This window comes from Ambystoma mexicanum, chromosome 11 (assembly GCF_040938575.1).
Source record: "Ambystoma mexicanum isolate Mex_15411 chromosome 11, UKY_AmexF1_1, whole genome shotgun sequence".
Lineage (NCBI taxonomy): Eukaryota > Metazoa > Chordata > Amphibia > Caudata > Ambystomatidae > Ambystoma > Ambystoma mexicanum.
The window spans coordinates 251,806,637-251,950,815 of NC_090934.1; the positions used below are offsets into that span (position 1 = coordinate 251,806,637).

Below are 144,179 nucleotides of genomic sequence, written 5' to 3' on the forward strand. Positions count from 1 at the left end.
ACCCAGTGTGTTATGCTTATGTCAAACACCACTTTGGCATCTGATCGATGATCTTGAAATAACTGTTCATCCGTCATGTCAGTCATTCTATATCCTTCCCACACTGCAATTACAGGACTCCATGATCATCCTGTATCATCAGTTCCATGCACACTCTCTCATCCCTCACTTTAACTGTCTCGAGTTATATTGGGATCACGTTTCCTTTTTTTCTCATCTATGGGAATCTCTGGTCTAAATAAAAACTCATTGGGTATGCGTAACAGCCTAACCTGTATCGCTGGAAGCCATACTATTAAAACTTCCACTCCATATGAAAATAGTTCGATGTCCACTGGCACCCCCTCTGTACCATCTGGCCACAATAAGCTTGGATGAGTTCCCCCGCAGTCATATAATGAAGTCCCAGTGTTGAGCACACTATCCCTTCATCTATAAATGAGATTGTCAAGTTCAGTCAGCTCATCATGTCACTGGTGTTTGTCGGGAATATAATAGTGGCATGGTAAGGTTGTGTTCTCCCACAGAAAGTGGTAATTCGTCAGTAAAGGGAACCAAATCTGTGTCCCCAGAGAATCCCTGCGCATTCATGGCAATGTCTGACATTGAGTATCTCCCCTCCCTAATACAGGATGTAGTCACCCCTCTACCCACGAGAAAAGGAAAAAGTCGTGTCACCTATAGTCACCCCTATGCCTGGTTCCTCAGCCGGATTGCGTGTAACAGATAGGATTTAACACATCAGGTCCATCTGTGGTCTATCCTATTGTGGATATAATGACATTCCTGTCCCTGTAAATGGATGGCCCCCTACAACACGGGAGCCCACATTGTTTGGCCTGCATGTGTCGTGATCATAATATTTTGTTCAACCGTGCCTGCTGCGCTGGTTGTGGTTGCTGTATGTGTCCCTGTATCTGTAATATGTGTGTCATGGGCGGGTACTGCTACATTTGCATGTCCTGTTGTGGTGCATATATCTGTGCTTGCATGTGATCTTGTGCATAATAGTCAATCTGCTCTGTCTGATATGTGGGCTGCTGCTGTATTCCCCTGTTCTGAGGCACCCCACCTCTATATCTGCACACTTGTGATATGTGGCCAATTTGTCCGCACACACAACATTGTGGAGGACCCCCATTTGTCTTTCTGCATTCAGTGTCCAAACCCTCTCCCTCGAGGTATTCTCCCTTGTCTCCTTGGCCACTGATGTATATCCCATTGCCCTGCAAAACCTCCGCCTGTCATATGTTGTCGGTTCTGCACATGTTGAGCAACTACCCATTCTCCGCTGGTTAAAATTGCCCCTTCCATTGTGTACTTACATAATTTCTTTTGCACCAACTTCACTTCTTCCTGTTTCCTCTCCTCACGCTTCTTTCTTCACAGTGCGCTATGGTTAGCTGAATTTCTTACCATGGCATAGCCTCCATCCCCACAAACTTCTTGAGCTGTTTTTTACACTTGGTCTGGTAGCCCTTGACATAATATGTGGTAGAATAACCCCACTGTTTTGTCTCACGGTTCTCTAGTCTGGAGGAGCCATTTGTCTTAAATCTGTTGAATATATTGGTGTGGGTCATCGTCTTCACGCATTTTACATGCAATGATCGTGCTTATGTCTGAGGGTTCTGGGTATTGAACCCTTAGAGCTTGCCATACGGCCACTAGGCAGTTTTTAAATGGTGCACCATCATGTGCAGAGTTCTATGCTTTCACTCCTGGGTACCCTGCTCTTTTCCATACATCGTCAGCTACCTCCCCAGAATGGCTGGGAGTAGACTCTTCATGTCTCTGACTGATAATGTTGTCCCTGTGGTCAGTCTTTTGATTTCATATTCCACTTGCCTGTTCCGGCAGTTAACGAAGGCTGCGTGCATCTTAAATTCTCTTTATCCATTTGCTACCAGGGTATATACTGGGGTCACCCACCGCCCTTCTCCAATAATGGGAACTGTGCCAGTGTTGTCCTTCCACCCTGTCTCCCCATGTCTTTAGTAGTGGTGAACACCCTCTTCATCTCTGTCCTTTTCCGTCATGACAGGGCCCTGAGCCTCTGCATATATGGAGTGATATTTTCCGTGCTCTGTGATCCAATTTCAGGATGTGACAGTCACCCTTTGATGTTCTCTCCTCTACCCATATTGTCTTCACCTCCCCATATCGTGTCTCTGTCTGTGTTTGCCTCCCTGGAGCGGCAAGAGTGTCTTCTCTCCTCATCGTCTTTACTCCCCTGTGAATCCTCGTCTGACCCCATAGTCTCAATACCACTTTCACTGTCTTCTTCTCTGTTCTCTGTTGTCCCCAAAGCTAGCTCTCCTTAATATTGTATCTTCCTGCTATTTCCCCCTTGCTCAATCTGTAACACTGCTGTCCCTCTCACAGAACATTCAGCACTCCTGTCTACCCGTGGGGAAGCTGCGCTGTTTCTCCTGCTCCTATAGCGTTCCCCTAACCTTCTTTGTATACCTTTCCTTTCCTCATCATCTAAACGTGCCAAGTCCATCTTAATCCCTCCCGATTTTGAAGCGTACCTCTCTCTGCTCTCCTCTCTATCTCTGTGTCAGTGCTCTTTAACGAGCCGTTTGACTTCTAACCCAATTTACAATTGTCTTTTCCGCTCTTCTGCTGTTTTTCTCCTTGCTGTGCATTTTTAGTTTCTTCTGTTTTCTTTTCTCCCTTTTCTCTCTTTCTCGTGCTTCTGTTTGCCCCCTTTCTCTTTGCAATCTTTCCATCTCCTCCTTTTCTTCCCTTTCCCTTCCATGCACTTTGTCCATTACCTCTACCCAGTCCTTTGCTGCCTCCTCTGCATCTTTCTTACTCAATAATTCTTTCCCCAGGTGCCAGGTCTCACATGCTGTTTTCCCATCTAATTTGAGCAACATCTTTCCACCTATCCATTCATTGGATACTACCGATAATAGGGCCTCGCTAAAACCTATTTTCCCTATGTCATCCTCGGTTAGCTTTGCCGGCATCTCACTGCACTCCCTACATTCGCCGCTACTGTCTCGTGCTGCTTTACTTGCTTGCCCTGCGCATTCAGGTACGCCTTGGCTGTTATACGCTGGAGGTGCGAAAGTTGGATTAGTGTATACTGCCGCTGCTTTCAATTCCTTAATGGGGTAAAATCCCTTGCTTTCTGTGGTTGTATCTGTGTCTGCTGTTTGAGGAGGACGAAGGGGCGGGGAAGCCAAGGGCTGTTCATCCCCCAGGTCCCGCTGGCTCAGCATCCAATGCCACAGAGTCAAATCCCCTTCCTCATCCTGCAACATCTTCCATAATTCTAGTATGGCCAATCGTTTGCTTAGTTTACTCCCCTTATAAGCTGCCTGCAAGGAAGTGGTCATTTGTTGCTGCACACCTTTGGAAAACCTTCTTTCTGTGGGCCATGGCGTTGCCAACTTGCCCTCTGTGTTGCAAATTCCTTCCACGCTATACTTGTGTATTTTCTCTTTATATCGCAGGAGGGACTTGCACAAATGCTGAAGGGGTGTGTCCCTCATTTTGTTACCTTTATATGACACTTTGTCAGCACTTACTTGATCTCAAATCGGTATTTCGACACATCCAAAATGTAAAAAATACAATATAACAGATCCTTTCCTAGCCTGTCCGGCTCATCCCCATAAACACAGGTGTGCTTCTCGCAACGCCCCTTTGCAGCTTTCTGCTCTGAAGGCTCAAATCACAGCCCTACTTGTAAGCTTCACAAACACCGCCCAAGCAGCACAACACTGGTTCTCTATCATGATCCGCAAACTACCCAATAGGTTTTACCACATTCTATATGCTTCAAGTCCTATTGAGCAACCTAGCCGGTTACGTCACCACTAGCATAGAGGAATAATTATTCGATACTCGATCTTTCAATACTTCTGTCGGCTTATAAACTGCCCCAAACACAACGAAAAACACAACATAATATACATACAGCCGCCTTCCTGTCTCCGAACAGGGAAATCCAATAAATCTTGTGGTCCCTTTTCTATAGCGTCACCTTATAGAAATGCACCTAAGAGAGGTAAATCAGGAGACCACCTTGCACGATATACGGTAACTTCTTCTGCTAACCAAAATATCCAGGTAAACCATTATATACTCATCCATGAAGCAAGATAAACTGCCTAACATCACAGGAAAACCTTTGCATATTTTATTTATTTATGTTCTTCCTCTGCAGCTAAGCTGGCCATCTAAGCTAATCGCCCACACTGACCAACTAAAACACAGATATCCTTGCTCTAACCAAAACTACAACACAAACATCAAGCGTAACATCTCCTATCCCTCCCATGTGCTTTATTTATTTATTTGTTTACTACACCGTAAGCCTGCAGGCATCAGAACACAACAATTACATGTCAGGTACAAACAAAGAAGGACAGGACAGTCAGATCTCGTGGAGGAAGTTCAGGGCAGGGTTTTATCTCATTTCTTAAAGAGATGGGTTTTCACATTCTTGCAAAAAAACATCAAGCTTGCATTTGCAGAATGTAATGAGTTCCACAGATTAGCCGCTTTTACCGGATAGGATCTTCCGAGGCCATTAGCTCATTTGAAAGCCGGGCATGACACCTGCATCTGATTGGAAGAGCGTAATGTTCTGGCGGGCTGGTACCCAGTTGTCCATGCTTTGAGATACGATGGGGCTGTCACAAAGATGCATTGGTGAGTCAGAATGCTTACTTTGAATTGTATGCATTCTTTTAACGGATGTCAATGAAGATCCCTCCTATACTCTGAAATATGAATCCTTCTTGGAATCTTTCTAACTACGCGTACAGCGTCATTCTGGAGAACTTGGCATTTTTTGAGATTGGTTCAGAGGCTACGATCAGTAGTGAGTTACAATAGTCGGTCGAGCCTTGATAATACAGTTACTCAGGCAATAGTGGCAGAGTTTTTTTATGTGATGCATGGACGAATATTTTTAAGCAGGTGAAGATGATAATTGCAGTTTTGAGTTATCTGGCTGATATATGTGTCTGCAGTAAGTGATGCCTCAAACTGAACGCCTAAGGTTTTTACTTTATTTTGTACTTGGATGTTTCTATTACCAATGTTGAAACTTTTATACTTCATGCTCAGTGTGAGAAGGGCCTACAGGGATCCAAAGGTAAGCAGCTCAGTTTTACTACCATTCAGGCGAAGCCAGTTTTTGGACATCCATGATTCAATCTGTTCATATACATTAGTTAGTATAGCAGAATTAGAGGTGTAATTGCCACCGATTTCCAGAATCAGCTGGGTGTCGTTGGCGTAGTTTGTAAATAACACCTGTAGGTTCTCCAAAAGTGAGCACAGTGACATGATACACAGATTGAACATGAAGGGCAACAGACATGCTGCCTGCGGGACCCCACATGGAATTAGAGCCATTTGTGAAGAGGCAGAGCGCCGCTGAATTCTCGAATCATGATTTGAAAGAAAGGAATGGAACCACTCGACGGCCTCTTTCGAACAATGTCCAAGATGGGATAAGGAATGTAATAGGCGTTCGCGGTCCACCAATTCCAGTGGTCGAAGTGGGCGGGAGCAGTCGGGAGCGGTGCTCCTCTACTTCTTTTAATTAAGTCATTCCGTTCCTATACTTTTATTTTAAAAAGAAACCACTCCGGAACGGTTTTGTTTTAAAATAAAAGTGTAGGAAGAGGTTGGAACTTGCACTTTCAGTGCAGTGCACAGGACGTCTCCTTAAAGAGCAGGCACATGTGTTTTGGGGGTTTTATTATGCATGGGAGGAGGCGCGGCGATAGAGTCTGTGGGGAGCGGTGCAGGCCAGTAGGGAACATAGCTCCACTACTTCTTTTCGTACACTTCGACCACTGAAGATCTAACAAGACCAGCAATCCGACTTTCCCCTTTTTTATGATTTTCAGCATGTGGAAATGTAAATCGGCGAGAGCTGTCTCAGTACTATAAGATGGTCTAAATCCTGATGGTCTATTATGAAGAACACCATTTAATTCAACATCGTTTTGAAACTGGGAGGAAGCAAGTTTGTCTAAGATTTTGAGAAAGAAGTTACAATTTCTAATCGGTCTAAAATTGTTCAGTTCTTTTGTATCAAGGTTTGTCTTTTTAAGGAGAGGGGTGACGGTGATGGAGTCTGGCACTAAACTGTCTCTAAAAGAAGTGTTCACAAATCTGGTCAAAAATGTAGTATTAGCTTCGTTGGGTGGATGTTTTCTGGACATGAGGTAGGACGCATAGATGATAGCATTGTTTGTATATCAGTTATGGTAACCGGAAAAATGAGAAGTTGGGATGTCCGTGACACATAACCTCAGAAGTCTCAGGGTCCTTGGTCAGCGTATTGGAGCTCGAAGACTTTTTAATTTTGTCCCTTGCATTGTTGACTTTTGACTCAAAGGTCGTCTGGATGTTCACACAGTTTTGGTCAGTGGGCTGAAAGATGGCATGGAGCGCCTTTGGTTTTTCTAGTGATTTTACAAGCTCAAAAAGCTTACAAGTGGAATTGGAAGATTTATCGATCAGGGTGTTAAAGAAATTCTTTTTGGCTTCCACAATTTTTTGTTTGTATAATTTATCGACATTTTTCAAAACAGCTTTATTTTCCTCTGTTTGGTGTTTTCAGCCATTTAGATTTGAGTATGCGCTTCTGGCTTTTTCTGTCCCCCAGTTCTGGAGCAAACAATTTTTGGTGTCCGATATTGGCTTTTACAAGTTTTGGTCTGAGAGGGGCAACCTCATTCAGTCTCTTTATGAGTTTGCTGGAGAAAAAAGACACCAAGTGATCGGCGGAATCAGAACTTTGGGTGTCTGCCATGATAGACATCAGACAATCTTGGAGCTCTTGGGGATGCACCTTTTTAAAATTACGACTGATGAGAGCCTTCAGAGGTTTGGGTGGTTTAAAAGGTGGGTCTGCAAAAAGAACCTGAAACTCAATAATATGATGGTCTGACGATATGCATGGTCTTGTTCGATCTATGATAGTATTGAAGTTGTTAGTAACCACTCAGTCCAGAATGTTGTTTTTCCTTGTGGTGGGTTTGTTGTTTTGAACCTGGAAGTGAATGTTGGCTAATGTGGCTTCCAACTCAATTGCTTCTTTGTCTAGATTGCTTCCACACCACTGATTTAGATCACCCATACAGCTGAGTCTATACTTACACACTTTGATCTGCCAAGGTCTTTCAGACTCCGACTCTCCCACAACCTGCCGTTCTGCCATCCGGTCTGATAGGCGTCCCACAGGAAGCAGGCAGGGATGTTTCCTCCGAAGGCGACTCCTGTCGACCTTCTCTTTATACACATGTGTTGTTGTGTGTCAATTTCCACAGGACGCCACACAGCCCCTCAGGCATGCGGCAGGACGAACCGGTTTCTTTGCCAAAAAAGCCTGGCGACCGTCCTATGCTACCACTTTGTATAGCGTGGCCGGGACTCTCTAGCTGTTGCCCCAATTATTAGCAGAGAACACTCTGGCCCATCAACGACTCCCAGCCACAAGAATGGGAGACTCAGCCATGAGGCAATGTTTGCTGTCTTATATTAGCAAAACAAAAATGACAGGGATCCCACCAGATATACAAGTATCTCCTGGAGCTCTCATCTTCTAAGCATGTGTCACCCAGTTTTATCCCATTGTGATGTCACAAATTCATGTTCCAACCTAGAAACCTTTCAGCCAATTACATTGGTGTAATAAAAGATACTGAGACAGATTAGGTTTTGGAAGGGAGCTTTATTCTACGGCCCCTGGAGGTGAGGAGGGCAGTTGGGAGAATGCGGGTTGCGTTCCTGGTGGAACGTGGGGAAACAAAACATTCCTCACTCCGGGTGGAATGAAGTGAAAGGTGACATCACAACATCTCCTTATCTATGGGAAAGAAGGGAACGGAGAGGGGGGGAAAGGGTAAACAGGGGTGGGATAGTTGTTAAGTTGAATTATTAAATTAATATGTGATCAATAGTAGATGAAGTCGTCGTTGAAATGGCGGATAATCTTGCGATTCCTTTTCGAAAGGCCCTTGGTAGGTTTTTTTTCATTGGTGTGACAGGCTTCGCTCTTTCTTGTATGTCTGGCGTGGTATCTCTCTTCAGGAAAATGTTCACTTTTTGATCTTATGCCATCCTGTGAATCTGTGGATGTACCAGGTCTGTGAGTGTCGTTGGTCGTTCTCTTCCCGTTCTCTCTTGACCATGCATCACTGAAATGGTTTTTGGAAGTGCTAGGTTTGCAGGTGTCGTTGGTTATTTTCACAAGGTCATCGTGAGACCATCTCCCTCCATCGTCCAATGTGACAGATTTGTTGTGACATTGTATGATCTTTTGTGGAGATCTAAATTTGGATTCGCCCTTTAGTGTTTTCCTGGGTTCTTTGATGCATACCCAGTCTCCTTCCTGAAAGAACATCCTTTTGGTTCCATTTCTTTTTTCGTAGTATGTTTTGTACTTCTTCTGCTTCTCCTTTATAGTTTTATGGATTTGTTCTACGTCCAATTTTGGTTCTATGTTCATTCTCGCCTCACCGGTGTCTAAGAAGATCCATGCTGGTCTTAATTGGTTAGTTGCGGTTCTGCCCCGCATCAAGGTGAAAGGCTCTACATTGGTGGTGGAGTGCGGCGTTGTTCTATATGCGTACAGAGCCTCCTTGAGGGTTTCTCTCCAAGGCATAGCATTGGCAGTGGCCAGTTGGATGACGCTTTTTATCAGTCTGTTCATTCTTTCCACCAACCCGTTGGACATTGGGTGGTAAAGTGACGTAGTGATGTGGTTGATGGATCTTTTGTCAACGAATTCTTGAAATTCTGACGAAGTGAACTGGGACCCGTTGTCTGAGACTATGTCTCTGGGGTCACCTTCCCTGTTAAATATTTCTGTTAAGAAGTCGGTGACTTTCTTTGTGGTTGTGCTGGTATCTACCACACCCCATTCGGTCCATTTGGAGGTGTAGTCGACGATTACGATGATGAATATTTTTACTTCCTCCAGATTTTCGAAGGGACCCATGATGTCTATTGCCAGTTTTGACCATACATGTTTGGGTGTTTCTACCGGCTGAAGTGGGGTTTTCCTTAATACTTTTGATTTGTCACTGGAAGCACAGGCGTTGCAGTTTTTTACTGTCTCTTCCGCCTCTTTCCACATGTTGGGCCACCAGTAGCTGTTCCTTATCCTGTTCTTTGTCAAACTCCTTCCCAGATGTCCTTCATGGGCTAGGTCAAGTAATTTCTTACTGAGGGTCAGGGCTGGAATCACTCTATTTCCCCTGAAGATGTGATTTTCATTCATGGATATCTCATCTTTGAATGGAGTAAAGTTTGCCAACTCTTTCCCAACACCAACCCAGTCATTCATTACGGCTTTTCTGATTTCCTGTTGTTCTGTGTCAGCTTTGGTGATGCGTATCCATTCGTCGGAGGGTATGGCAGGATTTATGGTGGCTATAATATCCTCTTCTTGATCCTCATTTTCGACATCTTTATTATCTTGAATGGTGGATAGTCTCGACAGGCAGTCTGCTACTTGATTTAGTGGACCAGGATTGTAACAAATTTGAAGATTGTATTGCATAATGTCTAGAAACCAACGCCTTATCCTCAGTGAGATAAGGTGTGGCATTTTGGATTGCAGTATGTTGACTAAAGGTTTGTGATCAGTCTTTAGGAGGATCGGTAGACCCCATATTAGATTCCTGAAATGTTGTAGGGCCCACTTGACAGCGAGAGCTTCTCTCTTGATGGTGGAGTAGTTCAATTCAGCACCTCTTAGTACTCTGGATGCAAATGCGATGGTTATGATGTTGCCGTTCTGTTGTTGCTCCAGTACTCCACCAAGGCCGATCTTGCTGGCATCCACCGACACTATCGTTTTGGCTTTATAATCAAACATACTAAGGGCTGGAGCTTGGTTGATGTCAGACTTGAGGTTCTCAAATTCGTTCTTACATTCTGTGGACCATTCAAATCTGTTGGATTTCTTCATGAGATTTCTCATGTTTTGTGTTCTGTCGGCATAGTTATTCACGAATTTGGAGTAGTACTCCGTCATTCCTAAAAAACTTTTCAATTGGTCTTTGTTGGTGGGCTCAGCTAAGCTCAGTATCGTGTCAAGGAGTTTTTTCTTGGGACGGATGCCCCTGGCGTCGATGGAATGACCAAGATAGGAGACTTCATTACACTTTATATTGCATTTCTCCAGTTTGAGGGTGAGTCCACTTTTTTTAATTATCTGTAATACGCCCATTAATTTGGCGTCGTGCTATTCTTCAGTTTTAGCTGATATGAGAATGTCGTCCTGGAAACATTGTACTCCATCGAGGCCTCCAAAGAGATGTGACATGAGTCTCTGGAAGACTGCTGCGGCGGAAGCAAGCCCGAATGGCATTCTATTGAACATGTATGCTCCAAAAGGTGTGACAAATGAGGTGAGGGGTTTTGAGCTGTCATCTAAGGCAATTTGGTGATATGCTAAGGAGAGCTCTAAGGTGCTGAAATAGTTTGCTGGTTTCATGGTCGATAAGAGTTCAGCTATGTTAGGAAGTGGGTGTCTGTCAACCCATATATTTTTGTTGAGATCTCTCAAGTCATCACACATCCGTATGGAATTGTCGGGTTTCTTCACAAGGACGAGGGGGCCAAGCCATTCAGAACTCTCTATGGGTTGTATAATGTTCTCATTGCAAAGACGTGTGAGTTCATCTTTAAGTGCTGCTTTAGTCCCAAAGGGGACTCCACACACTCGATGGACCACTGGGACGGCTCTTCTTTTCAATATGATTCTGTGTTGGAAACCCTCGAGCAGACCGATATTATTGCAGAACACTTTGGGGAATTGCTGAGCCAAATTGGATTTGATGTCAGTGTTGCTTTTGAGCACGCTCAATGTAGGAGTATCTTCCCCAGGGTGTATTTTCACTTGGAGAGCCGCTTGCTCTCCCCATCCTACTACTGAGGAACCGTTCTTGGCTACAAACAACTTACAGTATGTTGTCTGTCGTGAAACTTGAGTTTGACCCATGTGTACCCAATGATGTCAATGGGGGTTTTTCCATACCCTGTGGCTCTCACTGAGGAGTTCCGTAGATCATGGACTTTAACAGAAAGCACTTTTACAAAGGTCTCAAGATCCACCATGGTATATGGGGACCCTGTGTCTACCATAACCTTCAAGGGTATATCGTTGACGTACATGTTAACCCATGGACCGCTCGACTCTTGGAAAAAGGTTACCGTGAGGATCTGCACTTGTGGACGTGTCTGGTTGATGGACAACATGCTCTCTGACACTTGGTCGTAGTCCACTGTCTTCACAGACCCATATTTGTTGAATGGCCGTCTGTTGGAGTTACCGGATCTTCCTGGTCTCCCTCAGATGTTGCGGCAGACTTTGGCGAAATGACCCAATAAACCACATTTGTAGCACTCGACATTGTTAGCAGGGCACACTTTCCCCGCGTCGTGGCGTTTATACCACCCACACTTATGACAGCGCGTGGGGTTTTGATTGTCATATACTGAAACCCTCCCTCTCCTGGAGTTACCTCTGCTTCTTTGAGGTGCACTCCTCACGGCTGCTACCAAGGCTCCATCATGTTCAGATTCAGAGAAGCCATCTAAGCCATCTATGGACTTCACCTCAACACTCTCTTTTATGACCAGTTTCTCCTTCATGCATCGGTCCCCGAATTCCATACTTCTCACTATTTCAGTGGCTTGATCTAGTGAGGGGTTCTTCGTTTGCCACAGTTTTTGTTGTATGCGGGAATCTGTTACATTGAGTACCAGCTGGTCTCTCAAATATTCATCTCCAAAACCAGTGAAGTCATACGTAGACATGAGCACCCTGAGGGAGGCAATGTAGGCATCAACTGGTTCACCCTTTGCCTGTTTCCAGGAAAAGAACTTGTACCTCTCCAAAACCACGTTTGTTTTGCTGCCAAAATGCTTGGTGAGTTTTGCCAAGGCTGTGTCAAATTTCCTGTTGCCGTCGCCCTCTGCATGATCTGGCTCGGGAAGTGCCCTGAATATTCTTAGGCCTTCGGCCCCTATGCAGTTCAGGAGGGTCGCTTCCTTGAGATCATCATTGAATTTACCGCCACCAATGGCTCTGAGATATATCTGAAAGCTGTCTAGTCCTTGCTCCCAGGGGCATGTTGGGGTACCGGGGCAAGGAAGAACCTTGGTGGGGTGTGGCACGTTCTGCATGATTGGCTGTGAGGAGGGTGTGTGGTGTGGTCACTCCCCCATTCGGTGTCTCCTCTTTGTAATTGCCCAATGTGCTTGAGTGCAGTATATGATGTTTGAGGATTGTTGCATGCACTATGAGCCCTGTGCACAAAATTCTCTAAGTCACAGAGTCTCTAAGGCGACGTGAAACTTGTTGTTCTGTGTTTCACAATGTCTTTCTGTGCTCCTTTCACTGCTTCCTGTGACCTGTGAGGGCGTTGCGGTGTGAGGCTATATGTATTTGGGGCTGCTGGGATGGAGGTTATAGAGTCTTTGGGAACACAACTGCGATCCCAGGTGTTTGTTTTTTTTTTTTTTTAACTGCCCCCTGCAGCCAGTGGGGGCGCTGTGGTGCGCGGCTTTAATCTTTGGGGCTGCTTCGATCAGCTGATCAGCAGCTGAGAATCCGCGGTGCGGTTGCCGTGAAAGATAGTGTGGACAAAATGGCGGCACGTGGGGCAGGTTGTGAGGTGCTTTCCTCAAACTGCCGTTGGTGTGAAATCATAAGACGCGCGTTGAGTGCTGCAGCTGTTACGGGCCAAAGTAAAGGAAATGGGTACTTGCTGTGCCATTCTGCCGCTCCGCGAGTCTGTCGGGTGGCCCCTCTCCCTTCTCACTCGGGATTGGGGAGGGGGAAGGCAGGCGGGAGCGGCAATGTGGAGAGCCGCAGGGGCCGTCTCTGGTGCTGAAGACTGGTAGTAGGGCGAGCAGGGAAGCTCCGGGGGCCGGATGCAGGTCACCGTTGAAAAAGGGAGGCCTCGTCGCCAATGTAATAAAAGATACTGAGGCAGATTAGGTTTTGGAAGGGAGCTTTATTATACGGCCCCCGGAGGTGAGGAGGGCGGTTGGGAGAATGCGGGTTGCGTTCCTGGTGGAACGTGGGGAAACAAAACATTCCTCACTCTGGGTGGAATGAAGTGAAAGGTGACATCACAACAATTGGTCGGTTTGGGTAGGCTATATATAGAGATATACAGGTTAGTTCTATGGTTGGATAGCCATATCTAGTGGCTCCTCCAAGCACCACCTGTACTAGCATTAGTCTACAATGTTGCAGGGTTGCAGAGAGACCATTGGCCCTTGCGACAAATGATATCCCCATGTGAAAGGTGAATGTGCACTGGGAAGAATGTCTCCTCCCATCCCTGGGACACTAGCTGGTTCTCAGACAGAGTGTACCTTTTCAAGGCAATGAGAAAGAACATGGAGGTGTGAAGGGTTCCCTAATGTTGCCATACTCTGATCACCTTAGCCTGTGAGAGTGCATTCAGTTGCATCTAGATGCAACACGTGTAGCTTCTTCTCCCCTGGTCCGTTGGGAATGGCCCTCTCTGTCTGCCTTGGTTGAATGGGCATTGTCCTGTTCAGCTGGGTCACATGTGCTGAGGCCATGAAATGAAGCCCTCCTGCCTGTAATTTTAGTGGCTTATTGTCTTGGTAGCTGGAACGTTTCAGTCTCCATTTGTCCTGGGCTGAGTGCCTTGTTTCTGCACGCCTCTAGCTGCAGCGATCATGTCAGCTCCTTCATGTACTAAAAGCATTATCTCCTTTGCCATCCATTTCAGGTATGTATGGCTTCCGTATAACTCCTTATGGCGTTTCAATGTTAGTAGCAGTCAAGCATGTGCAAGCTAAATGTATGAATTCTTTGCATCTTGCGGTTTCAGCTTTGGCGAAAGATATAAGCATAGAGATATGTATGTGTGTCCGTCCTCTGCCTAAGTGAGTGATAAGCATGTGCTTCGTGCCTATATGCAATAAACGATGAATGTTCGTGTAACTTCATGAATGGATGAATATGTACTTCATGTATGAACACGGCTTTGTCATGGTGTCAGTGATGACGTCATTGATTTCTGTCCTTGCAGTCAGTCGACTTGCTTGATCGATGTCATTTCCATATTGTCCAAATCACCAATTGGGTATGGTCTGAATAGTTGTCTGAGAGAATAGTGCTTCTCACACCTGCAATAGATCGACGACGGTGGTGATAGGCCTAAGAGGAAGGCACATCTGTTGTTTCTCTGTCTTCATGTGGAGAGTCGTGTGGGGGGCATGAGGGTCAGATTTGATCCCCCCTATACAGATTGGGACGACTATAGCCTTAGCCCATGGGCTAGGAAGGATAGCAATGTCAACAATGTTATCGTTTAACATTTTCCATTACTTCTGCCCATACATCAGCATCCTTCTTTAGGACTATGCTTGCCAATCCATCCAGGCGCAGTGCCTAGGTAGATTTGAACTTCGTGAATGCATTCAGTATTATGATAATAATGTAGAGTTTTTGTCTTTGACATATTAACGGTGTTGTCACACCTCTTATCTTCTTCTTAAGCTAAACTCAAAAAGCTTTGAGCAGCCTACTTTTTACATATTTAGATGTATTTTTCTGCTTTTATGGAAAGTTGCATTTCTGGAATAAGCTTAATGATCTGACCTGAAATATATATATGGTTAGAAGACATACTCAATGACAGAGTGTAATATAGGACATTTCCTTCCATCTCAACTATACAATCATCATAAACTGCTTTGCGCACGTTTGTCTCTTAAGAGTGAAATAAGTAGTCTGTGTTTAATAAAGGGGATTTTCAAGCACAGAAATCATGGTACAGATCAGGGTTATTTATTTATTTATTAGTATTTATAGAGCACACAGCAGCACATAGGCATTGTGGCGCTGTTACATGGAGACTTGCTGGTTTGTCCAACTTTAGGCCTTAAGGCCCGGATCCATGTTGGTATTCTTGGGATACACCTCATTAATATTCATTATACATTTGCATACAATGTCTCTAAATGTGTGCAAATTCGTTCTCATTAATATTAATGAGGGATATGATATGATATGATAGTTTATTTATATAGCGTCTATACACAATGTGTTTCAAAGCACTTCAAGGCAAGGGAGGGAACAAGGGAAAATACAATGACATTCTTACAGGCCATGAACAGTAAGGATGTGAAATTAACTATCTTACTCGGCCTGACGACATTTCAGATAGTGCAAGAGCTAAGACATAGATAAGGAAGGGAGGGGGATGAAATGGAAACAGACAGGCGACTACCGTACTAGACCTGACGACAATTCTGGTAGAGCCGGAGAAAAACAAAAGGTGAGGGAGAGGGGTGCAGAAAGGGAGGGGAGGAACAAAACAAGCGACTATCATACTAGGCCTGATGACATTTCAGATAGTGCTGGAGGGAAGGTGGGGAGGAAAAAAACAGTAATGGGAGGGTGGAGGAAACAGATGAGGTTGCTATCATATTAGATCCAGGGACAATTCTGGTAGAGTAAGTGCATAGAAGAAAGTAAGGGGAGGAGATAGGAAAAGGGAGAAGGGAAAGGAGGAGAGAACAGAGAGTAAGCAGTCAAAAAGAGTGGAGAATCAAGAGTGGAGAGCGAATACAATTGCAGAAGTCAGTAGTAACACATAATGTTGCAAGCCAGGATACAAGATGAGGATGGGAACAGCATGATTCAGGGCCACCATGCGTACAAGATGCAAAGGAACTCCAGCATGAGAGTTGAGAAAGAGTGACACACCGTGAATGAATGAAGTCCATGAAAGTCAAATCCAGCATTGGCCACAAGACAGTGATGATGAAACTAGAATGTATCAGGACAGACTCCTGCAGAAGTAGGCTGGAGGTGGTTGAGGGGGAGCAGGGTAGAACCTGTCAGGATTCCAGCCCTTGAGGCCCAGAGTTGTACAACCCTGGTAAAGGTCAACCTGGCAATATATAAGAAACTGTTTCAAAACATATCAGACACGATGAGCATGAGTCCATCTCAAAGGGACCAAAGGCACACAAGAAAAAGAAGATCTGCATAATTATTCCAAAGCAATCCAGAAATCTACATCAAATTAACATACACCTCTGGTGTCCTCCATTGCAAATGGAAGGAACACAAAACCTTGTGGCCCTAGTTGAGGATATTTTTTTTCTGCTTGCATGTGTCAAGGGTGTGAAGAGGGAAAATCCGAATTTCCCTTCCCTCCTGACGGGGCACCCAACCGGAAGAAGCACTCCTGAAAGAATAACTATTGACTATCCGAGATTGCACTTGGTCCTACCGCTTCCAGCGTAAGCTTACATCACGAAAGACATCCAGACATCCGCCCATACAATCCAGCGATGGCACAAGCCCTAGCCAACACAAGCAATGCCAACCAAGACCGAGCTGGAGACGACTATATGGACCAAATCAATTGATGTCCCCGCAAGCCATGCTGCAGGTCGTTAGAGACTTCATGACGACATAGCTGCGTTAGACAGGAAGCATACGTGCAGTCAGCACAATCGGGACACGCACACACCAAACCACATGAAGAACATAGGCGTACAGTTCTATGAGCTAGAGGACAGCGACACACACACACACAATGTCTACACGTTTGTTATTTTCCATATAGGCTCCCTACCGCACCGCAGAAACGCAAGACGCCAGAAACGCTTGTGTATATGCTTGCAGATGCTACCTGCTATTAACCCTATGGATGGACAAGAGCACTCAAGGGACCTGACCACCCACAACATACTTTTAACCTATGAACAATTATATTGAAAGTATAAACAGAGTTGAAGTAGGCCTCAGATAAATCCAACACACTCAAATCGTCTGAAAGAGATCCCAAAGCTGCAAGCTGCTGAGCGAGCAGAATAGCCCTAGCAGGGCCTGCCACCACCAAGGTCACGATGTTGCAAGTGACATTCCTCATTCACTGTGCCACGATGAGCCCAGCTATAGAAGAGAATACTCTGAGCTAAAATACAAATCAAATCGAAGTAATTCGGCCGCACCAGCGGTCTCCTCATAAGTCCTCTGTCCGACCTGACATGATGCCAAGGCCTGGAAGCTGGGAAGATGCAGCCGTCTCAAGTTGGAGACTGAGCCTTGCAACAAATTGCAACAATCCACCTACAACATGCGCTGCGACTGGACCGCTCTCATGGCATTAGCAAAGACACCATTGTTACACACTGTCACATATGATACACATTGTACAAGAACAGGTGCTTCGCGGGCTGGGAACAATGGTTGTCCCAGGCTTGGGGGCCCGCAGCCTGACCAATCAGGACACTGGAGTATAGAGGCTGGCGGCCAGAATCTCCAGCCAATCATTAGGGGTTCTCATGCAACAATTCTCAGGTAGCAATTTTTAGGGACGAGCCAAGCATACCACCTGACACAGTGTCCGCCAGTAATGATGCGGACTATAGGTTCATATACTGGACCTACCACTCAGGGAGCCAACCCGGAGTGGCGTTAGGTTCAGGGAAGGATTTTAGTAAGTGACCCTGATTGTGACATCACGAGTGTACAAAAAGGCCTGTGGGCCTGGAATCGACAAGATGTGCTTGGACTGGATTTGGCCTTGTATGTTATCCCTGCTCGTTTGTCATAATGAACGGCAGTTACCCTTTGCTCCTTGTGTGGACCTCGACTTCTTGGGACATTGGAAGGAGTTAGGGCCTTCCGTGAGTTGGAGGTCCGCGGACCATAGGTGAACTGAAGTTAGGATAAAAACTGGGTTCTGATCTTTTTCCTTTAAATGGACCAGCCTATGCACATGTTTTTATACAGCTGTGTGTTGAGCACCCACAGAAAGTATGCATTGGGGCATGCTAGGAAGCATTCCTAATGCTGAAAAGAAGGCATGTGTGATGAGCCCATCTCTGTGCCAGTTTTCCCTCCACTTTGTGTCCCCTGTCAAAGGCCAAGTGCATGGGGGGATCGCAGTGTAAACTATTTAGATCCCGGCCTGCATTGCTGTGCCCCGGATATAGCTTATCATGCAAAGCATGAGCATTGCTGTACGATGTTTGCATTTCCACCCATGAAACAGAAGTGAACATGTTTTTTTTAAATGCATTGACAGTTGCGGCCCTTTTAACACCAGTCACTGCTGGGGTGCGCACAAGCAGCACAAGGGACGAGAGCTGATTCCAGCCCTCCAATAGTATCCAATGGAATTGTGCATGTTCTGTGCGCACCTGACCCTAACATATGCATGGAAGACCTAATTGCAATCTAGGTATGTCCATAGCCCATCCCCCTCCTACACACAGGACCCCATTCATGAATCAGTGCACTTCAGTGCATAAAATGCAGCCACAAAGCACCATGGTCACTTTTCCCACTGCATTAAATTCCTGGATGTTTTTCATAAATCTGGGCCTCTTTATGTTAAAATCAGTGGGTGACTTAACTAAATGTATAATTTTACAAAAAAAAACACAAACTTGGTCTGGTGGGCTATGCTTCCGCTTCTCAATGGAGACAACCATCGTGATCAATAAAACGATTGTAGCCACAATGACTGTGGAGTCCCAGAGGACACGCTGACCTAGAGATACTATTCCCCGGCTACAGACTCCCGGTGGCATGGATCTGCAACGCTCAGCTCTTTGCAGCCAGTGACGTGATTGTGCAGCTTCTTACCAGAGATGCTGAGTCCCGCTGATAGGACAACAAGATGCCTGGAGGGACAGGATGACACACAGAGGGTCCAATCACCGCCCTCTGTGTCGCTCACTGCTTGACTCATTTATCCCAACTGCATGCAGTGTTTGCAGGTATTCAATCCATGTTCAATTTAATGTGAAGAGTGAAATCTCTAGATAATGTTTTTTTGGTGTTCATATTGTAGATATATTGCCGGGCTGTTAGACTGCAAGACTCATTGGGCCTCATTACGACCCTCGCGGTAGCGGTGTCGGTAAAAATGGCACGGCTGGCGCGAGGGTCATTTTTTTCCAGCACCTGGCAATGGGGAATTACCGGGGCATTACAGCCCCAGCGGTCCTGGTAATTCCCCATAGCCAGGCGCAGGGAAAAATGACTCGCCATTCCCATTCGAATCCCATAGGACTCAATAGGAATGTGGAGGACGGAAGCACCGGCACTGTGTGCAACAATGCCGGTGCATTCGGCAAGGTATGCAAGGTCAGACCTGGGGGGCGGAAAGGCACCCGCTCGCAGAACTTGGAGTATGCCAGTCCAGTAACAATGTTGCCGGTAGCTTACCGGCACCGTTGTTCCCGGACCGGCATACTCATAATGAGGTCCATTGTAAATGTGCCGGTCTGAAAAAAATGGCAGTAATTCCAGCTCTGGCATTTTTTCCGGACCGGCACACTTCAAGTTTGATCTCCTGGCAGTCCTGACCTGCCAGGAGTTCAGGCCTCTACCGGTAAATTGTTGCCCGAATTACTGACAATCCCATTCCATGGATTCCCATGGAGAAGGTAAGGCAGGTTTGCCAGTATCCCGGCGGGATACCGGCAAACATATAATGAGGTGTACCTCCATTTCTTTCTTTTTGTGCTAACGTGGTTTCCGACCCAAGTCATAGGTTTTCCTATAAGCTGATTATTAGGGGCCTACCGAACGACGGTAGTCCTGTGCTAGACACACACACTCACAGCACTAACACACGGGCAGTTGCAGAGCAGATGCACACCGCCAGACTCAGAGCAACCACACATGGGCAGTCACAGAACAAACACACATTGGTCATCACAGAGTAGGCCAAAGTGTCAGGCATATTACACAGTAACAAATGGGGACGCGGTCATAGCATCATCTCACACAGGAAAACGTAGACACACACAGACATCCATGCATAAGTGGTCATGCAGCTGTTTGGACAGGCCTAGAAGCTGATAGGGCATTACCCAACGGGCCAGCCAACGGGCAAGACTGGGCCATTTTGATGAATTAGTGAACTGTCCAGTTGTTGCTTGTGACCAAAGTTGCTGACACAATGGACCTGTTTTGCCAAGTGTTTTTAATGGGTTTGTGCCATTGAGGAAGTCTTTTGTAAATCAAGCCCAAAGGGCCTCATCACGAGTTGCGGTAGCCCTTAAATGCGGCAGTAACAGTAATACCACTGCATTTAAGGGCTGGCCCTATCACGAGTTGGGTGCTAAATGGGCTGTTTTAACGCTTTTTTCTGGAGGTGAAATCTCAATTAGCAGCCTGTTTTTGGCGCATAATCCCCCAACTGTATGAGCACGTAGTATTTGCACTAAAAATGCCCCATTGGGTCCAATGGGAATCGGGATTTACTGTTAACACCCAACCCGTGATCCGGCACTAATAGCGCCAGACCGGTTGCCGCTAACGCTATTACAGTTGAGCGGTATTACAGCCGGGATGCTGCCCAACTCACGACGAGGCCGAAAGTGTTTCATTTGTCACTAATTGTGCCAAAAATATTATTCAAGGTACTACTTAAACATCATGAAAATGTGTGAATTGAGATTGTTTGCCAACTCTTTTTATTGGTGTCCCGACCTATTTTTTTGTCCCAATCCATCCAGGGTCGTTCTGTAGCCACAAAGCGATGGAGTAGTCTCAAACCAACAAAGCGGCAGCACGCAGGCAGTCTCAGAGAGGGCTGCCCAAAGGTCGAATGGTCTCAAAATGTCCTTCCGCCCCACATAGAAGCTTAAAATATAAATCCCTTGCAGACGAGTCGGCCGAATAATCCCACATAGCAGCTTAGATGGTGCAGGCTGAGCGGGAGGGCTTTGCGATGGGAGGCGACGAGGAGATCAGGGCTACGACATGTGGGAGGCTTGCAGAGGAGATGGGGGCAGGGCAATAAGCGGGATTGTGAAATGAGGAGGGAAGAGAGATAGTGGGATGGGGTGTTAGGGGCTTTGAGATGGGGTGTATTTATTCAATCAACTTAATATAGCGTCCACAACCTCGAGAGGTTCTGTGGCGCTACCCACTAAAAGCACGATAATTACAACTGGGGCCAGAAGATCTAACGTGCACCAGTGAAAAAAATTGAGCAAATGCTTTGATAATACCAAATGGATCAAACAGGTTTTGTCGCAATCCATATCATCTAAAAAAAATGTACACTAGGTCAAAAAGGAATCCGACTCTTTTTTGTACTATGTGAGCGGCACGGCATAAATTCTGTTTAGTACATTTTGGTTCCTTTTATGCAGCAAACATAGAAAATAAAGCCGCTTGCTTCAAATTCGTCCAAGTGAATTTATTTTTTATAATACAGATTGGAGTTACACGTGTGCACTCCTTTCCGTATTATCTTAAACGCAAAATTGGTATGAAATTCGTTTGCTCTGCTTTTTTGCACAAGTGTAAAGTTTTGATAATCTGACCTCTGGACAGACAGAATCATACAAATTATGCACAAGATATAAGGGGGGGGGGGGGTCAAGATAAAAGTATCTCAAAATAAATGAAACTTAAAGGGACAGAGTGAGGAATCCCTTAGGTCGCCGGGAAGGAAATAAGGACCTGGGGCAGTGAGGGCCAATGGGCAGACGCAGTAGGAGGGATTAGCCTTCATAATGTGCCCGGGCAGGCAGGCAGACGTGGCAAATACACACCATGGTCACTTTACTGTATAGCCCGCCCTCCATTTTACTTACTCAGAACTGGGGCTGAGCTCTTTTGCATTCCACTAGTAAAACCCATTTGGGCTTTCTGGACACCTACAAGGAATTTGCACGAGTAAAAATTCTGCAAAAAGAATTTCACTGGGTGTCATTTGCATATTTGTTGGTCATTCTGGAATCCTGTGTGGATTTTGCTAGTTTGGGCACCGTCGCACTCTGTTCCATGCCAAAAACTCAGCTAGCCGTGTTTCCAATTAGGCCAACGATGCTGAAATCGATGGTGGTCTTGGAATAAACTGACTCATCTCTGGAGGCTATATCATGAAAATGCCTCAGGGGCCTCAAGGCCGCGTGAGCGGTATGGTCACCTGCAACCATCGCCTCTTTTCTGATATGGTTATGCTATATGCTGGCAGCTTTTTTCCAGGGAGGGGGAGTGTAGCTTGCGCGACCGACCACCCACCGCATCGCAGTTTAACGCGCGTGGCGGTCCGCGCTGACAAAATGACCATGATGTGTATTCTCTTCCTCGATCAAGGTTATTTTGCTCTTGGCGGGCCTTGTCCACAGCCACAGCACTGGGAGAGGATAAAATGTGTCATAGGCCTTAAAATATACAATAAACACGTAAGTTAGCTCAGTTGGTTAATGTAGGAAAGGCCGGAACATGCATTTGGCTGGCAGGTTACCAACGCAGTTCTCGCAGGGCCTACTCATCCTTCCAAGGTCTATGACACAACCTCCATCGAGTTTGGGGATAATGTATTGATTTCGATTTATTTAGTTGGGTGTTTTCTAAAGGGCGATATGGCAGCGCCTTGTGGCAACATGGTAGCGCTGAAGATGCCGGTGGGAGGAAAGACGCGGAACGCTGGCCATGCGGACGGTCCTGTGTCTTCCTGACACAGGCTCTAGCGATAGGTAGGGCCCAAGGAGAGCAAACACTCGGGTGTATTTTTCTACGACAGGGTCCGGGCCTTCAATATCAGGGGCGGTGGACATGAATAGTGGGTCCTGGTTCACCTGGGGGATAGCCGGGATTGTCGAAAAGATCATTTGGACAAAGCTGCTTTCCTATACCTAAGCACGCCTACTATGTGAAGCGTCAAGAGGCAATTCTGCGCGGCTGAGCAGTTTCTGAAAGGTTCGTATCTTCCCTATTATCATTAGAACTGTTCGACATGAGCGCTGCAACGAAATGTAGGTACCATTTCTAAATGAGGGACAAAGGCAACTCCCCGCCAGAACATCGCCGGCCTCAGACATTACTGACAGGAAGGAAATAGGAAAATATACCTTTAGTAATTAAAAAAATATATATCAAAATAGCTGCGGGAAGACAGCAGTGTAAACCATTGTGTCATTACTAACACCTAGGTGCGACAACTGTGATGAGTAACTAAGAGCTCGGATCACTCTGGACAACGCACGCTGGGACCTAGGCAAAAAGGCATAGGTTGCATGCTTAGAATGCCAGCCTGTAAATAGAGGGGTTCCCCTCCCACACCTCCCGCCCCCCCACCACACTTGGAATCGTCACAACCCCCCTCCCCCCTTCTATAAACCATCTTGAAATGGTCTCCCCTGCACCTACCGCGCTCCGATATTATTCTTTGTGTTGCGTGTCTGTGTGCAGTGTATCCCTACGCTCTAGTGCCTCTGTGGCTTCTAAACGCTAGATGTAAGCGTTATAAATACCCTGCATGATAATGTACTCCTTTTACAAATTCCAAGTAGATAACACCGTTTTGATCCAGAAGAAAACAACAATTCAATACCTTAGTTAGGCTTGTATCCATGTTACGCATATTACAATACGTTTTTGTGTTAAATATATATGTATTTATATATATATATATATATATAGTGTTGATCCAATATATATATATATATATATATATATAAAATGGTGATCCAAAAGACATAGTATACTATAAAATATGTATTTAAAATATATAAATATATATTTTATAATATACTATAGTCTTTTGGATCAACGCTATATATAAATAAATATATAAATATATATATATGTACAAAACAGTTGGCTAATGTGTGTGTGCATATATATATATATATATATACACAAAAAATGATCAGCTTCAACCCTTTACAATTTAAACATTTCATACATAGCCCATTTCAAACCGTTAAAATGGTAGTCACTTTCCTAAAGTAAAGCTTTTTCGAATTGTTGAATGGCCTCAAATAGGGTGTCTTCTAATGTCATAAGAAGACTATCGGCGTATTTGCGGGCACGGCTACGGCTTCCATGGCGCAAGAATCGCAAACGCCGTGATTGCCTCAGTGCGCGTGGATGAGGAAATGACCGCATTTGACATTTGCCACACGGGTGGGTGAGGAAAAGACTGCATTTGACATTTGCCACACGGGTGGGTGAGGAAAAGACTGCATTTGACATTTGCCACACGGGTGGGTGAGGAAAAGACTGCATTTGACATTTGCCACACGGGTGGGTGAGGAAATGACCACATTTGACATGCCCCACACGGGTGGGTGAGGAAATGACCACATTTGACATTTGCCACACGGGTGGGTGAGGAAATGACCACATTTGACATGCCCCACACGCGATTGGTCTATTTCTCTGGATTAGGAACTCTGGAAGAGCTGACCCTGTGCTGTAAACATGTTTGACCATAGCTTGGGCGAAGGGAGACGCAAGAAGCAGGTTTTATCGAAGGCATTTGAGGAAATGGGTGGTTTGCTCCCACAATTTCCGCAAAATGCGCAGGTTTCGCAAGATACCAGACTCTGATTTCTTCCGGATCCTATTATTTTTCCATTGTTTTTGGTGACAGAGCCTTTAGGTCGTCGACCGCTGTGCTAGGCCCAACTGGAATATTGGATGCCTCGGAAAGAGGCAGGACCACCCCCCACCCCCACTCTCCATCGCCCCTTAACCCCCTTCAAGTGACTTAGGTCTTGATGTCCTTTTTTCCGTCTGTCTCCAAAATTTACATGCGCCCATCTGTGGTCGTCACAGGGTGTCCCTGGAGCCCCTCTTAAGCTGGAGCAGCTGGGACCCCCGTCTTAACCTGACAGGCCGGATCATCTGCTGCATGGGGAGGGGGCAGGGAGAGGTGTGGGTGAACGGAGCCCGCATAAATTGGGACTGGCGGCTTCTTTGCGCCAGTGCTGGAGTGGCCGCCTCCTAATACCTTCTGCCGCCGCCGCAGCCTCGCCGCTTCCATCATCCGCCGAGAGCATACACAGGGGTACATACCGCCTGCGACGAAGAAACACAACCTCAGCAAATCATGGGGGGCAATGGGGGCGACTTGGTGGAGAATTCGGAGAAACAATGTCTTGGTGAGCATCTTTGCGGACAGAACGGAAGTGCGGACTGCTTGAGGGAAAACCCGAAGGAAAGTGACACGTTTGTCTCAGGAGGGTCTTTTGGGTGAGAGAAAACCAGACTTTGACCCAAGCATGACGGATGGAGTCCTAGACGGCCGGTGTGGACCCTACACGAACCCGAGGGTCGGGCGAAGGTAATGGGAGATGAAGGGGTCCAGGTCGCCCTAGAAGCAGGCCCTGTGCATCCACCCCTGCCCAGCTCACGTTGGCTTTCGAAAGGACCAGTTCACCCCTTCCAAAGTGGACACGAGCAGCCGACCACCCCTTGTTAGATGGGTTCCCGCCACACCATGCCACAGAAGCAAGACATTGCAAGAAATGAAGCTTAACGGTACTGGGTTGGGGGGGTTGCTTAGATTGGGGGGCGGGGAGGGGCAATCGGGGGCCTTCTTTGTCACAGCCTCTGCTCGCGTCCTTGTCTAGTCCGTCCATTCTCTATGAACAGGTCGCCCAAGCAGGTGCAGCGGGGGCCGAGGAGGGGTCTCAGTACTAGCCAGGACCATTCAGCATCCAGAGCGGTGCTTTGAGAACCCTTCCTCCCCCTCCCTCCCCACCCCCCCCCCCCCCACTCTCATTTCAAGAGGCAGATGGGGGCGGCGGGGCTGTCAACAGCTGAAGCAATGGTGTAAGACACGTGTGCTGGAAAAGGGTGGGGGTCGGGGGTGCTGCAGCATCACACAAAGGAACGAGCCAGTTTAAGATGCTAAACTCGGCCCCACCCACTCCTCCAAAGGCAGGCACAGGGACCGCCAGCTCCCGTGAATTGTCCTCGGTGCCCTGAGCAGGAGAAGGGGGAGGAGTAGGCTGTGCTTGCTGTGGTACCCAAGGAGGCTGCGGGAAAAGGAAGTCACCACACACAGAGGCTTCGGGCCAGAGGAGCCTGTGCACGGAGAGGCGGAAGGACAGAGGAAGCTGTAGGAGAGGAGAACGGTGCATGACAGGGGAGGCTTCAGAGGAGGAGGAGGAGCAGGGTGCAGAGAAGGAGGCTGCCGAGGCTGCAGGACAGGAGGAGACTGGGGAAAAGGGAGGTTGCAGAAGAGGAGGAGCAGGATGCAGAGAAGGAGGCTGCAGGCCAGAGGAGCCTGTGTTCCAAGAGGCGGAAGGACAGAGGAAGCGGTGTGAGAGGAGAACGGTGCATGGCAGGGGGAGACTGCAGGACAGGGGAGGCTTCAGATGAGGAGCAGGATGCAGAGAAGGAGGCTGTCGAGGCTGCAGGAGTGGAGGAGACTGGAGGACAGGGGAGGTTGCAGAGGAGGAGGAGGCGCAGGATGCAAACAAGGAGGCTGCAGGCCAGATGAGCCTGTGCACGGAGAGGCGGAAGGACAGAGGAAGCTGTAGGGGGGAAGAACAGTGCAGGACAGGGGGAGACTGCAGGACAGGGGAGGCTTCAGAGGAGGAGGAGGAGCAGGGTGCAGAGAAGGAGGTTGCCGAGGCTGCCGGACAGGAGGAGACTGGGGACAGGGGAGGTTACAGAGGAAGAGGAGGAGAAGCAGGGTGCAGAGAATGAGGCTGCGGGGCAGAGGAGCCTGTGTTCCAAGAGGCGGAAGGACAGAGGAAGCTGTAGGGGGGAAGAACAGTGCAGGACAGGGGGAGACTGCAGGACAGGGGAGGCTTCAGAGGAGGAGGAGGAGCAGGGTGCAGAGAAGGAGGCTGCCGAGGCTGCAGGACAGGAGGAGACTGGGGACAGGGGAGGTTACAGAGGAGGAGGAGGAGGAGAAGCAGGGTGCAGAGAATGAGGCTGCGGGGCAGAGGAGCCTGTGTTCCAAGAGGCGGAAGACAGAGGAAGCTGTAGGAGAGAAGGATGGTGCAGGACAGGAGCAGACTGCAGGACAGGAGAGGCTGCAGAGGAGGAGGAGGGGTGCAGAGAAGGAGGCTGCAGGACAGGAGGAGACTGGGGGGGAGGTTCGGAGGTTGCAGAGGAGGAGCCTGCAGGACAGGAGAGGACGCAGGACAGGATGATATTGCGGTACAGGGCAGGCTGCAGAGGCAGAGGAGGACGCAGAGAAGGAGGCTGCCGAGGCGGCAGGACAGAAGGAGGCAGTCAAGGCTGAATTGGACAGATGGTGCTGCAGGACAGGAGGAGACTACGCAACATGGGAGGCTGCAGAGGCGGAGGATGTGGGAAAGGAGGAGAGAGCGTGAGGCCTGGAGCACACGAGGAGGACGGGGAGGCTGCGGGACAGGAGGGGGCTACAGAGGAGATGACGGATGTAGGACAGAAAGGCTGCAGGATAGGAGGAGAATGCGGAACGAGAGGATGAGGCTGCAGAACAGGAGAGGAACACAGAGGAGGAGGAGGAGGCTGCGGGGCAGGAGAAGGATCGGGATTTCTGCAAAGGGAAAGGCCCGCAGGCCATGCGGAGGCTGCCGAGGAGGAGATTGCAGAGTCTGCACGACAGGAGGAGGCCACAGATGGGAGGCATGAGAATGCAGAGGCGGAGGAGGGGGAGGCTGCGGGACGCGAGGAGGCTGCAGGGCAGATGGTGGATGCAGATGAGGCTCCCGCGTGACAGGGGGCCTTCAGGGGAGGGCGCTGCGACGAAGAAGCTGCAGGAGCAGAAGGATGCTGGAAGTGGAGGGAGCGGAGGCAGGCGCTGCTGCTGAGCTACACAGGGGGAGTACCCGGACCTGCATGTGAGTACACTGTGCAACGACTCCCCGTGCCTTGGAGATGCATAGAAGTAAAACGGGGCTACATGGGAGTACCTGCAGCGGAATGGGAGTTCCGTGGATCTGCATGTGTCATGGATGTGCGTGTGAGTACCTTGAAGCTGCGCATGCGTACACTGGGGCTGAATGTGAGTACACGTGGGCTGCACGTGAGTGCCTTGTGGCCGCATGCCAGTGTCGTTGGAGGTGCGTGTGAGTATATATCCTGGCGCCTCGTGCGGGTATCCTGGAGTTGGTTCTCTTGGCGCTGCGTGTGAGCATGTGTGCTGTGTGTAAGCGCCGTGGAGGTGAGTGCTAGAGGGCCCTGGCGATGCACACGAGCACGCAGGAAAGCCCGTGAGTACCAGTGAGGTGAATGCCAGAGGTCCCTGGCGGTGCACACGAGCACACAGGAAAGCCCGTGAGTACCAGTGAGGTGAATGCCAGAGGACCCTTGGCGATGCACACGAGCACGCAGGAAAGCCCGTGAGTACCAGTGAGGTGAGTGCCAGAGGGCCCTGGCGATGCACACGAGCACGCAGGAAAGCCCGTGAGTATCAGTGAGTGCACTGGCCCTGTCCATTATTAGTCGCTGTCTCCTGGGTGTCCTTTTCATTCAGTCTTCCACCGTCTCTCTCTTCTGCCATTCTCTGCTTTGTTCGCCGCGTCGCTCTAATCCTCTTCTGACCTCTTTCGATCACCCCCGGGCTGTCATTCCTCTCCCACCCTCCATCATGTTCCCCCCTCGGCACCTCTTGCATTGCACCTCTCTTAATCCCCTCCCCCCTTTCCTTCTTCTTTTCCCAACCAACTTGTCCTTCCCCCTTTAAATATTTCCTTCTTCCTAACGTCTTTTCGCTAGTTCTCATCCAGGTTTTCTGCCGTAATTGCTTCCTCCGCCTTGCTCTAATTAATTGTGCTTTCTCCATATTCAGCCATCTCTGCTTCCTTCCTCCAATCCTCCTTTTCTTCTTCCTTTCTCCCTTCTTTACTTCCTCGCTCCCACTGTCCACACGTCCCATCGTTTCTTCATTCCTTCTGTACTTCTTTCCACCCTGCCTCCCCCTTACAGTCTGCCTTTGCTTCCCCCTTCCTTCTTTCCACCATTGCTTCCTTTCTCTCTTCTTTCCTCCCATCGTTACTAACTCCCATTTACTCGTCCTTCCTACCTTCCTTCCTGTCTGTCTTTCTGTCTTTCTTCACTCCTTTCATTCCTTTCTTCATTGTCTCCTTCCTTCCTGCCTCCCTAAACCCCTTCTTCCTTCCCTGCCTACCTGCTTTCCTCCCTCCATTACTTCCTTCCTCCCTCCATTACTTCCTTTCCCCTCCTTTCCTTCCTTCCTTCCTTCCTTCCTTCCTTCCTTCCTTCCTTCCTTCCTTCCTTCCTTCCTTCCTTCCTTCCTTCCTTCCTTCCTTCCTTCCTTCCTTCCTTCCTTCCTTCCTTCCCTTCCTTCGTTAATTCCTTCCTCCCTCCCTTCCACCCTTCCTCCTTCCTTTCTTTCTTTCTTTCTTTCTTTCTTTCTTTCTTTCTTTCTTTCTTTCTTTCTTTCTTTCTTTCTTTCTTTCTCTCTTTCTTTCTTTCTTTCCCTCCTTCATTGTCTCCTTCCTGCCACCCTTCCTCAATTTTTTCCCTTCTTCCATCCTTTCCGACATCTTTCCTTCCCTCCATTAGTTCCTTGCTTCCTCCCTCCCTCCCCCTTTTCCGTTCTCTCCTTTCCCCCCCTTCCTCGCTTCGTTCCTCCTTCTCCTCCTCCCTCCTCCTTTATCACCTTTCTCCCCCTCTCTCACTTGCTTCCTCCCCTCCCTTGCTTCCTATCTCCACTCCTCCCTCACTTCATTCCCTCCTTCCCCCTTCCCGGCCTTGATTCCATCCTCTTCTCCATCATCTTCTCCCTCCTCCTTTCTCACCCCCTCTCCCTTGCTTCCTTCCCTCATTCGTTTCTTCCTCCCCTGCCTTGCTTCCTATCTTCCTTCCTTCCTCTCTCCTTTCTCTCCTTCTCCCTCCCTTCCTTTCTCTCCTCCCACCTCCTTTCTCACCTGCTCTCCCTTGCTTCCTGCCCTCATGCCTTCCTCTTCCCCTCCCTTGCTTCCTATCCTCCTTCCCTCCTCCTTTCTTCCCTTCCTCCCCACTCCCTTGTCCCCCCTTGGCTGCGTTGCTCTTATTTCGTTCCTCATCCCCCTTTTCGAGGAAATATTCTCTCCTCAGCGTACTATCCGTCTTGCTGGCTCTGTCTGTCTGTGCCTGCACGCTGCTTGTCTGCTGACCTGTGTCGCCCCCCACCTTTGCCCATGTGTGTGTTTCTGCCTGTCTGCTTAGGCACCTATGTATCTTTCTGCTTCTGTGCCCGCCTTTCTCTCTGTGTGGGTGCTTGTCTTTCCTCTCTCCTCTCTCCTCTCTGTCTCTGTGTGCATGCTTGGCTCTCCTCTCTGTCTCGGTCTCTGTGTGTGCCTGTCTCGCCTCTCTCCTCTCTGTATGCATGCCTGTCTCTCCTCTCTCCTCTCTGTCTCTGTGTGTGCCTGTCTCTCGTCTCTCCTCTATGTGTGCATGCCTGTCTCTCCTCTCTCCTCTCCGTCTCTGTGTGCATGCTTGTCTCTCCTCTCTCCTCTCTGTGTCGGTGCCTGTCTTTCCTCTCTCCTCTCTGTCTCTGTGTGCATGCTTTTCTCTCCTCTTTCCTCTCTGTCTCTGTGTGTGCTTGTCTCTCCCCTCTCCTCTCTGTGTGCATGCCTGTCTCTCCTCTGTCTTCTCTGTCTCTGTGCGCATGCCTGTCTCTCCTCTCCCCTCTCTGTCTTCATGTGTGTGCCTCTCTCTGCCCTGTCTGTCCTGTCTGTCTGCCTTCCTACCCACATATGTATCTGGCTGTCTTTCTGTATATGTATATGAACATATGGTATGATATTGATATTGTATTTATATCGCTTTCATACACAAGAGTTTCAGAGCCCAACCAGGCAAAGGCAGGGGAACAGGGGAGAACAAAACAACAATCTTACTAGGCCCAGTCACATTGAGAACGCGCAAGTGCATGGGGGAGAGGAAAAGTGCATGGAAGGGGGGAGAAGTGGAAAGTGCAGAGCAAAGGAGAACAGAATAAATAAGTAAAATAAATAAATATAGGTGGTAGTGCAGCCAGCAAGTTGCAAGTGCTGGGTTAAGCAGATAGGGTATATCTGATAAGTGCAGAAAATAAGTGGGTGGGTATATGCATATGTGTGCACATATCTATACATGTATTTATCCATATACAAATATGGATTAGACGGCAATGAAAACGTGGCCCACAGTCGCAAATGGCATTCAATTCCTTTTGGGACAGACTATTTGAGCAGTAACCAAGAGGGGAGAGATTTTGGGAAAGAATTGTGAATTTTGAAGAATATTTGTTCAGTAATACCGGTCAAAACTAGCTGCCTGGTGAAGTAACGTGTTAAACTGGCATACTTTGGCCAAATAAAGGGCCTCTTTAACTAAAAATACTGCCCCCCGCATTGCATTATAGGCCATGTGTTTAGATAGTGACTGGCCTGCGTGGCTTTCTGTGTTATAGGCCATGTGTGTAGATAGTGACTGGCCTGCATGGCTTTCTGTGTTATAGGCCATGTGTGTAGATAGTGACTGGCCTGCGTGGCTTTCTGCATGCTTTCCACTGCATTCCCACCCCCGCCCCTTTTCCGTATTGTATCTAGGTTAAGTTATTTCATTGTGTCCTCTTTCTCTCTCTCACGGCCCGCTCCGTCTTAATCTGTCTCTGCACGTGTCTCAATAGAGTGTCTCTCTCTTCGCATCGCTTTTACACTTCTCTCCTCCTTCTCTCCCTTTACTCTTAAATGAGGTCCTCCTTTCCATTCCTCTCTCTCCAGCACCTGTCTAGCCCTTTCTTTACAGTGTTTTCTCAACCTCTCTTGAGTAGCTGTCCCCTCCCTTCTCACTTCTCTGGTTCCCTCCCTTTCTCTTTTCAGTAGTTGTCTCCTCTCTTGTCACTGGTTCTCTTACATTCCCTGCCTTCTCTTCTCTTTTCAGTAGTTGTCTCCTCTCTTGTCATTGGTCCTCTCCCCTTCCCTGCCTTCTCTTCTCTTTTCAGTTGTTGTCTCCTCTCTTGTCATTGGTTCTCTTCCCTTACAGCCTTCCCTTCTCTTTTCGGTATTTGTCTCCTCTCTTGTCATTGGTTGTCCCCCCTTGCCTGCCTTCTCTTCTCTTTTCAGAAGTTGTCTCCTCTCTTGTCATTGGTTCTCTCCCCTTCCCTGCCTTCTCTTCTCTTTTCAGTAGTTGTCTCCTCTCTTGTCACTGGTTCTCTCCACTTCCCTGACCTCTCTTCTCTTTTTAGTAGTTGTCTCCTCTCTTTTCATTGGTTCTCTCCCCTTCCCTGACCTCTCTTCTCTTTTCAGTAGTTGTCTTCTCTCTTGTAATTGGTTCTCTCCCCTTCCCTGACTTCTCTTCTCCTTTCAGTAGTTGTCTCCTCTCTTGTCGTTGGTTCTCTCCCTTCCCTGCCTTCTCTTCTCTTTTCAGTAGTTGTCTCCTCTCTTGTCATTGGTTCTCTCACCATCTCTCCCTTCTCTTCTCTTTTCAGTAGTTGGCTCCTCTCTTGTCATTGGTTGTCTCCCCTTCCCTGCCTTCTCTTCTATTTTCAGCAGTTGTCTCCTCTCTTGTCATTGGTTGTCCCCCTTCCCTGTCTTCTCTTCTCTTTTCAGCAGTTTTCTCCTCTCTTGTCATTGGTTCTCTCCCCTTCCCTGCCTTCTCTTCTCTTTTCAGCAGTTGTCTCCTCTCTTGTCATCGGTTGTTTCCCCTTCTCTGGTTCCCTCCCTTTCTCTTTTCAGGAGTTGTCTCCTCTCTTGTCATTGGTTGGCTCCCCTTCCCTGTCTTCTCTTCTCTTTTCGGCAGTTGTCTCCTCTCTTGTCATTGGTTGCCTCCCCTTCTCTGGTTCCCTCCCTTTCTCTTTTCAGTAGTTGTCCCCTTTCTTGTCATTGGTTCTCTCCCCTTCCCTGCCTTCTCTTCTCTTTTCAGTAGTTGTCTCCTGTCTTAACATTGGGTGTCTTCCTTCACTCTTCAGTGCTTTTTACTTTGATCTTCTTCCTCTTCAGTACTTGGCTCCCCCTCTTTTCAGTCTTTTCTCCCCTCTCTTCAATAGTTCTCCCGTCATGGTATACTCACTCTCTATAGTGGTGTTCCCCTCTCGCCCTTCTGTGAATGTCTACCTTTCTTTTTTCACTGGATGTATCCTCTTTCTAGTAATTCACTCTTCAGAGCTTTTCCCTTTGCCCTCCCCCCTCTTCAGTGCTTGTCTCCCCCTTTTTGTTAGTGCTTTCTGCACTCTCTTCGGAAGTGTTCCCCTCTCGCCCTTCTGGGACTGTCTGCCTTTCGCTTTTCAGTGGCTTTCTCCTCTCTCATCAATGCCGGGCTCCCCATCTCTGGCTCTCCTCTTTTCACTGGTTGTCTCCTCCTGGTCCCCCTTCACTCTTCAGTGCTTATCACCTTTGCACTCCTCTCTCTTCATGCGTGTCTCCCTCTCTCTTTTCAGTGCTTTCTTCCCCTCTGGTCAGTAGTTGTCTCCTCGCTGTATATCCCCTCTCTTCAGTGGTTGTCCCACTCGCCCTTCTGTGATTGTCAACCTTTCAGTGGTCGTCTCCTCTGTCATGATTGCTTGTCTCCCCTTTCCCTTGTTTTATTTCTTGTCTCCTCTTTCATCATTGCTTCTGTCCCCTTTCCCTTTTCATTTCTTCTCTCCTCTTTCATCATTGCTTGTCTTCTTCCCTTTTCATTTGTTGTCTCCTCTTTCATCATTGCTTGTCTCCCCTTTCCCCTTTTCATTTCTTATCTCCTCTTTCATCATTGCTTGTCTCCCCTTTCTTTTTTCATTTCTTGTCTCCTCTTTCATCATTGTTTGTTTCTCCTTTCCCTTTTTATTTCTTGTCTCCTCTTTCATCATTGCTTGTCTCCCCTTTCTTTTTTCATTTCTTGTCTCCTCTTTCATCATTGCTTGTCTCCCGTTTCCCTTTTCATTTCTTGTCTCCTCTTTCATCATTGCTTGTCTCCCGTTCCCCTTTTCATTTCCTGCCTCCTCTTTCATCATTGCTTGTCTCCCCTTTGCCTTTTCATTGCTTGTCTCCTCTTTCATCATTGCTTGTCTCCCCTTTCCCTTTTCATTGCTTGTCTCCTCTTTCATCATTGCTTGTCTCCCCTTTTGGTTGCCACGTCCTCTTTGTCTCCGCCTCTGTTTTGAGCGGTTGTCTTCTCTCTCATCAATGCTTGTCTCCCCCTGAATCTTCTCTCCTCTTCGTAGCGGTTGCCTCCTCCTTCTCTGCCTTCGGTGATAATCTCCGCGCCTCCATTCACGGCTGCCGCCTCCATGACTCCATCCCGTTCCTGGGGTCGCCTCTGCGTGTTCACAGTGGACCTTGATTTAATGTCATACAATTAAGGCACGCGGTGAATGCTAAGAGAGAGCTCAGACCCTCGTCTCGACGGACCACGCAGAGCTCCGGGGCTCCTGGAAGACGGACATGCGGCATCCATTGGGACCAACCCAAGACGCACAAGGCCCAGTTTGCAGTGGAGGCCCGTGCCCGCGAGAGACCCTAAGGAATGTAAGGTACAGGTGAGACCCTCTTATGGATGGTGCATGCGAGAGGCCTTGATATGATATGATATGATATGGCATTTATAACACACCTATACACAAGTGTTTCGAGGCGAGTACTTCATAGATGTACAGTAATACAAGGTGCAGGCGTCAGCCTCTCATGCAGGGTCCAGGGCCGATCCCTTCCGGGCGGGCCGGGGGGGCATCCGACACCCCCACCCCCAACCTTCCTTACTCCTCCCTGATGCCAGTGCACCCCCAGCCACCTGCAGGCACCCTATTATCTGCTCCCCCAGCACCAAAAGCTGCCTCCGCAACTGCAGAAATACAGGGTACAGGGTGCAGGTGAGACCCTCTTATGAAGGATCAGGTACGGGAGTAAGACGAGGCAAGGGTGGTGCACGCCAATAACCAAATAGGGTACGGTGCATTCCTATTGAACCACAAAATGCAAAAACACAAGACCCATCCATGTAGGTGCTGATCGGCCGGGGTATAAGGCAGAGGCGTAGCCAGGATTGTCTAACAGGGTGGGACTGAAGCTAAGGTAGTTGGGCTCACAGAGCTGCTAAGTTGGCATTTACATATTGTGGGCGGGCCTTACCCGCTCAGGCCCTATCATGTCTATCAAGAGGTTGTCTAAATCCCATTGGATCCGTGGTGAGCGACCAGAGGATTCAGGACTTGGCGGCATGTTGTGCCGACTGTAACCGAAGAGAAAGGCCTAGTTGGCCAATATGCGCTTCGGAGGTCAAGGAGGCGCAGGGTCACCGGATGCTGCAATATCCTGGGATGAGGGCATCTCTAGGTAGCATGGGTAGGACCTCCGAGGGGCATCATGTTTCTGGAAAGGCAGCTATGGGCATGGCTGTTTTAAGAGCTCTCCTAAACCCGTTGTAGTTGCATTCCAGTCTCAGAGATTTTGTTAAGTCCTTCCATCGTTTAGGGGCAGCAGCTGCAAAAAAGGTTATACCCCAGGGCAATTTTTTATTTCCAATTTAGAGGCAGTCAAGAGGTATTGCCAGGTGATCAGATTCACTTCTGGGGGGTGCACATATATGTAGGTTGCAGTTGAGGTCCAATGGGGGCCATGGAACTATGCAGAAAGAGGGTTTAGGGGAACTAGTGAACTGGTAACCACTGCAGAATACCCCAGGGGAGATAGCACAAAGTCTCGATTACTCACACAGTAGACGCCACCTCCACTGACGACACACTCCGGGACTAGAGAATTCACTGTGCCATGCGCCAAACCTCCGCGTACAAGAGAGAAAATGGCGGCAAGCCAATGCACTGTTTATCAAGGAGCCACTTTAATGTGTTTGTATGTGTTGTATCAACTGTTAGTCAGCACACTGTGTTTGGTAAGGGCTCAGGGTCATGCCATTGTAGTCAGGAATATTCTAGAAAGTACCTGTAACTCACCGTGGGTTGGCCCTCCATCCACAAGTACATCAAACCCACCGCGGGGACTTTTTGCAAAACAGCTGAACGCGTCGGCATGACTAGACAGCCAGACATGTCATAGGGTGACCCAACATCACGTTTTCATGGAACTGTCTCCCCCGCCCCAAGAGTTTTATTTATTTATTTAAAACCCCCGTTTTTGGGAAAAACTGAATGGCATAACCCCAGCTCGAGCTTAGTGAATGATGACATCTTCACAACTCGGAAGAATGATCAACTAGTAAAAGTTTCTGCATCACATTGGGGGCCTCCTTCCTTCCAGGAACCCGCCACATGCCTTAACTGATTGGGAAATGAATGCAGAGCAAGGCCTGTAGTATCACCTTTCTTAGTAATATGCCCGCTGCACCAACCGTCCAAACTGCACAATTGGTATGCAGGAGCAGTGCTGGAAATACCGTGTGTTCCCATGCTGGAGGTGGAATTGGGAAATGATTGTGGTGAGCATGGTCCTACTTTCACAGCCGGTACCTCCTCCATATCCAGAGGGTCCCAGAGACGACTCTCGTAGAAACTGCCCCTCGTCAAGCAGGCCACTTTCAAAAGACTTGAAGTTTGTGTCTTGTAGCAGGCTGCACAACCCAAGCCCTGAAGCCTACATACAGAAACTGCCAAAGCCTCACATGCAATTATGTGCCTGTTCCAGCTGTTATATATGTCTTATATTTTACAGACATCTCTTTATTAGGGTGAATATTGTGACCAATCAAAACAGAAGAGTCCATTATTTGCTTAAAAGGTTTTCTTAATGAATCACTATAAGACATGTTTAAACATTGAACATTGTGGACATTGTGTTCTTCCCATAATGCTCTTTGCTTTTATGCAAATCATAGGACTGGGTTCTATATAGAGATAGTGTTGCGCAACCTGGCAGGAGGCCACGCCCCCTGACCTTACCCCCTCCTTTCCAAAGCCCTGCCCCCCTCCGAAGAAGCGATGGTTCCTCCAAAAAATGTTTTCCATTTCCAGCACTGCTCACCCTAACATAGCATGTCTTCTTAAGGCTAGAAACAATATTGAATTCCTACATTGATTGCCACCCCGTGCTTAAAAAGAAACTCAAAATCTATTACCTGTAATTTCTATGGTAGATAATAACTTTTCACTCGTTGAAAGCATCTGTGTGAAATCTCTCTCTCTCTCTATATATATATATATATATATATGACTCCTGCCATTATTCCCCTTCATTTCCTTCCTCTAGAAAGTGCAGCCCTCCGCTGAATGGTCTTGGGCGGGACTTTGCACAATATATCCTTCCGGTTTATCAACGCACCTGCCGCCGAGTCACCGGAGCACCTATTCGCCTGGCTCATCCACACATCTGCTGCCAGTACATGGGAGCGTCCAGACAATGTCCCAGGCCCGGCTCTTCCAGAAGTCTGGCTAGTCCACTTCTTCTGCGGCAGCGCCATCCGTGCAGGTAAACCATAGACCTCTGTGTATGTTTCAACACCCGAAAGAGAAAAAGCTGGGACAACAGCGGGGCCTTTCAAAGTGCTTCTGTTGTCAAAAAGTCAATTCTTCTGTATGTTGGGCAGGGTTCCTATAAAGGGGATTTAAATCTTTTTAAGATCTACCTGACAGTAGAGGTTTTGAAACCACGGTTGGTACTCCCGTATCAATATCTAAAACTATATTAGCCCAAATTCATGAGAAAGTCTTGCATCAGTAGACTACAAACAAAGGGCGCAATTCACAGAAGCGTTTTATAATGGCAAAACCCCATTGGAAAACGCACTGTGAATTAGGCCCAAAGTGCTTCTTGCTCCTAGCATGTCCGGCAAACAGGTCTGCTAATTCGCAAAGGGCGCGCAGTCCAACACTCTATTGGTTTGTAAGTGTTGGTCACATGCCCGACATTTGCAAATGCACGTTTCCCCCCGAAAGCTCCTAAGCAGATGTATAAGGTAAACCCATTACCCAGATGAGTGCTGGCTGTGCATTGAAAGTGAGGGCAAATCAAATACAAACAGTCATGGAAACATTCATGGAAAGCATAAGCATTTCTATTTCTGGTACAGTAATGCAGGAACGCTGAGAAAAGACATCTGTCTGAACTTCGCGTTGCCCCGTGCTGGGCCTCCAACGGGACAGACACAGGGTAATGACCTGCAGAGGAACCGAATCCCCCAAAGAATGAGAAATATCACCTGTGATGAGATTTGTACTTACGGAGAGTGACTCCAAAGCACACATTTTGCGGGTGTGCAAAAACTGTGCATACCAAGGCATCTCTTTTCATTAAGCACACATGCAAAATGTGTGCTTTGTTCTCACAAGTGGGAACATGATTTTGTGAATCCCGGCCATTGATTCTTTTTTGAAGTCTGGTGGCAACTACCCTCCTCCATTCATGTCAACTCATCCACTTTTCAAGGGTGACTCCCCCCATAGAGTCAGTTCCATCACCTGCCAATCCCCTTGCTCGTCCACAGATGGCAATGGAGAGCACACCCGAAAAGCACAACCTTGGATCTCCACCCGCCTTTTCATTTGAAAAGATTGAAAGGTGTGCTACTCTGAGGACTTTCAGGACAGGCTATGTTGAAACAGCTAAACCAACTTCATCAAGTCCTTCCAGTTGGTTATAGGTGAAAGGATCGAATCAAAAGAATCGAATGACAAAAGGGTCGAATCAAAAGGACCGAAAACAAAAGGATCGAAATTAATTATTTATTTTTTTAACTTTTTTGGGGGGGGCCCCAACCCTCTTTTTTCTGGTAAAAAAAACACTTTTTTTACCTATACGGAAACCCAAAAAAATATATATAATTAAAACAAAAATTCAACCCTTTTGTTTTCGGTCCTATTGCATCGACCCTATTGCATTCTATCCTTTTGTAGTCGAAACTTTAACCGGACACCCTTCCAGTTTACGTAACTCCACATCGTCTCCAACATTTTTTAGAAAATAGCTTCAAACAAGTAATTTTTAGTTTGGGCTAATCGGTGGTGCTTGCACCACCGATTAGCAAAAAGTATACCATTAGAGTACAGATAGGGAGAAATGGCATATGAGGAGGGACACACTGATTTGGAGGAGTTGTTCGGTATTTGCCCATCAATTGACTGCCCATGGCCATGCTAATCCCTATGGCCATTCCCACCAAGTTGCAGCCCCTCCCCGCCAAAAGCACCTCCTCATGGGAACGATTTGAGCACGCTTTAATCAAGACTTACCATGAAACCTTGCACTCGAAGTGCCTGCCAGTGTTTTTTCTAAGCAATCTTCTGAGAGTTAATGACGTAACTGGAGCTGTAAAACCGCAACAGTGTAATAAAAATGTTTTTACCAGGTCTGCCTTCAGCCACATAATTTATAAGCACCATGCATGTCCTTCACTGAAGCCCTGTAAAAAACAAGCACTGGCAAAGCCAACAGTTTTATCTTGTGTATAGAAAATATGCATTTGCCAGGCACTGCGATTAGATACCCAGATACTCACACCATTTTGCACCTGCTACCTTCAATGGCCAGTTAATACCACCATGGCAGTGCCTGACAAGTGCCTTTCATGTGCCTACACAAAAGCCCAAACTGTTGGCGTTGCCAATACGCGTTTTAGGATGTATTTGATCGGGAGTCACCAAAGGATTTTTTTTGCATGAGGACGTGATTAACACGTGGCATTCACACATCCACAATTTGCTCAGGGCCTCCCTGATTCCGAGGGGAATGTGAACGGCTTCCACCACAGTGCTGACCTGCCCAGACGCAGCTCAATCACACTGCTGTCGTGAGCCACTTGAAATTCCCAAACAGAAACACCTGTGCCTTAGCTTAGTTTCGGTTTTCTTGAAAATGCACACACTTAAATTGGGGGTGGAAAATATAGAACACACATTTCATTCACAAGGCCTGACAAGTCTGGTGTTTGCACCCGCACACCCAGTTCTCCACTGCACAGGCAGGGTCGGACTGGGGCATAAATTGTCTCGGACACCAACGAAAAAGTGGCCCACGGTTGCAAATGGGAATTCATTCTTTTGTGACGCTGTTTGAATAGTATCCAAGGGGGAGGTTTTTGATCAAATGTGATGCAAATTGTACATTTTAAAGAATATTTATACAGCAAAACTGGTCAAAACTATTAGCCACACAGTGAAATAACTCACCAGACTGGCCCAAATTGGCCAAAAAAGTGCCCCACCTTGACCCAAAAAACTGGCCCACGCAAGCATTTTGTGTTTTTGATTCGGCCATGGGCTTATTGCCCTATAAACTGATCCGAGCCTGCATACAGGGAGCAAGTGCCTATGTAAGGCTGCTCTCTTACTGACTGACTGACTGACTGACACACGTTTTACACATAGAAACACATGCATAGTATACACAAACATACACCGACGCTCAGAGGTGTACACTGACAGATCACATGCACTCAGGTACCCTAAGAACACTCATGCGGAATTGCCGCCATGTTTCCGTGCTTGATTGGCCATTTCCCAGCTACGAAATAAAAAACCATAGACACATTAATTGAAAAAACAAGGTTGCATTTGATGCTGTCAATAACAATGGTGGGAAGATGACGCGTGGCATTTCGGACCCTAAATATTCTTCAAGGGAGCTAACATTGCAAAGTCAAACTAGTGCAAGCATTTACCTACATTTGATAGTCTATGGGCCGTATTACGAGTATGGAGGTAGCCATGGTGCTATCAGCGCCATGGCTGCCTCCATACCGGGCTCCTTCAATGGGGAATTACCGGGTCATTCCAACATTGGAGGACCCGGTAATTCCTCCTTGAAGGAACCATTCCCCATTCCCATTTGAGCCCCCATAGGGCTCAATGGGAATGGGGAGGGAGCTAATAATGGGTACGTTACTAACGGCCCGTTATTAGCTCCCTCTTCCCCTCGCGGGACCCGGAAAGGACGTCTGGTTTTACCAGACATCTGTTCCGGGTCCCCTTGTAATTGCACATCCCGTAATGAACGGTGCCGGTCCAGTACAAGCACCCTTCATTATAGTACCGCAAGGGTCGTAATGAGGCCCTATATGTCTGTTCGTCATGAGCATTTCATTTGTCACACTGACGCTGTTGTTATTGTTACAACTGTCGAGGCTGGTGGACGGGCGTACATATTTTTCACTAAGGGTGAGACGCCAGGATTAACGATGGAGCCCAAAGCAACCAGAGGTTGTTCCCACACAATCTAAAAAAAAATGGTCGGGTTTTCTGAAAAAAGTGGGTCAAAAGCCATACGATTAAAAGTCAATTCTGTGGGGTAAAACATGACGAAATCGAATAGATTCAAGGGGTACAACAGTACAAAAAAAGCATTTTCCAAAGCATTTTATGATATCTTTGCCCCCAATATATATGGCAACATTTAACCCGTCTAAACACATTTTGTGATGCCTGTGCCTGCAACATATGTCACTTTGTTGGAAACTATAAAAATATATTTTCAGGATCGCTCTGGCAATATAAGACACCCTTGCCACTGTTAGAAGAAACGTTCATGCTGGCTGTACCAATATATGCCAGCATTGTCACTGTAAAAAAAAAAAATAGGGCAAAAGCAACATGAGTGGCACCACTTCTATAGTAAGAAGACATGTTCAGGCTGTCTGAGCCAATTTACACTAGTATTGTGACTATAAGACTCTTGTTTGTTCCACCCAATAATGCCCCTATTGCCACTGCAATGGGCATGCCCATACTGGCTGTGCTAATATATCCCAGTATTACCACTGTAAGTAAAGAAAATCCTATTCCCAATGATGGCAGTATTGAATGAGGAGAAAGGGAGCAGATGTGCATTGCTGCGCAGTCACGAGTCATTAGGCGATTTTGATTGAAAAGGTGGTGCCGAAAGGCCAAGTCAGTTATAAACAGGGGCATGGCTAAAACATCATAATTTATATGAACCCCAATCGAAAATCCTCCCTGCTGACACTCTGGCTCAGTGTGTCCAATTTATTATTGTGCTTGTTCTTTTTTTCCCCTCTAATCTCTCAAATTAGATTTGGTTAATGTGTTCTCAAGTAGGGATTTATTTGAACCTAAATCTGCTGACACGTGCTTATTAGTCTGGACTATTCATTTTATTGACTGTTGGCCATGCGTGAGATGGCAGTTGCCATTTTATTTATTTTTTATTTATTGTTCGCTTGTTAGACGCTCATACAGGAAGTAAATACTGTTCCAAAGCGCTCACAGGGCAACAGGGAGGGGACAAGGGAAGGGAAAGGATTAAAATACTGCTCAGATCCAGAATGTGCACATTTTCGTGTAGTGCTTCACGCCAGAGGCGTAGACAGGGTAGGGCCTGAGTGGGCAAGGCCCACCCAAAATCTGTAAATGCCCACTCAGCAGCGTTGTGTGGGCATTAACTGATGTTAATGTCACTGCGGTGGGCCCAACTACATTAGCTTCAGGACCAACTTGTTAGACACTACTGGCTATGCCTCTGCTTCACGCCAGACTCCTCCCTCTACTAATCACTTTTAAGTTGGTCGACCTTATTTGGATGAAGGGAGCAGCTGGCTGTGCTGGGATTATAACCTGTGACTGCACAGTGCACACACATCTCTGAAGCTAGCGCATGCATTTCTGAGTTAACTCACCGAGGTTCCTCTGTCGAAACCAAAGGAAATTAGGTTTTCAAAAATACTTAATTCCACATATCTAACAATGGTAGCAATACTCATGACATCACGTGGCATCTGAAGAAATATTTTTCATGACATCACTGGCGCACTCTCCAAATATTGTGGAGCCCAACAGCAATCTGTTTTTAGGGACACAATCACGTTTCAATAAGGGTCGGACTGGCCTTTGGGGCAATACAGCAATGTCCGAACCAAAAACTCGAAATGCTCGTGTCGGTCAGGTTTTTGGGTGGAAGTGGGCCACATTTTTGGCAAATGTGGGCCAGTTTGATGAGTTACTTCACTACGCGGCTAGTAGTTTTGACCAGTGATGCTGAATACATATTGTTTAAAATGCACAATTTGCATCACATTGTGTTCCAAAACTCACCCTTGGGTGCTAATCAAGCAGTATCACAAAAGGAAATAGTTGCCATTTGCAACTGTGGGCCACTTTTTCGTTGGTGCCCGAGACAAACGTATGCCCCAGTCCGACCCTGGTTTCAATATTAGTTTTCTATTTCTATGGCCTGAAACATTGGTCCTGTTAAGGCAGAGGTATTTAAACTGCGATGTGTGCATCCCCGCCGGGGCGCACGACCCCAGCCTGAAAAGTAAAAAAGAATATATATATATTTGGTTGTTTTTTAGGGAAGAAAGACAAAGCGGTGCTGGGGGAGCCCTGGGCAGGTGTGGCTCGTGCATAATGAGCGAGGGGGCATCCACCCAGTGGCCCCCTCACCCATTATGGAGGAGGCAAGGAGACAGCACAGTGAATCATTGAGCGCTCCCACAGCTGTTTTTTCCAGTTGAGGGAGTGCTCCTGGGCTGGCTGAACTGTGAAAGGGAAACACTGTTTCCCTTAGAAATGTCAGTTCCCCAGCCGCACATGCTCACTGAGCCACGCAAGGCTCGGGCGCTTTGCTTCGCCGGCCTTAAATAGCTCATTAGAAATGCTGGCTGGGGAACTGCATGTCTGTATATGTGAGGGGGAGCTCCTGCGTCTCCTCGCGCATACAGGCAAGGCAGGCTGGAGCAGGGGAGTTCAGCACCCACACTCAGGCCCCTGCATACATGTGCAAGAACCAGGAAGCTTTTGCTTCCCGATTCCTGTTGATGATGCAGGAGCTGGAGTGCTGCGGAGGAAACTTCAGCAGCGGGGCAGAAGGTATGTTTATGTTCATTTATTGTGTATTTATTTATGTGTATGGATATTTGTGTAGGCTTGTGTTATGAGTGAGTGTATGAAGATGGGTGCTAGGGTGGTGGTGTGTGTGTGTGTGTGTGTGTGTGTGTGTGTGTGTGTGTGTGTGTGTGTGTGTGTGTGTGTGTGTGTGTGTGTGTGTGTGTGTGTGTGTGTGTGTGTGTGTGTGTGTGTGTGTGTGTGTGTGTGTGTGTGTGTGTGTGTGTGTGTGTGTGTGTGTGTGTGTGTGTGTGTGTGTGTGTGTGTGTGTGTGTGTGTGTGTGTGTGTGTGTGTGTGTGTGTGTGTGTGTGTGTGTGTGTGTGTGTGTGTGTGTGTGTGTGTGTGTGTGTGTGTGTGATCCCTCTACCCACCTGCCATAATCCGCTCTCCTTCTGAGGCGCTGTGGAGTCCAGGGGATAGGATGGTATTTTTTACTGGACATCTATCATAGATGTCTAGTAAAAAATACCATACTTTCCCCCAGACACCCCAGCTCCTTGCATACACAATAGTCAGTTTGATTGTGGGTGTGTGTTAGGCACTGTGAGGCCCAGGGGACAGGGATGATATATTTTTTACTGGAGATCTATCATAGCGGTCCAGTAAAAAATACCTATTTGGCTTTTCACCCAATGTTTTTTAAAATGATGCTGTAAAATGTGAAAATTTAACCAATTATTTAAAAATAATCCCCGGGGGAGAACCTCCTCCCCCGAACCTTTCTTGATTGGCTCGGGCTCCCTCGCTACGCTCAGTTGCTGTGGCATATGTGGCACTTAAAAAATTCACCAACCGCCACCGGCCCTGGGGCTGTGCTGGGAGCGGAGTGGGGCGAGCCCAGGGACTGTGGTGGCAGAAGGGTGAGGAGAGCCCAGGGACTGTGGTGGGAGAAGGGTGAGGAGAGCCCAGGGACTGTGGTGGGAGAACGATGGGCGGGAGCCCAGGGATAGTGGTGGGAGAAGGATGGGCGGGGGCCCAGGGACTGTGGTGGGAGAAGGATGGGCGGGAGCCCAGGGATAGTGATGGGAGAAGGGTGGGCGGGAGCCCAGGGATAGTGGTGGGAGAAGGATGGGCAGGAGCCCAGGGACTGTGGTGGGAGAAGGGTGAGGAGAGCCCAGGGACTGTGGTGGGAGAAGGGTGAGGAGAGCCCAGGGACTGTGGTGGGAAAAGGGTGGGCGGGAGCCCAGGGATAGTGGTGGGAGAAGGATGGGCGGGAGCCCAGGGACTGTGGTGGGAGAAGGATGGGCGGGAGCCCAGGGATAGTGGTGGGAGAAGGGTGGGCGGGAGCCCAGGGATAGTGGTGGGAGAAGGATGGGCAGGAGCCCAGGGACTGTGGTGGGAGAAGGGTGGGCAGGAGCCCAGGGATAGTGGTGGGAGCAGGGTGAGGAGAGCCCAGGGACTGTGGTGGGAAAAGGGTGGGCGGGAGCCCAGGGATAGTGGTGGGAGAAGGATGGGCGGGATCCCAGGGACTGTGGTGGGAGAAGGATGGGTGGGAGCCCAGGGATAGTGGTGGGAGAAGTGTGGGTGGGAGCCCAGGGATAGTGGTGGGAGAAGGATGGGCATGAGCCCAGGGACTGTGGTGGGAGAAGGGTGAGGAAAGCCTAGGGACTGTGGTGGGAGAAGGGTGGGCAGGAGCCCAGGGATAGTGATGGGAGAAGGATGGGCGGGAGCCCAGGGACTGTGGTGGGAGAACGATGGGCGGGAGCCCAGGGATAGTGGTAGGAGAAGGATGGGTGGGAGCCCAGGGACTGTGGTGGGAGAAGGATGGGCGGGAGCCCAGGGATAGTGGTGGGAGCAGGGTGAGGAGAGCCCAGGGACTGTGGTGGGAGAAGGGTGGGCGGGAGCCCAGGGATAGTGGTGGGAGCAGGGTGAGGAGAGCCCAGGGATTGTGATGGGAGAAGGGTGGGCGGGAGCCCAGGGATAGTGGTGGGAGCAGGGTGAGGAGAGCCCAGGGATTGTGGTGGGAGAAGGATGGGCGGGAGCCCAGGGATAGTGGTGGGAGCAGGGTGAGGAGAGCCCAGGCACTGTGGTGGGAGAAGGGTGGGCGGGTGCCCAGGGACCCAGGGATAGTGGTGGGAGCAGGGTGAGGAGAGCCCAGGGACTGTGATGGGAGAAGGATGGGCGGGAGCCCAGGGGTAGTGGTGGGAGCAGGGTAAGGAGAGCCCAGGGTCTGTGATGGGAGAAGGGTGGGCGGGAGCCTAGGGATAGTGGTGGGAGCAGGGTGAGGAGAGTCCAGGGACTGTGGTGGGAGAAGGGTGGGTGGGTGCCCAGGGACCCAGGGATAGTGGTGGGAGCAGGGTGAGGAGAGCCCAGGGACTGTGGTGGGAGAAGGATGGGCGGGAGCCCAGGGATAGTGGTGGGAGCAGGGTGAGGCGAGCCCAGGGTCTGTGATGGGAGAATGGTGGGCGGGAGCCCAGGGACCCAGGGATAGTGGTGGGAGCAGGGTGAGGCGAGCCCAGGGTCTTTGATGGGAGAAGGGTGGGTGGGAGCCCAGGGATAGTGGTGGGAGCAGGGTGGGCGAGCCCAGGGACTCTGGTGGGAGAAGGGTGGGCGGGTGCCCAGGGATAGTGGTGGGAGCAGGGTGATGAGAGCCCAGGGACTGTGGTGGGAGAAGGGTGGGCGGGAACCCAGGGACCCAGGCATAGTGGTGGGAGCAGGGTGGGGAGAGCCCAGGGACTGTGATGGGAGAAGGATGGGCGGGAGCCCAGGGACCCAGGGATAGTGGTGGGAGCAGGGTGAGGAGAGCCCAGGGACTGTGATGGGAGAAGGGTGGGCGGGAGCCCAGGGATAGTGGTGGGAGCAGGGTGAGGAGAGCCCAGGGACTGTGGTGGGAGAAGCATGGGCGGGAGCCCAGGGATAGTGGTGGGAGCAGGGTGAGGAGAGCTCAGGGTCTGTGATGGGGTGGGGAGAGCCCAAGCACTGGGTTAGGAGTGGGATGAGGGAGCCCAGAGCCAGTGATGGGAGTAGGCAGGGAGCCCAGGCACTATACATGGAGTAGGTTGCGGTGACGGCGCATGATAATTCATAGCCATTTGGACTTAGTGTCCATTTGGCATTTTTGAAGGGGCCCGGCCTGCCCACATTTTGCTCAAGGGGGCTCAGGCCAAAAACATTTGAAGACGACTGTTTCACAGGATTACACCAACCGTCTACGGCCACTCTGACTTTGAATGTATTTATTTGACAACTGTGGGGAGTTCAGCCATGGAGGATGGGACTCTCCATGGCACATCCTAACGTTTGCAATGTTTTTACATCTTATTATAAAGTGGTAGCTTATTATATTTATCAGTAATTAATTGCCGCCCTATATTTGCAACCACAAGATGTCAGCAACATTCTACAAAGCAAAGTTAGCGTATATCAATAAAAAAAGACTTAACATTCACTGAAAATACATACAGGCTACAAAAGTTAGCACGTTTTAAAATTCACAAGTTACCAAAACGGTTGCAAGTCATATACTCACTCTGCACCCGTTGATCAAACCCACACAGCCAATGCATGCAGCCTCCACCAATTCACAATTTCACCAATGGCAGGGCGGGCTGTTCATTTGGTGAAGTGCCTTACAAGGGAGAATTTTGAGACTTTGGTGGAGGTTTTGTTATCTTTACTGCCTTCTTTGTTATTATTCTCATCCATATATTCACTTTGGTGCTGTGACAGCACCTGCATTCTTGCCTTGACTTCTTTCTGATGCTAGAAACGCTTTGCTCCATTTCCACATGGGCGGATTTCTGTGGAAGACGGTGGAGTGGACAGTTTGTGAACTGCCCCATTGGTGGTATATTTATGGTGCCTTCTCTGGGTGCAGAAGTTGGTACAGTTTGCACTAAGGCCCAGGGCTATCTAATGGTCCAGAGGATGAACTAGACACGATAGTCTCTCTGATTTGCTTAAGAGCCTGGGGAAGGTTCACTGAAAGATTTATTTTTATTTTCTATATTAAAGATGCATGGTTTAGCACAATAATTAATCACATTGAGCCTGATCACGAGTTGGGCGGTATCCTGGTGGTAATATGGCCAGGATAATGCCCAACGTAAATTGCGTTAGCGCCACCTAGTCCGGTGCTATTAACACCAGATCACGGGCTGGGCAAAAACGGGAAATCCCCATTCCCCATTGGGTATTTTCGGCACAATTACTGCGTGCTAATACCGCCAGTGGTAATTGCTCCTAAAATGGGGGTGCTAAATGGTATCTTCACTGCCAGCAAAAAGCTCGAGGTAGCAGAGGCCATTTAGCAGCCAACTAGTGATCAGGCCAGCCCGTAAATGTAGCGCTGTTAGCGTTACCGCTACAGCCACAATTAAGGGCTACCACCCAACTCATGATCAAGCCCATAGTAAACTTCAAAAACATCAGAAGAAAAAGAAGAAAAAAAAGAAAGAACCCATAAGCAGACAATTCCTTCCAAAGATCCCACCAGGCCCATCTCCAACATTCTGCCCCAAACATCCTCGAATGAGGTGCACTTCTTCTGACATTGCAGAACAGCATTCTAAATGTTGGCCGTGGAATCTTTTTTTGCATTGATAGTTTTTGGTCTTTAACAAAAAAAGCAAATCTACACTTCACACAAACACAGTTAGATAGAGGGAAGAGGGGAAAGAAAAGACATTAAAAAAAAATAAAAGAAAACCCCGAAAGATTCGAGAGAAAACGTATCTTCCAAATTCCACTGGTATTACCCCAGACATCAAGTCACTCCAAATCCAGATCAGGAAAACTGCCCCATGTGTCTTCAAATAGTTTGCCTTCCATGCAACTGACTCTGCCCCAGCCCTGCTTAACTTTCAGAGGCGCTGGCCTGTGGGCACATTTCACGTGGTGCTCACCTACAACTGCACGAGCGCCGTAGTTTGCCAGCATTTTGCATTTTTTTCGCCTCCCATTGCACCGAGGGTGTGTGCGGAAATACACACGGAGTTGGCCAGGTTCCAATTTAAATGTATTTGTTGTACTGATGATTTTGTATTTTTGATAGCACCGGCTGACCTTTATGATTTCGTTTGTCATGCTCTTTAATGACACAGGGTCACCAGGTTGTCTATATATTTTTAGAAAATATTGACGAAACTTCAGTAGCCAGCAGAGAACATATTGATTCTCACTGGAAAGCAATATGCGAGTGCGGGTATAATATGTTCTAAAACTGCCGCGTGAGCTTAATATCCTGCACACAAAGGCAACCCGGGACACTCAATCCCCTCCCGTGACGCAACCATGCGCAATATGTATTTTTAGTAGTGTAACAAAACCTGATCGGCACCAAAAATGCCAGTACAGCTGCTTATTAATTGAAAAGCTAAACAACACACTATCGTATCAAAAGCCATGTGTAAGAACTCTCCAGAGGCCAAGCAGGTGCAATCAAAGCAAAACAGTTTCCCAGCTAGCTCAGCGGGTTAATGCCTCTACTGTAGCTAGTTTTTCTTAACACTGGGTTGACGGGTTTCAAGTCTAATGACCAACACTCAACCTTCGCTTCTTTCGAGGTAGATAAAATGAGTAGAATTTAGTGGAGTAAAAAAAAGAGCACAATATTGACAGTGCTACATTTTCTCAAGACTCTATCAAGGAGTGACTTAAAACATCTAGGCACTGGATGTAACATAGAGTGAAATAAAATGTGTTGTAAAATACAGCAGTCTGCATGGTTGCATTCAAGCCTCACCAAGAAATGTAGTGTATCAATTATAAGTAAAAAAAGTCGCTTTACCTCTACGACTGGCAAAAGGCGCTTTGACGCCGTAACAGTAGGCGCTATACAAATGCAAGGTAGTACAACGTTGTTAAAATCCCCTTGTCCCAAAAAATAGCACCTCCGTCGCGTCTGCCATTCCAACATCGCGGATTATTTAATTTGCGGGATATAAGAACACCTAATAATTAGGTTACAATACGAAAACGTGGAAAAAATTCCATTAGTGAGAGCGATTTCTTTTTGAATTTCGCACAAATTATTGCTTAATTTTTAATGAATGTTAAGCCAGGATGTTTAAGACCCAGGTTCACTACCATGTTCCCCAGGACTGGGCAGGATAGTTCGTGCTTGTCCCTCTCCGTAGGCAAATTCGTATAATTAAAGAGGCGGACAACAATTCTGAGGTTTCTTCTTTGGAGGAAACCAGAGCTCCTTCCATCTTGCACGCGCTTTGAGAACACTGTCGGGCCTTCAGGACAAAGGAGGTTTTCTCGTAAAGCAGGTGCTTTTCGGACCAAGGCAGAGCATCGTGTCGCATGCACGAGATCGAGCCGAACCCCAGAGCCGTAGCCAGCACTTCCATCATTCCACATATTACAGCATTTCCTGGTCCGCTTATCTGCCTCTGGAGAAGGGCGGCCATTTTGTTTTCCGACTGCAGTCATGCAGGCTTATGGAAACACTGGTTTGGCCTGTTGTGGTTTTAGCCCGTGCAACCAGTCCCAGCTTCCAACCCCGACTGATGCAGCCAGCCTTCACAATTTGCCGTTTTTGGTTGTGACGGTTAACGAAGTTGTGTTACAAACAGTTTTGTTACAAACAGCGCTCGAGTCCTAAACGAAATATGCAGTGGGACGTGATGTCACCGGCAGTGAGTGAAGTGAAAGAAATGTGCATATTTAGTTTAAGGGTGTCTTTCCCAACTCAAGAAAGTTCACAGGACAAATAAGCATTTTCAAAGATAACATGATTTCTTAAAACATTGCTCGCTTAATAGAAAAGGGGCGCATATTTTGTGTTAAAATGTGTAAGAAAGTGTATCCTGTACAGTAAAGAATCAATAGGCGTGTTATGCAACCATTTGCTTAGATAATTCGTGTGGTCTCAGGCTTAGTTTCTTGTCTCTGAACCGTGTGACCTAGTTTCGAATCCCGGACATTGCTCTCATTATCTAGTGGGGCAGCCCTTTTTTAAAAATTGTTTGAATGAATTGGAAACCTACAGGGAGGACGGTGTCCGCCCTCTAAAAGAAGTGGGCGGACGCCGTCCACCCGTGTATTCCCTCCACTTAAGCCCTGGTTACATATATGAAAAGTCATTGCAGTAGTAGTGAATGAGAGTTTGACTTCCTCGAGGGGCTTTGACATTCAATATGATATTGCAAATCACTGAGGAGCACAGGGGCCCAGAGGCTGCAGTCCAGCTGCATTTAATCAATCATAAAAAAACTGAAATAACATTCAATATTCTCTCGATGTGTAGCTTGGCAACAAGTATGTCATCCCCCTTTGCCTAAATCCCTGTTGTAAATTTTATCTCCAACCGTTTCATTTTCTTAAAAGTTCAATGTCCTTTTCATCTTTTTTCTCCGTTCCTGTCCCTCTTTTTTTAGCATAATCTCTTCTTAGACATTTTATCTTTCCTTTCATATCTTTCTATAATGTATTTAGTTCTCTTCATTTTCAATAAATCGTCAATTTTCTCGATCACCATTTAATCGACTCGCCTCCTTTCTTGTCCTTGCTGTATTTCTTGTTTCTATCAAGACCTCCCTCAATTGCCCCAAAACAAAGCCTCCTTCAATGTCAGCGCCATCTCTCACAATAATCGCTGGGAGCTGACGGGTGCCAACTCTGTTTCGTGGCATTGCAGGGGCTTTGTGGCGTGACCAGTCACCTGCAATATAGGGGATTAAATACCCCCAAATATATGTTGTAAGGACATTGCAAAGCACCAAGTCGTTCCATGGCCATGTAGCAGCACTGGCCCACAGGCTTTTCCCTCTGGATGGAAATGTACAAACCTTTGCAAGATTAATCAGTGTCCAAAGCCCTCGTGCAATTCCCTCAATGGGGATAAAGTTATAAGCCTCCCAACATTGCATTTTTGGATGGCTCATTGTCACTCTAAGTTTGTTAGGGGATGCAAACATGGTTATTCCCCTTCAGCTCTGCAGAGAAACTTCACCATTTTCTTTACAGAGGCATATTGCACACTGGGAAGGGTTACGACAAATCACCATGGACTGCTATGAGTAGTTATTCAATGGTTTTGCAACGCAAGATCTAAATCCAAGATGGCGGCCAGGCACGCATTTTGCACCCGGGCTTCAGCTAATCACATTTCTGGATTCTTAGTTGATTCCATAAACCTCTCTTCGAATAGAAAAAACTCTAAATTATTTTGCCTAATTCTGACCAACTTTGGGGGTCTTCTAAAAAGCGCTGCATAAATTTCCACCATACAAAATGAAGTCCGAGTTGACCCGCTTCACTCCCAAATTGGGTGCAAATCCGACAAGCGGTTTCTGCTGTAGGTGAGAATAAAAATTTTCTGTGGGAGTTTGAATGGAAAAGGCACATTTTGGGTCCAGCAATAACTTTAGTGCCTCCTGAATAAAAATGTAAGAACATTTCCGAAAATGTAGGGTTAGAAACAACCAATAACTCACATGCAACTGGTTATTCATGGTTTTGAAGCACAGACGGACGCTCACAAGGAGGACTAAGACGATTCCACTATGCAGACAATTACTCTTGCTCTGAACCTTATCGGCCTGATTCATGGAACAGTGCAAAGTGACTTTGCACGGCAAACAGACACTTTGCACGGCAAAAAGGCAATTTGCACGGTTCCATGAATCAGGGTGTTTGTTGGCATTGCAAGCCACTTTTCACCAGTGAAAAGAGCTTTGCACCGTACAAAATATTCCATGAATCAGGCCCTGTGTATTTTAGAGAAAATCGTGAAGCTGATTAGGATTTCTTTGGAGTTTATTCGTGGACATCTTCAGTGGCCCCAGATGGACCAGGCCATTGTCAATTCTGGAAGGCATCATGGAAGCAGTAACCAGGGCAACTTGCAGCGGAAAAAGAGAATCAACATGAGAGTCTTTCGAAAGTCTTTTCAAAGTTCAGAGCTGGGAAAAGGCCATGTTGTTTTTTTATTTTTTTAATGTTTGTGGCCTTCGCCTAAGATGAGTATCGATCAGAATGCCAAGACTGTAGGGAGAGGGGCAGGGAAATGGTGTAGACTGCTGGCTTCTAATTATTGGGGGCAGGTCCACAGTGACCAACTTCAATTTTTGAAGCATTGTACTTAAGTTTATTGACACTCATCCACTGAAATGTGCCTTTACAGGGAGGAACGCTTGTTTCTTTTATTATAGTCTCTGGATTGCAGGAATATCTGTTGGGTATGTAGCCATATGCCACACCTACACACCATGGGGTGTGTATTCAGTCATAGGAATGCAACAATGTGGCTATGGGTTGGAGGTATACATTGATTAAAAGAGATGGCAATTCAGACAATTTGGTATGCCACAACTCATTTCGGAGGGTTTGACATCCAAAAGTACCTAACAGCACCATTTGTGGACGAGATGGGAGGTAGGGTTAGATTGATTTGTATTGTATTATAGTAATCACTTACATACCGCCTTTCCCCAATTTAATAGCCTGTAAGCGATTTGTGGTAGGAACGCCCTCTGGGTACAAAGTCCAGGTATGGGACAGTTCTAAGAGGAGGTTTAAGATGTGTGTGTGCATTTAGCCAAGTTTAGGATTTAGGAGGGCTGGCTAAGCTCCAGTCAGCAACCCAGAGGTCGGGCACATGGGTTGGTGCTGAGGGAGGTCACAACACAGCGATATTGCAGCAGACTCGATATGTACCCAGCTAGACCGAATTGGTCGTAGGTTGTTGCTGTATTCTAATGGAAGAGGTGTTGAGACAAGTCTTGTGTTTTAGCGGTAAGTGGTTATGACCAAATTTGCCATAGTCCTAGTTGCAGTCTCGAGTGCGTGGATGGAAAGCCGTGTCTGAGGCAGATGTCCACTGAAGTGGTGCATTTAAACATACCTTAAGCTCAGATGGAGCTTATCTTTGATGTTGCAGTGTCATTTAAAAACCATATCAGCCAGAACACTGAAGCGTATTCACCAGGAGTGCATGATCAGTGCTGTCAAATGGCACAGAGAGATCGAGCAACAGGAAAGCACTGACACCGCTGTCATCTCCTTGTTCACATCAGGGTATCACCAGCTCTGGGCCCATACCCAGTCAAAGGTCAGCTTGCATGGGATGACGATCAAAGGTTTCAATATGGGCTTCAGGTTGGTGGGCCGCCTCCATTTCTAGGATCTTTGCAAGAAAGGAAGGATGCAACAGAGTTGAAGGGGCACACTGAGGGTTTCCTCAGGGGTGGTAGGACTTCAGTCTGTCAGAATTCACCAGAAATGAGCAAGCAATGTATCAGGTCATTCAGGGCGGGGGAAATAAGAGATCCCTGAAGATTCACAATTCTGGGTGAATCAGAAGGTCTCGATTTCAGCAAGAGAGTCTTACAGGTGGACATTATCTAATTGCCGCCAATAACATAGCTCCTCCCAACATGGGTCTGGTGCATTTGCGTCTAAAAGATGGGAGGAGAGTAGACGTTCAGAGTGGATATTTGAGGTTCACGAAGAGTGTGATGTATTCAGATAATTTCACCTAGTTCCTTAGGGGTTTATGGGTGGTCGGGTCTGTTAGTACAATGAAAGTTGATGATTCTATTCCAGGGGTGGGCTTTCTTTGTTTCCATAGTGTTCTTTTGGTACATGCAAAGTCTTCGCTCGTCTGACGCTAAAACACGTTGGGGATGCCTAGAGTAAGCAGACTGGGGCATTGATCGAGCACAGGAAGTAATGCTTCTAGTGTTGCCGGGGGAGAGGGGTCGTCACAGAAGGCACTTTGTACTATGCACACAGCTTTTACAGCTGCACGGTAAATCTCGCCCTCAGGGGAAGCCTGTTACTTTTACGAGCACTGACAATGCTGGGGGAGTGTTTGTCTCCCACTGGCCTCAATACAAGGCGAGAGAATGTTTGTTTCGTGGGGCAGGTAGTGCTTTCAACTATCTTGTTGAAAACTCCGCTCAAAAGGAACAACACAGCTCCCACCTCAATTGACTAAAAAGTCATGAAAGATGTTGCAGGTTCTATAATCATTTTGGGGTTGAATGAATGGTGTTGCACTGCTGCCCCTCACACAGCCTCAGCCCCAAAACACCCCCACCCCATTCCTATCTCTGCATTGGATGTTAGTATATTCTTACTGAACCATGGATAATTCAGGGGTGTGCTCAGATGTGTTAAGTCAACAGAAAATCCTACCAGCCAGAGGTCAACATCAATGCCCATTTAATGATTTAAGGGGCGTATGGAGCAAAGAGACATTTAAAATGTTAATCAGAAATAAAATAACATTTTAGAAAAATAAGGGTTATGCCTTTGTTGTGTTTGCATATCAACTATTTTGTTTTGGGAAATCCTAATGGGAGTCAGTACTGCCAGACAGACGGACAGGTATCCCAGGGCTGTAGGCGATGTTGTGCTTAGAGGGCAATTTGGCTCAGTCGTCTCGGTATGAGGGTCGTACGTACCAGGTGCTATGGGCCTGGAAACTGAGTTAAAGGCATAAGCACAGCAAAGTTGTTTAACAAGATTTAGGGGCTGATTCATGGAATTTGTGCGCCGAAAACAGGGATCTGTGCGCCATTCTGCCCGCAAATCCCCATTTCTTAAACAGGGATTTGCAGGCAGAATGGCACAAATCCCAGTTTTCTGGCGCAAATAATTCCATGAATCAGCCCCTTAAAGTCTGATACCGTCCGGTATGACCAGAGGGTGGGTTCCATAAAACTATTATAACACCCTCCACTCATGATAACATATAGCATTGTTAGTCTGTGGTTCTCCAGATGTTTTGGAATACAGCTACCATGTTTCTTCACCACTAACATCTGGAGTGACACAAAATGAGTAATCATTGTTTAGGATATATATATATATATATATATATATATATATATATATATATATATATATATATATATATATATATGTTGTTAGTAGATCAATCTACCTGTGATGTTGCAGGGAGTTGGCTGAAAATATGCTGTGTGCTGTCAGTAGCCTTGGAATGTAGCATTCCAAACACTTTGTGGGCTTTACGAACCAATCTGTGGGTGATACTGGTTCTTATGGCCTGCAGATTGTCGAATGAGAGTGCGAAATCAACATTCCAAGGGTTATAAATGGCCCTGAGCCCAAGTTAAAAGTCACGAGCACAGCAGGGCCTTAATGATGTGTCCCGGCACGTTACCTCCTGATACGGCTCACCAGATCGGGTGTTATTGCCATTAGCACCCCAGGTTTCCAATCCGGGATGCCGGGGTGCTGATAGCAATGTATTTTCTTTGAATGATCGGGGAGCCTTGCGGTCTTCCCTTCATTCAAAGAAAATACTGATTTAAGATGGCTGCCTTGGGGACGGAAGGGAGGACTCCATTCGGGACCCCTCTTCCATTTTCATGGTGGCTGGCGGACCAGGACTGAGGCTGGAGCGGTGGTGGCAGTTGTCACTGCCAAAAGAACAAGGTTAGCAGGGTAGAGGGGAGGATATGGTGACCAAAGGGGAGGAGATGGTGGGGGAAGATGGCGAGGCGGGGGAAGCAGCCATCAAGCTCCTCGGAACGTGGGCTGAGATTGTGGGAATCCGCACATGATCCAAGCAACCCAATTGTTTGTCTCTCCCATCCCGGATGTTAATTAAGAGTTACAGACCAGACCTAGCCCAAGGGTCGTACCTAGAGTCAGGGGCCCTGAAGACCAAGTTAAAGGACTGAACAGAATACTGCTGTTGAAAAAGGTATACAGACCCATAATTTCCTTTTTGGCCAGAGAGGTGTGTCTATAAAACATTTATAACCCTCTTTGCTCATCATAATATATGATGTACATATAAGAACATAGAAGTTAGCAGTACATACATCTGTCTGGGTGGTCACAGGTAATTGGCTGCCAGCACTCTCTGTAGTGCTGGTAGACTTGTAATGTAGCATTCAAAACAATCTGCAGGCTATAACTGTTCGTATAGCCTGCATATTGTCCAATGGGAAAGCTCTCTATGCATTCCAAGGGTTATAATTAAGCGTTAACTACCCATCCAAAGGGAGGGCTCGGGGACGTTAACACTTGTTTCAGCCCTTGGAACAGGTGCTTAATGCAATTAGCACCCATCCCATGGGCTGGGACGGGGATAGCTGGAAAGTACTTTCTTTCTGTGAACGGGTCCCCTTGCGGCGTTCTGTTCACGGAAAGAATATACTATACAAAGATGGTCACCATGGAATAGGAAGTCGGGCTCTGTATGGAGCCCCTTTTCCCTTTACATGGTGGCCAAACCGAGCGGCGACAGAAGCTGGGACGGCACATGCGGTCGCAGCAATCAGGAAAGTGAATATTGGGGGATGGGAGACAAAATGACTGCGGGGTCGGTGGGGCAAAATGACAGGTGGGGGGAACCGGCCATCAGGCGGCTTGGAACGCGGGCTTAGATAAGCTGTTTCAGCCTGCGTTTCCTGCCACCTGATTGGCTGGCTCCCGCACCAAGGGTGCTAAAATGCTAAATGTACTGGAACATATAATCCATACTGGGTTTATGTTTCTCCTTTGTTCTTCCAACTACAAATGTACTTACGGCATTGCTTTATCAGCATCCATTTTAGGGCAGCTTCAGTTCGCCACTTCACTCCCTCTTCTCACCAATCTTCATTTTCCTAATTTCTCCTTCTCCTTGCACCATCCTTCCCTCCTCTCACCCATCACTCTCTATTCTTATTCCTAACATCTCACTCCTCCTCATCACACATTAGAAACCCTACAGAACTCCCGGGCTCCCGTGCTGTAAGCTGTGCAGCCCCGCGGTCGAAGTGGCGGGAGCGCTCGGAAGCGGTGCTCCTCTACTTCTTTTAATTAAGATTTACCGTTCCTATACTTTGATTTTAAAAAGGAACCGTTCGGAGCTCTGAGATCATTAGGGACAATAAGCACACGTTCAACTAAACACCCTGTATGTGTTTTAAAAATCTAAATCTAAATCCTCTACACGGTTGCTGAAATGCAGTCCTTTGTTACAAACAGTGGAATAGAGTCTGATGAGTGAGGAGGGTGACAGCAGGAGGCATGAGGAAGAGAACCAAGGGCGCCTTAAATCGAAGCTGCACTTCAACACAAAATGCCCCTCGCACCATCAACACCCACTTCTAAATTCCTCTATCAGCAAAACATCTGGGAAAACCATTCTGGGCGAGTGTTAAAATGCACATTTTAGATCCTTTGTGCCTGATTGATGGAATATTTTGCACAGTGCAAAGTACTTTTCACTGGTGCAAACTGACTTTGCACTGCCAACAAACACCCTGATTCATGGAAAAGTGCATAATATGTGTCTGTGTGTGCTGATGCTGCAGCAAAGAGCGCTGAACATTCCTTAGGAATACGACTTCCCGTCCCAGTATTCAATGCTTGCTCTATTTTACTCTTGGAAAAGGGTGCACACAACCTTTACATGTTTTTCATGCAAATAAGAGGAGCAAATGTAATTGAAAATGATATTTTAAAAAGATGTACCTGGTACATAAAAGAAAGTGTTTTGTATAGATTGTATAATATGTATTAAAAAATATATATATAGTACTGTGTGTGTAGAATGTATGAAATATTATTTCAAACCTTATCAAAGGAGCATAACTTGTCTGAAAAGGTAGGTGCCTTTAATTTATTGTATAATATATATTATAATATATAGTAGTGTGTGTGTGTGTGTGTGTAGTAGAATGTATAAAATATTATTTCAAACCTTATCAAAGGAGCATATCTATCAACCTGGAAAGGATGAAAGGTTGAAACAGCCCTGCCGGAGGTTTGAGCTTGCGAAGTGCAACTATGCCGCCTATCAGAGGCAAGCGGGTAATCTACCAGCTGCCCACACAGGCTTGAGTTAAGAAAGTAGATGGCCTCAAGGTTAGCACTGTTTTAATGTCAAAAACGGTTTCCCATCTCCCGGGAGAAGCAGACTCTGCAAGGAGGCCGTCTTATCCATTTTGTTTCGAACCTACGACAGATTTGGCGAGCTCGCCCCTTCTGGCCACTTGCACCAAACCAGTGATATGATATGATATGATATGATATGGTATTTGTAACGCGCCTATACACAGGTGTTTCAAGGCGCGACGAGGCAGGGAGGGGAGGGACAAGGGGAGACAGACAACGATCCTACTAGGCCAGGTGTCATTCAGATCGCGCAAGTGCAGGGGTGGGGGAGGGGGAAAAGTGCAAGAGGGAAGGGGAGGGGGGGAAGTGCAGTACAAGGTAAGTGGCGTAAAGTAATAAATAAATAAATAGGGCCAGCTGGTGGCAAGTGTGAGGTAAGTGCAGAGCAAGTGCTGGGGAAGGGGGGGGGGTTGTAGGGATACAGAGACAGTCCCGCAGTGCAAAGGGGTTCCAGGGCATCAGTGCAAGTGGAGAGTGGCTGGGCCCAGGACCGAGGCCGTTTAGAGTGGTCCAGTTGCAGGATCAGTGCAGTTTCAGTGAAGAATTAATTAGCTGTTCAGCAGGGGAGAGGGAGAGAGAAAGCAGAAGCAAAGAGGAAGGTTTTGAGGTGCTTCCGGAACCGGAGATGGTTCTCCTCAAGTTTCAGGGAGGCAGGAAGGCTGTTCCAGAGGGAGGCCCCTGCCGCGGAGAGAGATCTACCCCCAGCTCGATGCTTCGAGAAGCGGCTAACCCTGAGGGAATTGGAGGCGGATGAGCGAAGGGCTCGGGAAGGAAGATATTTGGGAAGAGAGAGTTGAAGGTATTTAGGACCCAGGCCCCAGAAGGCCTTGTGGACAATGCAGAGGGTTTTGAACTTTATCCTCGCAGCCACTGGGAGCCAGTGTAGAGATTTCAGTCCTGGAGAGATACGGTCCCTGGGCTTGAGGCCAAGGACAAGTCTCGCAGTTCTGTTCTGGATGAGTTGCAGAGGGCGGAGAGTGGAGGCAGGCAGGTTAAGATAGAGGCTGTTACAGTAGTCCAGCTTCGAGAGAACCAGGGCTCGGGTGACAGTGAGCTTCTGGGGGAAGGAGAGGAAGGGAAGAATACCTCTGAGGAGGTGCAGCTGGTAGTGTGACCTCTTGGCGACGTCAGAAATTTGAGGAGAGAAGGAGAGTGTGGAGTCGAAGATGACCCCAAGATCACAAAATGTTTCATCATTAGGTACACCTTGTTGTTTTTTGGGGTATTTAATCAGAGTTTTGCTTACATTTGTCCAAAGGTCTGAGCTTATGAACAAGGGAATTTGCAATCAATTTTGCCTTTCAACCTCGCTCATGTGGTCGTTATCGATCAATATTGCGACATGGACTGGAGTTTAGTGTTATAGATGAAACGATGGGCCCTAAGGCAGGCTTTAGTTGGAGAGAAGGTAGCGGTCGTCAGCTCGATTAACGTGGGGGAATCAGAGGCACTAAAAAACACATGACTCCAATTTATAGGGCTGGACTCACCAACGCACTAACCAATGACATCCATTCTGGTTGTCAGGATATCCATCATAAATATGCATGAGAACCATTTGTAAATGGTGGATGTCAATGGACATTATTTGCACACTGTCCGGTCTTCTAAAAACTCAACTGGATTTTACTATTCACTGATTCGGTGAGCTCAATCCTAACTGGTTGCTTAAGAAGTCCAATGGCAAAGACACACATCTTGTGCCACTAAAAGGAATGTTGCACTACTCACAAAGGGAACTTATGCATTATCTGGGGGACGGCGGCCTTGGACATTGTTAAGCGGCCCACCGCCTAAAGCATGGAGACATGGTGGGCGTGTGCCAACAACACCTGTATATTCGTGAGGTCAGGCTGGACAACATGGATTAGGGATGACGTGCTAGAGACAGAAGGCCTCCATTTCAAGAGTGCGGAGGCAAGAAAATAATATCGGAGAGTTGCAACCATCCCGGAAATGATGGCAACACCAGTGTGCCAGCAAGCCATCACATGGGCTGGATTGGCCCTTGTGCAGTTACACAATTCATTTACACTCTTTGGAACTCTATTGCCACGATAAAACAAGTTAGTGTTGTGGGGTTCGTCTTAGGCCCTGATTCACAGAGTATTTACCACTGGGGTTTCACCATTATAAAACGCTTGCCTTTAATAACACTGAACATTTATTTCGTTTGGTCAAGAAGTCCAGCTCATAAGAGCTAAATCCACTCCATGTTTTCACTAAATTCATTTGAAAACAGCGAGATATTTGCATAGTCAGTAATTATGCAGAACATTTCATACATGCCAACATTTTCCTTTCAGGTCGGGAAATATTAGTTCAGTCCTGGTTTTAACTTTGCACTCTGGGACTTGCAATCCAGGATTGCCCCATTGTAATCCCCAGGACTGCAATTTCCATAATGCAAAATTAAAACCTATGTCTCCCGAATGAAATGGATAATGTTGCCATGCAGGAAATCCCGCGAGGCTGGGTTTCCCAAGGATCAGGCTTGAAGACCCATTTTGCTAGCCTGCAAATGAGCTATGCATTCCGTTTCAAACAATGGTTGAACCCAAGGCTTCTATATTGCTTTGCCACCAGGAATTCCCTCGAAGTCATTTACTCTGACAGAATTCCATCGACAAAACTCATCGATTTCGTTGTTTTTATTTCGAGGGGGGGCGGGGGAGTCCACCCCAAGCCCACCCCAATTTCCCGACACTAGTAACCCTTCCACAGGCCTCTTCTCAAGACCCTCACCACATATTTTATCACCTCCCCTTGACCCCCCTATATATTTCGATGAGCTGTCCGCAGAATTCTTTCAAAGAAAAATACTTCGAAAGAATCCCTGTCGGCAGAAGGTGGCATACGGCACCCAAGTATACCAATGTTGTGTATTTTCAAACTTTTAATGATTTCTATTTTCTGAAGGAATGAGTGACCCAGGTTTCCAACTATTTTTTTTGTATTTATTTGAGACAATTGTAGAGCACGAGTGTTTTCCATTAACAGTGTCTCCGGGCGTTGGGAGGCAAGATAGGGTGCCAGTGCCAAGGAGTGGGTTATTGGGAAAATGACAAGTGCAAAGGGCTGCAGGGACGTCGGCAATGGGCCACATTCATTAGGGAGGCTGCCTCACAGATGAGAAGAAGCAAGAAAAAATGTCAACAGTTGATACTCACAAAAGACACCAAAAGCCATGTCTTGTCAAATACAAAAACACGGTATTTTATGGCATGTGGAAGGAAAAGGTCGTATTGACCAATGCGAGCGTCGTCGGGAATCTGACACTGGTGAGTAGGTTTGTGAGGATAGGATTTCTTTATTGTCCAGATTCCACAATATTTGTAAATGGCCAACAAGTGTTTCGCACTAGTGTGCTTTTTCAAGGCCTCATCTGAGGTGCTGAAAAACAAACAAAAACAAATTGAACAACCACAAGTGTAAACATTACAAACTTGCGCAAGCCTACTGAATCTTGCCAGATACAGTCTAAGGCATATGATGGTCAAAGATACGTTATTCTCCTCCATGTAATTCTCCTATCCACAAACAGTCTGGTCGGACCTTTATGACCAGCTCAAGCCCTACACGATTCTATTGACAAGCATTGTGCAAGAGGATGGTAGGGCTACTTTCTTGTTTCATGTCATCCTTTTTGTAATGTACGGCACCTTGCCGCTCATGACACCACAACCGTAATCTGTACCCGCGATAACAGTGCAAAATGGTGGCATCAAGAAAGGCGCCCTTCTTAACTGGCAGTAGTCGGCCATGTTACGAAGGTGCAGGGCTAGGGAATCCAGCTAACTGATGAGGCGGTGTATCCGCGTTTACTTAACTTATAGAAGCCTGAGTCAATAGCAAACAGATGTTTCGGAGAATTTAAGGATTAACAGGGTGTCTGATGAACGTGCCCCCCAAGAAAGAAAGAGTAGTCATTGCTTGTCTATGGCCTAGTGGAAGAGCAGAGAGCCTTATGCATGCATCTTTATGCCAAGACTGCCAGGGAAATATCACGGGAGAGTGATGCTTGTCCAGCTAAGTGAGAAGAGGTCTGCACCCATTCCCTGCGCCTTGAAGATACCCGTGGCGGCCGGCCCGATGGAGGCTGATGCACGCGTCAAGGTGGCTTCCTTGAGCGTCGTCGATCGCAAGGACTTTGAAGGAAGGCGCGGTCATTGCATGCAAAACATTTAATGTCCGCCCTCTTTTCAGAAAGGATAACTTGATCAATCAGGCAAGACCATGCTTTGGTGGCAGGCCACTTGAGTTCTCTGTCGTGTTAGAAATCCAAAACACCTGCCTAACATGATAGTTGTTGATCTTTCATTCCAGCATATTTTGATTTCTGCAAATAGAGGAATTTGCGAAAATACATGCACCTGATAGTAAGAAACTCTGTGGTGCATTTTTAAATGAATCGGGTTATGCTATTTTGTTTTTACATGAAGTTGCAAGTCATTTGTTAAGTTATTTCTGAAATAAATCTATTTTTTGATTGAAACATCTGAATAAGCACCTTGCATCCCCACAACAAACACTATTTAATATTTCACATTTTAAATTCTGTTTCAATTGCTGGTTTACAGACACTGCGGCAATAGGAGCTTGCGTTCATGCTTTCGCCTTGACTCTCGGCGCAGTGCTGTCATCGGTAATGACGACCCTTAGGACCTTGTAACCCCTTCTGCCCTTGGGAACATCTGTATGCTGATGACCATATACCGAATGCTGTCTCGCGCTTCTGTTGCAGATACAGCAGTGCACATCTAAAAAGCAGCTGAACTTCTAGAACACAATATGGCCCAACAGATGTTTCATTGTGTGCATTTATTTAGGTATGCAATAATGAAGGGACATATCAACACGATAAAGGTTCCCTACATATCTACAGTGAAGATTAAGCTGAGCAATGTGTAATAGAGGGCTCATATACATCCTGTGGGTCCAAACCCTCAAAATAAGGGTGTGGCAGCGATTACAGCAAACACAGGTCTACACAGAAGAGATAGATGGGGGAAATGGGACCAGCATGCAACTCAGTACTCCTACTTCCATTTAAAGACCTCTGGCCCAGGGTTATGATACCTACAGACAGTAAAAAGAACCTATGCAGCCTGTCAGATCTCTAAGGGTCTTCCAACTGTGGGCTGCACACACAAGGGCCTGATTTACAAAGATTAAACAAAACACCTAACGTCATGAATTGATTCCTACATTATAAGATTATAATTATTAATGAATAAAAACCTTTATATATCATTAGGCAATTAGGGCCTGATTCATTGACATTTTTTGCACGGTGCAAAGGGACTTTTCACTGGTGCAAAGTCTCTGCCAACAAACACCCTGATTCATGGAACTGTGCAAAGGGTATTGTTGCAGTCCATGAATCCGGGTATTTGTTGGCAGTGGCTTTGCACAAGTTAAAAGTCACTTTGCACTGTTCAAAGAAATCCATGAATCAAATGTGAAAATATGTTAATTCCAAAAATGCAAAGTTACTTTTTCTCAATTGAAGTACTGATGAGTGGGAGGACATAAAAATATAGCTGTCACTCTCCCGTCTTACTAGGTCCACCACTCCTCCCCCTTGTGTACAACACAAGATGGTTACCTGTACTTTAATTTTATAGGCACACCCAGCCATACAATCAGGGCCCAAGATGTGTAATGAGTTTTTTAAAACAGCCTTTCCTGCTTCTCATACAGCCGTAAGAAGTCATGCTAAACTTCAGAAAAAAATCATGTTTTGGAACCAGAGCAAAGTGGAAAAAATGAAACTTGTTTTGTCTCACTAAAAAATGCATATAATGGAATTAATTTTAATTGTTTTATCTCATCAATTGTGGGGATTTGCTAGACTTGCACCTGGAAAAAGTCAAGCTGTACATGTAGTTTGTTTGTTTGTTTATTTATTTGATAATGCGCACCAAACCCTCAGGTAGCTGGGCGCAGCAGTTACAAGGATATTCGAAGCTTAGTTATAACATAAACGGTAGGTACATAGCATAAACAATTTTAGTGCATTCATTAGGAGTACATAGTACTTGTGGACGAAGTTGGTGGGGAGCAGAGGTAGGGTAATACAGTACAAAGGGTTTACATGGGGTAGATGATACAGTGCACAGGGGCCATGCGGGGTGTCCTCTAGTCAGGCGTATATGGTAATTGGCGGTCAGGAGTACAAGTCATCAATCAGGCGTACAAGTAACTGGAGAAGGTGAACGGTTACTGAATATCAAGGGTGTGAGGAGATTTCTAGATGTCCTTGGTACGAATCCAGTTCAGTACATTGCGTCTAAAGCTAGAGTATGGCTGTTCTACTCTTAGGGTGGCGGGGAGTGTGTTCCAAAAGAGGGCCGCTTTGACTGGGAAGCTAGCCTAAATCTTGGAGTATCTAAGCTGATGTGGTTAGATGATCTGGTGTAGTGAGAAGTCTGTTTTCTAGTCAGTCTAGCAAAGAGGTAGGGAGGTGCGGTATTGTTGAGGCATTTGAAAGTGAGCGATACCGTTTTGAGGAGTACCCTGTCACTGATTTTTAACTAGTGCTGGTCTCTTCTAAGGCTAGATATGTGTTCTCTACGGGGTAGGTTCAGAGATGCTCCCAGGGCATTGTTTTGAAGGATTTGTATTTTGTTTAGGGTTTTTTTGTTGGCGCCTACGTATAGGGCATTACAATAGTCTAGTTTAGACATTATTAATGCATTTGCGAGCGTGTTGCAGCTAGCTTTAGATAAAAAGGGTCTGCAGGCCCTGGGGACTGTTTTCTGTATCCCTTCAGTCCCCGTACCAGCACTTATGTCTACACGTACCTTGCACTTGCCACCTCTGGCTGTTTATTATCTTATTTTTCTACTATCCCTTGTACTGCACTTTCGCCTCGCCCTTCCCTCTTGCACTTTTCCCTTTTCCCCCTCCCATTTACTTGCGCGATCTGAATGAGACCTGGCCTAGTAGGATCGTTGTCTGTCTTCCCTTTGTTCTCCCTCCCTTGCCTCGTCGTGCCTTGAAACACTTGTGTATAGGCGCGTTATAAGTACCATATCATATCATAATCAGTTTACAAGTATAAGCTGTAGTTGAGGCCATGGAGCAGAGTCGAGGTAGAAGCCTAGAGTTTTTACCTCAGATACTACTTTCATTATGTTGCCATCAATATTGAATGCAGCGTATTCTGGGCTAAATTTCTTTAGGTTGGAGTCAGAACCCAGAATCTGGATCTCAGTTTTGTCATCATTCAGGCATGTGTATATAACATTTGAATCGCATATGTAAGAAAAATGTGTCATGTATGCACGTAAGTCAAAATTCTATTTGCTCAGCATATGCACCAATTGCGTAGATCACGCATGCATCATTGTCCCGGGAGGATAGCCCAGCGGCAACGTGCTTGCCTTGGAAACAAGATGACACAAAGCAACACAGGTTCGATCCCCGGGTCCGCGCTTAGTAACTTCTGGGTATTAAGCGCGTTATAAATATGCAACTAAGACATATTCCTGTAACAGCGCCTCGATGCCCTGGAGCTGTGTGAGCGCTTTAAAAATGCAAATAAATAAAATAATTAAATCATATCTAAATACATCTGCATAAGTGGCCATTGAGAGGCAGTGTCAGACAGGGTCAAGGTACAGAAGAATCAAAATGAGTGGAACACCCAAGTTTGTATTTTCTATAATCTAAATTTCCTATAGACTGTAGAATCTTCTGTCCCCGTAATCCCCCATATGATGCCTATTGCAGTAAGGGCTGTCTGTGACGTCCCAATTCCTGTTTCACCTGCTTCCAGTTATGTCACCAAGTTTTTATACTGTGCCAAATCACCACCATAGAAGACCGTATGTTAACAGCCATGTATATGGATTTATTAGCATGCTGCTTGCTTGCCTGGTTGTCTATACTCCAGATGAAATACAAATATGGAGTATGCTTGACGTTCCAGTGCCGGCTCCTTATTTTTTAACCTTCTGTGATTTCCTGCATTTGATGCGAATTACATCAAAAAGGGTATATATGTTGCACGCTGTAAATACAGTCATTTATTATTCAATATGTAATTATTTTAGTGAAGGGCGTCTATCAACCACGATATCACGTCTGGTATCCTTAAGCTCAGAAAATACAGTCACGTGTAATTTCAAAATGGAAAAGTAATTTAAATTTCTCTTTTTTATTTAAGCAGATTCAAAATATTTGTAGAGATACCAAGAAGACTTTAAAAACGACATATTACATAGATGCATTAAAAAAAGCAATTAGTGCAATGAGTGAAAAAGACAAAGAAAGTAAATCTACAATTCATTCATGAAAAAGAAACAATGAATGAATGCAATAGGTGGAAAAGAAAGCAAATCTTCAGTTCATTCATCAAATGTTATGATCCATAGAGGTGTGACTAATGACACGAAAAGATGATCCCTCTATTGGGCATGGTACATAAATATCCATATGCGGGTGTGCGAATGACGCCTGTGTGATACGCTGCTGGGACTTGAGGTGGGGAGGCTAAGATATTATCCAGCACTGCGAGGCGAACTGAGATACGTTTATAGCTAGCGTCTTGTACGCCGTGTAGGTAATAAGCATGTTTTAATGTTTCTTCACTCCTGGCGATTTAGGGATAGATCTATATCTATAGATGGATAGATGGATAGATAGATGGATAGATAGATGGATAGATAGATAGATAGATAGATAGATAGATAGATAGATAGATAGATAGATAGATAGATAGATAGATAGATGGATAGATAGATAGATAGATAGATAGATAGATAGATAGATAGATAGATGGATAGATAGATGGATAGATAGATAGATAGATAGATAGATAGATAGATAGATGGATAGATAGATAGATAGATAGATAGATGGATAGATGGATAGATAGATAGATAGATAGATAGATGGATAGATGGATAGATAGATAGATAGATAGATAGATAGATAGATAGATAGATAGATAGATAGATAGAGTGTGTGTTTTTGAGTTTAGAAATACAGAAGGGAAAGCTAGGTGGACCTCGAACTGAAAAGATAATAACAAAAAGGAGCAACATCAAACTGCCAAAAAAGTAGTTAAAGAATTGGATAGAAATGAAAAGGGAGTGAAATCAATATTAAATTGTGAAGGATTTATAAAAAATAAAAAAATTGCTAAAGAAATATACAACATACGGAAAAAGAAATGATTCCAAAAGAATAAATTGAGAAGTAATAATAGGAGATGATAAAACGAATTTTCACATGGAACTATATATCAGTATCCCCTAGAATTTGTACACAAATCTAATGGATCGAATCCTGATCATGTGACATTAATTTCAAGGTGTTTGTGCCAGGGACAACCACCATATTGTGAAATATGAGGGGGTAGACATCACTGATAGACCTACTTAGGTGTTTCATCAGCAGCCATTTTCTCGCTGTAAAAATCTTATGCAATCATGTACCGTGTCAGAGTTTAGTGATGGGCCAACGTTGCTCTTTGCATCATTTCACCACAACAGTATCACTTGCAAGGACCCTCCAGCCGCTATTTAAAATTTAGTATGAATACCAATAAAGGAATGCAAACTCTTGCTGCTCTGTGTTGTCTTGCTTCCAAGACAAGCACTTTGCCCCGGAGATATGCGCCTGGCCCCTGCTATAGTAGGCCTTTTTTCTGCATGCACGCTGCCTCGGCTCCTAAGACACATTTAGAACACAGACAGGCAGGAGCCCGAGTAAATAAGAGATGATTAAAAATGTAAAATTCAATCAACTCAACAGTTTCACTTAATTGTTTTAATGTAGATGTGTGGGTCTCTCCCGCCACCCTTCCTACCTTTCTTCTGCAGTAACTTCGAGGACATTACCCTCCAATGGTAAAAATAATTTTACAAAACTACATTTTCAAAGGGAAAACATACAATAAACCAATTAACCTTCACTTTCAAACTGCCATGATATGCATGTTCCTCTTCCGCAGTTCCATTACGCCATGCCACTCATAGAGCAGTGGAGGCTGGGCCTCAACTGCAGCCAGTTCAGATGTATGAATTGGTCAGGACATAACATTTTTCTGAAGACAAATTGATACCTCTTGATGCAGCACAATAGCTGAATCCTTTAAACAATAGTGATATGTTATTTATCACTAAGGGCCTGACTTACAGGAGCATTTTTCAATGGGAAGATCCCATCGGAAGGTGCGTTTTAAATCAGGCCCAGAAAAATATCACAGCATTAAAGCTTACAAAGCCCCTCCTGCAGATACCCTGTTATCTGTGCCTGTCTGTACCTGATTTGTAGTTTTGCTCAGAAGGGCATGTATTGGATGTTGAACTCCCCCACACATTGCGATCTTCAAGGTCTAAATGGTAGACTGTGTTCAGTGGGGCCGGGGTCAGCGGAGAGCAGGGAGAAGAAACACAAATATAACCCACCCTGTTAGCGTGATCTCAGGATGGCAGGAGGGGTTGGTTAGGTGTCAGCCATTGTATGTGCAGTCCAGGTGAAGCTCAGTATGTCAGGACAGTCCCTTTACAAGATCAGTGGTGGGTATTGCAAGTCAACAATGTCAAGGAACTGTGGGATGAGTTGCAAGGTCCTTTTTACCTATGGAAAGTTCTATGTTTGGTCTCATAATCGCACCAATGCAAGATATCCTTGAGCTGTCCATTTGGGAAATAAATGGAAAAAGTGTCAAGGATGACAAAAAAAATACTTAAACGCAGTTTTTAGTGTGTTGCTAAATAATATTGTAGGCAGATTTAATAAAATAAGTGGGAATAGTCAGACAGTTGACAGCTCTCCCATATAGGCCGGTAAGATAGCTCAGCGGGTTGAGTGCTTGGTGTTGTGATCTGAGCGTCGCAGGTTCAAATCCCGGCAAGGCCAACTCAGCCTTTCATCCTTCTGAGGTCGATAAATGAGTATCAATTTCAGTTGGGTGATATTGTATGTAAATATGTACTCTGTAAAGCGCTTTGGATTAAGGCACTATGTAAATAACACATCATTATCATTTTATTCAAATCCAGCAGTGCGCTAAATAAACACGCTACAAAACATGTCTCCTTAGCAACTGATGGCTGGGAGGTGTTGCAGACATTTCAGGAGGACGTAATCTTAAAAACTAGGCCCCTCTTTAAGTAAATGCTGTATTGGCCCCTAAAATTCTGCTCTGCGTTGACTCGGGCAAAAGCAGTGTGACGTCACACTACACATGCAATACAATATAAGAGTCGGCGAGTGATGTCATGTTCTTATTACAGGCAATTAGTGGTATCGAAACTACACTATTTTAAGAAAATGATATACAGGTTTATATACGAATATTGCAGGATCACATTTTATATCATCTCACTCTTAACTGTTTGCTGTCATTTTTTTACTTGTCCATGAAAGCTCAGCACATTTTGCACTAAAAATGTTTGCTCACATACAGTTATACAAGCAAATGTCGGTAACATTTTGACGGATGTTTCCATGTTAAAAAAACACACCCATAAATATTTTCAGGGCAAATATATCAAAATCGTCTTCTTCGATTTCTGAGAATTTTGTTGCATTATTGTTTAGTAAATAAAATTGGGAAATTTTAGGATATTCACTTTCCCACATGTTCAAAGCGTTTCTATGTTTGGGGTGTACGCATTACCCCTGAAAATCAGAAAAACATGTATGAAAAAGGAAAATGATTGTGCAAGCACACAGGCATATTTCTTTTTCTTTTTGTTTAATCTGTAGAACACACTACTAGCCCAGAGGCCTCGAGGCGATGTGTCTTAGTTACAGGAAGATAGCACCAACACACATTTATCTTAGACAAGCACGTTACAGATGAAAATCACACACAAATATACATAAAAAGGCACAACGCACACACCATGCCATTCTGCACGCAACAATCGGAAAACACGCACATACATGTGTAAAGAGAAGCCAAAACACGAAGGCGACATACCATTCGGAACGTTTCCCTAGACGTGCCAAACACTCGTAAAACACACAAACACATATATGAAAATAGAGCACAGATATGTGACGGTCTATTTGGGAAACACACGCACATAATTGGCATTACCGAAAATACGAAGGTCATAAATGTATTAAAGGACATTTTATTTCGGAAAAACGATAAATCACAATGACAAAAGCACGTCGGGACAGGAGCACAGGACTGCACGTATTCTAATTGCGGCGATTTTAACTCTGTGTTTTCAACGCAGTTTTGGGCGATTTTTTTTTAATGGAAGTATTCCCCGACGTCTCCCTATCTAAACTACCCCCACCACCTCACCCTGACACCCACCACCCCCAAAATTCCCTATCCAAACATAAAACCCATTTTTTTTTTGTAATCGCCCAAAACAGCCACAGCGAAAACGCTACAGTTAAAATAGATGCGATGAAAATATCTGCGCTTAAAACATTGTAAACAGGGCACACGATTTGTGGCCCCTATTGAGGAAATATATTTCACAATGCCATAAAAATAATTGCGACATACAGAAAAGACCATTGATATTGATATGAAAGGGACATTTGACGCTATCTAATGAAACCACAATGTCACGGCAGATCCAGCACATTATATACAGACACCACAATGTCACGGCAGATCCAGCACATGATATACAGAAACCACAATGTCACGGCAGATCCAGCACATTATATACAGGCACCACAATGTCACGGCAGATCCAGCACATTATATACAGACACCACAATGTCACGGCAGATCCAGCACATGATATACAGAAACCACAATGTCACTGCAGATCCAGCACATGATATACAGAAACCACAATGTCACGGCAGATCCAGCACATGATATACAGACACCACAATGACACGGCAGATCCAGCACATGATATACAGAAACCACAATGACAGCAGATCCAGCACATGATATACAGAAACCACAATGTCACGGCAGATCCAGCACATGATATACAGAAACCACAATGACAGCAGATCCAGCACATGATATACAGAAACCACAATGACAGCAGATCCAGCACATGATATACAGACACCACAATGTCACGGCAGATCCAGCACATGATATACAGACACCACAATGTCACGGCAGATCCAGCACATGATATACAGAAACCACAATGTCACTGCAGATCCAGCACATGATATACAGAAACCACAATGTCACGGCAGATCCAGCACATTATATACAGGCACCACAATGTCACGGCAGATCCAGCACATTATATACAGACACCACAATGTCACGGCAGATCCAGCACATGATATACAGAAACCACAATGTCACTGCAGATCCAGCACATGATATACAGAAACCACAATGTCACGGCAGATCCAGCACATGATATACAGAAACCACAATGTCCCTGCAGATCCAGCACATGATATACAGAAACCACAATGACACGGCAGATCCAGCACATGATATACAGAAACCACAATGACACGGCAGATCCAGCACATGATATACAGAAACCACAATGACAGCAGATCCAGCACATGATATACAGAAACCACAATGGCACGGCAGATCCAGCAGATCCAGCACATGATATACAGACACCACAATGACACAGCAAATCCAGCACATGACACTTGCACGATCTGAATGGCACAAGGTTCCCTCTCTCTTCCCTCCCTTGTCTTATTGCACCTAGAAACACATGTGTACAGGTGTGTTATACATGATATTTCATATCAAATATCATGGTGAAAAATACGAAAATAATTGGAGAAAAAAAATGTCAGTGAGTTCAGAGTACTACGATAAAAATTAGAGTCTATACGCAAATGTGAAGGTTACTACAAAAGCGCATTCCAAATAAAATATTGTGCAAATTTACAAGCTGCCTACTGTCCACGCTCCAACTCGCACTATACACCACTACTTCACAACACTCACTTTAAAATGTTGTTAGCTTTTGAGTCTTAGGGAGTCAAGGTGTAGTGCGAGCGCACGTGGGACCAGTAGCATGATGAAAATGTGCACACATATGCACAGTCCGGCTGTATCACTGACAATATTTATCATGGGGCCACAGGGGGCCCGAGTCACCGAAGTGCGTTATAATGGAAGAACTCCATTGAAAAAGGCTCTGTGAATCAGGCCCACAGATTTGTAGCCCAGGCCACTGCCACAGCCTACTATTAGTACTCTTAAAAGTGTGTGTGCTGTACTTTTACAGTCGCTGGCAAAGTGTGATGTTTCATTGGCATCAGGGCTGGAATTGGGCCGGATTTTCCTGGATTCGGAATCTGGCAAACAGTCTCCATGGATCCTGACTCTGGGAAAACTAACAGCCCATGCCCTTGCTTAGCCTGTGTAATTCACTGCACCAACGCAGTGATCAGCTGTTCCCACTGGTTAGAGACATTCCAGCTCAAAAGACCTCTGCTCTGGCTTACCTCTCTTGTTTGCTCGTTCTGTTTTGCACTTAAACTCATAAAAGTCCAGTAGAGGTTAGATGACTGAAGATACAGTGGCAATGAATGGCTAGGGGCAGTTATTGTTTCATAATAAGAGCACATGATGGGTGGGGGGTGCCTGCTTTGTGACACCGTGACTAAAACAGGTTGATTTTTCTTGTACCATGTTTCTTTCTATATTAAGAGGCAATTCATTTTAATTTGACATTAATCTGCATGCTGGTAATTGTAATCTTCCACTCAGGATGGGGAAAATTAAGCAAGAATCATTCTCATGTTGCCCAACTGTACTGTCAGGTTGGTTTATTGTGTCCTTGCTGCGCATTCCAAGTCATCTCTGTTATTTTAGACCTGTGTGTTTAGACTTTTTGCAATCCTATTGTCACTTGTCTACCATGACTCCACCCCTAAATGTGCCCCATGACACCCACCTCCCCCACCATGGGATCCCGGAGTGATGTATTCCCATTTCCAGCACTGATTGACGTCCACCTAAAATGGCGGCTCCTTGCCTCCACTAGTCTCCAGCCTTGAGGGGGGTTGGAGGGAGGGGGAGAGGATTGCTGTGAGGAAGCGTCCATCGCGCAGCAGTAATACAATTTATGTTTTTTTTTTTTTGTAGAGAATCTGTGTAACGGTGGGGGATGGGGAGGAGGTGGGATTCTAGAATGGTTTCTGGTCGCAAGAGAAACACCAGCAGGCCTGGAAATATGGCCCGATCCTATTAAAAAGTAAATGACTGAAAATCTATAGCAGCGTTTGCAGCCGCGCTGCGCCACGAATGGCAATGAGAATGGGGACCGCAAGCCCGTGTCTCAGGAAATATTCACCCTAAAGCGCTCCAGGAGCTGTGACAGCTGGAGGGCTTCTGGGAGCTATGTCTTCGAAAATGTCTGCGAATGCCCATCTATTTAAAGCAATTGGGTGCGCACATTTTAAACAATATTTCCTAAAACAAAACCAAACAAAAACAAGACAATCCACAGAACAAAAAACATTTTAGAAACATTTTTAAAATACGAAATAACAGAATGGATAAGGCAAATAGATGAATAATTACATTTAAGCCATTGTTCCTGCTTCATGTGTATGATGTAATTCCTATAAAATATGGATTTTAGTAGCCTTGAACAGACATTAACTAAATATTCTTACCATATGAATAGGTTTAGCGGGTACAGAAAGGTTAACCATGTCGTATGGTACTTTAATGCCATGTAGGGCTTTGTGTCATGTCATGAAACACCAACAGGAGTAAGGCCAGTAGCCTGTAAATGTAACCACACAATACCCAAAATACAGAGTGTTCTGTTTTTTACTTTTTCATATTAGCATTTATGAATGTGTGTGGTTGCCCCTTGTTTCCAGCAAGCACATCTGGAATTCAATAGAATGAGATAATTATTCCAAGCCTTCAACGCCATTGCATGTCCCATCGTCCTCAAGCGCGTAGATCAGTTTGGTGCGAGTGGCCTTCGCTTGGCTTGAATACACTCTGGCGATTTCAGTTGTAGTTTATCCTTACCGCTCCAACCTCCATACCCTGCCTTGCGACGTGCCGCGCGGCTGCGCACTGCCCCCTCTTATTTGATGCACAACATTCAACGTTACTGTCCTTCATACACGCAGATGGCTGCCAAGCCCATCATCCTGCCAATGATATTTACGTTTTGGTTAGAAGCCTGGAAGCCTTGTGTGCTGACGAATGGTGGGGTCACATGTACAATGGAACTGATCTAAAACTCTTAATCCCACTGACGCATTTTCTAGCCATAATTGAAAACCGGCTGAGCTTGAACTCTGGTGCACAGGTACCCGAACGTGTTTAAAGGGGTCTTCGGGAAAGGGAAATCTGATGCTTGTACATTCAAGGGAGTGGGGATTGGGGATTTCTGAACGGGGATGGGAACTCGTGAAGTTTGATGCATGTTTGTTTGTCTGTTCGAAAATTATTTTAAAGGTTTGTACAAACCAATAAAATTAATATTTATTTTTTTAAAAGTAAGAAAAAAACACGGACACATCTGCCAACCTCCTCCACTAGGTATAGTTTTGAATTTGCCTTTTCTACCTCGCGCTTAATAGAGTAAAATAGAGGTCTTTATTTTCGGAGCAAACCCTGTTGTTAGGTCCTGGGACTTGTGGCTACATGTTGCTGGTTTGAGATGTACACACTGAAAATATGCTTTCTAACTTGGCTTTGTCACACCCAGTTACTGCTTTCCTGGCCCTTGTTTCCTCGTGTCAGAATGATGCCACTGTCCCATACTTGGCCATCTGCCCTCTAAGGAAGTTGAAGCAGGCCCAGGGTAGAGCAGGTTGACTGTCCATATATTTCCCCAAGGAGACCCCATCATGACTGCAGGATGTCTCCAAATACCTGCAAGAATTAATTTCACGACTTCCGCACTGGCGCACTGAGATAACATCTCCCACTTCCTAACAGGCAGGTTGCGCCACTCCGCACCACGCACTGTGCTCCACAGAGGCCCATCTTCTGGTAATGCCAACCAACAGAGGCAAAGAGAGCTTTCTGTCCAGACCACTCACCTATGGAACCATTTCCCCAGGAAAATCCATTCTCTTGAGGATCAACTCACCCTCAGAAAAGGTATTGGGATATGACTTTTCCAAACGCCCACCTTTGCCCCAGGATTGAGCTTTCTCCTCTGTAGAACAGAGGGTCTGCAGGCAGTGGAACTATGACTCCACAAATCCCTCCTTATTGATGCTGGCTAGGGCGATTGGAGTTGCAGTCCAAAACATCTGGCGAGCCAAAGGTTGCTGAGTCCTGGCATCAAGGAGTTATCCCAGAAGTGTATGGTGTGCTCAGTAAATAACCATAACATAATTGAAAATTAATTCAGAATTTTTATTGCAAACACGTTTTTTAAAAAAAAAAAAACCTTAGCTATGCCACTTGCAAGAAATAACGTATCATGTGCAGGTACCCGTGGTGTACCATATATGGGAATTATTGACTGCTGTTTTGCTGCATTGTCTACTCTATGGACCCAGAGTAAGAGCACAGTGAGCATGTAACCAGAAGCTGCAGGTCAAGGGCTACACGCTCACAGTGGCCTCCTAGTGGCGGCCAGTGGCTATGTGCACACAGTGCCGTCGCGCGTAGTTCCATAGGTACTAAAACTACATTCAACGTCAACATTTTTAAAAAACCTGTAAGTTAACCATCAAGAAGCCGAATTTGGTATTTTAGATGTGTCTGTACGTAAGACGCCCGTATTCTGTAAAGTTAATAGGCCACATTATGACCAAAACTGACATTATTTCCACTATATTGCCACAAGACCAATCCCAGCAGCTAAGCCCATACATATCCACCCTGAGGTTTATCCATGCCCTGATGCCCATCCTTGCTATGTGGCCTATTCCTGGCTGGAGGCCCATCCCTGCCTTGAAACCTAGCCTTGCCCCAAGGACAATTCTGGCTGAAGCCCATCCTCGCATTAAGGTCTATCCTTACCCTAAGTCCCATCCCTGCTCAGAGGCCAATCCCTACTTTTCACTGGAATTTTATTGGTGGTGATGAAGTATATAAACCTTTGGCATAGGACATTTAAAACTTGGACATAGAAAATAAATTGACATGGCACGTGATCATGAATGAAGCAGGGCTTGGGACACTTTCCCCTTTAACCTTTGAACTCACCCGTAAGTGCTCACCATAAAAAGCCTGGCCACCAGAAAATAAACATGTCAATTCTGGTGAAATGTAATGACCATCTTGGTATTGCAAAATGTGCATGAAAATGTGCTTTTTCCCCACGGGGCTTCCATAGAGCCCAGACAAGACGGCATCTCTGACACATATGTCACAGTTGTCTTCTATGAAAGCAAAATAAAAACAGACAATACGGATTCACGTGTTCTCAGCGCTGCAATTTTCTGGCAGCGTTTTTTGCTGTGGTGTTATCACCCAAGCCATTTTTGGTGGTTTTCCTTTTTTACTGGGGTGGTTCTCACCAACCTCCCAGCTATAGCGCACCCCCAAAACGCCTACAGAAACACACTACACATAGATGTGTTTAAAAAAAAAAACCCTACATGTCCGGTGTCAAAACGCCATAATTCAAACACTGTAACCGAAAATACCCATGCAGCGGGCTATCACAAACTACCCTCAATGTGGGCAGGAATGCAAACCATTGAAAAAGCACACATGCACATGCTGCAATAGAAGCAGGAAATACAAAAACAATTCAGAAAAAACATGGCATGCCGTCATAAACCAGGCATAGTCGCAACAGGCGACACACCTATGCACATGAGGTAACACCCGTGTGCACACATATGCCTCAACCAGTCTTACCAGATCCACCACATCCCCATGAGGAAATACAGCAATTAACGGAAAAACTATAAAGGTTTTTACAGGGAGCGAAGTGGAGTCTACACATGTTAGAAATGGCATGCTTACGGTTACGCCGAACAGTCATCACCATTGAACTATTTCACGCATATCTTTAAAGTCCATTCAACTGCAAACCAAACCTTAACTCACACTGTATCCCTTGTTCATGACACTCATTTTACACAATCGAGGCAGTGTTATAGAGAAGTTGCTCTGGTGCAGGGGCAATTAGTACAATGGCAAAAATTACATTAGTGCAAAAACCAAGTACATGATTTACAAAGTGTTTTTCCCATTGAAAAACGCTTGTGTAAACCAGGCCCATGTGCTTTCATTGCGTTTTTGCACGAGAAAAGCGCTTGTCCTAGTTGTAGTCCTTCACATTTGTGCAAATATACCTTGAAAGGTGTTGCCCGAAAATGCAGCGGAATAAATGCCGAATGCACGTGTAGTGCGCCTTCGGCACGGTTGAAAACTTTGAATCCCAAAATGCTAACAAGAAGATCGGGGATGTCCCCCGCCCCCCTAGTTCGGCATTCAGCGATTTGGGAGTTGCGCGGGTGCGCACGCTTCCATTCCATTGAAAGTGGGGGGCACTTGTCCTTTAAATGCGCTCGACATTTTCGCTATGCAAAGTGTTCCGCTCCGCTGTATCGAGCCGCGTTCTTTGTGGCTTTGGTTTTTTCACGTAGATCCTCATTGACGTAATATGCTTTTTGCACTGGAGCTATTTTTGGCCCGGTGCTAATCAGACTTGCAGCAGTGCAACGTTTCTATAATACCACCCCTATTGTTTAAGGCCGCTTCCATCGGTGGTGTAGCTAAAGTGAGCCTTGCCAAACATTGGCAAAGTGTGAGTAAAGGACTTTCTTTACATTCAGGAAATAGTTCATTGGGACTGTTTTGTAGGAAACTTAACATATGCATTTGAAACTTTAGTACACTTTACTTTTGTTGGCTAATAACCCTGACCTCCTGAAAAATGAAGGTTAGTTGTATACTGTGACAGTACTGGTAAGAATAGATCAATGTACAAGAAAGTATTTAGTAGGAGGAGAAAGTTGAGTCGTGTTCACCTTCAGATTTCCTACATCTGTAAGTCTAGAAGGCACAGTGTAAACTTGTAGGGGGTGTTAGGTTACATTATGCATGTTACATGCTTACGTTGAGTTTTTCATTAAGTGTGGCCCACACTCATGCACTAGGCAGTCAAGCACTGCACAAAATGGCGCTACAGAATATCAGTCAAAAGGGTTTAGAGAGCAGCTACCGTAAAATACACCACAATGGGATATCACAGGAAAGCGGTCCCAAGTGTACACATCTTACGGTCAACAATCTGTAATTGCATGCGTTAATATGCTGCAATGCACGGGCACATACCTTACCAGTTAAATTGCTGGAATGGCACCGTGAACAGCCCATGCCAGGAATGGCTGGGCCTGGCGTGAGTCTGTTTACCAGCTGATTCGAAAAAGGCTGGAAAGGCCTTGTAAAACGAACACTAAACTGGACCAAATCGTCTATTTGTATGTGTTCCTGTACATTAACAATATCCACTTATAATATAGAATGTACACAAAAATCCACCAATGCGAGCAAATCCTATTACTTTGAGCACTATGATAGAAATCTAAGGAACCCCTCTTTCTCTGTCTCCCAGCCTCTTTCTTTTCAATCAGTTCGCTGCTTGCCCAGGCTACTCAATCCTGGATACCCTCTACTTCTCCTTGTCTCTTCCTCTCCTCGGTCATTCTCTTCTCCTGCTCCTCCTATCCTTGACACCCTAGGTCCTGAACTCCTCCCAATCCAGGATGTGCTGCACTATCACTGTCCCTTTTCCCTTTTCACACCACACACATCTTTTTGATATGTCAGTTTCAGCCCTTTAGTTTAGTTTTCATTCAGTGCTCCTCGTCTATTCAGGCGGATATGCTCTCGTACCGTGACGATTTCACATCACTATTTTCAGCGGAGCTGGGCTTGTCGGCCAGACACCGTTTAAAATACAATCTGGGTTTCAGGATACCCGCTATGGAGATTTAAGAAAACGTGTATGCATATTTAAATTGGTTGGAGGTTCTTTTCATATGATCTGGCCTTGCTGAAATCTCCTTCAACCCCGACCATCTGGATCTCAATCGGCAAAGGCTTGAAATGGATCCATCAACTTCCACTTCTGTAAAACACAAAACCATGGGTCTTTCAATAATACCTATGGGAGGAAAATACCCCCCCCCCCGACCCTGCCCCCACCGACCCTTCACCAACAGCTCTGTCAAGCCCTTTGCTCGCACTCTCATATTGTAAAGTGAGCTCACGAGCTAGGTTTTAAGCAATGAAATATATATATATATATATTTAACTGAATGAGATTTAATACTTAGAGGAGTGACAAGGTCATCCCTCATTTATAAATAAGGCTCCCAGTTTTATGGTATTTATTTTTCCACCATTTCTGTCTATATTTATCCATATTTATTTGTAGGTCATTTTATCTGTATTTATGCACATGTATTTATTGCTATGTAATAAAAATAAGTTGTGCCCAGTATTTTTCCACATTTAATTAAGTGAAAAAAACGCATTAGCACTTGGTTGACTATAATGGGAACCTCCTAGGGCTGCGTTCTAGCACAAGAAGTCAAAGCCTGCATGATTTACTGTGATTTTATTGCTGCTATAACACTGAAGTACAATTACAAAGTGCAATAAATATTGCAAGGAAAAATATCGACATGACTTTTACATTGCCCATTGTAAAAATACAATATTTTTGGGAGGACACCCCTCAAGCTCCCCTTTACCACTCCTACTCCTACTCCTAAACTCTCCTTGGCTCTCTCCCCTTTATCCCAATTTTAACCAAAATGTGTGTTATTTTACAACTAAAACTCACCCTATCATTAAACTTTCTTGCCTTTATTTTTTTTTCTGCTAGTCAGTATATTTTCCCTTTCTATTAATTCTGGCAATATTTTTAAATCTTTGTAAATTCAGTCTCTATTATTTCCTGCAATATTATAACTGGATACCAGCCTGCATATGTGATGCCATTTAAACAACTTAAAATGGAATTTAAACCCGTTTTAACTTTTCTGTTATGATACTTTGCACAGTCATTGACCTGCAATGCACCATCGACAATTTAAATAACCAACCAAGAGACAGGAATTTCCGTTCTTACAACTTTTTTTTTTTTTTTACAAATAAATACTGAAAGGAAAAGCATGACTTTCATTTGTATTGAGGTGTAAAAATCAGTAAAACCGGAAAACAGAGAGCCTTTATTTTTTATTTAATTTGTTCATTTATTTCGCACCGAAGCCCGTAGGCATCTGGGCGCACACAAGAACAAAACAATACATCAGAAAAGGCCATCATATAAGAATGAACTGAATAATAGCATCTTCAAACATTTACGGAACGCCCACAGATTCTTTTCTTTGAGCAGGTCAATTGGTAGCTTGTTCCAGGCCGAAGGAGCGGCCTTTACCTCTAGCACACTTGCTTCCAGGAGAGGTTAGATATATGGCATCACTAGAACGGGTAACTCGGTTAGAACATTGCTGTGTACATTTCTCACTTAAATATGGCGGCGCCAGACCATTGCGACATTTATGTGTTAGAACATTGACCTTGAAAAGGATTCTGGTTGCGACTGACAGCCAGTGCAGGTCCCTTCTATGTGTAGAAATATGTTCCTTTTTTGATACTCCTTTAACGATGCGAACAGCAACGTACTATAAAATCTGATGGTTTTTTATACAGCCCTTAGCTGCACCCCTCAACAAGGCATTGCAATTATAAAGCCTCGGCATTATAGTGGCTCTTACCAGTGTTGTGCAGTTCTTTATAGAACCATATGACTTAGCCAACCGCAGACGCATCCGATAATATTTGGACTTCTTCACTACGTTATCTATATGTGCAATCGCCCCCATGGAGGCTTCGATAAAGACTCCTCCAGTTTTCACCTTCTATACTACCTGAATACGGTGGTTATCGATACTAAATCCTGAACACACAGACTGCCTTATCATTCTGCATATGTAATGTAATGTAATATCATTTGTCATTTGCATATCGCCTTTTTCCATCGGTATTGCCTCAAAGAGCTGTAGGTGAATGCCCTTGGGAGACCGAAGTCCAAGGTATGGGAGATTCGTCAGAGGAGTTTAGAAAGCATGTGTGCATTTTAGCCAATATGAAAGTGGGTAGGGGTGGCCAAGTCCCTTTTAGCAAACTACATTGAGGTGGCATGTGGATGGGTGCTGTGAGGTTGTCAGGAGAGTATGCGATTGCAGGAGACTGATTATGTGTCCGATTAGATCACATTTTTATGGTGGGACGTAGCTGCATTCTAATGGCAGAGTTGTTGTGCGATGTGTGTCAAAATAGTGTATGAACCGATGCGTGCGGGTGAGTGGCCATGCCTGCGGCTATCTTCTTATGTCTTACATCTACTGACTCAGCTTCCCGAAGGTGCTCATCCCAGTCCATGACAGCCAGTCTCTATGGAGTCCAAGGGCACGCATGCATGCATTGGTCACTCCTGCTTACCACTTTTCCAGCATCGCACAGACTGCCGGAAGCAATACTGCGATCAGCAATTTGCTGATCACTTTCTGTGACCACCCAGATCTACATGCAGATCCACTTATTCTGGGTTGGAAACGTAATCCCTGGATAGGCGAGAAGCGCGCGTCATGGCTACTGCAGGGGAGGCCTCCGTTCACTTTCTGCATTCCAGTGTGCAGGGCCTGCAGAGGTCTTGCCGGATGCAGGGCAAGGGTGCCGCCGGAGATGATTATTCTGGATATGTTAATGTTATGACAATAGGTTTTTATACTGCGCCAAATCACGACTGTAGTAGTCTCAGAATGTCGAGGCTTGTCTGTGGATGGGCATACAGCGCTCCCGCTGGGAATATCCAGACCTTGGTCCATTGCAAGAAAGAAAAGGAGTGAGGGGAAGATAGGAGGGTAGGCAAGCAGGAAATAGATGAGGGCGCGTGAAATGTTGGATGCGTTCTGGGGTTCTCTGGGTACCTCCCCAGATATGCACATTTTGCATTACTATATTAGAGAACCTATACAAGGGTCTGCATTTGTGAATCAGGTTGAACGTGAAATATGTAGCTTTTGCCTAGTTGCGCAAGCAGCTAACCTGTTCAAGTAGGACTTCGTTTTTTTCTTTTTCATTGGACCACAACATTCTGGGGGCCTGGTTCACAAACGATTGACACACATTTTGTGAATCTGGCCCTGTGTCTCCAATCCTGCACTTTCCGAGTCAGACTCTCACATTTGCATGGGGTTGTATTCCACCTGGTGCATCTTCATGTTGTCTCTCCAGCCGCCCTTGACTCTCCAGCCGTCCTTGTCTCACCAGCCGCCCTTGTCTCGCCAGCCGCTCTTGAATCTCTAGCCACCCTTGACCCTCCAGCTGCCCTTGTCTCTCCAGTCACCCTTGTCTGTCCAGCTGCCCTTGTCTCGCCAGCTGCCCTTGACTCTCCAGCTGCCTTTGTCTCTCCAGTTGCCTTGTCTGTCCTGCTGCCCTTGTCTCTCCAGTCGCCCTTGGCTGTCCTGCTGCCCTTGTCTCTCCAGTTACCCATGTCTGTCCAGCCGCCCTTGACTCTCCAGCTGCCCTTGTCTCTCCAGTCGCCCTTGTCTGTCCAGCTTCCCTTGTCTCGCCAGCTGCCCTTGACTCTCCAGCTGCCCTTGTCTCTCCAGTCGCCCTTGTCTGTCCTGCCGCCCTTGTCACTCCAGCCGCCCTTGACTCTCTAGCCCCCATTGTCACTCCAGTCACCCATGACTCTCCAGCCACCCTTGACTCTCCAGCCACCCTTGACTCTCCAGTCGCCCTTGTCTTTACAGCCGCCCTTGACTCTTAAGCCGCCCTTGACTCTTAAGCCGCCCTTGACTCTCCAGCCGCCCATGACTCTCCAGCCGCCCATGACTCTCCACCGCCCATGACTCTCCAGCCACCTTTGACATTCCAACCACCTTTGACTCTCCAGTCGGCTTTGACTCTCCAGTCGGCCTTGACTCTCCAGCCGCCCTTGACAATCCAGCCGCCCTTGACACTCCAGCCGCCCTTGACTCTCCAACCGCCTTTCACTCTCCAGCCGCCTTTGACTCTCCAGTCGCCCTTGACTCTCCAGTCACCCTTGACTCTCCAGTCACCCTTGACTGTCCAGCCACCCTTGACTCTCCAGCCCTCCTTGTCTCTCCAGCCATCCTTGTCTCTCCAACCATCCTTGTCTCTCCAGTCGCCCTTGTCTGTCCAGCCACTGTTGACTCTTAAGCCGCCCTTGACTCTCCAGCCGCCCATGACTCTCCAGCCACCTTTACACTCCAGCCACCCTTGACACTCCAGCCACCCTTGACACTCCAGCCACCCTTGACTCTCCAGCCCCCTTTGACACTCCAGTCGCCCTTGACTCTCCAGCCGCCCTTGACTCTCCAGCCGCCATTGACTCTCCAGCCGCCTTTGACACTCCAGCCGCCCTTGACTCTCCAGCCGCTCTTGACTCTCTAGCAGCCCTTGACTTTCCAGCTGCCCTTGTCTCTCCAGTCGCCTTTGACACTCCAGCCACCCTTGACTCTCCAGTCACCCTTGACTCTCCAGCCACCCTTGTCTCTCCAGCCATCTTTGTCTCTTCAGTCTCCCTTGTCTGTCCAGCTGCCCTTGACTCTTAAGCCGCCCTTGACTCTCCAGTCGCCCTTGACTCTCCAGCTGCCCATGACTCTCCAGCCACCTTTACACTCCAGCCACCCTTGACTCTCCAGCCGCCCTTTACTCTCCAGCCGCCCTTGACACTCCAGCCGCCCTTGTCACTCCAGCCACCCTTGACTCTCCAGCCGCCCTGCCACCCTTGACTCCCCAGCCGCCTTTGACACTCCAGCAGCCCTTGACTCTCCAGCCGCCTTTGACTCTCCAGCCGCCTTTGACACTCCAGCCGCCCTTGACTCTCCAGCCGCCCTTGACTCTCCAGCCGCTCTTGACTCTCTAGCAGCCCTTGACTTTCCAGCTGCCCTTGTCTCTCCAGTCATCTTTGACACTCCAGCCACCCTTGACTCTCCAGCCGCCCTTGACTCTGCAGCTGCCCTTGACACTCCAGCCGCCCTTAATTCTCCAGCCACCCTTGACTCTCCAGCTGCCCTTGTCTCTCCAATGGCCCTTGTCTGTCCTGCCGCCCTTGTCACTCCAGTCACCCTTGACTCTCCAGCCGCCCTTGACTCTCCAGCCCCCTTGTCACTCCAGTCACCCTTGACTCTCCGCCGCCCTTGACGCTCCAGCCGCCCTTGACTCTTCAGCCGCTCTTGACTCTTCAGCCGCTCTTGACTCTCCAGCTGCCCTCGACTCTCCAGCTGCCTTTGTCTCTCTAGCTGCCCTTGACTCTCCAGTCGCCTTTGACACTCCAGCCGCCCTTGTCTCGCCAGCCGCCCTTGACTCTCCAGCTGCCCTTGTCTCTCCGGTCGCCCTTGTCTGTCCAGCTGCCCTTGTCTCGCCAGCCGCCCTTGACTCTCCAGCTGCTCTTGTCTCTCCAATGGCCCTTGTCTGTCCTGCCGCCCTTGTCACTCCAGTCACCCTTGACTCTACAGCTGCCCTTGACTCTCTAGCCCCCTTGCCACTCTCCAGTCACCCTTGACTCTCCGCCGCCCTTGACGCTCCAGCCGCCCTTGACGCTCCAGCTGCCCTTGACTCTTCAGCCGCTCTTGACTCTCCAGCTGCCTTTGACTCTCCAGCTGCCTTTGTCTCTCCAGCTGCCCTTGTCTCTCCAGTCGCCTTTGACACTCCAGCCGCCCTTGTCTCGCCAGCCACCCTTGACTCTCCAGCTGCCCTTGTCTCTCCGGTCGCCCTTGTCTGTCCAGCTGCCCTTGTCTCGCCAGCCGCGCTTGACTCCCCAGCTGCTCTTGTCTCTCCAGTCGCCCTTGTCTGTCCTGCTGGCCTTGTCTCTCCAGTCGCCCTTGTCTGTCCTGTTGCCCTTGTCTCTCCAGTTGCCCATGTCTGTCCAGCCACCCATGACTCTCCAGCTGCCCTTGTCTCTCCAGTCGCCCTTGTATGTCCAGCTTCCCTTGTCTTGCCAGCTGCCCTTGACTCTCCAGCTGCCCTTGTCTCTCCTGCCGCCCTTGTCACTCCAATCACCCTTGACTCTCCAGCTGCCCTTGACTCTCAAGCCCCCCTTGTCACTCCAGTCACCCTTGACTCTCCAGCCACCCTTGACTGTCCAGCCATCCTTTTATCTCCAGTCGCCCTTGTCTGTCCAGCCACCCTTGACTCTTAAGCCGCCCTTGACTCTTAAGCCGCCTTTGACATTCCAGCCACCTTTGACCCTCCAGCTGCCCTTGTCTCTCCAGTCGCCCTTGTCTGTCCAGCTGCCCTTGTCTCGCCAGCTGCCCTTGACTCTCCAGCTGCCCTTGTCTCTCCAGTTGCCTTGTCTGTCCTGCTGCCCTTGTCTCTCCAGTCGCCCTTGGCTGTCCTGCTGCCCTTGTCTCTCCAGTTACCCATGTCTGTCCAGCCGCCCTTGACTCTCCAGCTGCCCTTGTCTCTCCAGTCGCCATTGTCTGTCCAGCTTCCCTTGTCTCGCCAGCTGCCCTTGACTCTCCAGCTGCCCTTGTCTCTCCAGTCGCCCTTGTCTGTCCTGCCGCCCTTGTCACTCCAGCCGCCCTTGACTCTCTAGCCCCCATTGTCACTCCGGTCACCCTTGACTCTCCAGCCACCCTTGACTCTCCAGCGACCCTTGACTCTCCAGTCGCCCTTGTCTTTCCAGCCGCCCTTGACTCTTAAGCCACCCTTGACTCTTAAGCCGCCCTTGACTCTCCAGCCGCCCATGACTCTCCAGCCACCCATGACTCTCCACCGCCCATGACTCTCCAGCCACCTTTGACATTCCAACCACCTTTGACTCTCCAGTCGGCTTTGACTCTCCAGTCGGCCTTGACTCTCCAGCCGCCCTTGACAATCCAGCCGCCCTTGACACTCCAGCCGCCCTTGACTCTCCAACCGCCTTTCACTCTCCAGCCGCCTTTGACTCTCCAGTCGCCCTTGACTCTCCAGTCACCCTTGACTCTCCAGTCACCCTTGACTGTCCAGCCACCCTTGACTCTCCAGCCCTCCTTGTCTCTCCAGCCATCCTTGTCCCTCCAACCATCCTTGTCTCTCCAGTCGCCCTTGTCTGTCCAGCCACCGTTGACTCTTAAGCCGCCCTTGACTCTCCAGCCGCCCATGACTCTCCAGCCACCTTTACACTCCAGCCACCCTTCACACACCAGCCACCCTTGACTCTCCAACCGCCTTTCACTCTCCAGCCGCCTTTGACTCTCCAGTCGCCCTTGACTCTCCAGTCACCCTTGACTCTCCAGTCACCCTTGACTGTCCAGCCACCCTTGACTCTCCAGCCCTCCTTGTCTCTCCAGCCATCCTTGTCCCTCCAACCATCCTTGTCTCTCCAGTCGCCCTTGTCTGTCCAGCCACCGTTGACTCTTAAGCTGCCCTTGACTCTCCAGCCGCCCATGACTCTCCAGCCACCTTTACACTCCAGCCACCCTTGACTCTCCAACCGCCTTTCACTCTCCAGCCGCCTTTGACTCTCCAGTCGCCCTTGACTCTCCAGTCACCCTTGACTCTCCAGTCACCCCTGACTGTCCAGCCACCCTTGACTCTCCAGCCCTCCTTGTCTCTACAGCCATCCTTGTCCCTCCAACCATCCTTGTCTCTCCAGTCGCCCTTGTCTGTCCAGCCACCGTTGACTCTTAAGCCGCCCTTGACTCTCCAGCCGCCCATGACTCTCCAGCCACCTTTACACTCCAGCCACCCTTCACACTCCAGCCACCCTTGACACTCCAGCCACCCTTGACACTCCAGCCACCCTTGACTCTCCAGCCCCCTTTGACACTCCAGCTGCACTTGACTCTCCAGCCGCCTTTGACTCTACAGCCGCCCTTGACTCTCCAGCCGCCATTGACTCTCCAGCCGCCTTTGACTCTCCAGCCGCCCTTGACTCTCCAGCCGCCCTTGACTCTCCAGCCGCCATTGACTCTCCAGCCGCCTTTGACACTCCAGCCGCTCTTGACTCTCCAGCCGCTCTTGACTCTCTAGCAGCCCTTGACTTTCCAGCTGCCCTTGTCTCTCCAGTCGCCTTTGACACTCCAGCCACCCTTGACTCTCCAGTCACCCTTGACTCTCCAGCCACCCTTGTCTCTCCAGCCATCTTTGTCTCTTCAGTCTCCCTTGTCTGTCCAGCCGCCCTTGACTCTTAAGCCGCCCTTGACTCTCCAGCCGCCCTTGACTCTCCAGCTCTCCATGACTCTCCAGCCACCTTTACACTCCAGCCACCCTTCACACTCCAGCCACCCTTGACACTCCAGCCACCCTTGACTCTCCAGCCCCATTTGACACTCCAGCCGCCCTTGACTCTCCAGCCGCCTTTGACTCTCCAGCCGCCCTTGACTCTCCAGCCGCCATTGACTCTCCAGCCTCCTTTGACACTCCAGCCGCCCTTGACTCTCCAGCCGCTCTTGACTCTCTAGCAGCCCTTGACTTTCCAGCTGCCCTTGTCTCTCCAGTCGCCTTTGACACTTCAGCCACCCTTGACTCTCCAGTCACCCTTGACTCTCCAGCCACCCTTGTCTCTCCAGCCATCTTTGTCTCTTCAGTCTCCCTTGTCTGTCCAGCCGCCCTTGACTCTGAAGCCGCCCTTGACTCTCCAGCCGCCCTTGACACTCCAGCTGCCCATGACTCTCCAGCCACCTTTACACTCCAGCCACCCTTGACTCTCCAGCCACCCTTTACTCTCCAGCCGCCCTTGACACTCCAGCCGCCCTTGACACTCCAGCCACCCTTGACCCTCCAGCCGCCCTTGACTCTCCAGCCACCCTTGACTCTCCAGCCACCCTTGACTCCCCAGCCGCCTTTGACACTCCAGCAGCCCTTGACTCTCCAGCCGCCTTTGACTCTCCAGCCGCCTTTGACACTCCAGCCGCCCTTGACTCTCCAGCCGCCCTTGACTCTCCAGCCGCTCTTGACTCTCTAGCAGCCCTTGACTTTCCAGCTGCCCTTGTCTCTCCAGTCACCTTTGACACTCCAGCCACCCTTGACTCTCCAGCCGCCCTTGACTCTGCAGCTGCCCTTGACACTCCAGCCGCCCTTAATTCTCCAGCCACCCTTGACACTCCAGCTGCCCTTGTCTCTCCAATGGCCCTTGTCTGTCCTGCCGCCCTTGTCACTCCAGTCACCCTTGACTCTCCAGCCGCCCTTGACTCTCCAGCCCCCTTGTCACTCCAGTCACCCTTGACTCTCCGCCGCCCTTGACGCTCCAGCCGCCCTTGACTCTTCAGCCGCTCTTGACTCTTCAGCCGCTCTTGACTCTCCAGCTGCCCTCGACTCTCCAGCTGCCTTTGTCTCTCTAGCTGCCCTTGACTCTCCAGTCGCCTTTGACACTCCAGCCGCCCTTGTCTCGCCAGCCGCCCTTGACTCTCCAGCTGCCCTTGTCTCTCCGGTCCCCCTTGTCTGTCCAGCTGCCCTTGTCTCGCCAGCCGCCCTTGACTCTCCAGCTGCTCTTGTCTCTCCAATGGCCCTTGTCTGTCCTGCCGCCCTTGTCACTCCAGTCACCCATGACTCTCCAGCCACCCTTCACTCTCTAGCCCCTTGTCACTCCAGTCACCCTTGACTCTCCGCCGCCCTTGACGCTCCAGCCGCCCTTGACGCTCCAGCTGCCGTTGACTCTTCAGCCGCTCTTGACTCTCCAGCTGCCCTTGACTCTCCAGCTGCCTTTGTCTCTACAGCTGCCCTTGTCTCTCCAGTCGCCTTTGACACTCCAGCCGCCCTTGTCTCGCCAGCCGCCCTTGACTCTCCAGCTGCCCTTGTCTCTCCGGTCGCCCTTGTCTGTCCAGCTGCCCTTGTCTCGCCAGCCGCGCTTGACTCTCCAGCTGCTCTTGTCTCTCCAGTCGCCCATGTCTGTCCTGCTGCCCTTGTCTCTCCAGTCGCCCTTGTCTGTCCTGCTGCCCTTGCCTCTCCAGTTGCCCATGTCTGTCCAGCCACCCTTGACTCTCCAGCTGCCCTTGTCTCTCCAGTCGCCCTTGTCTGTCCAGCTTCCCTTGTCTCGCCAGCTGCCCTTGACTCTCCTGCCGCCCTTGTCACTCCAGTCACCCTTGACTCTCCAGCTGCCCTTGACTCTCAAGCCTCCCTTGTCACTCCAGTCACCCTTGACTCTCCAGCCACCCTTGACTCTCCAGCTGCCCTTGTCTCTCCAGTCGCCCTTGTCTGTCCAGCCGCCCTTGACTCTTAAGCCGCCCTTGACTCTTAAGCCGTCTTTGACATTCCAGCCACCTTTGACCCTCCAGCTGCCCTTGTCTCTCCAGTCGCCCTTGTCTGTCCAGCTGCCCTTGTCTCGCCAGCTGCCCTTGACTCTCCAGCTGCCCTTGTCTCTCCAGTTGCCTTGTCTGTCCTGCTGCCCTTGTCTCTCCAGTCGCCCTTGGCTGTCCTGCTGCCCTTGTCTCTCCAGTTACCCATGTCTGTCCAGCCGCCCTTGACTCTCCAGCTGCCCTTGTCTCTCCAGTCGCCCTTGTCTGTCCAGCTTCCCTTGTCTCGCCAGCTGCCCTTGACTCTCCAGCTGCCCTTGTCTCTCCTGTCGCCCTTGTCTGTCCTGCTGCCCTTGTCACTCCAGCCGCCCTTGACTCTCTAGCCCCCATTGTCACTCCAGTCACCCATGACTCTCCAGCCACCTTTGACTCTCCAGCCACCCTTGACTCTCCAGTCGCCCTTGTCTTTCCAGCCGCCCTTGACTCTTAAGCCGCCCTTGACTCTTAAGCCGCCCTTGACTCTCCAGCCGCCCATGACTCTCCAGCCGCCCATGACTCTCCACCGCCCATGACTCTCCAGCCACCTTTGACATTCCAACCACCTTTGACTCTCCAGTCGCCTTTGACTCTCCAGTCGGCCTTGACTCTCCAGCCGCCCTTGACAATCCAGCCGCCATTGACACTCCAGCCGCCCTTGACTCTCCAACCGCCTTTCACTCTCCAGCCGCCTTTGACTCTCCAGTCGCCCTTGACTCTCTAGTCACCCTTGACTCTCCAGTCACCCTTGACTGTCCAGCCACCCTTGACTCTCCAGCCCTCCTTGTCTCTCCAGCCATCCTTGTCCCTCCAACCATCCTTGTCTCTCCAGTCGCCCTTGTCTGTCCAGCCACCGTTGACTCTTAAGCCGCCCTTGACTCTCCAGCCGCCCATGACTCTCCAGCCACCTTTACACTCCAGCCACCCTTCACACTCCAGCCACCCTTGACTCTCCAGCCGCCTTTGACTCTCCAGCCGCCCTTGACTCTCCAGCCGCCATTGACTCTCCAGCCGCCTTTGACACTCCAGCCGCCCTTGACTCTCTAGCCGCTCTTGACTCTCTAGCAGCCCTTGACTTTCCAGCTGCCCTTGTCTCTCCAGTCGCCTTTGACACTCCAGCCACCCTTGACTCTCCAGTCACCCTTGACTCTCCAGCCACCCTTGTCTCTCCAGCCATCTTTGTCTCTTCAGTCTCCCTTGTCTGTCCAGCCGCCCTTGACTCTTAAGCCGCCCTTGACTCTCCAGCCGCCCTTGACTCTCCAGCTGCCCATGACTCTTCAGCCACCTTTACACTCCAGCCACCCTTGACTCTCCAGCCACCCTTTACTCTCCAGCCACCCTTGACACTCCAGCCGCCCTTGACACTCCAGCCACCCTTGACACTCCAGCCACCCTTGACTCTCCAGCCGCCCTTGACTCTCCAGCCACCCTTGACTCTCCAGCCACCCTTGACTCCCCAGCCGCCTTTGACACTCCAGCAGCCCTTGACTCTCCAGCCGCCTTTGACTCTCCAGCCGCCTTTGACACTCCAGCCGCCCTTGACTCTCCAGCCGCCCTTGACTCTCCAGCCGCTCTTGACTCTCTAGCAGCCCTTGACTTTCCAGCTGCCCTTGTCTCTCCAGTCACCTTTGACACTCCAGCCACCCTTGACTCTCCAGCCGCCCTTGACTCTGCAGCTGCCCTTGACACTCCAGCCGCCCTTAATTCTCCAGCCACCCTTGACTCTCCAGCTGCCCTTTTCTCTCCAATGGCCCTTGTCTGTCCTGCCGCCCTTGTCACTCCAGTCACCCTTGACTCTCCAGCCGCCCTTGACTCTCCAGCCCCCTTGTCACTCCAGTCACCCTTGACTCTCCGCCGCCCTTGACGCTCCAGCCGCCCTTGACTCTTCAGCCGCTCTTGACTCTTCAGCCGCTCTTGACTCTCCAGCTGCCCTCGACTCTCCAGCTGCCTTTGTCTCTCTAGCTGCCCTTGACTCTCCAGTCGCCTTTGACACTCCAGCCGCCCTTGTCTCGCCAGCCGCCCTTGACTCTCCAGCTGCCCTTGTCTCTCCGGTCGCCCTTGTCTGTCCAGCTGCCCTTGTCTCGCCAGACGCCCTTGACTCTCCAGCTGCTCTTGTCTCTCCAATGGCCCTTGTCTGTCCTGCCGCCCTTGTCACTCCAGTCACCCTTGACTCTCCAGCCGCCCTTGACTCTCTAGCCCCCTTGTCACTCTCCAGTCACCCTTGACTCTCCGCCGCCCTTGACGCTCCAGCCGCCCTTGACGCTCCAGCTGCCCTTGACTCTTCAGCCGCTCTTGACTCTCCAGCTGCCCTTGACTCTCCAGCTGCCTTTGTCTCTCCAGCTGCCCTTGTCTCTCCAGTCGCCTTTGACACTCCAGCCGCCCTTGTCTCGCCAGCCGCCCTTGACTCTCCAGCTGCCCTTGTCTCTCCGGTCGCCCTTGTCTGTCCAGCTGCCCTTGTCTCGCCAGCTGCGCTTGACTCTCCAGCTGCTCTTGTCTCTCCAGTCGCCCTTGTCTGTCCTGCTGCCCTTGTCTCTCCAGTCGCCCTTGTCTGTCCTGCTGCCCTTGTCTCTCCAGTTGCCCATGTCTGTCCAGCCACCCTTGACTCTCCAGCTGCCCTTGTCTCTCCAGTCGCCCTTGTCTGTCCAGCTTCCCTTGTCTCGCCAGCTGCCCTTGACTCTCCAGCTGCCCTTGTCTCTCCTGCCGCCCTTGTCACTCCAGTCACCCTTGACTCTCCAGCTGCCCTTGACTCTCAAGCCCCCCTTGTCACTCCAGTCACCCTTGACTCTCCAGCCACCCTTGACTCTCCAGCCATCCTTGTATCTCCAGTCGCCCTTGTCTGTCCAGCCGCCCTTGACTCTTAAGCCGCCCTTGACTCTTAAGCCGCCTTTGACATTCCAGCCACCTTTGACTCTCCAGTCACCCTTGACTCTCCAGTCGTCCTTGACTCTCCAGCCACCCTTGACACTCCAGCCGCCCTTGACTCTCCAACCGCCTTTCACTCTCCAGCCGCCTTTGACACTCCAGCCGCCCTTCACTCTCCAGTCACCCTTGACTCTCCAGTCACCCTTGACTGCCCAGCCACCCTTGACTCTCCAGCCCCCCTTGTCTCTCCAGCCATCCTTGTCTCTCCAACCATCCTTGTCTCTCCAGTCGCCCTTGTCTGTCCAGCCACCATTGACTCTTAAGCTGCCCTTGACTCTCCAGCCGCCAATGACTCTCCAGCCACCTTTACACTCCAGCCACCCTTGACACTCCAGCCACCCTTGACACTCCAGCCACCCTTGACTCTCCAGCCACCCTTGACTCTCCAGCCACCCTTGACTCCCCAGCCGCCTTTGACTCCCCAGCCGCCTTTGACACTCCAGCCGCCTTTGACACTCCAGCCGCCTTTGACACTCCAGCCGCCCTTGACTCTCCAACCGCTCTTGACTCTCTAGCAGCCCTTGACTTTCCAGCTGCCCTTGTCTCTCCAGTGGCCTTTGACACTCCAGCCACCCTTGACTCTCCAGTCACCCTTGACTCTCCAGCTACCTTCGTCCCTCCAGCCATCTTTGTCTCTCCAGTCTCCCTTGTCTGTCCAGCCGCCCTTGACTCTTAAGCCGCCCTTGACTCTCCAGCACCCTTGACTCTCCAGCCGCCCATGACTCTCCAGCCACCTTTACACTCCAGCCACCCTTGACTCTCCAGCCGCCCTTTACTCTCCAGCCGCCCTTGACACTCCAGCCACCCTTGACTCTCCAGCCGCCCTTTACTCTCCAGCCGCCCTTGACACTCCAGCCACCCTTGACTCTCCAGCCGCCCTTTACTCTCCAGCCACCCTTGACTCTCCAGCCACCCTTGACTCCCCAACCGCCTTTGACACTCCAGCAGCCCTTGACTCTCCAGCCGCCTTTGACTCTCCAGCCGCCTTTGACTCTCCAGCCGCCTTTGACACTCCAGCCGCCCTTGACTCTCCAGCCGCTCTTGACTCTCTAGCAGCCCTTGACTTTCCAGCTGCCCTTGTCTCTCCAGTCGCCTTTGACACTCCAGCCACCCTTGACTCTCCAGCCACCCTTGACTCTCCAGCTGCCCTTGTCTCTCCAGTGGCCCTTGTCTCTCCTGCCGCCCTTGTCACTCCAGTCACCCTTGACTCTCCAGCCACCCTTTACTCTGCAGCTGCCCTTGACACTCCAGCCGCCCTTGACTCTCCAGCTGCCCTTGTCTCTCCAGTGGCCCTTGTCTGTCCTGCCGCCCTTGTCACTCCAATCACCCTTGACTCTCCAGCCCCCCTTGTCTCTCCAGCCATCCTTGTCTCTCCAGTCACCCTTGACTCTCCACCGCCCTTGACTCTCCGCCGCCCTTGACGCTCCAGCCGCCCTTGACTCATCAGCCGCTCTTGACTCTCCAGCTGCCCTTGTCTCTCCTGCTGCCCTTGTCTCTCCAGTCGCCTTTGACACTCCAGCCGCCCTTGTCCCGCCAGCCGCCCTTGACTCTCCAGCTGCCCTTGTCTCTCCGGTCGCCCTTGTCTGTCCAGCTGCCCTTGTCTCGCCAGCCGCCCTTGACTCTCCAGCTGCTCTTGTCTCTCCAGTCGCCCTTGTCTGTCCTGCTGCCCTTGTCTCTCATGTCGCCCTTGTCTGTCCTGCTGCCCTTGTCTCTCCAGTTGCCCATGTCTGTCCAGCCCCCCTTGACTCTCCAGCTGCCCTTGTCTCTCCAGTCGCCCTTGTCTGTCCAGCTTCCCTTGTCTCGCCAGCTTCCCTTGACTCTCCAGCTGCCCTTGTCTATCCTGCTGCTCTTGTCACTCCAGTCACCTTTGACTCTCCAGCTGCCCTTGACTCTCTAGCCCCCCTTGTCACTCCAGTCACCCTTGACTCTCCAGCCACCCTTGACTCTCCAGCCACCCTTGACTCTCCAGCCATCCTTGTCTCTCCAGTCGCCCTTGTCTGTCCAGCCGCCCTTGACTCTTAAGCCGCCCTTGACTCTTAAGCCGCCCTTGACTCTTAAGCCGCCCTTGGCTCTCCAGCCGCCCATGACTCTCCAGCCACCTTTGACATTCCAGTCGCCTTTGACTCTCCAGTTGCCCTTGACACTCCAGTCGGCCTTGACACTCCAGCCACCCTTGACACTCCAGCCACCCTTGACACTCCAGCCACCCTTGACTCTCCAGCCACCCTTGACTCCCCAGCCGCCTTTGACACTCCAGCCGCCCTTGACTCTCCAGCCGCCTTTGACTCTCCAGCCGCCTTTGACACTCCAGCCGCCCTTGACTCTCCAGCCGCTCTTGACTCTCTAGCAGCCCTTGATTTTCCAGCTGCCCTTGTCTCTCCAGTCGCCTTTGACTCTCCAACCACCCTTCTCTCCAGCCATCTTTGTCTCTCCCGTCTCCCTTGTCTGTCCAGCCGACCTTGACTCTTAAGCCGCCCTTGACTCTCCAGCCGCCCATGACTCTCCAGCCACCTTTACACTCCAGCCACCCTTGACTCTCCAGCCACCCTTGACTCTCCAGCCACCCTTGACTCTCCAACCACCCTTGACTCTCCAGCCGCCCTTTACTCTCCAGCCGCCCTTGACACTCCAGCCGCCCTTGACACTTCAGCCGCCCTTGACACTCCAGCCGCCCTTTACTCTCCAGCCGCCCTTGACTCGCCAGCCGCCCTTTACTCCCCAGCCGCCTTTGACACTCCAGCCGCCTTTGACACTCCAGCCGCCCTTGACTCTCCAGCCGCTCTTGACTTTCTAGCAGCCCTTGACTTTCCAGCCGCCCTTGTCTCTCCAGTCGCCTTTGACTCTCCAGCCGCCCTTGACTCTCCAACCGCCCTTGACTCTCCAGCTGCCATTGTCTCTCCAGTGGCCCTTGTCTCTCCTGCCTCCCTTGTCACTCCAGTCACCCTTGACTCTCCAGCCACCCTTTACTCTGCAGCTGCCCTTGACACTCCAGCCGCCCTTTACTCTGCAGCTGCCCTTGACACTCCAGCTGCCCTTGATTCTCCAGCCGCCCTTGACTCTCCAGGCGCCCTTGACTCTCCAGCCGCCCTTATCTCTCCAGTGGCCCTTGTCTGTCCTGCCGCCCTTGTCACTCCAGTCACCCTCGACTCTCCAGCCGCCCTTGACTCTCTAGCCCCCTTGTCACTCCAGTCACCCTTGACTCTCCGCCGCCCTTGACGCTCCAGCCGCCCTTGACTCTTCAGCCGCTCTTGACTCTTCAGCCGCTCTTGACTCTCCAGCTGCCCTTGACTCTCCAGCTGCCTTTCTCTCCAGCTGCCCTTGTCTCTCCAGTCGCCTTTGACACTCCAGCCGCCCTTGTCTCGCCAGCCACCCTTGACTCTCCAGCCGCCCTTGACACTCCATCCACCCTTGACACTCCAGCCACCATTGACACTCCAGCCACCCTTGACTCTCCAGCCACCCTTGACTCCCCAGCCGCCTTTGACACTCCAGCCGCCTTGACTCTCCAGCCGCCTTTGACTCTCCAGCCGCCTTTGACACTCCAGTCGCCCTTGACTCTCCAGCCGCCCTTGACTCTCCAGCCGCCCTTGTCTCTCCAGTGGCCCTTGTCTGTCCTGCTGCCCTTGTCACTCCAGTCACCCTTGACTCTCCAGCCGCCCTTGACTCTCTAGCCCCCTTGTCACTACAGTCACCCTTGTCTGTCCTGCTGCCCTTGTCTCTCCAGATTCCCTTGACTCTCCAGCTGCCCTTGTCTCTCCAGTCGCCCTTGTCTGTCCAGCCGCCCTTGACTCTCCAGCTGCCCTTGTCTGTCCTGCCGCCCTTGTCACTCCAGTCACCTTTGACTCTCCAGCTGCCCTTGACTCTCTAGCCCCCCATGTCACTCCAGTCACCCTTGACTCTCCAGCCACCCTTGACTCTCCAGCCGCCCTTGTCTGTCCAGCCGCCCTTGTCTGTCCAGCCGCCCTTGTCTGTCCAGCTGCCCTTGACTCTTAAGCCGCCCTTGACTCTTAAGCCGCCCTTGACTCTTAAGCCGCCCTTGACTCTTAAGCCGCCCTTGACTCTTAAGCCGCCCTTGACTCTTAAGCCGCTCTTGACTCTCCAGCCGCCCATGACTCTCCAGTCGCCCTTGACACTCCAGCCGCCCTTGACAATCCAGCCGCCCTTGACTCTCCAGCCGCCTTTGACTCTCCAGTCCCCCTTGTCTCTCCAGCCATCCTTGTCTCTCCAGTCGCCCTTGTCTGTCCAGCCGCCGTTGACTCTTAAGCCGCCCTTGACTCTCCAGCCACCTTTACACTACAGCCACCCTTGACACTCCAGCCGCCCTTGACACTCCAGCCACCCTTGACACTCCAGCCACCCTTGACACCCCAGCCACCCTTGACTCTCCAGCCACCCTTGACTCTCCAGCCACCCTTGACTCTCCAGCCACCCTTGACTCTCCAGCCGCCCTTGCCTCTCCAGCCGCTTTTGACACTCCAGCCGCCTTTGACACTCAAGCCGCCCTTGACTCTCCAGCCGCTCTTGACTCTCTAGCAGCCCTTGACTTTCCAGCTGCCCTTGTCTCTCCAGTCGCCTTTGACACTCCAGCCACCCTTGACTCTCCAGTCACCTTGACTCTCCAGCCACCCTTCTCTCCAGCCATCTTTTTCTCTCCAGTTTCCCTTGTCTGTCCAGCCACCCTTGACACTCCAGCCACCCTTGACACTCCAGCCGCCCTTGACACTCCAGCCGCCCTTGACACTCCAGCCGCCCTTGACACTCCAGCCGCCCTTTACTCTCCAGCCGCCCTTGACTCTCCAGCCGCCCTTGACTCCCCAGCCGCCCTTGACTCCCCAGCCGCCTTTGACACTCCAGCCGCCTTTGACACTCCAGCCGCCATTGACTCTCCAGCCGCTCTTGACTCTCTAGCAGCCCTTGACTTTCCAGCTGCCCTTGTATCTCCAGTCGCCTTTGACTCTCCAGCCACCCTTGACTCTCCAACCGCCCTTGACACTCCAGCCGCCCTTGACACTCCAGCCGCCCTTGACACTCCAGCCGCCCTTTACTCTCCAGCCGCCCTTGACTCTCCAGCCGCCCTTGACTCCCCAGCCGCCCTTGACTCCCCAGCCGCCTTTGACACTCCAGCCGCCTTTGACACTCCAGCCGCCCTTGACTCTCCAGCCGCTCTTGACTCTCTAGCAGCCCTTGACTCTCCAGCTGCCCTTGTCTCTCCAGTGACCCTTGTCTCTCCTGCCTCCCTTGTCACTCCAGTCACCCTTGACTCTCCAGCCACCCTTTACTCTGCAGCTTCCCTTGACACTCCAGCCGCCCTTTACTCTGCAGCTGCCCTTGACACTCCAGCCGCCCTTGATTCTCCAGCCGCCCTTGACTCTCCAGCCGCCCTTGACTCTCCAGCCGCCCTGGACTCTCCAGCCGCCCTTGTCTCTCCAGTGGCCCTTGTCTGTCCTGCCGCCCTTGTCACTCCAGTCACCCTTGACTCTCCAGCCGCCCTTGACTCTCTAGCCCCCTTGTCACTCCAGTCACCCTTGACTCTACGCCGCCCTTGACGCTCCAGCCGCCCTTGACTCTTCAGCCACTCTTGACTCTTCAGCCGCTCTTGACTCTCCAGCTGCCCTTGACTCTCCAGCTGCTTTTGTCTCTCCAGCTGCCCTTGTCTCTCCAGTCGCCTTTGACACTCCAGCCGCCCTTGTCTCGCCAGCCGCCCTTGACTCTCCAGCTGCCCTTGTCTCTCCGGTCGACCTTGTCTGTCCAGCCACCTTTACACTACAGCCACCCTTGACTCTCCAGCCGCCCTTGACACTCCAGCCACCCTTGACACTCCAGCCACCCTTGACACTCCAGCCACCCTTGACACTCCAGCTACCCTTGACTCTCCAGCCACCCTTGACTCTCCAGCCACCCTTGACTCCCCAGCCGCCTTTGACACTCCAGCCGCCTTTGACTCTCCAGCCGCCTTTGACACTCCAGTCGCCCTTGACTCTCCAGCCGCCCTTGACTCTCCAGCCGCCCTTGACTCTCCAGCCGCCCTTGTCTCTCCAGTGGCCCTTGTCTGTCCTGCCGCCCTTGTCACTCCAGTCACCCTTGACTCTCCAGCCGCCCTTGACTCTCTAGCCCCCTTGTCACTCCAGTCACCCTTGTCTGTCCTGCTGCCCTTGTCTCTCCAGTCACCCTTGTCTGTCCAGCTGCCCTTGTCTCTCCAGTTGCCCATGTCTGTCCAGCCACCCTTGACTCTCCAGCTGCCCTTGTCTCTCCAGTCGCCCTTGTCTGTCCAGCTTCCCTTGTCTCGCCAGCTGCCCTTGACTCTCCAGCTACCCTTGTCTGTCCTGCCGCCCTTGTCACTCCAGTCACCTTTGACTCTCCAGCTGCCCTTGACTCTCTAGCCCCCATGTCACTCCAGTCACCCTTGACTCTCCAGCCACCCTTGACTCTCCAGCCGCCCTTGTCTGTCCAGCCGCCCTTGTCTGTCCAGCCGCCCTTGTCTGTCAAGCCGCCCTTGACTCTTAAGCCGCCCTTGACTCTTAAGCCGCCCTTGACTCTTAACCCGCCCTTGACTCTTAACCCGCCCTTGACTCTCCAGCCGCCCATGACTCTCCAGCCACCTTTGACATGCCAGTCGCCCTTGACTCTCCAGTCGCCCTTGACACTCCAGCCGCCCTTGACAATCCAGCCGCCCTTGACTCTCCAGCCGCCTTTGACTCTCCAGCCGCCTTTGACACTCCAGCCGCCCTTGACTCTCCAGTCGCCCTTGACTCTCCAGTCACCCTTGACTCTCCAGCCACCCTTAACTCTCCAGTCCCCCTTGTCTCTCTAGCCATCCTTGTCTCTCCAGTCGCCCTTGTCTGTCCAGCCGCCGTTGACTCTTAAGCCGCCCTTGACTCTCCAGGCGCCCATGACTCTCCAGCCACCTTTACACTACAGCCACCCTTGACACTCCAGCTGCCCTTGACACTCCAGCCGCCCTTGACACTCCAGCCACCCTTGACACCCCAGCCACCCTTGACTCTCCAGCCACCCTTGACTCTCCAGCCGCCCTTGACTCTCCAGCCGCCCTTGACTCTCCAGCCGCCCTTGACTCTCCAGCCGCCCTTGACTCTCCAGCCGCCCTTGACTCTCCAGCCGCTTTTGACACTCCAGCCGCCTTTGACACTCCAGCCGCCCTTGACTCTCCAGCCGCTCTTGACTCTCTAGCAGCCCTTGACTTTCCAGCTGCCCTTGTCTCTCGTCGCCTTTGACACTCCAGCCACCCTTGACTCTCCAGTCACCCTTGACTCTCCAGCCACCCTTCTCTCCAGCCATCTTTGTCTCTCCAGTCTCCCTTGTCTGTCCAGCCGCCCTTGACTCTCCAGCCGCCCATGACTCTCCAGCCACCCTTTACTCTCCAGCCGCCCTTGACACTCCAGCCACCCTTGACTCTCCAGCCGCCCTTTACTCTCCAGCCGCCCTTGACACTCCAGCTGCCCGTTACTCTCCAGCCACCCTTTACTCTCCAGCCACCCTTGACTCCCCAGCCGCCTTTGACACTCCAGCAGCCCTTGACTCTCCAGCCGCCTTTGACTCTCCAGCCGCCTTTGACACTCCAGCCGCCCTTGACTCTCCAGCCGCTCTTGACTCTCTAGCAGCCCTTGACTTTCCAGCTGCCCTTGTCTCTCCAGTCGCCTTTGACTCTCCAGCTGCCCTTGACTCTCCAGCTGCCCTTGTCTCTCCAGTGGCCCTTGTCTCTCCTGCCGCCCTTGTCACTCCAGTCACCCTTGACTCTCCAGCCACCCTTTACTCTGCAGCCGCCCTTGACACTCCAGCCACCCTTGATTCTCCAGCCGCCCTTGACTCTCCAGCCGCCCTTGTCTCTCCAGTGGCCCTTGTCTCTCCTGCCGCCCTTGTCACTCCAATCACCCTTGACTCTCCAGCCACCCTTTACTCTGCAGCCGCCCTTGACACTCCAGCCACCCTTGACACTCCAGCCGCCCGTTACTCTCCAGCCACCCTTTACTCTCCAGCCACCCTTGACTCCCCAGCCGCCTTTGACACTCCAGCAGCCCTTGACTCTCCAGCCGCCTTTGACTCTCCAGCCGCCTTTGACACTCCAGCCGCCCTTGACTCTCCAGCCGCTCTTGACTCTCTAGCAGCCCTTGACTTTCCAGCTGCCCTTGTCTCTCCAGTCGCCTTTGACTCTCCAGCTGCCCTTGACTCTCCAGCTGCCCTTGTCTCTCCAGTGGCCCTTGTCTCTCCTGCCGCCCTTGTCACTCCAGTCACCCTTGACTCTCCAGCCACCCTTTACTCTGCAGCCGCCCTTGACACTCCAGCCACCCTTGATTCTCCAGCCGCCCTTGACTCTCCAGCCGCCCTTGTCTCTCCTGCCGCCCTTGTCACTCCAGTCGCCCTTGACTCTCCAGCCACCCTTTACTCTGCAGCCGCCCTTGACACTCCTGCCGCCCTTGTCACTCCAGTCACCCTTGACTCGCCAGCCGCCCTTGACTCTCTAGCCCCCTTGTCACTCCAGTCACCCTTGACTCTGCGCCGCCCTTGACGCTCCAGCCGCCCTTGACGCTCCAGCCGCCCTTGACTCTTCAGCCGCTCTTGACTCTCCAGCTGCCCTTGACTCTCCAGCTGCCTTTGTCTCTCCAGTCGCCCTTGTCTGTCCAGCTGCCCCTGTCTCTCCAGTCGCCTTTGACACTCAAGCCGCCCTTGTCTCGCCAGCCGCCCTTGACTCTCCAGCTGCCCTTGTCTGTCCAGCTGCCCTTGCCTCACCAGCCGCCTTAGACTCTCCAGCTGCTCTTGTCTCTCCAGTCGCCCTTGTCTGTCCTGCTGCCCTTGTCTCTCCAGTCGCCCTTGTCTGTCCAGCCACCCTTGACTCTCCAGCAGCCCTTGACTCTCCAGCCGCCTTTATCTCTCCAGCCGCCCTTGTCACTACAGTCACCCTTGTCACTCCAGTCACCCTTGACTCTCCAGCCGCCCTTGACTTTCCTTTTCCAGGCTAAATCAAAACTATTTCTTTTTTCGATTACTTACTGCAGATTTTTTTATATCAATGCCCTATTTGTTGAGAACTTCTGTGCTGTGCTTTTTGTTTAAAGCCCACAGCACTCACCAATACATATTCCGTCTTGGCACCCAGGCGGTGCGAGTGCATATATCGTCATTACATTAACGATCCGTGGAAATACAAACGAACGCCAATTCTTGCCACCAAAAAACAGTTTAGGACTTTGGAAACTCCCATGATAATAAAAATTCATTGACTATTTTGGTTGAACGTTTGTAGCAGCCTCAGGTGGAAAATATTGCTTGTTATATGACAGGGTTTTCAGGCTTTACCGCGGTTTCTAACTTTCAGATAAGTCCAGTAGGTGGCGCTGTTGTTCAATGCACGCAAGGGCTTCTGTTAGTGGGCGATGGAAACAATGATTTCTGGTGTATTTCTAAAATAGGCAGTGTGAATGTATTCAACTCCAGACAAGATAAAAGAACACCGCTTTCAGTGCCGGTTAGAAGAAAGGGAGTTTAATTAGGAAAAACATGTTTGTATTGTTTATAAAAAGCGCATTGTGGCAGCAGTGACGTCAAATCTAGGGATAGCCGAAATGATAGCACACCAACCTTGACCTCCAGAAACATCAAAAGAAGTGCCAACACAAGATTCTGATATGCTCAATGAGAACAACCTTTTCTGAAATGCTGGGGCTGCAGCACGTTAATAAGCACAACCTCGTGCCCACGCCATGCTCAAATCTGCGCGGGATGGGGGGTGGGGAGGGGGTTGCCAGGCGACAGTATTCCGTGCAACGTCGAAATGTGATAGGCCGGTAGGCAAAGCCAAAGCCCACACATATGGATTGACCTATCACAGGCATGTTTTGGACTGCAGCTCCCATTAGCACTAGCTGGCATCGGCAATAGGGTTTGTAGGCTGCAGAGCCCTGGCTTCAGACAGACACAGCAGAGTAGCTGATTAACGTTTGATGCTCCACACCCTGTATTTAGTTGTAGCCAGTGGGGATTTGGAATGGACACCAGACTGTCTCCAGCGAAACAAATTAAGGAAATTGACACCAACTGAAACCTATAGACACAATTAGACACCAATAACCAGTTCCACTATGAAACTGGAGTCAACTGGATTTTTCTCAACATCTGTTCAGTGGTTGTGCAAGGCCCGGCATGACTGCATCTGGTTCTAGAAGAAAGCTTTTGTGATTTATATTAATGAATTTGAGTTTGAATTTGTTAATTTTAAAGTTCTTGACATAACTATATACAATCAAATAAATATAAAAAGAAAGCATTTGGAACTGGTCAACTAAAACTTCCACCAGAGCACACAAGGCCTTGCCCAGTCTCTGTAATGGACCACAACTGCTTAACACACCCAAAGGATGAAAGGCGGAGCTCGTGAAAATAAGTACCTAGGACTGATTTTCTATTCAGTCACTGGAATCAGAGCTGTAACCATTGGTATCATGCAGATAGATTCTTGCATTTCTTGCCCTCCTGTGATAAACATAAACATGTGAACATAAACAGTTTATTATTAATGGCTTCTCATTGTCACAAAAAAGCTATTTCAGAAGAAAGGAATTTGAAAAGCTAGTTACAGCTTTCATTGAGTGCTGCAGTGACAGCTGGAATTAGGCTCTGTTCTGGCTCAAGCAGCCTGCATTGTGACATCACAACTCGCCTGCATTAGCGGATTACAGTCACAGCAGTGATGTCATTTTCCCATTACAGATCAGCAGTGATATCACCACTAGCCTGTCATAAGGCCATTGTTTACAGGCTTTGATATGCGTATTGCAGGCTGACATGTATTATTAATAGATTACGTTTCCTTTCATCTTATATTTGATCATGTTACGAAGGACTCCCAGCTGGCGTTGTAGTGAGGGAACAGTGTCCGGTGGGCACAGGTCATCCAGGGGTTATGTGACGTAATAATAATCCAGAACCCAGAGCTGATGTTGTTTGGCCATAAAACACATTATTCATTTTCAATATTGTAATTAAACAAATGTAGGCGTCTAACTGGTCAACATCTGTGATACAGGAGTGCTTTGCTGCTGCAGTTATAATTTACTCTGGGCTTGATTGATGTTCTGAACGGGACACACATTATGCTGGCATAAGTGCTGCTTTGCGAGGAGAATGCTTTAAATGTGGCTTTCTGCATTGTAATTGGTATTTTACTTCCTAATGGGTCTTCTGGCCCTTGGGCTTTCTTACTATTGTATCCACAGCACATGTTTACCTATTCCGACACGCTTCTTAAAAGGCTCTGTTTCTCTCGGTTTCACCTGAGGCAGCGCGTTCACTCGGGGAGTCTCGCGGACCCAGAATACTTGTGTTAGCTCATGGTCCTCCGTTTCCCCTGAGGGAGCGCGTTCTCTCAGGCCTCTTGCGGGCCCAGAAGACTTCTGTTAGCTCATGGTCTTCCGTTTCCGCTGTGGCAGTGCGTTCTCTCGGGGAGTGTTGCTGGACCAGACGACCTCAGTTAGCTCGTGGTCCTCCGTTTCCCCTGAGGCAGTGCGTTCTCTCCGGGCACACTATGATGGAGGCGAGTAAGAGCTTTATTCGAGGCCCCCGGGGTAGTCACAGTGGAGGCACCAACTGGCGAGGCACTCTAAATGGAATATACATGCACGAGGTTCTAAAGAGACTCGTGCATGTATTACCATAACACTCGTGGTCCTCCGTTTCCCCTGAGGCAGTGCGTTCTCTCCGGGAGACTCGCGGGACCAAAAGACCTCCGTTAGCTCGCAGTCTACCTGGGCTGCTTCATGCCGGGCTGCAGGGGTGTTGCTAGGTCTGGAAAAGATCCAGGGCTACACTAATGTCGGGATTGGCGGGACTCGGGGCTAGCTAGCCTTTTGGTTGTAGACCCTGAGATTCTTTCCGGGGCTACAACCAAAAGACCCGGGGCTACAACCCCCTAAGCCCCTCCCTAGCAACGCCTCTGTCGGGCTGGGTGGGATACGCTGCACTTTGAGGGGTTTTAGCGCCCACAGAACTGGTTAGTGAAGATTTCCTACTTGTGTATGTTTTTGCCTGTGCTTCTCTCTGGGCACTGGTGTTCAAAGGTCGATGTGGGTGAGCACTAAAGGGTACTATGTTCCTGTACTTTTTGGGAAATTCCTCCATCGTTCCCTTACTTCTTGCCACTCATAGCACCGTTCCCGGGTGGCAGAGAAAATAACCTTTATTTTTCGCTTCCCCCTACTGGGGATTTGAACCTGAGCCAGGATGATATCCGTATAGTCCCTCATCTTGCTCAGTTATCTTGCAGACGCTGGTTTGCTTTTGTTTATTTGACCAGCTTGCTTGGCACTTAACGCCCATTCCGGTGCCACACTATTGGCCTACTTAATTGCAAAACAAACACTGATCACTGCTTTGTGCAGTGTGGTTTCTGCAATTAAGCACCATTTAACCAGAACTTTCTGCAGGTAAAGCTGTGCGCTCAGGCAATGGGTGTGGTAATGGGGGGCTGCAGTCCTGGGCCTGTCCCTTAAGAGTGAGAATCATGGCTGATTGGAAAGGGGAGGGGGCATACAGCTGCGCGCTGTGGGGGACCACGACTGAAAGAAATGGTGACCATTTTCTTTCAGTGTTGATAGTGCGGTTGTAAAACACAGTTTGGGAAATGGAGTGGGGGGGAGCAGCACCCAGGTATGGGGTTTGCATTGGGGGAGGAATTAGGTTAGTGTGGAGCAGAACGGGAGGGGTGGGGAGTGAGGGGCAGAACAGAGAGGCACATCGTTCCACTATTTCATTTTCCACATCTCCACCCATGCTGGTTTACACACTTTGAAAAATTAAGTCATCCTACCTAGTGCCATGCCTCCATGTTTATTTCACCAACCCCCCCACCCCTCATCAGAAATACTAAACCTACCAGAGCCCTTATCGAAAAAACTTTACACGGTATCAGGGATCACGGTTCTCTTGAGGAACCTACTCTGCCTCAGAATTTTTTCACCCACTTTTTCAAGGCCGGATATGGCCTCTAAAACAGTAATGTTAATATATATAAGTAAATTAGCATTGGGGGTACGCTAGCATGCGCTTCAATTAATGCGCGCTCTGTGGTGGCCCATGCTACTGCTGCTGGAGCTGGAAATTCTAGAGAAAGATGCAAATATCCCAATAATAGTGGTCTAATGATGCTTCTGGCTCAGACAAATGTTTACTGATACGCCATGAGCATCTTCTGATTACTGGCCACCACTCCAGAATAAAGGGGAATGCCTATGTCTTAACATTCACCGGATTAATATTACCCAGCCTAAATCCTTTGAATGGCTGCAAGTAAAATGAGGTATTTCCCTCATGCAATCTTTTACCTTTCAGCTCCCATACCGCGCAACTCACTTAAACAAGAGCACCTTTGCCCAGAAAGTGCTCTAACTATTTCTGGACTCCTCCCCTTCCACATCTTATTACCTCCCCCTGGGCAATGATAACCCATGGAAGATGATAAACAGGACCTCTTTATTCTGGAGCTTCTCTCTCGTGTCGAAGGCGTCTTTTCTCCCTATACACCCAATTGGCAGCTGATTTGAAAGTGCATTCCTTGGATTTGGTGATCTGTAACATTTGAAAATCTTCTACTTGCGTTACTCAGGACTTGGACGAAGCCGATCATTGTTTGATTAGTTTCCTTCTATATATTCGGGGTTTTACCCCTTCTAACCTCTTTTCCCCTGTGTTGTCACTGAATCAACCTTTAGTATTTTAAACCCTTAGTACAAGCAGCATTTGAAGATAAACCAATTTCCAACAGGACGACCCAATTTGTTAAGGACAATAATTCTACTCCTTCGCTTATCCGGAACACTATTGCCCTGAAAAACGAGTAAAGTCATGCATGAAACCCCCAGTCAACTGTGGTATATTCCCGACTTTCTCCGCATTTTGATCAAACTAATGAACGCTCAAGGAAGCTTTTGCATAGCTAAGACATCCAATGGCAAACGAACATTAACCTTAACAGTCATCAGGAAACAGTAAAACCTACCACAAAAATTCTTTGTACACCTCACCTCCTCGGTCAAACTGGTTGTGAAAGCTTATGAAATCTGGAGACTAAATCACTCAGCTCACTTGCAACTCCAATCACTCTATTGTCTGCACTCACTGCAGGGCACTTTCAACTCCAAAATCACTTCAAGTTGCAGCAAAATTTCTACTTTAAATCTCCTTAAATGTTGACCCCAAAACTGGACAGTTTCCAAGTTCCCCATTTTGTTTTCAAATGCTTACATTTCTACGTATGATTTATGACGTATAACTCAGTTAACGGACAGCTTGCCCAAACCACCCAGAAAGGCATGGATTACTCGTCTTCTAGGAAACCTTAGTTGGATCGGAATGTTTCATCTAATTATCGGCCAATTGCAAAGTTCCAATTTTCAGGTACAATTTTGGAACGTGTGGTTACTCTACAGCTCCAGGATGTTGTGGAGTACATGACTTACTTGGCGACAAACCATTGAGGTTCCTTTATATTGTGCTTACGAAACCTGCACTCTAAGATGCTTGTGAGAATTTGCTTTGGAACGCTGATGATCACCAGGACACGCTACTGGTAATGCTCAACCTTTCATCAGCCTTTGACACCCTGGAGCACAGAATTATTTTAGAAATATTGCCATAGGAAACTAGGTGGGGGCAAGCATGGCACTGGGATGGTGCTCGTCTTTTTTAGCGGAATGCTGTGTTGCACTGGACAATATATGTCTACCGCAAAAAATCCAATGATATGTCGTGGTGTCCCACCAAGGGTCTTCGTTATCCCATTTGGTGTTCAGCAGCTATTCATGTTCTCTACATGATTTTGTGGCAAACCTGGCATTGGATACAATTATTTACACCTGTGGTACCCAGCTATATGTTGGGTTCTCAGGGATCCATGTTGTGGATCTCTCCAAAATATGTCATATCCTGATCACCATCAACATTTCCATTTAAATGTCTCAAAATAAGTTAAACAGTTTTAGAACCGAGCTTGCAATCATTGGCTTAGCAGCGGAGTAAAAACAAAACACTTGCCCAGCCTATTTATTCATATTCTATTGATCCTAATCAGTGGCTCATCGGGTCTAAGATCAACTTCATGTTGGCTATAATGCGAGAGCCATCCTTAGAGCACAACTTCAATGCGTTATACACTGGTTGCAAGCCCAAGCAAAAACCACCATTGCAAATACTACAAAACCAAATGGCACAAATTGTGGCCAACATTCCTTACACTTGTCACGTTACTCCAATCTTCCCTAGACTACATTGGCTTCTGTGTCCAGGCCAGTGTTGCTGTACTGGTTCATAAATGTCTCTTGCAGACCACGCCATCCAATCTTAAGATTAGAGTTTCTTCATATGCTCAAGAGATGTGAGTCCCTCTGATTCATATGTTTTGGCGATTCCCAGGTACAACCTGAAATTAGCAGGAGGAAGAACATTCTCCATCCAGGGACCACATATCTCGAACCCCCTCCTTCTCAAACTGAGAATCCAGTCAAATTTGGACCAGTTTAAGAAAAGATGAAAACTCATTCTTTAGGTTGCACTTTCCTTGGGTAATTTGCAGGGTATCCGTGTGCCACGCTAAGCATCATATTTAATCCTTCAGTGCTTAATGCCCTTTAAGCTTGCATACCAGAACATAACATGTGTGAGGATGATGTAATTCCAGCAAATAATCGAAAATAATGTGTGGCTATTGCGTCATCTATATACATGCATACATATATTACATAATGGGTCTTCACACATTATTGTCCTATAACGGCCTCCAGAAGGATTCTGGTGTCATGAAGCACACTGTATGTGACAGCACCGGCGGCCCTTGATGCCCAGGGGGCTCTGCAACAGCTGGAAGGATATATTCATCCTAATATCCAATGTTGGCTTGACTAGGTCTCTGGAATGCTAGGTCATGACTTGCTTTTAATGGAACCCACATTCTATTTATGCATTCCCGCCTTGTCCCTTTTCTTTCTCCCTACTCTCTCCACTGCCCTCCCTCCCTCCCTCCTTTCATGCCTTGAAGCTCATAGTAGGCATGATTAGTGCCTTGTAAAACAAAACAAAGTAAAACAAATGTTTGAAAGCAGAACTATTACAAAAAAAATCATCCAGCCATAAAACTGCAAAAAGAAATGTGCAGTTTGAGTATGTTTAAAGTTCTTTTATTTAGCGCCATGCACACTTAAAGTTAATATTGTCACTCAGTACAACTAATATTATTACCATTTGCACAGCATGTACCACAAATGAAGCATTCTCTTGGTACTTAAATAGTACTTGCTAGTATTACTTATCTCAACAGTACTCATTGTATTGCCACAGGAAGGAAGATAAGCTGAGCGGGGACCCCTGATGCCCGAAACCTGTGACTGAGCATGTGACCCATGACATTTGCAAAAAAGGTAACCAGGTGGAACATATCAAAAACAATTATCAATGCCAATACATGTTTACGTTTTAAATCTAAATGTTAGTGCTTTTGCAGTCCCAGGTAGCTTCAAGCCTTACAACTGTGATGATACATGCATTTTAACATTATTTACTGAATATTGAATTAAACGTATTGAATTTAGAAGTATGCCGTTGGCAAAAAATATATAGTTTAAAAATTAACCTGGAAACAATGTAAACGTTGCACAGTATAAATCGTGATTTTTTAACTGTATAGTCAACTTAAAAAAAATGTTTCTCTTAAATTAAATGTCAACTTTACATAGTACTAATGAGGTGATTTCAAGCAGCTTATCGGGTGCATAAGTGCTTTTGTATTTTGTGTTGATTAATAAAAAATAAAAGAAATAATGTGAACAAACAAGGCCTCCTTTTTCCCAATAGGGATTGTTTCGTGTTTGTGTTTTTTGTCTTTTTTGTGGGCTGGGTTGAAGGCTTAAAGATACTGCTGACTTCTGGCATTTCAAGAGGGAAAGCTGGTGTAGCCTAAAAATAGTAGAAATTGAAATGGGGTAAATCCACTTCTTGTTACTTTTGTTTGCTCCTGGTGGCGGCAACTGGAAAGAGATCCTTTTCATCTCTTCTACTTAATAGTAATCTCACAACTGTGGGTCTTGAAGCTGTGAATGTCAGAAGAGACGTGCACTGTTACAGATGATGACAAGATGTGACCGAAGCTGATTCTCACAGATTTCCACTGATGAGAGACTTGCAGTGATGAGAGGATGCTCCTGGTCATCCCTTCATCAAATAATCTTGAGATGCCCACGGTAACCAAGATTTTCTCAAACGATCTGGGATGAGCGAGGCTTCTCCAGGTTTCCTCCCGTTTTAGGCCGTGAGGATCAGATACAGGATACGGTCCCAGGTGCAAAGCTGCACGGGGCACAGTCACCTCCCGAATGTCTCCACTGTAAATCTTTAAGAATCCACCCCCATGACTATGGGAACCAAGCTGGGGTCCGCAGGCAGAGAGAGGCTGGATTGATAGGAGTACAGCATACATACATTTTGAGATTACAATATGAAGAGGTCGACAGGATAAGAATCCAAGCATTAGATCAACCTCGCAGGATTGCAGTCTGACCTACCAGCTTTTCTGTCATTGAGAAGTGAACCTAGGTTGTATTATGAAGAGAGTAAATGGGTACCCAACTTGAACTTCTTAAAATCCTCACAACCTTCTGCTACAAAAAATGTGTAAGACTTAAAGGTGCTGGCATGCCCCAAACTTGGCCTCTATGTGGAGTTATCTTGCTGAAAATGTTGGGGGGTGGGAGAGCATGACATCTAAAGCATAGCGGCCCCTGACAAATGGGGGGGGGCAAAATGGTGTCTCACGAAAGTTCGGGGGGGAGAAAGACCTTTGTCCCCCCCCTAAAATTACACCTATGTGGCCTTATGGTGTTAGGAACCACCTAGTATTTGGTAATGACAACAAAAAAGTGGAAAAAAAATAAGCTGCACATTCAAAATTCAATTTTGTTTAATATCTGCATTGTTTCAAAGTACACTTGGAGTATTGCTGTTGTGTTTTATGTTGCCTCTGTTTTTGTTCGAAAGTTACATCTTTGCATGTGTCTCAGATTGGCGCAGGAAATCAGTTTCTCTGTTTTACAGATACACTTTTTAATTTGTTTTATTATTTATTTCACATGTGTAGCGCGCTGCATGCGGTTCACCCTGTGTGCTCTCAACTTCTATAGCTGGGAGATTGCCTCTATGAGTTAAGGTTCCCCCTTCCGCATAGTCTCCCCCCCCCCGTGTTCCCCACTTCTTCCACCCGCCGCTACCGTACCCTCTTCTGTGTTGACCTTCGGGCTGCTGCTATACTCACTAGACGGGCACCCTTGCCCCATTAAGCGCTCAGTTCCTGCATTTAAGCTATACCCCTCGTTAGTAACCCCCCCCCCTGCAATGTTCCCAATTACTCTGTAAAGTGCACCATTGCTTTTCAAAGCTATGTAATCAATACCCCAAAATGATTAAAAATAATAACAAGTTCCAAAGGTGTATTCTGTTTTAAAAACAGGGCTTTACAGAAACTTTCTTTCATATTCCCATTGCAGATTCATCTGCTGGTCGCATAAACCCATTGAAGAATTACTAAGTCTTTGTATGGCATGCTATTCGGCTAGAAGAATAAGAACAAGTAAACCGGCAGTACCGTCTCCGGAGGATAACTCAGGGGCAACGTGCTCGCCTTGGGAGCACCACAGGTTCGATTCCCGGGCCCGCGCTTTGAAACCTCTGGATATTAGCGCGTTATAAATAACCTATCATATGAAACTCTTTTCAGCCAATAGCATAACTCATACGTTAAGCCCCCGCCTTGCACATGGGGCCCGTCTGCATTTCCCAACTTGGCAAGGAAGGGTCAGCTCAGCCCTGCATCCTTCTGAGGTTAATCCTTTGAGTACCATTACACTTGTTAACAGCAACTCGTCTTGTTCCAGCTCTTGAGAGCAGGAGAAATCTGCAAGAGGCACTATTCAAGAACACACTTCATTAGTGGAATTCATTATTCATAGTTTCGGTCGGGACATATTTTGGTTTGCAACATAGGTCACTTCTTCTGGCGATGAGGGTAATTGCTCTGAATTTGACTTCACAACTGCACTCAGAAATGAGCGCTTTTAGATCGTTCCATTACCTCTCGGGAGTGGAGTCACTTCTCCGGGACCCTCAGTGCAGCAAAGGGATATCACCAAACCATTGACTCATCCCGCGAGTTCACAAGACACGAGATCACGTGATAGTTGATCCTGTTGATCGTCTTTCAAGGTTTTTTTTAAAGACACCTTATAAGAACCTGAATCTGCAGAATGTTATTGAGTAGTAAGGGAAGTCTTAAGGCCCATTTTGTTGAGTATAGCTGTGGTCAGGTAAGTTCCTCCACGGTGGTTGCAAGGCACGACTTTCCTCCAGCTTGCTGTACCTCCGGGCTCAGGCTGCAAGTCATAGATAAAGCCCAACAAGACTGAAGACATGTCTGCAGTGGCTTGTGGTCCCGGGTAGACAGCTGTACGGTACATTCGCATAGGGATGGTCATCTTCTAGAATGGGTTTTAGGGAGAAGGCGGGAAGCCTGCATATATTTTTCTTTCCCTTATGTAATAAGTCATGTTTGAAAAAGGCGTAATTCAATCATGTAGGAGTCATGCAGTGCTCAAGTATCCTAGAAGGTGTTTTATTTGATGCACATTTTCATGTCACTCCATTTGTCAACACGTGTTTCGCTCTATTGTCCCTTCCTCAGGATTAAGGTTGGCCCAATTGAGATATGCATTATGGAATGATTGCTACCTGGAGGAATGTCCAGTTGTTAAGGAGCCTTGGCTGAAGTATTTACACCCATCTCTATTTTAGCCTTCGGGGTGCAGTGTCTACATTCTGCCAATCCCCTAGAGAAGGTGTCGGCAACCTGCAGTCGGCGCCTGTTTTGGACTACAGTATGACTATGCTGGTAAAGGATGATGGGGGCTGTAGACCACAACATCTGTAGAGGCAAAGGGTGCAGGCGCCCGTCTCAGCGAATCTACGGTCTCTGGACTGCATCCCTCTAAAAGAGACTTTCCAGGACACACCAGCCAGAGAAAACCCCACAACAGCAGGTGTGGTGCACGGCAGGCATGGACAACAGGTGTTCGAGGCGATAACAGGGGAGCAGGTAAGTGTCTGGGGGCGGGGATAGGGGTTGGAGGCAGCTTGGAGGAGGAGTCATGGTAGTGCTATAGTTGCTTCAGGTGCGGTGGGTGCGGAGTAGGGGGCAGTAAACGGCAAGACCGGACAGGGGAGGTGGTGCGGGCAGGGCAGGGGAGAATGCCATGTAGGGTACAGTAAGGAAGCCCACCAATGGGGCCATAATGCCACCTTTTGAAGGCTTCTCCGAGGTGGCAAAAAAGGCGTTCTTTTGGAGGAGCGGTCTTCTTTACGCTAGATATTATTTATAGGACTGTCCTAGAGAATTCAATTCACTGTGACAGAAATAAACTCACTCAAATCATTGCTTAATAGTGGGAGCGGGAGGCGTTGTAAGTCTACAAAACATAGCAGACACATTGTGAACGTTTAATGCACAAAATGGCAGCCCAGCCATTCACATTATATGATATACTATCTCATTGCAGTCAGAGAAGTGATCTTCCAGAATCCTGCTTCTGACCCATTGCCATGTTCGAAAAAAGAGATTAGGGAGGCATACCAAAGAAATGACAAGAAAAGTGAGCGTGTGTTTAATACTGTTTACCAACATATGTACAATATGTACAAGGAAAAGGATATTTCAATAGATGTATATGTGTTGAAGAAAACTCTTGGGGCAGGGGCAAATTCTCATCAACTAATGCAAATAAAGAAATCGTAGAGGAACCTTTTTATTTGCGATAGTTTTAGAAATGCGCTGGTCACAATATTCTCAAAGTTGATCTGCATATTTCAGGGGACTAGATAGCAGCTCAAAAGGTTATCTGGTCTTTCCATCTAATGCCATTCTATCAAATGTTTCCCATCTAAAAACTTTGCATCTAATGGATATTTTTGGGGGGTAAAGGGTTAATTTTTGTTTAGGTGCATTATAAAGGGTAAACAAACAGGGGTTGGGGGGACCCCCCAAAAAATAAATATAAATAAAAAATAAAATAAAATGCATTAGATGCAAAGATTTTAGATGGAAAAGATTTGATGGAATGGCATTAGATGCAATGGCATTAGATGGAAAGACCATAAACCCTCAAAAGATGTTCTAGCTAGCCCGTTACATACATTAGTGTTAGGAGAACGCTCCCACCACTAACGTTATGACTAGTGCACTGTGAAAATGCTGGAAAAATAAGAAAACCTTTCTATCCCTGTATACAAGATAGAAGTGCAATGTTTACCAACATATGTACAATATGTACAAGGAAAAGGATATTTCAATAGATGTATATGTGTTGAAGTGTTGAAGAAAACTCTTGGGGCAGGGGCAAATTCTCATCAACTAATGCAAATAAAGAAATCGTAGAGGAACCTTTTTATTTGCGATAGTTTTAGAAATGCGCTGGTCACAATATTCTCAAAGTTGATCTGCATATTTCAGGGGACTGGATAGCAGCTCAAAAGGTTATCTGGTCTTTCCATCTAATGCCATTCTATCAAATGTTTCCCATCTAAAAACTTTGCATCTAATGGATATTTTTGGGGGGTAAAGGGTTAATTTTTGTTTAGGTGCATTATAAAGGGTAAACAAACAGGGGTTGGGGGGACCCCCCAAAAAATAAATATAAATAAAAAATAAAATAAAATGCATTAGATGCAAAGATTTTAGATGGAAAAAATTCGATGGAATGGCATTAGATGCAATGGCATTAGATGGAAAGACCATAAACCCTCAAAAGATGTTCTAGCCAGCCCGTTACATACATTAGTGTTAGGAGAACACTCCCACCACTAACGTTATGACTAGTGCACTGTGAAAATGCTGGAAAAATAAGAAAACCTTTCTATCCCTGTATACAAGATAGAAGTGCAAGGAAGACAGCTGCAGTTCATATGATGCTGTTCCATCCTGTCATGCAAGATACATCCATCCCCTATGCGGTCCTTACAAACAGGTGCAGGGGAAGGTTCGTTTTCTGCACATTTTGAGGGGCATCCTGTTTCTAAAGACGTGATGTGTTTTAAAATGCACAGAAACACCCCCTGATTTGCGCAAATGCCCAAAGAGAGCAAAAACGGGGCATTTAAATGTGGGAACCTATGAATCACAAATTCCAATGCCCTCCTCTTAGAACAGGGTACTTTATGGTGCAAATGATGAGATTAAGCAGTGCAACTCATCATTTTCTCCCACAATGTTTGAGAATGAGCCTCTTGGTCTCTCTCTCGTTGTAGGAGATCTGCATTGAGTGTGTGCGAGAAGGATAGCAGGGCTCGTGCTGGACTAGTTAACTAAGCTCAGCACTGCATTTGGAACAGCTGCATTCCTCTCCAACAATCACGTTCCCCCGCCATCGAATTTTAAGGGATTTCGCAACAGAATGAAGGCATGTAGGACGCCATGGGTTTGCACATTCTCATTCTGATAAGAAGACCTTTTAGCTTCGATGGGCCAAGCAAAATTCCAGAAAGTATGAACTGAACACACAGCCTGACATTGTCAGGCAGAGACCGTCCACTCTCAAAGATCTTAAACAATCCACGAGGCATCTCCCCCATTGGGAGATCTTAAGAGAGATGTAGTTTTGCTTTTTAGCAGTCCTCCTTCAAGCAACATCTGGAAGGATGAAAGGCTGAGTTGGGTCTGCCTTGATTCGAACGTTTCTCTTGCAGGTTACTCACAGTTGTGTTATGCAATGAACATGTCCAGATATCACGTTTCATCACTCACTTGGATCAGCGTGCATTCAGGACACATGTCACAGTAAAGTAGTCCCGTGGGCATGAAAGTCGACTACCAAAGAATAGTTTAGTCCAATAAAAGTGAGACCATTGAAAAATTACATGTTGATTTGCTTTGTTTATTTTTTTTTTGCTTTTACATAGGTTTGGGCACACCACAGCCCCGTCCTCGCGCTACTCGTACCTTTCCTAAAGTGAAACAAATGTGTAAAATGCAGCTATCTTTCTACCAAGTGTCCTGTAGGCACAGCACCTCCTTTCACGTATGGTGAGGAAATGAGTACCAAACCACTGAGCCGGTCTGGCAAAGGAGTCCTCCCTGAAACATGTATCCCTGTATGTGCTTTTGTGTGTCTTCATAAAACAGCGCGGAATTCTCGAGTAAAAAGATTCCATAGAACGGAACCCAGCAGAGGAGCCAGCTGGGACGAATAGATTATGCAAATGACAGAATGTGCTCTCAGCACTTGAAGTGTCCTATGAAAAGATGCAATGTAACTAATAGCTGTACATTTCAGCGACGCCATATTGGATTTGCAAACACTCAACTTTTTTTATGAAGAATTTCGACCGATGGGGTGCAATTGATCACACAGAGCCCTCCATTTCACGTTCTACTAGCCGTAATCCTCAAACATGTCTCATTGAGGGTCCAGGGTCCTGCTGGTACCAAACATGTATTTTTAGTTTACTGACAAGCAAACACAAATAAACAGTGCATATGTACAGAATGAAAATGTATCATGCGCAAACATATTAGAGATTGGTCTTGATATTGTGCTCCACATTCACACTGAAAGGACAGATCCCAGCACAGACACCATCCGAGATTTAGGGCCCGATTCATGGAAAAGTGTGCATAGATCCTGCAAAGCCTGCGTGCCTAAAACGACACTGCACGAGCCGGCGCGCAGAAGGAAATCTCTGCGTATTCATGGAATTGTTCCCACAAAGTAGGCCTATCCGCAAGTCGCAGCCAGAACACCCCCCCCAACACACCACCACGCAAAGCCAAAACAGCCACATTCACCTAACTTTGCGGCTTTCCCGGGTGCAAACACAGGCACCCCGTGAATACTGCATGGCACCAAGCCAGCACCTCAGCAACACTACGTGGGGTCCCCCGCAACTACAACTGGCACCATGAAAACATGCGTACCATTTCCTGTAACTTATGTCATATTTCGGTCAAAATGTGTGCAAACCACCGTTAATCATCCCTGCACCCCGCTACACTGCATGCACCCACCCCTACATCCGACATGTGAACTAACCTGAAAATCCTACGCACAAGTGTCTGTATGCCTGCCCTCGGGTGGTAGAAAGATCGAGGGCTTTGCGTGGGCATCTCGCAGGCAAGATGTTGCACAGTTACATCCATGAATACGCTTTGTTGTGTGCATTTGTGGGAATGCTATGGACTGTGTGCGGCCCGTCCCTTGTAATGTCCACTTTTTCCCTTAGTCTTCCCCCTTTTGCGTGTTCCGACCCCTACTCCGGATCCTGCATAGGTCATGGCCACCCCCCTGCATGGCGTCTCATACAAGCCACTCAGCCAATCGCTGCGCCGTGCTGAGCCTGCACGAAGTCCATGCAAAGTATGAAAAAGTACCACGCAGACAATCCCATGAATCGACAAACAGGGTTTCACATGTGATTTGGCACGCAAAGTTCCCATTTACCGCAGAATATATTCCATAAATCAGGCCCTTAATCTCAAACTAAACCTCCAGCCCAGATTGAGGTTTTAGCCCATTTCAGAGCATGTCCCAGTCCAGATACTAGTGTAGCCCAGAAACCAGTTCATTTGGGAGTTTAACAGAGACCCGAAGCCAGTTAGAATCTGAATATTATTGAGATAAGAATTCTGAGTGAGATTTGGCACAATCCGGAGCTTAGACCAGTTTTTTTCTTTTTTTATGAGCAAATCACTGACTGAATATGGACATTACAAAGAGCAGATGTCTGAGTGAGTCTGCATGTTATCAGGAGTAGAATCCTAGGGGAATCTAGTGTTACGAGGCCCAGAGCTTGCCATAGTCTGGGTATCATCAGGAGCGAGGCTCTGAGTGAGTCTGTGTATTAGCAGGAGCACAGTTCTGAGTGAGGCCCATATTGTCATGAGGAGGGAGCCGAGAGAATCTGAGTATTAGCAGAATCTGTGACATGAATGGGTCTAGATAGTGGCATGAGCAGAGCTCAGAGTGAGTATGCATATTGTTAGGAGTAGAATCCTAGGGGAATCTAGTGTTACGAGGCCCAGAGCTTGCCATAGTCTGGGTATCATCAGGAGCGAGGCTCTGAGTGAGTCTGTGTATTAGCAGGAGCACAGTTCTGAGTGAGGCCCATATTGTCATGAGGAGGGAGCCGAGAGAATCTGAGTATTAGCAGAATCTGTGACTTGAATGGGTCTAGATAGTGGCATGAGCAGAGCTCAGAGTGAGTCTGCATGTTATCAGGAGTAGAATCCTTGGGGAATCTAGTGTTACGAGGCCCAGAGCTTGCCATAGTCTGGGTATCATCAGGAGCGAGGCTCTGAGTGAGTCTGTGTATTATCAGGAGCACAGTTCTGAGTGAGGCCCATATTGTGATGAGGAGGGAGCCGAGTGAATCCGGGTGTTATCAGAAGCTGTGCCATGAATAGCTCTAGATAGTGGCATGACCGGAGCTCAGAGTGAGTCAGGGCGATATCATAAACAGGCCCTTTGGAGAGTCTTTGTATTATGAGAAGTGGTTGTTTCCCTTCCACTTCAAGGTGATGAGAGGAAACCAAGAAAGGGAAAGAAAGGAACTGGAGCAGGAAGCAGTGGCCATGGTGCTGATCTATGTTGATTTCTTCCATAATATGTATTCCACATAACGCCAGGAGAGAGGGAAGAAGGAAGAGTAAGGGTATGAGCCGATACTTGAGGGTCCTTTGCAGAATTATGAGAACAAAAGAAGTCTGCCGCCTCTCCTAGCAAAGCAGGGTATGTATCTCTAAGCGCCCCAAAATCAATGTGTTAATTTCCAGTCTCAACTAATCTCATATGTTGTGCAAAGGGACGCATTACGCATGGTCGGCACATTACGCATGGTGGGCACATTACGCATGGTGGGCACATTACGCAGGGCAGGCACCTACTTATCCGAACAGTCCCTTGACAGCACAAATCTCACTCATACATGGAATTCTGGCCTTTGTGATCACCAGACTTGCAGAATCAAGGGGTCATCAGAAGTGTTAAGTTCATTGCAACAGGAGCTGGTGGAAGGTTCATCTAAACACGTTTCACTATAGTGAGACATCATTCAGCATTGGTGCTCAGCACGGTTTTTGTATTTTATTTGGATTTGTATAGCGCTTTACGCCAAAGCACTGAACATAATTTTTACAAAACAGTACAAAGACAAATGAAAAAAGGGCATGTCGAAGTAATATTAAGAACAGGGAAAATGGCCTTTAAAACCAGAATGCAACAAGTGGCAGGAAGACAAAAAGCGGAGAGTGAATAGAAGTGTGTTCCAATGTAATGAGGCCAGGAGAGAGAATGAACTAAAGGGGGACTGGGCACAAGATGGACGAGGGACAGGTAGGAGAAATAGAGACTGGGAACCAAGCGAGTGAGGTGGAGAATAGAATGTAACCAGGGACAAAAGATACAGGAGGACAAGATTGGGAAGGGACTAAGATAAGAGTGAAAAGGCAACTAACGAAGGGAAGAAAGAGCAGAAGAAATGGAATCACGAGAGGAAAGTGAACACAGAAGGATGGATGATTTCAAGGTGGATTTTAGGTGGCTTAGATGACAGATAGGCAGGAGCAGTAGAAGAGTAGAGAAAAAATAAGAGAAGAGATTAACAGCATAATCACGGGTAATGTAATGCTTTCCAAATATTAAAAAGATTAAACCAGCAGGAGCGAGAAAGAGTGGAGATATGCAGAGCAAAGGAAATAGCTGAGTCTAAGTGGGCATCGACGTTAAGGCAGAGAGAGTTAGAAAGAGAAGTGGGAGGAAAGCACACAGAAGCAGGAGGCCAAAAGAGGAGGAATGGATGAGGCAGGGAAAAATAGAACTTCAGTCTTAGAGGAATTAAGAAGAGATAATGGTCAGCCATCCGGGATTGGATGGCCAGGAGGCAGGAAGACAGGCTAGCATGAATAGAGAAGTGTAAGAGGATTCAATTCAGCACTACAGCCAAGTTAACGCCTAGTCTAGAATACTGAATGAAAACCCTTATTGATATATCTTTAGGTCCAGTTCATGCGTTCTGGATGACTACCCTTGTATAACACCCCTCTCTTGGAATCCCCCTGACCCCACTGAGCCAAGAAGTAGTTCTGTTTTGCAAGTTTAAAAGGTTTATTTGATAATTTAACAATAGATATATAGATCACACTTATAATAAATTAATAATTGAATAGCACACTTAATCTGATATGATAAAGATCAACAACAGAGAATCTGGCACTAGCACACTTCTTATAATCACTAATGAGTTGACATGAATGGATAAGGTAGCACACTGGTAAATAGGAACAAAAGAAGAAGGTGGTACAAAATGCTTTATAGAGTTCAAATGGATGCAAGGTTGAATGAATGCAGTACAGAAAATACTCAATATGATTTCAACCAAACAATGTAATCACTTTTGTCTGGCAATCCCCTCCCCCCCTTGATGCAAGGCAAGGAAATGGAAGGAAAACACACAGTTCTCAGAAATGCAATCAAACGTGACTAGTTCAATCCAGCAAGCTTAGACAACAGAAAACAGATAGGAGTTTTGAAATCACAGGCCCAAATTGCTTTGATATGTGCTGGCAATGAATGAGAAATATGCTGGAAACGCTTTTAATTCCCTTTCAGAGGTTCAGGGTGAGTGGTATCTAGTTAATATTAGTCCAGGCTCACACTAGCAGTGATGCAGGGATAGTTAGCAGGTTAAACGAATTTCTGGCAAATGGAAGGCAAGCAGCAGCAGTTTTTACATGTGAAGAAATTGCAAATCGCGGTAAAATTCGCGGATGCGTGTTCCGCGATTGCGGTAAAACTATAAGGGGTAGGAATGCGGTTCTTGGTTCGTAGGAAAGCCACGATTCTAAGCTATCAAATAAAAGTTATTGCAAGTCTCTAGCCCAAACGGTCGCGGAGATATGAGCGATTTAATAAAGGTCGTTTTTGGGTTTGCAAATTTCAAAAGCTCAAAATGACAAGTGCAGCTTGCAACTAGAAATGACAGGTGACAGCTAGGAGGCAGTTCTACTTAGGTTAAATAGATTGAATTAGATGAATTTAAACTAAGAGATTTGTTCTGAGTTTTGCTAAGTACTCACAAGAGATTTTGAACAGGAAAGCGACTTGGTCACGATCTTCAGTCTGGTCAGGTCTTTCCGGATTCTGCTCACAGCGCCTGGTCTGGTCTCGGCTAGGCACAGCACTGCTTTCTCTCTGGTCTGGTCTCTGCTAGGCACAGCACTGCTTTCTCTCTGGTCTGGTCTCTGCTAGGCACAGCACTGCTTTCTCTCTGGTCTGGTCTCTGCTCTGGATAGATTGAAGTCTCTAGTTTGGCTTTCTGGAGTTTGATGGAGGTAAGTATGGATTTTTCCGGCAGGGCTTCCAGCGGCAGATGAAATTGAATCTCTCTATGTGTCCTGACTCTCTGCTTTTATCTATTTCTTGAGAGTGGGTGTGTGTGCAGCATCACTAGCCTTGCCCCTCTCGCTCGTCATTGGTCAAATTTTCATTCCTTACTTGGTTGGGGGAATGAAATGAAGTGTCATCATGATGAGGTCTGTTTATGATACAGAGAACCCACCCCTGTCAACTTTATACACAATCTATATCTGACCTAAAAACATATTTGCACAGGTACACATTTGTTTAAAATTACATATACATGGTGTAGCTGAATTTAGCCATGTCTCTGTACAAATCTGCTTTTCCTAGGAGCTTGCATTCAAAAATGGCCACTTCTAGCACTTTTTCATGTGCTGCACAACATTGGATCTTCATTAAATTTTATACAACTGTTCCTCACATATCTACCCATATACCAATGCATTTTCGTTTGTCTAGCTGAAACAGGGAGTCTGTAATATTAATAAACAATGGGGTTTTGCCCCAGAACATCACACAAATTCGAATTTGGCCTTGAATTAAAGGTACATTTTTTAAATTAAAGCTCTCAAAGTTATACATTTCTGTCAATTGATTACAAAGAGTTATCAGTGTTTTTGTAAAATATATATTTTCCTTTCAATTCAATCCTCAGAGTGTTGAGGTCCGCCTCCAAGACTTGGGTGGGTCAGTCCTCTGATCTCTGCTGGCTTGCAGATCTTTGTTGACAGCAAACATTTCAGAATTAACATATTCCTTTCAGAGGAAAGGGTCCTTTGTGTGGTCTCTGGGAAGCTCCCAGCCAGTCTGCCTTCTATCAATCAAGAGGTCATGTGAGATTCTAACTCCTGGTGTGAAGCTCTTGAGGTGATAGGGTTTCCCAGGCTTCAGGCCTCTGGGAACAGCATGTGGCTAATTTTTAATTAAAATGCAGCCTTTGAAGTCAGCTGAGTCAAATCCCTTTGTCAGCAACTGCACTCAATTCTCCTGTCAGAGTTTAGACCGCCAGCGCCCCCTTGAGGATTTTGTTGGTACTGCATGCAATTTTGGGATTTTCTTGGATTAATGCATTCTAAACAGGAATGGTTCTTACATGGTAGTAAATCCTTGCTTAACATTGTTTTGATGGGGCTCCTTACAGTAAGATGGTTATGTGGAACCCCACAAAAAGGGTTGAATCTTTAAAGTGGTCCAATGAGTCACGATTTCAGCAACTTTTTGACATCAGTAAAAGTGGATTTTGTTAACAAAGACCTTTCTTTACACTGGTGGGTGGCAAGTTAGGTAACCATTTTGGTGTGCGCACAACTGCGCAGCTCTCCTGGATTCTGGGATGAAATGATGGGCGGCGACAGCGCATCCCCATCTTTACCCACTCCAATGATTTATTTTTGTTCTGGGGTAAAATGATGGGCAGCGACAGCTTAATCCCCATATTTACCCCGTCTAATGATTCCACATGGGTCAAAACCCTCCACAAACCCCCCCGCCCGACTGCGCTTTGACTTGAGTCGAGGGGGAGTCGGTTGCAAGGGAGGTTTTGAACCCTGGCGCTGGTATGTCCACATTATCTTCTTCCAATTCTGTAGGTGGCACAGTTCAGCATCTTTTCCTCCATCTGGTACTGATCGATCAGTTCTCCTCGCCGGTCCTGATGGGAAGATTGGGCGGTACCCCGAGCCCATTGCGTCTCTGCTCCCGGTCTCCGGATCGTCCTCCTTGGCCCGTCTCCAGGTCTTCTTTCTCCTAGGACGACAAAGGAAGAGCGGCAATACCTACTCATAGACGTCTTTCCACCACTGTTGAGATAGTGGGGCGGCATATGCATTTCATCATAACGAAACATTACATTCTTATTTTGATAAAAAACAGTATAACTAAGAAACAGTTTCATGCAAATCACAATATTTTAGAGACTAGATGTGGTATGTTTTATGGTTGGAACTGAATTAGTCTGAGACAGTGCCTGCTAGGATTCCAGAGGATTCCTCCAGTTGTTGCAGAGTGTGCCTGGGATGGCAACATTTCAACTGGTTTATGTGGACCCACTTGTCTTCCCCCTCTGCCGAACCGCCTTTGGGGATGCGGATCTTGTAGGCCACAGGGGAGATCTTATCGACGATCTCAAAGGGTCCCTTCCATGTAGGCAGAAATTTGCGCTGCTTGGCCTGGTTCCTTTGGAAGTTGTATAGATAGACCCGGTCTCCCACCTGATATTCCTTCCTGGAAGTTTTCAGGTCATAATGGGTCTTCATGCTATCAGCTGATCTTTCTAGATTCCGCTGAGCATAAGCAAAAGCATGTTGAAGGTGTTTCCTTAAATTCTCTACATACTCATGAGTGGTGGAGGCATTTATCAGTGTCTGCTCTTGGGTCCTATAGAGCAAATGCTGAGGAAGCACCATCTTGCGCCCAGTCATCAACTCAAATGGTGTCATTTTGGTTGCAGATGAAGGGGTAGATCTGATGGCCATTAGGACCAGAGGTAATCGGATATCCCAACTTGGCCCAGAATCTGCCACAAACTTTTTTAAGATGCTCACAATTGTCCGGTTATATCTCTCTACTGCCCCAGAAGAAGCTGGTCTATAAGCAATATGCAACTTCCTTTTGACCCCCAGTATCTCCCACATCTTTGTCATTACTCCACTGGTGAAGTGGCTACCTCTGTCTGACTCAATCCTTTGAGGTAGACCAAAACGGGAAAAGATGTGGTTAATCATCAAGGCAGCTGCAGTTTCTGCCTTGCAATTTGGGGCTGGGAGACATTCCACCCACTTGGTAAACAAGCATGTCACAGTCAACATGTACTTATTCCCCCTAGCCGAGCGAATCACAGGGCCTACAAAGTCGATCTGTAAATCTGACCATGGCAGTGTCATTCCCCTCTTTTGTAAAGGCGCCCGGTGCGTGAGGGATGATGGCTGAAATTGTGCACACACAAGACACCCCTTCAAATATTGGTTGAGGTCCTGGCCCATGTGTGGCCAGTATGCAACCTCTCTTAAGATTTCCAGTGTTGTGTGAAACCCCCTATGACCGGCGGTGGCCGCATCATGGGCGTGACTTAACATCAGGCTTCGGAATGAGGTAGGAACCACCCACTGATCGTGGCCAGCTTTGGATTTCCTTACCAGCAAACCGTCTTGGATCCGGAACATTTTTGGACATTTCATCAACACTCTTAGGTCCTCTTTCCCAATGTAATCGGTATCCGTCAGGGGAAAGTTCTCAGGGTCCTCAAGGTGCTGGTAAAATTTACCAATAATTGGATCCCCCTTCTGAGCGGTAATCAAATCAGCATCAGGGGTCTCCTTACTCCATTGTGCAATTGAAAGGTCGTTGTGAGCATTTGTCTGGGACCTAGTGATGGCAGTGACCTGGATTTCCCCCAACAGGGACTCAATCTCAATTAGATCCCCTTGGATGGCTCCGGTTTTGGCCAGCTGATCAGCTAAGTCGTTTCCAGTTTTGTCTGGTCCCTCTACTTTGGAATGACCCTTGATCTTTTTCCAATAGATGGTCATCCCATTCGATGTGACCAGATCATCAATGTTTTGGATCAACTTCCCATGTTTCAAGGGTTTGTTGTTAGCACATAACATGCCTCTGGTTTTCCAATTAACCAGGTGCTCCACGAACCCGTTCCGTACATAATCCGAATCTGTGATTATGACCAGTTCGTGGAGTTGATGCTGGACAGCAGTGAGGATGGCCTGATGCACAGCCATCAATTCTGCCACCTGACTACTTCGGGGACCAATTTTGTATCCAGCGGAGGGTTCTGGGGACTCATTCACCCATGCATTCCCTACGCCAGCCACCAGTTCTTTCTCCCCGTCGTTGTCAACATGGTAAGAGCATCCATCCACATAGACAGTGGGCATTCCCTCACACTTGTCCTCTTCAAAGACTTTGTGGGGGGAATTAAGGTATGCCTCCATGTTGTCCTTTATTTTTAGACTTTCGTCCTCGAGACAGTTTTCTCTGGCACAATCATGCAAGTCAGCCAGACCTTGCGCGAGGGGACTCTTCTTGTTTTGGCCATATCTGACCTCCACAGGAAAGCCTTGCATTGACAGAATCCAGGAAGTAATTCGGGAATTACTCACATTTCCGGCCCGGATTCTGTCACTTTGGAGATATTGCAGAGGCTGGTGTGGAGTCTCCACTATAATGTGTTCCCCCTGGATAAACGGGCGGTAATTCTTCAATGCCCACACTGTTGCCAGGAGTGCCTTCTCACAATCGTTGAATTTTTCCTCCACAGAGGATAAAGTTTTGCTCGCATAGGAGATTACTTTATTGACCTTGTCATGCTTTTGGTATAATACTGCCGTCAAGCACGTATTAGAGAACCCTGTCTCCAGGAAGAACTCCTTGTTTCTGACAGGGTAAGCTAGGCAAGGCGCTTGTGAGAGGCTTCTCTTGAGTTGTTTTACTGCCTCGGCTTGTTCTGGACCCCATTCCCACTTGACCCCCCCCTTCAGGAGATGAATCAGGGGTCTGGTGATCTCTGCGTAGCCCTCAATGAACTTTCTGCTGTAATTAGTCAGTCCAAGGAGGCTCCTTAGTTCTCGCAGAGTTGTGGGGTCTTTCAGTTTCTGAAGTGCTTCCACTTTCTTTTCCTGGGGACAAAGACCCTGAGGAGTAATCTCATGCCCCAAGAAGTTAACACGGGTTTTACACCACTGTGCTTTCTGAAAGGAAAGTTTTGCTCCGGCGGCCCTCAACTGTGTCAGAACATAACGGATCTCCGCTATGTGTTCCTCAACAGTTGAACTTTTGATGAGGACATCATCTACATAAGCCAGGTTACCCCTCGTACCCAGGTCGGGCATGGCCTTATGTAGGAAAATATTGAACTCATTCCCGGAGTTAAGGTATCCGAAGGGAGTCCGGGTCCATGTGTACTGCTGGCCCCCAAAGGTAAAAGCCAGCTTGTATTGGTCCTCCCTACTGACAGGCACGGTCCAGTATCCATTGGTCAGGTCTATTGCAGTGAATACCTGTGACCCCTGAATCTGGGCCAGCCCTTGGTCAATGTAGGGAAGAGGCCATCGGGAAGTGTGGACCCGTTTGTTGAGATCCCTGAGGTCAGCGCAGAGTCTCCACTGGCCGTTTGGCTTCAATATTCCCAGCACCGGATTATTGAAGGTGCTGTGGACTGGACGGATTATTCCCCGGGACTCAAGGTTCTTAATTATTTCAGTAAGGGACTCCATTGATGCGAGAGGCAAGCGATATTGCTTCACAAACACAGGAGTCATGCCAGGGTCCGTGGGGATTGTTGTGGTGTGGATGTCGGTGCGACCACAGTCATATGAGTCTACCGCAAAGAGATCTTGGAAATCCAAGAAAACTTGTTTCAACTTTTGCTTTTGTTCCAGAGTCACACAGGCATCAGCTAGGTTGACTCTCTCTTCCACCATCTGCCTGAAGCCTGGAAAGACTTCTGGTTTGGCTATTTCAGCGGCCTCCTCCAGCTGGGTGGAGAAGTCCCTGGTTAGAGTGCTGATTTGGACCGGAGGCTTCAGGTGGGAAAGGCAGCCCTCATGGACCTGGAAAATCACCTCATCCCTCCTGAAGTCACAGGTCACATCTTCCTTACCATAGGGGCAGGAAGTGTACACCAGGAAGTTCCCCCCATGCCGGGTAAAAATCCTGTCTGGTGTTGCGTTGTCATCACTGTCACTGTCAACACAGTCCTTGGGGATGGGTCCTAACAGTTCATTTACAAGATCAATGGAGAAATGTCGGTCATCAACCGCCATTCCAATAATGGTGCCTGCGGCTAGAGTAATACTCTTTAAGTCGCTGTTATCCACCTCTATTAGAATGGGGTCATGTTCTATGTTGACTAATGGGGTTGGGTTTACCCCTAACCCTTGCTGTTGGAGAGAAGCATTTAGATGTATGTAAGCATCAGGGTTTTTCAACTCTTGTCCCCTTTTAACTTTCACTTCCAGGGAGAATTGTCGGGTCCTTTCTGGGATGGTGACTTCCTCTTTAACCTGAATTTCAACTGCATACGGTAGCAATTGAGCTGACCTAAATGCTTTTTCTGGATCATCAAAGCCCATGGGATTATCCGCTAATCGGGACCAAGCTTTGAAGTTTATTAGGTCCAAACTAATGGCAAAGCGATTGAGAATGTCACTGCCTAAGTAAAAGGCGGCAGTGACGTCTCGCACGACCCAACAATTATGGACTATGCTCTTGTTGCCAATGGAGATTTTGAGCATACACCTGCTTGGCAGGAGATGTTTTGAATTGGGTGCTTCCAGGTCCATTTCCCATTTGTCTATCAGTTTGAAGGTGGGAATGGCTGGATCTTTTGGGAGTTGGCGGAACATGGCTTCGCTGATGAAGCTCTTACCGTTGTTCACACACACTCGAGCGAGAACAGAGTCCTTCCCATCATTTAACTGGACAGGGATGAACAACTGCTCTCCAATTTGCTGAAGATCAGCCAGGCTCTGAGCTGATTTCACATCTTTCTGGACTATAGGAGTGGGAGTTTCAGATTGTGGATTAGTATAGAATTTCAGAGTGTTTCCTTCCAGCGTGGAATACCACTTTAGACTGGAAGGAAGGTTGATTTTCAGAAATAGAGAGGACCCCCCATCACCAGTCTGTTGTCCTACTGCTATTACTGTCACGTCTGGAATTTGGTTGTTCTGGAAGTGAAATTCTACTTGGTCAGATTTTTGTTCAACCATGTGGCATGTGCCGTTTAAACTAACATGGTTGACACTCTGTTTTAATTTTATTGGTCGGCTAGTCTGGGTCCAGAGGACCTTGTTTACACAATCTATTAGGGGTGACAACCTTCTCAGGAGGTCATTCCCTAGTAAACAAGGGGTGCCCTCTGGGGTCACAACTATGACCGGGTGTTTCAACTTATGTCGCCCAATTTTAATGTCCAAATCTGCAGTCCCCTCAACGGGAATTTCCTTCCCGTCAAAGTTCTGGAGTTGTCCAGGAAGTGAGGTGAGAGGAATTTGGTAATTCTCTCCCCTTCCTGCATTCAGTTCATCAAAGGCCCTTCTGGACAGAAGGGTAGCTTGAGATCCAGTGTCCACCAGTGCCGAGATTGTACCCTGCCCCTGTACTTGTACCGGGGCATAATATCTTCCCTCCTTCTCCTCAAGGGGGCACAGATAATGCACATTTTTGGACAACTGGTGGGCTAATTTTCTGGTTTTGGACATCGCTAGCGAAGAGATTTGGGCAGAATTCTGTGGAGAGTCTTGGGAATCTGAAAGAAACAGTTGGCAACTGGAGATCAGAGCCATTGTGGGTTCCCCTGGTTCCGGTTCTGGGCCGCCCCCCCCTTTTTGGAGGCAGTCCCCAGGATGGGTTTGAACCAGGGGATTTTCTTGCTGTTGGTTCTGGGATGAGATGGTGGGCGGCGGTAGCTCAGTCTCCACATCCCCCCAGTCTGGATTTGCATCCCTAGGGACCCATTTTTCTTTGGGAGGAGTTCCCCCCTCTCTGAAGGAGAAGATCCTTTTCCCAGGATCCTCTGAGGATCCCTCTCCCTCAAATTGGAAGATCTGTACCTCCTCCTCAAACTGAGTCTGTTTGGGTCTTTTGTTTCTCCTACCCCCCCTCTGCTCCTTAGGAGGCAGACTTTCAGGGGCAAGAGATTTTGTTTCCGGTTCCTGGGTTTCCAGGGGCTGTTTACAAGTGAGGAAGGAAGCTTCCTCCAAGGCTTTACACCCCCCTTCCCTTTGTGCCTCCTCCCTGGGAACCGGTGATTTATCGGGGTGCTGCCCCCGTCATTGTTCTGGAGCACCAGGTCCAGAGTTGGGTGCGTTCTGCGCCGGCATGCTGATCTGAGGGTTCTGCTGTGCCCTCAGTATATGACCCATATCCCGCGCCATGTTTTGAACCTGGCGCTCTAACTGGGAAACCCGCTCAGGCTGATACGGGGCCCTGTTTTCTCCCCTGGGCTGATCCCGGGAAGGGTAGCTGTCCCTCCTCTGGTAGTAGCCCTGGTTGGGAAGATTCGGGTACCCCTCCACCCTTGGCCTCCCCTCTCCCGGATTCAGTGGTCTGGGCTCAGGGAATTGGGGAAAGAAGGATGGATGATTTTGGGGTTGGAAGTCGGGTGGATATCTGGGGAAAAAGTTCTGCCCAGGGTTTGGTAAATTTCTGCCCTCCTGTGGGAAGTTTGGAGGGAAGTTCCCTGGGTTAGGTGCTTGTCTGGATCCCCCCCCTTGGGCTGGAGGAGTCCACACATAACCCAGGATGGGTCGATTTCCCTTGTAGCGAGGACTTACATAGTCAGGAGAGCGAGGGACCCCATTTGTGGGGCTGCCTCCCTGGCTCCCTGTCTGTGACTGGCCCGAGGACCTTCTGGGCCTAGCATTATTAGGTGCAGGTAGGTTTTTAGGCCCCCCCATCTCCAAATCCAAAACGGGGGTGACCTTTACCTCTGCCACCTTGGCAGCAGCAGGGGTGATGTTGGCTTTGGGGTTTTTCTGGGCATTGCTTTTATTTTCTATGGGCTTCTGCACCTCATAGATCCGGGTAGCCTGTTCAATGACCCAGTCTAAAGATCTTTTCTCATGAAAATCTCTCACGAGCTGGGTCATTATATATTTGGGCAAGGCATGGAAAAATGTATTGACAAACTCTCTACTATCTGTGCGCACCCTTCTGGTGGTTTGCGCAAAAGCACGCTTTAACTCCTGCACAAATTCTCGTGGGGCCTGATCCTCCCCACATTGCAAATTGTAGGCCGCCTTGCGAGCCTCTTGAGGATTTCTGTGAACAGAAAAATGTTTCAGGATGGCCGCCTTATATGTGGACCATCTTAAATGATTTTGGTCCTCCAGCCCCGCAAAGAAACTGGAGTATTCCGGGGAGAATGTCCACTTTACATATTGAATACAGCTTTGGCTGTCCTTCAAATGGAAAGTCTCCATCATTTGTTCAAACAACTCTAAGTGCTCCCAAACAGAATACTTAGCGTTCTTATGGTAAGGCGTGATGACGCTCCTGATCGCCTTAATCTGCTTTAAGGGGTCCTTAAGCAAGGCCCTTTTTGCCTTATTGGCCTTTTTGGTTCGGGTAACCCTTGTCCATTCTTCCTCGGACTCAGAGGCACTGCTCCCAGAGGTTCCCGTCTGTTCTTCCAGGTTTTCCCGGATTCTGCGAGCCTGGGAATGGCTGGCAGAATGTGGGGACCTGGTCTCCTGTGCCCTGCGCAGTTCAGAGGAGTCTTCAGATTCCTCCTTGCTGCCAGGATTTGATGGGTACCCCCTCCACTGACCTAACTGGGCAGAGGTTTTCAGGATGCCCTTAATGGGCCTACTCTCCTGGGGTTCCCCATTGAACTGTACTGTACTTGGGTGCCCATACCCGGATGCCCACTCCTCCATTCCTGAGTGATACTGGCCTATGAGCCCCATACTCTTAGCTGGATAGTAATCTGCCATCCCTGCGGCCCTGTGCTCATGTGCGCCAGGGGACATGGGGGTGGTAGAGTCCAGGGTCTGGGGAAGATGAAGGCCCCTGGTGTTAGGGCTCCTGCAGTTATGGTCAGGAGTCTCTCTTTCCCAGCGGACCTCATCTCTATCCGCCCCTGCTCCCTGTTGCAATGCAAGAGCCTGCATTTGTGCTTTCAGTTCCTCTGTTAAGGCCTTACTCGACTCTATCAGTTTCTCCTGCATCGCTACCTGTTGTTGGAGCCTCTCATTGTGCTGGCAGAGAGCTTCATTCTCTCTCTGTGTTTCCTGGTTGGTCCTGGAGAACTGGGCCAGTCTTTGCTGCAGGAGGGTTACCTCCTGAGCTGTGTCCCTATTGGCCTGCTCCTTTCTTGCTAGAGCATCCTCCACCCTCCTGGTGTGCTCTAACAAGTTCTGGTGTTCTTTTTGGAGGTCACCCAGTCCCTGGTGGGCCAGGTGATTTTCTTCCATTTTTCTTTTTAAATGGCAGACTTCCTGGCCTAAGGCGTCTCTTTCCTGACTAAGCGCCTGCATTTGTGCCGCCAGGTCGTCCCTTTGCCTTTGGAAGGCACCAGCTTTCTGGCGCTCCTGATCAAACTCTGCCTGGGTATCCAGGTCTTTCAGAATCAGTTTATTGCTCTCCTCCTTCACTTTATCTAGGTGGCCTTGCAGGGTGACTACCTGCTCAGCACATGCCCTATTGAAGTCTAGCTGTTGCTCCAGCTTTTTCTGGCTTTGCAGTAGGGAGTCCAAACCTTCTTGGTGTTCCTTCTGCAAGGCCAGAAATCTGGTATCTTGTTCTGACTTTTCCTTTTGCAGCACATCCATATCCTCCTTTATTTTAGTGATGTACTGTCTGGTCTCATTTTCTGACTCCTGGCTTCTGTGCAGCCTTTGCTCAGAAGAGTCCAGATCAGATTGGGCCTTCTCTAACGCCATCTGTTGCCTTTTTGCCAGATCATGGCCTTCAGCACATTTATTCTGTATGGCTCCCATGTATAAATATAAATATGCCGCTATCCTAACAATCTTGTCGTGCTCATCTTTGGCCTTAGGAGCCATATATAGTTCACTCAGGGCCACGTGTAATGGACCCTGATCTCTATATATATCTGACCCTGTTTCAGTGACCTGTTGCGTGATGGCCTGCAACCAGACCGTTTGGTCCTGGTGAGTCCATTCACCTCTCACAAATAGTTTGTGTAAGAAGTGCTCTCTGGCTATTTTCATATCTACCAAGGTCGTCATTCTAGAGATTGGTCTCTGTCCTGACTTACAGAAGTTAGTATTTTAGTTTTGCAGAACAGAACTTTTCTTGGAGTGTCCCTTTTGAGGAATGCTTCACAGCGTAATGCAGCGTGGTGATCCGACTGGATGTATGTATCCCGTCAGTTAGCACACTGTATTAAGCTGCACAAGTGGTAAATCTAACCCAACGTCTCGGCTCGAGCCCCCAATTTGTAAGAGGATTCAATTCAGCACTACAGCCAAGTTAACGCCTAGTCTAGAATACTGAATGAAAACCCTTATTGATATATCTTTAGGTCCAGTTCATGCGTTCTGGATGACTACCCTTGTATAACACCCCTCTCTTGGAATCCCCCTGACCCCACTGAGCCAAGAAGTAGTTCTGTTTTGCAAGTTTAAAAGGTTTATTTGATAATTTAACAATAGATATATAGATCACACTTATAATAAATTAATAATTGAATAGCACACTTAATCTGATATGATAAAGATCAACAACAGAGAATCTGGCACTAGCACACTTCTTATAATCACTAATGAGTTGACATGAATGGATAAGGTAGCACACTGGTAAATAGGAACAAAAGAAGAAGGTGGTACAAAATGCTTTATAGAGTTCAAATGGATGCAAGGTTGAATGAATGCAGTACAGAAAATACTCAATATGATTTCAACCAAACAATGTAATCACTTTTGTCTGGCAATCCCCTCCCCCCCTTGATGCAAGGCAAGGAAATGGAAGGAAAACACACAGTTCTCAGAAATGCAATCAAACGTGACTAGTTCAATCCAGCAAGCTTAGACAACAGAAAACAGATAGGAGTTTTGAAATCACAGGCCCAAATTGCTTTGATATGTGCTGGCAATGAATGAGAAATATGCTGGAAACGCTTTTAATTCCCTTTCAGAGGTTCAGGGTGAGTGGTATCTAGTTAATATTAGTCCAGGCTCACACTAGCAGTGATGCAGGGATAGTTAGCAGGTTAAACGAATTTCTGGCAAATGGAAGGCAAGCAGCAGCAGTTTTTACATGTGAAGAAATTGCAAATCGCGGTAAAATTCGCGGATGCGTGTTCCGCGATTGCGGTAAAACTATAAGGGGTAGGAATGCGGTTCTTGGTTCGTAGGAAAGCCACGATTCTAAGCTATCAAATAAAAGTTATTGCAAGTCTCTAGCCCAAACGGTCGCGGAGATATGAGCGATTTAATAAAGGTCGTTTTTGGGTTTGCAAATTTCAAAAGCTCAAAATGACAAGTGCAGCTTGCAACTAGAAATGACAGGTGACAGCTAGGAGGCAGTTCTACTTAGGTTAAATAGATTGAATTAGATGAATTTAAACTAAGAGATTTGTTCTGAGTTTTGCTAAGTACTCACAAGAGATTTTGAACAGGAAAGCGACTTGGTCACGATCTTCAGTCTGGTCAGGTCTTTCCGGATTCTGCTCACAGCGCCTGGTCTGGTCTCGGCTAGGCACAGCACTGCTTTCTCTCTGGTCTGGTCTCTGCTAGGCACAGCACTGCTTTCTCTCTGGTCTGGTCTCTGCTAGGCACAGCACTGCTTTCTCTCTGGTCTGGTCTCTGCTCTGGATAGATTGAAGTCTCTAGTTTGGCTTTCTGGAGTTTGATGGAGGTAAGTATGGATTTTTCCGGCAGGGCTTCCAGCGGCAGATGAAATTGAATCTCTCTATGTGTCCTGACTCTCTGCTTTTATCTATTTCTTGAGAGTGGGTGTGTGTGCAGCATCACTAGCCTTGCCCCTCTCGCTCGTCATTGGTCAAATTTTCATTCCTTACTTGATTGGGGGAATGAAATGAAGTGTCATCATGATGAGGTCTGTTTATGATACAGAGAACCCACCCCTGTCAACTTTATACACAATCTATATCTGACCTAAAAACATATTTGCACAGGTACACATTTGTTTAAAATTACATATACATGGTGTAGCTGAATTTAGCCATGTCTCTGTACAAATCTGCTTTTCCTAGGAGCTTGCATTCAAAAATGGCCACTTCTAGCACTTTTTCATGTGCTGCACAACATTGGATCTTCATTAAATTTTATACAACTGTTCCTCACATATCTACCCATATACCAATGCATTTTCGTTTGTCTAGCTGAAACAGGGAGTCTGTAATATTAATAAACAATGGGGTTTTGCCCCAGAACATCACACAAATTCGAATTTGGCCTTGAATTAAAGGTACATTTTTTAAATTAAAGCTCTCAAAGTTATACATTTCTGTCAATTGATTACAAAGAGTTATCAGTGTTTTTGTAAAATATATATTTTCCTTTCAATTCAATCCTCAGAGTGTTGAGGTCCGCCTCCAAGACTTGGGTGGGTCAGTCCTCTGATCTCTGCTGGCTTGCAGATCTTTGTTGACAGCAAACATTTCAGAATTAACATATTCCTTTCAGAGGAAAGGGTCCTTTGTGTGGTCTCTGGGAAGCTCCCAGCCAGTCTGCCTTCTATCAATCAAGAGGTCATGTGAGATTCTAACTCCTGGTGTGAAGCTCTTGAGGTGATAGGGTTTCCCAGGCTTCAGGCCTCTGGGAACAGCATGTGGCTAATTTTTAATTAAAATGCAGCCTTTGAAGTCAGCTGAGTCAAATCCCTTTGTCAGCAACTGCACTCAATTCTCCTGTCAGAGTTTAGACCGCCAGCGCCCCCTTGAGGATTTTGTTGGTACTGCATGCAATTTTGGGATTTTCTTGGATTAATGCATTCTAAACAGGAATGGTTCTTACATGGTAGTAAATCCTTGCTTAACATTGTTTTGATGGGGCTCCTTACAGTAAGATGGTTATGTGGAACCCCACAAAAAGGGTTGAATCTTTAAAGTGGTCCAATGAGTCACGATTTCAGCAACTTTTTGACATCAGTAAAAGTGGATTTTGTTAACAAAGACCTTTCTTTACACTGGTGGGTGGCAAGTTAGGTAACCATTTTGGTGTGCGCACAACTGCGCAGCTCTCCTGGATTCTGGGATGAAATGATGGGCGGCGACAGCGCATCCCCATCTTTACCCACTCCAATGATTTATTTTTGTTCTGGGGTAAAATGATGGGCAGCGACAGCTTAATCCCCATATTTACCCCGTCTAATGATTCCACATGGGTCAAAACCCTCCACAGAAGGTGGACGCTGAGAAGGACAGAAAAGCCTGCGTGTCATTGGCGTAGAAGTGGTAGAACATGCCAAAATATGAAATTATAGAGGCAAGGGGGAAAGTGTAAAGAGAGAAAAGTAAAGGACCGAGGACAGAACCTTGGGGACACTGTGATGGAGGGAGAGAGCCGAGGAAGATGTGCCAGCCCTGTGACAGAGTAGGTGTGATTACATAAGTAGGACTGAAACCAATTCAGCACAGCCCCAGAGAACCCAAGAGAGGAAAGGGAGGAGAGGAGGATAGAGTGGTCCAGTCCACAGTGTCAAAGGCAGCTGACACATCGAGAAGAATCAGGACAGAGGGTTGCTTGCCATAGCGTGCTGAGAAAAGTGAGTCATAGACAGAGAGCAGAGCAGATTCTAGAGAGTAAAAGGAATGGAAACTGCATTGAAAGCCGGGAAGAATAGAGGCAGAAGAAACTTTGCTCATCTGCCTCCAACTTCCTCAGTGTCAGTCGCTTCTCTAAGCAACGAGTTGGTGGTAGATCTCTCGTTTCGGCTGGGGCCTCCCTCTAGAACATCCTTCGTGCCTCCCTGAAACTTGAGGAGAACCATCTCTGGTTCTGTAAGCACCTCAAAACCTTCCTCTTTGCTTCCGCTTTCTCTCCCTCTCCACTGTTCCAAACCACCTACCCACCCTGTCTGATTCGGGCGCAGGCACTGCCAGTTGCATACCTGCACTGCCTTCCCTGGCAACCCTTCACCAAGGGACTGTCTCTGTCTCCCTACAGTCCCCCTACCAGCACTTATGTCTGCACTTACCTTGCACTTGCCACCATATGGCTGTTTTATTATCTTATTTATTCTACTACCCCTTGTACTGCACTTTCCCCTCTCCTTTCCCCCTCGCACTTTTCCCTTCCCCCCCCCTCCCATGCACTTGTGCGATCTGAATGACACCTGGCCTAGTAGGATTGTTGTCTGTCGTCCCTTTTTTTTCCCCTTGCCTCGTCGCGCCTTGAAACACTTGTGTATAGGCGTGTTATAAATGCCATATCATATCATATCAGGAAGCGTGACATTACTTGTGCATTGGCTGATGGAATTTCTTATTTTTTATTTATTTTTATTTTTTTATTGAAATGATTTAGTTTATTTTACAAAACTTTTTCATTATATCTCATCCTTCATTCAAAGTTCGTCCTTCGTAAATAAAAAAGACAAAAAAGAGAAAAATAAAAAAGAGAGAAGAGAGAAAAAGAACGAGGAACGAATGAAAAAAAAACACAATTGCAGCATAGGAATCAAGTCATTATAAAATAAGAGTATAAAAATCGTCCCTGATTGTTCTTTTTAGTTCTTGTTAAGCCTTATCCCACATTGGGCCATCTTAGGGAGTCTTTCAGATTAGGCCAGTCTTTTCCAGCCAGGTTAGACAAAAATGTAGCCACTCTAAATATCAACCTCTTATTGGTGCCCAGCATCAACGTTGACCATCTATCCTCAGGTGAAAGTACGATTGTTTCTGGAAGTTAAATAATGGCGAATAGCCGTCTTTCATTGGCCAAAGCGGAGGAGTTCATAATGATATGGTATAATGATTCTATCTGATCATCCTTTTGGCAAAAGCGACATGTGATAGAATTAACTCCAACTTGTTTTCTTGCCACTAGTATCTCTCTTTTAGGAAGTATATTTAGTTGCATTCTGAAGAAGAGGTCTCGAGTCTGCTGGCAGGGAAAGAGAGCGATGTATGGGGGAGTTGATTTGTCGCTCTATTTTTGGTCAGACCCTGTATGGCTAGTTGATATAAGGATTTCTTCTCTATTGTCTCAATCCAGTCGGCTCTTTGAATTTTTCTCTTAACTTCCAGTGGTCGATGTATCAGGATTTCCATTGGACAATCTAGGAAACTCATCATCTGTCCACATGCTTCTTTCCATATTCTAAGAATTGTGTCATGGGATGTATTACATCTGGATCTTAGGATGTCAATCAATGGAATGTTCGCGTCGGTCTGTGTTTCTGTGTTTTCCTACAGAGATCCATGGATTTCCCTGTAACAATTGATTTAATTGATTGCAGGGCCAGTTCAAAAAGAATTCACCGTACTGGAAAGGAATTTGTTTGGCAGGGCTAGAATTTTTCTCCAGAAGTTCCCCACTAATAGTTCCCAAGTCTGGCGTGTAGGTTCAGCATGGTTTCACTTCCGTAAGTAAGTATTGCTACTACTTTTTGTCGATAGAATGTAATGAGAGGCTTTAGGGAAAACATTCCATATTTTTTATGTAACATTAGGCCTTGTCGGGCAAGAGCTTCTGTTTTCATTCTTAGGTGTTGCACCCACTCTTTTTCACATGTTGTTTGGTTCCACCGGATTCCCAAGTATTTGATACCTTTAGCATGATCGAATTTCCTTGCACTTAGGAACACCATCAGCTCTCTCAGATTTTTCCCCGGGCAGTGGGCCAATAACATAGAATGTGACTAAGCTATGTTGATAGTGAGGTCGTTTCCTTCTACATATCACTCTAACACAGTAAGTCGCTTTTGTAATCCTACTTGTGTTCTGTCCAACAGCACAAGGTCATCTGCGTACATAATGTACGGTACATGTGTCCCATTTGGAATGGGCGGGTTTGAAGCTGGAAGATTCTCTGAAATTGCAAGATCTGAAATACAAAGGTTGAATACAGTGGCTTCCAATCGACAACCCCGCTTCAGCCCATTCCAAGGTGGAATTTACTTTGAGAGTGTACCGTTTCTTGATATTCTTACTCTTATGGTCGTATTTGAGTATAAGCTTTGATCGGTTCTAGTATATCTGCTGGGCAGTTCCACAGTTTTAATGTCCGTCAGAGTTTTTGTCGGTTAACACTATCAAAGGCTAGCTTGAAATCTATAAACACTGCATGGATTTGTGTTTTGGTTTTAATTACTTTCAACTTGAATAAATCCTGAATCAAGAGATTGACGTGTGTCCCCACTCCTTTAATGAAACCTGCTTGTTTTGGGTCTCTCTTATTAGTCATCTTTGCCCACTCCGTCAATTGTTGCAAAAGAAAGGAAGCAAATACCTTACCAAGCAGGTCCAAAAGTGCAATTGGTCGATAGTTGATTGGAATTGTTCTATCACCCTTTTTAAAAATTGGTACCAGGGTTGCCATTCGCCAGGTTGCTGTAATTTGCTTAAGGTCAGTGATTAATATAAATATGTGATGACATAGTTCAGCTCAGGCCTCCGGGTTTGTTTTCAAGATTTGGTTGGTAAAATCGTCCGATCTTGGGTCTCTTGATGGATTGAGACGCTTAATTCCTGGCAGTAGGTCATCATATTCCCATTTTAGATACAATTTGATCATATTTGGCATTCCGACCTCACTGAAGCTTCTTTTTTCTTCGCGAAAAGTTGGGTGAAGTAGGAATTCCAGGTTGCTTCCGCAACATTTGATGTTATCAGGTCTATATGTGAGTCTTGACCATTTAGAATCTTCCACCGGTCTCTATTGTTCTGCCGAGCAAGTGCCCTTAACATCTGCTCTGCGTCTATTTGTGCTCAGAGCACCCTGGTCTTTCAGAGCCAATTTTTATATGCTTGTTTGCAGATTTTTATTTGAGTCCGTCGTTGTTTCTCAGGAAGGCATTGAGCCTTCTGAAGTTCAGTTCTTAGCTGCTTTTTCCTATTGGTAGTCTCTTTACTGTAGGCATGGTTGTGATTGGCCCGCTGGGTTGTTGCTGTTTGAGTCATGTATCTGAATGGCAAGAGAAGCCATTCGTAATCTATTTTTTCCATATCTTTCATATGTGTATTCAGGAATATTTGTTTTAACTGTTATGTTTGGGTATCTTAGATCCGTAGTCTGGTGTTACCATGGGCTAACTCCATCGGTGGGAGGAGATGAACTGGAGATCTCTCTTGATGAGTTCTCCATATCATTGTTAATTTGTGATGATCACTGTCCTCCGCAGGGATAATTTTCATCGTATCAATGTTGCTACTCAATGAATGCGAGATGAAGATATAATCCAAACACGCCTCTGAATGTCCTTTTTTCCAAGTAGGCATTGCTGGGCAGTCGTCTCTCCTCTAGACATTCATTTACAAAAAGTTCCTTTGCGTTATCTCTTTAGTCCATACCTACGCTTTTGGTGAAAGTTTTCGAGTTGGGATGAAAGTTCCATTACTAGTAAAGAGATGTATATTCAAGTCTCCACACAACATAAGCCCGGCAGAGGCATACCGTGCATGAATATCGTCAATAGTTGATAGAACACAGTCGATGAAGCTGCTGTCGTTCATGGCTGCAGGGTTCCAGTATAAATTGATGACGCCTATAAACTTACCATTTGATGTTTGATCTTCAAGTGTCCATCATTAGAAGGTGGCAAAATGTGTTCCAATATATTTACTTGTATGAAGGGGTTTGGATTATGAGATTCGATAACCCCCAAATTTGCCCCATGTTTTATGAGGGTGAGGGGACATGCAGAAGGACGTCCCTTAGATCTGACAATAGCTGGATTCATAAAAGTTGTATAACCATCACTAATGGGTTGCTTGCCAATCCAGGGTTCCTGAAAACACAGGATGATGGGATTTCATTCAAAACACATCTGTTAATTGGCATCTTTTGTAATACCCTGCGAGGGCCCTTCCTCTGCATTGAGCATGCAGTTAAGACCACACCGCATTCAAAGAAAATGGGCTTGCACACACAGTTATCAAAGTGAAAAAACAAGTCCTACTAGCCCATCCTGCAGACCAGCGTTTTAACATAAAGTCATGGTAGACAAATATAATAGTCCTAAATCAAAAATATACCAATATAACATCTCATCTTTTTGTATATAATTTCCACCACCAGTGAGCAACATGGGTTTGTCATGCGAGTTATTAAATGTTCAGGACAAGAGATAAGTGTACACCTCGAATCTTTGGCGTCAAATGACATGTCCAGCTCCCCCATCAATCAGTATCCTGCATTTATAGAAACACAGTGCAACATGGCCAATAATTCATCAAACTCGCAAGAAAACTCCAGAGGAACCACGGGGTGCTTAATCCAGCCTCGCAATGATTGACAGCTTTGTTTGGCTGGCAAATGCACCTTTAAAGAAGCATCGCCTTTATAGTCTGAAAAGGTTCAGTGCTTTTGCTCAGATTCTCGGAAGATAAAAAGTGTGTGCTCCTCTCTGGAAATCTGCATTACCCATTGGCTTTGCTTTTTACTGGGCTGGAGTCCATAGATACATAGCTGTAAGGGGCTGTGTGGCGAGAAGGTGATCACACGGGATATATATTTTATACCACAACTTCTGTTATTGTCTTGTTCTAACCATGGCATCTAGATGAAATGAAATTGTTTATTTCTTCACATCATAAAGAAAAAAGAAAAACGTTTTTGCCTTGCAATACAGGTCTATGTCTAACGGAAACAAGTAAGATTGCTCAGCGAGTTAAGGGCTGGCATCTGAGATGTGAAGGCACTCGCCAATCACAGGTTCGAATCTTGGCACAACCGTATGAGGCCTTCAGACTTTCAAGAGTGATACATTGAGCACCAATGAGTTGGGCAACCTTAACACCTATAATGACTGTAACTAGGAGTTTGAGGAATCTGCTGTGAAGCTCTATACACATATGGTTGTGTCATCATTAGTTCTGCACAATTTCTTTCTTAATCTCCCTCTATTTTACTTTATTATATATCGATATCACCAACTAGTGGTGTCATTGCACCATACACAGAATGTAAAGGTTCTAATTCAAATGTATGGCTGCAGAACCAGAAGACACACTGAGGCCAATTCAAAAAGGAAAAAACATTCTCCTGACCACAATGGTTGTGTAGTTTACGGTGTAAAATGGACCCAATTCACAAAAGTAAACTCACAACTCCGGTTCTCACATCTCCCAGTTGTAAATTTGAATGTGAAAGGACTAGACTCTGCTTTATCCCAACTGATTTAACTACCCTTTTTCCATGAGTCCCAATCTGAGAACTCATCAAGGACCTGGCGCGGCGATGCGCCCATGAGAGACCACTGGCCTCTCAGGGCAAGGGTGTCACCAAGGCACCACATCCTCTGTGCGAGTCTCCTTAGGCAACTATCCGTTTTTTGGTCAGGTTAGTGGCAGGGTGAACCTTATTTCGGAATGGTGGGATTCGGCATGCTGCAAGCAGGTGATGATCTAGAGGGTGCTCCTACGCCTTCTTCCCATTGGTGGAACAAGGAACAGACAACGCCATGCAAGGTCATTGCCTCTGGCTGCCTTGTGGTGCAAGGTCAGGAAAAGCCAAGAACAGATGAGGCGGGTGCATGCATGCCGTATGGCAGCATTCCTGAGTGGAATCCACATCTTGAGCCTGGAAAAGGTTCAATGTGGTGACCCCTAATCATTTAAACAGATTCCCCCTCCTGATTGGAAGCTGAGTTTGCCCTCAGTTCGCAATCATCCTATTGAAACTGGGGGGTGGCTCAATTCCTAGGTCTAACATTGGTCGGTGCCCGTCAGCACGAGAATGCAATGCCAAACTGAAGAAGCCGGTGTGGAATCCCTCCTGCTGAAACTTTCCAAGACTTGCCTTACGGTGAAGCTCGACTAGTGTCTGCGGATACCAGACTTCTCGAGAGACCAGAAGGTGCCGTCCTTTAACCAAGAGGGAACACTTCATTAGGGGACCCCTGTACCACGGCAAGCTTTGTTGCTCATAACTGAGCAGATTGGTCACAAAGAGGCGGGACCACTAGAAAGCCCAGACTGCTGCTAACGGATAGTGCCTAAGACCTATCGTTACAAAGACCAAAGCTCTTCCAAGGAGTCTCCAACTTTCTTTGGTACATTTCTCACCGGTTCTTTGACCTTGAAACAAGCCTGCATATGCCCTGTACCGGAACCATGCGGTCTGCCAACAGCACAGCTGTACCGTAGCACAGCCTCAACAGTTCATCCTTCCTCTGGTCTAGTGCCTTCTCCAGTTCAACAGCCATTGTTCTGCTTGCCTACCGCCGTTGCCTGCACTATCACCTTCGCTGTAGACCGGAGATCTGCTCCGCCGCTGGTGATCTTTGATTTTTCCAAATGATGAAGTTTGGCAGCTAGCATTAGCCCCTCCGCCAGTACTTGCCTCTGCACTTGAGTCCTATTCTTAACATTGGGCCTAGCTGTAAAATGGGGGAGTACAGCAACATCAAGACTGCAACCTGCTAAGCCAGAAGTCAGTCCATCGCTCTGATTGAGTCCTGTGAGGTGCAGGTTCCCTGTCCAGCATACTCAGAATGCAATGCTTCCCTAGGGTAGGGACTACTGGACATAGGTCACAAATAATCCACCGCTCGCAAGACATTGTTGGGGACCCTAAGTAGAAGGGTCCCAATCTCTGAACGCTAAAAGGTCTCTTCCCAATAAGGTTTACTTACCCGTACCCTGCTACAAAAACACATACCTTCACGGATGATAGTATACTTTTATAATAGCTTTACATGTAGAACCCTATTTGTTTTGCAAAGTCTCTTAACCACCTCGTTGCCATCTTAAGAGTAGTGCTTGACTGCTCTGCCACGTCTACCACTTGGTGAGGCAAGGAAAGCTTGCAGAAGCACCTGTTGCCCAGCTTTGGGGCAGTCTGTGCCCAGTGAACACAGAGATAAAGCAGACTGTCCTAACAAGCAAACATAGGGACAGAATAGGGGATATTCCAAAGTATCCTTCGTACCTGCCAATGATGTCCAAGTGCCCAGCTCAGTTCTTGCACCAGGGCCAGTACCCTAACTGCTCTTTCTTACTGTATGCCCACATACATTTACACGAGCAACTTATGCCATGTCATTTACCTGCATGACTTAAAGAACTACATGTGAACTGAATAGATCGAGTAAATTAGAAAGAGGTGTCAGATTAAGTTGTGTCTGGTTTAGGTTACTCAACTTTCCTTGACAATGTGTGACTTGGCAATGATTTACTATTATGTAAGCGTGCATGCATTTTTAATTATGTATTATTTTGTATTATATATGTATGTATGTGTGCATGTCTGTATGTGTGCATGCATGTTTAATTATTTATTATTTGGTTATTATATATGTATGTGTGCATGTATGTATGTGTGCATGCATTTTTAATTTGGTTATTATATATGTATGTGTGCAGGTATGTATGTGTGCATGCATGTATGGTATTTATAAAGCAGAAGCCTAGCAGAGAAGCAACGGTGCTGTGCATAGGGTATGCACCCAGGGGGAGTTACAGGTAGAGCGCGGGCACAGTAGTATTTTCAAGCACAATAAGGATGAATAAATAGTAATAACAATCATTAGCATTGTTTCTATGTTTCGTTTATGTCCTGTAAGGGTTTCAGCCTTGCCTCATCTGAAATGTGTGTGTGAATAAATGGAATAACGCACTGCCCACTGGTGCGCACATATATGTATTACTATGGTGCACCACTACGTGACAAAGACCACAGCAACCAGATTTATTGCGCTGCCATAATAACAGGATCTGCTGCGTTACATCTACTCTCACGTGTATGATATACGCCAATGCAGGGCGCCATAAAATAACATGGTTCTAAACTTGCAGGCATTCATAAAGCACGCGCCTGTAAATCAGCCGGCTGCAGAATGGACACGCGGCTCCAGGTGCGCGCAAGGTCCCAGCAGGACCGCCATATCATGGGCGCAATCGTTCAGTGTGGGCCTGATTCATTGTAGCGCGGTGGAAAGTGACTTTGCACTGCCAACAAACACCCTAATTCACAGATGCGGTGCAAAGTCTACATTTGCACCGTAAAGTGACTTTGCACTGGTGCAAAGTCACTTTGCACTGCGAAAATACAGTTTGCACCGCTCTGTGAATCAGGGTGTTTGTTTGCAGTGCAAGGTCACTTTGCACCACGCAAAAAATGTCATGAATCAGGGTCTATATGTCTACTTTGAAATTAAAGAACAGGATCCGCAAATTACAAAACATGTTTGTAAAAATCCAATGCGTACATTTGCAGGGAAAATGCATCGTCAGCTTTTCTGAACACTAGGACACTTTCTCAGTCATTGAAACGCGGCCTTGCAACTTAAGGTTGCAGTCAGATCCAAAATGGAGGTGATGGGGAGTGCACATGTGAGAAATGCACTTTACTCTTCCACGGAATACCCTGTACAAAGAAATACCTCCTTCACTTCACTTCTTCTCCCTATGGGCTCAGTTCACAATGCTATTTTGCACGTGCAAAGGCATCTGTGCTCTCATTATGTGCAAAATGCACACACGCAAAATATGCATGATTCATAAAAGGAATGCAGGTGCTCACACTTGCATTGCATGTGCACAGATTGGAGCTTATTCTACAAGTACCTGGAATGTAAATAAAGGCACTAAAGACAGGCATAAAGGTATTAAGACTGTCTTAACACCTTGATTCAGGCTTCAGTTTTTATTACAGTTTTTAAATTCAAAGGGGTGTAGGTGGTAGAGGGGCGTAACAGGAATTACGTTACCATCTCCCTTCCCCCCGCCCCCCACTGCTTTTTGGAAAAACAATTTGGCTTCATGTCAGCTGGCATTTTCATGCTGGTGTAAAATTTGGAATCCACCTGCTTTTT

At 47.5% G+C, this 144,179-nt stretch overlaps 2 protein-coding genes across 2 annotated transcripts; both read left to right on the forward strand.

Moving 5' to 3' along the window:
* The first annotated feature begins 27,668 nt into the window (after window positions 1-27,668).
* On the forward strand, window positions 27,669-109,108 carry LOC138504961 (uncharacterized). Its single transcript, XM_069625339.1, has 4 exons — window positions 27,669-27,770; window positions 32,916-34,211; window positions 36,871-37,089; window positions 108,652-109,108. Exons 1-2 carry the CDS (start codon window positions 27,669-27,671, stop codon window positions 33,834-33,836), a joined length of 1,023 nt encoding a protein of 340 aa, XP_069481440.1. The 3' UTR covers window positions 33,837-34,211; window positions 36,871-37,089; window positions 108,652-109,108.
* Window positions 96,188-100,837, forward strand: LOC138504962 (ice-structuring glycoprotein-like). Its single transcript, XM_069625340.1, has 3 exons — window positions 96,188-96,549; window positions 96,596-97,751; window positions 99,590-100,837. Exons 1-3 carry the CDS (start codon window positions 96,188-96,190, stop codon window positions 100,835-100,837), a joined length of 2,766 nt encoding a protein of 921 aa, XP_069481441.1.
* Window positions 109,109-144,179: the final 35,071 nt, after the last annotated feature.

What these genes read in the sequence shown, in the direction of transcription:
- LOC138504961 (XM_069625339.1), top strand. Translation starts at nt 27,669, where the DNA reads ATGGGAGTACCTGCAGCGGAATGGGAGTTCCGTGGATCTGCATGTGTC. An exon ending in TGCGTACACTGGGGCTGAAT is followed by an intron (nt 27,771 to 32,915) that starts GTGAGTACACGT and finishes CCTTTTTGTTAG; the next exon opens with TGCTTTCTGCACTCTCTTCG.
- LOC138504962 (XM_069625340.1), top strand. Translation starts at nt 96,188, where the DNA reads ATGTCACTCCAGTCACCCTTGACTCTCCAGCCACCCTTGACTCTCCAG. An exon ending in TTGTCTCTCCAGTCGCCCTT is followed by an intron (nt 96,550 to 96,595) that starts GTCTGTCCAGCC and finishes TTGACTCTCCAG; the next exon opens with CCACCTTTACACTACAGCCA. An exon ending in TTGTCTCTCCAGTGGCCCTT is followed by an intron (nt 97,752 to 99,589) that starts GTCTGTCCTGCC and finishes TTGACTCTCCAG; the next exon opens with CCACCCTTCTCTCCAGCCAT.